Source organism: Genypterus blacodes, unplaced genomic scaffold, assembly GCF_046128005.1.
Source record: "Genypterus blacodes isolate CSIRO-AG114 ecotype Tasmania unplaced genomic scaffold, CSIRO-AGI_Gbla_v1 ptg000234l_1, whole genome shotgun sequence".
Classification (NCBI taxonomy): domain Eukaryota; kingdom Metazoa; phylum Chordata; class Actinopteri; order Ophidiiformes; family Ophidiidae; genus Genypterus; species Genypterus blacodes.
Window position 1 is genome coordinate 101096 of NW_027467032.1, and position 136747 is coordinate 237842.

Sequence of the window (136747 nt, forward strand, 5' to 3'; positions counted from 1 at the left end):
CCACCAAAATAAATTAAAATCTAGGATTGTTACCCGATTGATTCCAAATTGATTGGAAAGTCTTTCAGTATGAGGACTACAAGGGTATTACAACTAAATGTATCAATGTTTTCAGCTCATTAGGTCCAGTTGAAAATCGACAACACTCAACACTCAAGAATATAGTTTCAGACCGAGTTTGGTTCAGGGTCAGGATAAGGTGCTGTAGCTGTGTGTGTGCTGTGCATGTTAAAGCGTTATGGACAAACCTACAGCAGCAGAAATGAAGGCTCCTTCTTCTGTCCACTGAATGCTCGACAACAGAAAAGCTTCCCTTTACTTTCCACTAGAGGGCAGTGCTGTCCAGATGACAGATGAGTCCTCACTTGGCGGCAGTAATCAGACAAACCTTGATCATGAGCTCTGCTATATCATATCAATCATAGTAATGATGTTGTGTTACCGAGTGAACGGCTGTGTGCGATAGAGCCTCTGTGTCACTCAGGCTTAATGTGAGTGTATTACTGATTTAGTCTAAACTCTGAGCTGTCAACACTTTCACTTCCTTATTTTGTTCACTTCCCTTTATTGACTCCGGAGGGGAACCCAGTTTAGCAGCAGGAACATGCTTATGGTACAGGAATAAACACCAGAGAACAGGAAATAGGCCAAACAAACAGACAAACAAGGCAAAGAGAAGAAGTGATTTAGGGAAAGGGCCCAAATAACTGGAAACACCTGTGTGGACATGCAGTGCCATTACAGATTTACTGATTGTGTGGAGGTCTTTTTTGCCGGAACATTCACCAAGTAGACACAATGTTACAATTAGGAATTTGTGTTTGGATATGAACAAACACTGATTTCACTGGAAGTTATTTAGTAGCTCTGGTTAATGTCAGGGTTTTCTCACCAAACACGCAGCCAGATGGAAGCCTGTTTTTAACCTTTAACTCTCTCGGCCCGACAAGCCAAAGACTTATGAAAACACAGTCGTGCTTTAACATTGGGAATCCACTTGACGTAGGCATGAAAATCATTTTAGGGGGTCAAATCGAGGCGATGGCATTCAGGGAGGGAGATGCCGAAAGTCTGGAAACTGCTCAGTGTATGTAATTGTGTCATGTTTCCAGTTGAAAAATATCATGTAGTCTCTCCGGATTGGGGAGTAATAACTCTCCTGGGAGTCTTTGGCCTCCGTAGCCCATGATGCTCCGGCCGTGTGGGTGTGGGAGCTGCAGTTTACTGCTTCAGGCCTGGGTAAATACTGCAGCCATTCCAGGCATCGCTGTGAATGGCGCAGGAAGGAAATGTCTGTAATCAGGGTAACTTCACTGTTTCCCATAGCTGAGTCAGGAAGTAAACCAATTGCAAGGAGATGACAGTCGATGAATAGAGCGAGAGCTGACGGACAGAGAGAAGGGAGAGGCCTGAGCTAAGGGAGACCCTGAGCTAAGGGAGAGGCCTGAGCTAAGCTTTACGCTGACGTGCAGTAACGCAGCAGAACTGTTTCTAATATGCAAAATAAGTTTGACTTTATTTCCTGTTATTATACTGTAGCTCTGCTGGAATAGAGGAGCTAAATGATGATCAATAAGCAAAAAAAGTGGATTTTGTGCTCGTTTCTGCTTCACAAACTCCATTCCCCCAGTTCACCTTGAGCTGTTCTCCGCATTGAGACTATATTGTGCCTTGTTCGCTTGAAAACAACAAAGCACACTTCATATTTTTGGCTTTTTACAGAGCCTTTATTGCCTCCCCTGTGGTCTGGACTCCGTTCCTGCAGCCCACTGTTCTGTCCGTCTCTCCGGAGGCTGGGGGCCATGTTAAACTGTTATTGTTACCTGATATTCCAATGAACAAATGTTATTCCTGCTCTATTCTGGGGACACTAAAAATGAACCCATACCACTTTAAGCCGTGCGGATGGAGACATTATTGTAGTGGAGTTCAGCGTTTGTGCAACTAAATCAACTCCTGCCTTCCCCAAATCGAGTTACTCACTCAAGACAGGAAAAAGGTCATAATGTCCCAAACATTCGCCCTCCTTGCCTCCGTGTCTGGTAGTAATAACAGTAATTTGGGGTATTAACTTTTTTCACACCTCAGTAGCTCCAACATTCCACTGACGGTGTTCCTGGTGACGCCATCACACTCCAATGTTAAAACCAGGCTTCCATTGGTGTCACGTCAGTAAAAAACACACTTAATACGCTGTGAGGGCGTAATGAGCACAAAGTGAGAGGCTTTTCCTTTGAGTCAGCAGGTTTGAGGGCCTGCGACGGCGTTATGCAGAACGGATCAGTGATGACCTGCAGGTAGCTTAAGTCACATTAGAGAACAGATTTAGCCGTCTCCGATAACCTTGTTTTCCTTTGCATTCAGCGTTCAAATGCTTACTTAGAGGGGTTTTTTCTCGTGTTGATTCAGTTTTGAATGAATCATTGAAGTCACTTCAAGTTACAACAGAGTTTCATGATCCACATGCGATGCGAGTCAAAAACCCAACGTCCTGTTCCGACTCTCACAAGCCAACATCGTGAGTCGCAGCATGCCTACGAGCAAACGAGAGGCTATTTTTGTCCGTGGGCGACCCCCAGCCCCCGACCCCCACACCCCCATCATTACACAGACCCTGACCGACCCCCTGCCAAGTGCAGAGCCGGCTGCATGAGTCCGGCCAGGAGAGCGAGGAGCGAGGGGAGGGTTCATGTGTGACGTTCTGAGTAATGGCCACTGGAGAGTCAATTAGACCTATGGGAAAGTTATGGTTGTTGAAATCTGGGAATGTTAGAGGGGAAGTGTGAAGGAGTTGACCCCCCCCCCCCCCCCCCCCCCACACCCTTTCTTATAGCTGCAGCCATAACATTTTGTTTTCTTACATGCAGTCTAGATTGTGGTGACAATGTTTTGCCCCAGACCCACACAGAGACGGAAAAACTTTTTTCTCCTCTCCTGCCGCCTTTACTCTCAGCTATTTTTAGCCTCACAGACCCCCACTCCCCCCCCCCCCCCCCCCCCCTTCCCCCTTCCCCCCGCCTGCTCCACGCTGCTGAGTGAATCACTTGATAATGTGGCATGGCGTGGTTTTGTTCTCCCTGCTGTGCTCTGTTAAAAACATTCTGGCTCTCTGTCACTGCGTTGCTCTCTTAAAACGTAACTTCCGCAGCCGCACAGCGAAACGCCACAATAACATGATGTAAAGGCATCGATCTGAGGCTATGACAACACTGGCCTTTTCTGGACATCTTGCAATATTGTGTTTTAGTCATACTTATGGTAAATCAGTACAGTCAGCTTCTATGGTATTTGAATAGCAGGAAATGTAGCAACTGGCTGCTGACTTTGTTATTATGATACAACTGCTGACGTTTAAGCGGCTTTGGTTTGACTTAAATGTAAATAACGTAGAGGATTTTTCTGTCTCAAAGATGTAAGTAACAAAGAAGAAGCGTTAGCAGTAAAATGGGTTTATGCACTCGTGAAGAAGTAAAGTAACCGTAGTGAAGAGGAAGAGGGAAAATAGGCTGAGGAAGAAAAGCAAACAAAGACGAGGAGGAAGACTCCTAACACACACAAGTGAGAAGATAACCTCCAAACCTCTTTGGTGGGAGTGAAAACGACAGACAGAAGGCGACAGAAGGCGAAAAAACTGAAAATAATAAGGACAGAAATAGATAAAAAAAAGGAAAGAAAGAATGAAAACAACTTTAAAACCTCACTTCATCTCGGGTGGTATATAAAACTTTAAATTAAACATGATGATAGTGATACTCAAGAAAAACAACACCTCAGTTGAACAGTTCAGCGCCACTGAGCAGCAGTGTGTTTGTTTACTTCTCTGTGTGTGAGTGCATGTTGTTGTCAAAGTCGCGGTCGTTGTCAGCGATGATGTCAGTGTGTCCGAGGCTGCTGAGGGCCTGTTTCTAGCCTCTCGTGGCCCCTGCATGCAGCGCTGCTTCAAAGAATTCTGGGAGGCCTACAGGGATTTTCCTCCGGCTTTCCCACCATCTGCAGCAGAGAGCCGCCCGAGTGCCGGGCAGAGGGCTTCATGGGAGACTCCCCCGTTATTTTACTGCAAACTCTCAACATGTGCATTCTGCCTGGATACGATCAAATAAAAATAATCATGTTTATGATCCGAGTTGTGTACTCTTCATGTAGAGTTTTGAACGGGAGGGTGACGCTCAGGCCTGCTTATATAACATTCTGACTTAAATCCCACCTTTAAACCACATTCTTGGTTTAGTGTTTTCGAAGAAACTTTGATCCAGGTGTTATATGATACACCTGATGCCTTTACTGAAGATAATGCCATGGCAGCCTTCCAAACCTCCTACTAACATAATAAATATCTCCGGGCAAAGGCTTGTATTGTCAGAACTTTATGGCCCTGCAATCAGTCATCCAGAATCCACCAGCTGATTCTTTGAGAAACACTCAGTCTCTGTGTTTTACACTGAGCTGCCACTGACTGACGCAACTCAACGTCTCTCTCAGGTGGAACAGCGCATGGCCAGAAATGTGAAAGCTAAACTGGAATCAGAGCTCCAGTCTGAGGCCAGGTGTTGGTTTCGTGCTATGGAAGGAGCTATGTGCGGCACATACCTGCGCCTAGATCACTGAAGATGTGGGTCTTACTTAGGCTTAACCTGGGATTCATCCTGGAACCACCCACTGGAAAACCAAAGAGATTTAATGCATTCTGGGTTTTATGGCAAACATCCATGTGAGCCTCATTGTGCATCTGAACTTGATTACAGTGCATCTGTCACCAGACACCAGCAGAACAGGACAGAGTTGCATTTAAAGCCTGTAAGTGGTGGGCTGAAGTGAGGCTTAGGGTCTTTCAAGCGTGTTATTGTGAGCTACCGCTACTGTTGTTCTTAATATGTGATGGAAGCTCAAGTCAATGCGTTTGTCACAAAAGTTGGGTTTGATCCAGACACATGTGCTGCGCTGTGAGCAGATCTGAGCCAGGCCGTGATTTCAGCAAATCTATGTGCAGTTAACGCTGTTTTCAAACACACACATGGGACTCCATGTTAATGAGCTCTTTGATGTTCAAAGAAATCCACTCTGGGAAAAAGAAATGTGGATTTTTGGCTCAGAAGAATGATTTGGCACCGAGGGTCAAGAGTGTAATGAGATCGCTGCGATGTGGCTGCGGTACATTTTCTCAACATTATGACAACTCAGGCAGCTGCAGCACAAACCACCTGACATCATCAATAAAAGTTAATAACAGGAAACACTATGCACCGGCAAATTAAAATAGCTCTAATTTTTTAGCTCTACATAAAGGAATCATTAGAATTGGTGCAATCTGACTGAATCATCACAGCCTGACATGACTACCAGGCTTACTACAGGGTTAGGGTTAGGAAAGAACATGAGGATTTATAGGAGTATCATTGTGTTGCTCATATTACTCTGTCTGGTAAAGTTTTCATGGAAAAGTTGATTAGATACTGAGGAAAATAACTGATAAACACAGAAAAATACAGCATTTGACTCCATTTTGCCTGTTAAATTTGTAAACATTCATATACATGACGTCACCTCATGTGAACAAATGAGAAACATGCAACTACCTCAGATGTGTGGCTAAGAAACTGCTGAGCGTATTAAACCTTCTTGATCTTTTTGAGCTGTTACAGCTGGAGATGCAGAAGGAGATCAGGATCTGTGATGCTGCTGTATGATACATTTACATTATCATTATTTTTGACACATCTGATTTCAGCTTAATGACGGTAAATGTCTGGATTTATATTATCTTTAAAAAAAATCTAAATCAGGAATGTTGGGCCTCAGCAGAGTTTTACGAGCGTGACCTTTTGTTTATGTCGGGAGTAAATGTCTCCACACACTTGGCCTCGTTTGAGTTGTAAACCAGTACACACACACACACACAACAATACACAACTTCTACAGGTGTACATTAAGATTTATTTCCCCGAACTAAACTTGTTTTCTATCATTGCTTTAGACTATCTCAGCAAAGGATTTAGAATGTAAGAGTAAAATGATGCTTTATGTTTCTGTTTCAAAGCTTCAAAGACTTGACAAAATGTTTTATCATGTCTTGAAATAGTGATGAAGTATTTTCATAGCGCAAATTCAATTCATCCCATTGCCAGTACACCACATGTGTAAATCCTAGTAAAATCAGATACACTTACTGTACCTTGAGCAAAGTTACAAGAATGAATTTCTGAGTGAGCGCATTTCCTTTTTAATGCGCTAAGACGTTCAGTGCACTTTAACTGCAGACACTCACTTCAGTCTGAAAGGATCACTTGTGCCCACTGTGTTGTCATTCCTTCACATTCACTGTGGAAAACTGCTGACATTTCAGTCTACGAGCTCACAAATGTTGCTGTTTTTTTCCACATAAAATGTAAAGAAAGTGCCGGTGTAAGAAAGAAAGTACTGTTGTGCTCAAGTCCTTCTTTTACACTGATGAGCCACTTGGAGAAGCTGTGACTAAACTGTATTGTATAAACTCTGCATCATTTACTCATTCACCCACAACAGGAACATTAGTAAATCTATCTAATCCGGAACTGTGCAGTTATTATACTAACACACATTGAAAGAATCAATATTCCTCTGCATGGTATATCTTAATGGCAAGTACTGGAAATGACATAATCAGTGAGTCAACTAAGTCGTGTGTGCAATAACCCTATGGATTACAGTCAAGGCGCATTGGGAAGGCTACTGTTGTTGCTTAAGGTTCAGGGATCGTCTTTCAAACACATTATCCACATTTGTTTCAAAATACAAAATGATATCACAATACTTAATTACTCCCAAGCTTTGTGGCTATTAATGCAAGGTGGGCTCGCAATCCTTCCCATCATCTGTTGACATCATCGGTTAGAGTCATGAAAAACAGCTGCTTGTTCTTTGGAACAACACAATGTTCGGAAGTTCTGAGACCGAAGCTGGTGCTCTTAATTATAGACATGCTCATCTGGAGGCGGATGATCATGTCTCTATGTTTCTATGAATGTTTTGGATCTGTGACACAAAAGATGAGTCATCCCACAATGACCAGCTTGAGGTTTTTCCAAGGAACACTTAATGGGCCTGTCTAAATAATATCACATGTGGCTGATAAGGTGTAATGACATATGTAGGGTCAGGAAATGACTGGTTATGTGTTTTGTAAGAGCGAAGATGGGAAAGGACGAAGCGGAGGAAATCAGCCAATGAGAGGATGGAAAACGAGGAAGAAAGCTGAAAAAGTCATACATCAACACGATAAGAGAGCGGTTGAGTCACAGAAAACAAGGAAAAGCAGAAAACAAGGAAAAGCAGCAAAAGGCAACCTGGACCTGGACAGCATGGTGGATGGATGACACCATCAAGAAGGCAAAACAAATAGAGTAAAAATGAGACTTTGAAAAAAATGGACAATATCAAAATGGTTGAGCTGGAAAAGCTGAGGATTGGGCTGCAAACAAGAAGCCAGAAAAGATGGATCAAGAAAGAATGGAGCGAAAATGAATGGGAGAACATTTCAGCGTTGTCTGGCCAGTGAATATGAGAAGAAAGAAAATTGAAAAAAGTTTGAAAAAACATCAAGAAGGAGAAGCTGTGTGTGTCAGGAGGAACGACTCATAAAACACTGGGCAGCGTCAGCAAACACAAAGTATGCAATCAATCTTCTCTGTGATCTTGTCTTGTAGGAAAGTACATATATATATATAAGCTGTCGTTTTGATTTAAGATGTATGGCAAACATCATCATCCTCATCATCGTCCTCGACAGCAGGAGCCACGATATAAATGTCTTTGGAGTGTTTCTGCTCTCCTTGATCTTTCTCCATTTTGATACAACTGAACATAATTATGCACCTTTAATGTGATAGGTTGAATAAATCTAATTACAGTGTAGTGGACAAGCTCAGTCCCTTTATTCAGAGAGAAGAGAGAAACTGGAATTTTGTCCTAAAATGGCTGCTAAAGTCAGCGAACCGCCAGCTAATTCAGACACCTGAAGCACACCCATGGGCAACTTTAAAACAGCCAGACATGCTAGAAAATACACCGCTATCTGTGTTCTTTGGATACTCCAAACTATTATTTTAAAGTACAGGATATTAATTCCTGCACAAAGTCATAAATCTTCACTAGTTCTTCATTAGTTTCTTCCGTTACAATTCTTCATCAAATATAATAAATATTTGGTGCTGACAGAAGCGTCAACGTCTGCAGTCTGACGGTGCAGAAGTCATCCCTCCTGTCTATCTGCGAATTTATGGATACGCGGCAAGTCGAACTGCTCCCGCCAAAACATGTAAGAGACGAACACACTGATTTTTTTACATTAAATGATCTCCACCTGTGGTTTTAGGAGTAATTTGTTTCCTTTAAAATGGGAAGCATCTGATTTCAATCCATGCTGCGAAAGTAAACACCATCCTGTCTGTGTTTGTGGCATCAAGATGTCCTCTGCTGGGTCCAACTCACATCCCATGCTCAACTCTCTTATTCTCCCCGACTAACTGCAAACCACCAACAGCAAAGTCAAGAAAATCAGGGAGGCAGTGGCTCAGTGGGTAGTGCTTCCGCTTTGGAAGCAGAGGGTCGCAGGTTCGAGCCCCTGCCGAGGTGCCCCTGAGCAAGGCACCAAAACCTTGATTGCTCCCCCCTCTGCGAAGGGTGGTAATGTAATTTAAGTCGCTTTGGATAATATCGTAATGTAATGTAAAGTATGAAACAACAGGAACAGTAGAAAAGGGTTGTTGTTGTATCAAACCTTTAGGTAGCAGGGTTCATGACCTTTTATCTCCTTCATTCTCTAATTCTAAAGATTCTTCAGATCATAGTATAGATTTTAGCCTCCTAAACAAAGCAGAGTTTGTGAAGAGGGAGCCTGCGTGTCACTGAGGACGTTCACTCACTGGAGGGTTGATTTCTTACTTATGTAACACGTCCACTCTATAATTATTTCCTCAGAGGATCCAAAGTTTGGCACAAAATCCAGAATTACAGGATGCGATGTGTTTTACATTTTGGCAGCGACGCCGGCAGTGTGTGCGGAATAAATATAAGACCTCAACCATTTTCATGAGCTGCAACAGATACGACAGAAGCACAGAGAAGACATGAACATACATGAGTCACAGAAATACCAAAGAAAGAAGAAGACGTTACAGATCTGGCAACACTTTGTAATTAGCAAGTGGTTCCTGAAATTTAAAAAGCGCAATTTCCCCAGGTTTTGAATATAGTTACTGCATTAACTTAGGCACAAATGATACATGGACCAGTATGACTCACTAATATTGATTATACTCCTCTCTGTAGACTCCTACATGGCCGATCAGGATTCGATTCTCCCTCTTATCCATGAAGGCCTCGCTCCTCTCCGAGAGTATCCATCCAAATACAAGTTAAGTGCGGCGAATTCTCATTGTGCTCAACCTGAACCAGCTGCGCCTCAAGAGACACAAGCAGGGTGAGCAGGCCTGAAACACATTATTGGTGAGCAAAACAGTCTGATTTACATCTTAACAAAGAAAGAGGAAGGCTGCTCGGACATTGGCAGAAAACATGAGGAATTAGGACTAACAATACCTTTAGGAAGTTGGCACGTAATGAGCGCGTTGCTAGTAAATGACTCAGCGTATGGGTTGATTATGTTTTCACTGTAAATCTTCCAAAGCTTTGCCATTTTGATTTTGATCCTTTGATTCAATGTTGCACATATTTATCTTGAAGAGTTTATGGTCCGTGGTATATGACTTGGAAGCACCTGAAACAACCTGCATGACATTTCTGGTGTGTGTACAGGCATGTAGCAATACTGCGCAACACTTTGCAGATGATTCACTAATTTCACATAATACAGATGTTCTCCTTTGCAAAGTTTTGATTTGAAAACAATGATCCACTTCTTGTCTCCAGTGAAAACAGACTTTTTTAGGGACAGTTTTTTGAGGGCACGCCTCCACAAAGCCCATTTAGTTCGTATTGTCTAGCTGTGTCAGGTCATGGATTGGCACATTTACTAGCTATGTAACATCTGATCCGAGACCTGTAAACATGTTATGGAAGTAAAAAATGACGTTTTTAGTACGTATACGTTTGTCTTAGCGGATGCATTTCTATAGGAATTAACGTCAACTATGTGTCATCGCTTAAACTATGAGAGAAAATATCAAATGCCTCCTTTAATCTCCCTCCGAAATAATCATTATAAAGTCAATGGAAATGCAGATTGATTCAGAAGGAAGGATGTAAATGGTCGGCATTTTTCCTTCATTTTGTCACATTGGTGTAGAACCAAATTTGATCAAACCGTTCCACAGATCGGCGTTGATAGTAACGGTCCATAAAGAGACCGGGGTGTTTTTTCAAACAGAATTTTGTGTGAATGGAAAACATCTTGATTTAATAGAATTTCCTCTGTGGTTACAGAGCTCAGACTTATAAATTGTACCTGACAAAAAGAGACAAACTGCTCTGGGCTGGACGGGGAATTTAAGAGCCCACAGCAGACTTTTTATGCAAAAGACAGAGATGTTTTTAATTTTAGGACAACACAGGTGTTTGTTCAAATATGTTGTTGTTTGTGTTCTACCAAAACAATTTAAAAGAGGAAGGATGTGTTCCCCTTTCCTATTGGGATACTGCTCATCATCCACCGTCAATTATATACACAACAAATATTTTTCTGACTAATGGCTTCATAGTGAGCTGTTAACACACTGTACTGTCTTATTCATTTGATCATCTCCACTTTTCCACTTGCTGTTTACCTGCATACTTCTTGCTCCATTGAATCAAAGGCATTAAAGCAGCACACAGCGATCCTGTTCCCCCGCAGGAATGTCAGCAGGACAGGAAGCATCCCGAAATCTCTGTAGCTTCACCTGGACTTCAGAGCGTTTATGAGACACCAGACTGCTGCTCTTCAGCTTCCGCATATTTCCTAACCAGCGTTCCACATGCGAATCACACCCACTACAATTAGTGTAATTCCCCTTTTATCGCATTTCCTGTTAGTGCTTTATAAGTCATGAATTACATGTTGCCCCTTGGCCCTCAGCCTTCTTCTTTCTTTGAATGTATAAGCACGACTTAGCATTTATTTTGATATTTTCATCCCTTTACATAGATATGTGGGATTTACTAAGAAATATTACAGCAATGAAGATAAACTTGACCTTTGCCTTAATAAATCCGCAGAGTGTTGTAGAGCTAAACAATAATCACTACAAATGTCTAAAAGCTGTATCAAATTGAAAAAAAAAGTTTAAAAATAAGACTCTGTGTCCCCAGGGATGCAGTGTGTTTGCTCATGTCATCATTATTTAGTAGTATAATCATTTTTAGAGAACAAAAAAAACACCCATTTATGTTTCTCATGGAGATTTGCCCACTGAAAACAACCAACAGCTTGTTGTGTTCAACTCTGTGTTGTTTGGCAGAGAGAGATCGAGTCCCTTGCAGAGTGAATTTCCACAAACCAGGAAATATTGATTCATCTTACTGTCAGAAGTTTACAAAATAAAGTCAGAGGTTAACAGAGGTGATTGTGCTTGGAGACAGTAGAGCAGCCTGGTGAGGGTTAACACGAGCAGCGCTGTGTTGTTCCCTCCTCCTGACGTTGACTGAGGGCTCTCGCACACATACACACACTCGCACACACTTTCTCTTGCTGAGGCCAGCAGAGAGCCGGAGAGGAGGGACTCCACGCAGCTCTGAGAGCCTGCTGCCGCTCACTCAGACCCGGGGCTTTTCTCTTCCTCAACCCTCCTTTTCACCACCGGCCTGATCAATCCATGGGATTCCAGACCTGGCAACCAAGCGAACCACCTCTGTCCTCTATGGCCTGCCTTGATGTGGAGACCCCCTCCATCTGCAGGGGTAAATTTAAATCAGGTGCTTTCTTATTCCTTTCCCTGTCTAACTTCCATTCATTTCAATGTTAATAATAATTGTTGTTCATAGAAAGTTCTCTAGCCCTGCTGTGTATGAATCAGAGTAAAGGCTTTTGTCTGGCTAATCTTAACTGATGCTGCAGGGCATTAGCAGGGGGTGGGGGGTTGTCATGACGCAGATGAAGCCCCACCAGGAAATGACCGGGCAACAGTGGCACTCATCAGGCAAAAAGAGAAAATCCTGATCAGTGACCAGTTCATTTGATACCGCTGTGGAATCTAATGCGATTAATTAACAGCTGTGCAATGGATCCTAACTTCTAATGATCCTAACCTATACTGTTCCACTTTTGTTTACAGTGTTAGAGAAGTGTTGATTGTATTCTGCTGTCCTTTTGGAGGTTGTAGTCATAGTGAGTTAGTTGCAGTATTATACCAACAGGTCTTAGTCATTTAATACTTACAACAATTATTACAACTACATGTCACGAGTTAAAACGACACATCACAAAATAAATCTAAGCTTAATAAATGTATGGTTTATTGCAGAGCTGTTAAATTGCTTTACACACTGCTGTGGTTAGCTTTTTCCGTCTATAAGCATAAAGTCCTTGCAGTGATGAAAGAAGATGCAGTGACTGGAATTAGTGGCAATGCTTGGAAAGGCTCAAGTTGAAGATTCAGATCATGATTTCCACTTTTCTAATCCACCTTGCATTCTTTAGCATCACATTCCTTTGGTTGCGCCGTACCTGCACAGCCGTCTGCGTAGTCCACTGGCTTTTTCCCTTCATTTACTCAACAGATTGTGTGTGTCTTTTGACATCTCTGCAGGCAGCGCATTTATTACAGTTGTCTCACTCTTAAGTCTGTAAAGTCACATATGATGGCAGTATAATAACGCAGGCAAAACAGAAGTGCTCGCAGGCGCAATTCCCTAAATACAATGATCCTTTAAGAGGCATCACAAAATCCACCAAATTTCTTTGCACCAGTGAACCTGATTCCAACCATCTGCCAACTTCGGGCTTGTGTATTTTGGAAGACACACACACACACACACACACACACACACACACACACACACACACACAGACACATACACACACACACACACACACACACACACACACACACACACACACACACACACACACACACACACACACACACACACACACAAGCTTTTGCAGGGGGAAAATAAATGTCTTTTCTTTTCTGGGATTTTCTATTAATAACCTTAAAGTCCGAGTTAGACATTCCCCATATCAGTTTTTTTAGCCAGATATTTGGAAGTGAGAAAGCTTTCCAACATCAAAAACAAGAACAAATGCACTGCGACTCACTGATAAGCTTTACTAAACTAAACTAAAAGATAAAATGATTGATGATGATGTCGTCTCCACAAATGTAGAAAACATTGACTCATCTCGTGGATGCGCCCTTGTTGACCCATATTAGCATCAGTTGGAAGGTGTCCGAGACAAAGCATCTAAATCAGCTACTGTATATATTATTCACAATTTATCTTTTGGCTTACTGGATATAGAAGCTTTGAGCTCTTTGCTAAAACGGGATTCTGTTTAGAATCTTTGGTATCCATGACAACAGAGTCAACATAACCCAGTGTCACCCTGTTCCTAAAGTCACATCAGCTTTGTCTGGGACATCTGTAGCCCGTCCAAAACGGCTTTCTAAAATAGAATCCAAAATGAAATCAGCCCAAGTAAACGTCTGATGTGAGACCTCCAGGGACGAGCTGGACACGAGGTGCGTTCGGAATTGGAATTTGCATTGTTAGGACGCTGGGATTTCAGTGAAACCACTTCTCTGCGTTTGTTTATGCTGTGTTGGTGAGCAGGAGCATGAGGCCAGTCCACCTCACAGTGTATCAGCCCCGGGTTCAGACTGAAGATGAGGCTTTGTCATCAGTGTGACACACCAAGACCCCAGGCATGAGCTTGACCCTCTCTGCTCTGACACTGAGATTAAAGTCTGCTATTAAACTCTCATGATGCTATTGATACACATCATTGCACTCGTAAATCTCCTGGCCTGCAGCATTCCTTCCAGGTCACAGTTGATATAAATATTGAGTCAAACCAATGTTTTGCCTTTTTTCTTTTTTTTCTTTCCAATTTCCTATTACGATCTGTTTCAAGCTGCCGTATCCCCTTTGCCTGGGTTTGTAATAGCAAACACAGCAGGCGGGGCAGGCACACTGTGTTCTCTGAGAGTCGACAATCTGCGTGAGAGTGAAACCCTCCCCACCCTCTCCTCCTCGCCCCGGCTCTTGTCGCTCAGCGTTCCCTTGCCCACCAGTGGACGGCAGCGAAAGTCCAGTCCGCTCTGCGTACTACTGGACATCACCCCCTACTCCCCCCGCCCCCCTTCCCCCCCGTCTACCCCCAAAATGTCATGGTTCCCAGGCCTCGTTCTCACAGCTGCCCAGTTTATTTTTGCTGGAGTGAGTCACAGAGGCCTGTTCAGACGCAGCGCCTTTCCCAGGAGAGCTGAGAGAGAGAGCTGAGCAGGTCTCTCTCTCTCTCTCTCTCTCTCTGTGTTTGCGTGCATGTGTGCGCGTGTGTGTGTAGCGTGTGTAGCTGTTTTCCTTGAAGCCACTGAGGCGATTTCACTAGGCAGGCTTTCACTGCGGCGGTGACGATAACGGCCCCGCGTTCCTCACACAGCCGCTTCATTCGTCACCATCACCCATCACCTTCCTCAGTTCAAACAGTTTTTACTCAGCGGGGCTGTGTTATTTTACTGAAATAACATGTCCACGCTCACTTGTTTATAAATGTTTAAACTGGGATCTTACTGAAGTTTACACTGATGTGAAAATAACACCGAGGCTCGTCCAAGTGTCGTACGCAGGGCATGTGCGCAAGACTCAACAACCGCTCCGAGGTATTCATATTTTTGATGTTTGATGTTCCACAGACATGCAGATCGCTGCTCCTCCGTCGAAAGCAAACACACTTTGTAGAAAGACGAAACTTCTGAACGCCATCATTGCCAATTTGAGTTTATACAATAGAGCCTCTGTATGGCTGCTATCTTTGTTTGACTTTACTGTCCATTTGCATTCCACACAGAGATATTGGACGACCTCTCCACGAATCACTAAACACAATTTGAGTCTAGCTGTTGTAAAATGTGTGGTACTGTTTAACCATGCAGGAAGTGAGCGGGATGTCAGTGGCGGTGAACACGTCTGGCTTTGGTGTAATCGTAATGAGAAGTTTTAAGTCCCTTTGTATCGTATGAAGTCCGGCAGGATTCGTGGTTACAGACAGAGCTGGTTGTTAGTCGACTCATCCTAGTTTGTCTCTGAATGGTCACAGTTCACACTCTGACCTGTGTGTGTCTGCTTTCCCGCAGTCCTCCAGCTTCGCTTGCAGCAGAGACGAAGTCGGGAGCAGCTAGCCGAGCAAGGCATTATGCCGCGTGAGTATTCCACCCTCGCCCACCACATAAAGCCTGATATAAATAGAGATTAGAAATATGTCTTAAAACCAGGGTGCTTTGCTCTCTGGTAACCACTCACTCAACATAAAAGTACTCTGTTTCCTTTGAAAGTACTTTGTGGTGTCTCCGTCATCCACATAGTCACAATGTTTGGAGAGCAATTGTGCAAAGACACACAATGTGACAACAGCAGGATCCATGTAAATATATTCTGACTAGTATAATTATCTTCAGTTTCTCTGTGTGTGTGTGTGTGTGTGTGTGTGTGTGTGTGTGTGTGTGTGTGTGTGTGTGTGTGTGTGTGTGTGTGTGTACACAAGAACAGGTATTTTAATTGTGAACACGTTGCACTGTTGCGTGATCCCAATAGTGAGTTCATCTTGTGTCAAGGGTAAAGGAATGTACACGCAACCCTATGGGGGCCTGGACCTCCATATTAGCAGACGTATTACTACACCGTTAACGGCTTAATAATTACACTATTTTGTGTGTGCCGGCTGATTTATTCGCTCAGTAAATTGTAGAGAAACTCCCTGGGGAGATACTGGATGGCAAATAAATTCAAATTATTTTAAAGTAGCTCATTTTTATCCTATTCAGAGTCTATGTGCAGCATTTAAAGGACACCGGGCTCACAGTATGGAAATCAATTTGCTCCTGATGTGTGAAAATGAATGGAAAACACTGGCTGCACTGAATCCATGCAAAAGATGTGTCACCAAGAAGGTAATTCAAAGTGTTTTACAGAGCACACAATGAATTGGACAATTAGAACAGCTTTAAAAGAAAAGCGCACGATAGTTAAGAATAAGGTGAGACAAGTCTTTCAGGGCATTTTAGTGGCGGAAACACATTTACAAGAAAATATGAAGTACTAACTCCACTGTCATGTGACCTGCAGCTCCTATACCGTCCACCTCTGCATGTATTTGAAGTATATCCTCCTGAACTCTTCCCTGTGTCAGTGTTGTGGTTTAGGAGCTCGTCTCATAAAATTGAGACCAAAGTAAAAACAATACAAAAAGTAGAAGGAGGAAAAGGACAAAGCTCTTCCTCTGTGCTCTGTTTTCTCTGGAGAGCCTCTCTGCTCACGTTGCCTCGTGAGTCAGCGACTGGGCCTGCAGCGGAGGTCAGTCGCCTCCTCTGCAGGAAACCTCCTAGTGTTCCTCCTCCGCCCCCCTGCTTCAGCCCCCACACTCGCAGACTCGACGGCAGGTATGCAGCGATGTTTTAGTCCACGAGCAGGAATGTTTTTGCTTTGCTGCTCTTGACGCACTCCCTAAGAGCAACCCTCCCTCCCCCCCCCCCATTCCTGACCAGGGCCATCTTTAAGGTAAATAGTGCTCATCGTAGAGGAGGAGGTGACTCGTTGATGAGCCAGACCGGATGAGTTCACTCTGCATGATCAAAGGGAAATTCTCTGCATGAGGCAAACTCACGACTTTCATCAGTTAAAAATGAACGCTTCCTGTTTGACTCCTCAGAAGTCCTGCTTATTAATGCTGCACTCATGGAAAATAGCAAAGCCCAAACACACACCGTGGTGATGTCGCACAAATTCTGCTTGGAAGCCGATCAATCAGAAGGACTTAATTCACCAAGAAATGGGCTTTTTACAAATTGAACAATTTGGTCCATGGATACACTCATTTTGGGAAATTGGACCAAAAATTAAACTTGCCCCAAACTTACAGAATATGATCCTTGTGTCATGTAGATGCTGTGTTTGAAATGTTAGAGCTCTAGCTCTTTCCTTTGCCAAGATATGGGCTTTTCTCAAAAATGAACAATTCTATCGATGATTCCGCTGGCATGATGTGTGTCATACCCCTTGATAGCTCAGTTGGTAGAGCGGAGGACTGTAGTGCCATAAACCGGGGGATCCTTAGGTCCCTGGTTCAACTCTGGCTCGAAGGACAATTTTACAACAATGTCCTCCGGGACAAATACAATTCAGTCTTATCCTTCACAAAAATGACCAATTTGGTCCATGGTTACACTGTCATTTTGGAGAATTTGACCAAAATTAATTTGCCCCAAACTTACAGAAAATGATCCTCGTGTTATGTAGATGCTGTGTTTGAAATTTTAGAGCTCTAGCGCTTAAATTCACCAAGATATGGGCTTTTTACAGTGTCCTTTTGGGAATTTCGACCTAAATCTTAATTTTCCCCAAACTTACAGAAAATGATCCTCGACTTGACTTTATTTACTGATTTGTAAGCTGGCATCACCAATGCACAGAGGAAAGATTCTGTACACCAGAACACTGTATAATACTTTGTTAGCATATCTCCATGCTGCGTGTCAGACTCCATCAGCACCCGGCCAGACCTCCTCATCAAACAGACATCATTAACTGTTGCAGATGTAGCGGTATTTACTTACTGGATCTGATCTTTATCGTCCCTTTTATTTGGAACAAAGCCTTTGGCAGAAGGATCGGGTTCACTTGTTCCCTTTCAAAATAAGAGCTTGTTGCATCTGACACTTTGGAAGCACACGTGAGGAAGTTTTGCGTTCGCCGCAGAGCCAATTGTTCATTTTCTCCCCTTGGATGTTCCTCCTGTTCCTCTGGTAAATGTCATTTCTGTTATGCAGCATCCCGCTCCATTGGCGCTGCTGTGTCAGCTTCTGTTTTTATTAAGGCAGAGGATGTATTCAGGACATTTTCAAAGCACCATGTTCGGGATTTACATCAGAAATATACAAGCCAGAGCCAAACTTTAACCTTGAGTCATCAGTCTTCTGTGCTTGTATTAGTGCCTTGCGACTTAATTGACCAAAGTAAATGAGGGAAGATTTGTGCAGGTTTCTGCCGTCTGTGAAACACTTAATGGATTGACAAGCTGTGATTGCAATGGGTTTTTGTTTTCCTTCACAATTGAATTAAGGCCCAAATATTTTTAAACCTGTAGCTTGTGTGGTGATGAAGATTTATTTCAGCATTAGAAGAGGGTGACATGTTTGAAAGGTTTTATAAATGCAAATAATTAATGTGTTTGTTCCCATTACAGGGTTTTGTTGATCACTTCCAGCTGCTGCGGCTCCATAGAACAGGCAGTGTATACAGTGGAGATAAATAGCAGTTCACCTTATTTCACTCATGCGGATTATATTAACAAAACAGAAACGTCTTTGTTGTTCTGGAGTTCACTGTTAACAATAATTCACTTTTTGATTAAAGGAATCCTGACATGGCAACCCAAGCCAAGGGAGAATGGATTTCAGTAATAAAAAAACTAGCAGAGGTGAAACTAGGTGAAAACACCTAAATCAGTGATAAAACAGGGAAGACTTGGACCAGAATGCTGAAAAATTCTGGATGTCTCTCTTTCACTTTCTCTCAGCTCTGAAAACACCGGCTTCCTTCCATGAGCAGATCCGCAACCTGGAGCGAGCCAGGGTAAGACATCAAGCGTCAAGCACATCAGCAAATACATCGCAACAAAAGGACAAATTCAGATTCTTTCTTCCTCTTCCAGCAGACTGGGAACTTCTTAAAACACAAACTCTGCAGCAGACCCGAGCGCTCCGAGCTGGTCCGTATGCACATCCTGCAAGGTAAGCGTGCTGTTTGATAAGCCAAACAAATAAGCTTTGCGTTTGTCCAGCTGCAATTGCCTCTTAAATTTGCTTTACAAAGTGATAACCAGATAGATGCGTTTGAAGCAGACAGACCTTTGTGTGGTCTGGCTCAAGCCTGGGGTGAGTCACCAGGCAGAATGTTGATCATAACCGCTGATCCCGTGTTTTGTTTATCAGAGACACACGCCGAGCCCTCCCTGCAGGCCACACAGATGAAGCTGAAGAAAGCCAGACTGACTGACGACCTCAATGAGAAGATCTCCCAGCGCCCTGGTCCCATGGAGCTGGTGGAGAAGAACATCCTGCCTGTGGACACAGAGGTCAAGGAGGTCATTGGTAGATAATCATTATTATATCCTCACACATGGAGTTTGTTCACAGACACAAACAAAATGTTAAACCAGAAAATGATCAAAAACTGTTTGATATACAAGAAGAAGAAGATTGATGACTTTTATTTGTAATATTCTTTTGTTTTTTCAGACCCAAGTCTACTAAAAGTTCTTAACCATTCACATGAAGTTTCCCCTGTTTCTCTTTATGTGGATGACTTGCGTGTTTTACAATAAGCTTAACCTTGCTAATGTGCCGCTGGGCCCTACAGAGGAAAAGGTGACTCAACCCAAGAAGCTGGACGTGTACAACTTCGACGAGGACAGCTGCGGCGCCTCGTCGCCCAATCGGCCATCCAGTCAGGAGTCTCACAGCTCCAGCAGCTCCGCCTCGCCAAAGGATGGTGCTGGGGTTGAGGCCACGCCCACCACTCCATCTCGTCTCAACTCCCCCATGCAGGTGAGATGCAAACAGATGAACACACTCTACATGAAGTGTCTGTGAGTAATAAGTAAAGGTGCCTTAGGTTACAGAACATCACTGGAAGATTTAGTCAACCTCGTCTTACCCCTTTATGAGACAGAATTAGTTCATTAATTAATGTGCACACATTGTTCTAGTCTTATGCTTCTATCCGGACTTACAGCCACATCTCTTGCTCATTCTCGTTCTCTCCTTTTAGTCATCACTCTGTCTGTTATCTGACTGTATATTTTTCCAGCTGAGATGCTTTTCTTGTCGTGTGTGGGTTGATGATTTACGGTCAAAGCAGCTCCACTGTTCTCACCGAACGCTTCATGTGGTTTCTATCTGTCTCTGCTTATCTTAGCCGTCCCCTCCTAACTCCCTGCCCGCATCCGATTTAGTCAACCTCGTCTGCCCCGTCAGTGAACAACAGGGGAACCGACAGATACCTAGACCAATGGCCGCTGCCCCCGCGGCTCCCACAGCAGGAACAGTTCTTCTGAAGGTGAGATTTAGAAGCCAGTTTGATCGAGCGGCTGATGGTTTGTGCAGCTGGACAGCTTGAAGTCTTGTTAAATTAGAATAAAGATTGTTATTTAAAGGGCGAGTTCATTTATACAATTTGTTTCATTCCAGTTCAAGTGAGTTTACACTACGTCTACACATTTCTTACTCAGCTGCTGTGACTTCTGCTACTTGAGCCTCTGATCTATTAACTGTGGGGTTTTAACGCCCTTTCCTTTGGACATGACAAGACACAATGTCAAGTAGAAAACAGCAGGTCTGGGTTTTGTCACACTAAGGATCACGCCAGTTTATTGGTGAACTGAAAGCCAGCGTTCAGCCAAGTCAAACGAAGTTCAAAGAACAACAGGGATTAAAGTACTTTCACAAATCCCGGGGCTTTAAGCTGCCAGCCACAGTTAGTCTTCAATTAGGGTCAAATGACAGGCTCGTCTTCCTCATTCGGGGCAGGCCGTAAGCCAAAACCTAAAAGGTGGGAGTGAAGCAATAAATTGTCCAGTGTGTACCATAATCCTGTTTTGCTCTCAGAACATAGGTTGACCTCTCCCTCCTTTGGAATATGACTGAGGAATGAGTTTAACAAATTGGAGATGACGTGATTGTTTAAACCAACTTGACTTGATGTTTTTATAATTGGAACCTGCTTTTCATATGCCCGGCCATTTTTATGTGTATCCTGTATCGCAGGTGGCAAAACAATAAGGGGCACATCACATCCATTTCCACCATATCCTCATCCTGTAGTTTGCCTCAGAACAATGTTCCACCTAAGCACTTAAAGCTGTAAAATACTTAAACCAGTTCCAAGTCTGCTACTGGCAATGTGAGCTGTACTGACTGATATCTACTGGACTGAGATCAACCCAACTGAAGAAATATCCTCCAGATGGTCCTGTCAGGTTGAACCTGCCCCTCCTTTGTGTTCCTCTGCAGCAAAGCCAGCCCAAGACACTCAGTGATAAAAGCCGCAGCAAAAAGAGCAAGGAGGCCAAGCCACGGGTGAAAAAGTTGAAGTACCACCAGTACATCCCCCCAGACCAGAAGCAGGAGCCCAATGACCTGCCCATGAATTCTGCCTATGCGCGCCTCCTGCAGCAGCAGCAGCAGTTTCTGCAGCTGCAGATCCTGAGCCAGCAACAGCAGCGGTACAGCTACCAGGCCGTCCTGCCTGCCCCACTGCGGTATGGCTATGTCCACCAACACAAACACTCCTTTGATACGCACACAGATACAATTTTGGCTCGACCACATAGTCTACCTTTGTTTTTCTAGGCTGATAACATTTGGGATTTATTACACAGACTGTGCAGCAACCACCGCAAAACTACAAACTGTTGTAGGCTTTCAGTGTTAAGCTGTTGTTTTCAGCAACCCCATTAAAAGGGTCACACCTGTGAGACTATATCTGTCATTTTTGTTTCACCACAGCTGTGATATGTCACAAATACTGCTGTTTGCTGCCCACAGCTTCCTACACAGAGGCTGTTAATTATGAAGAATGGGCACTCGCCTAGACTCACTCATCTCTTCTCCCTTTTTCTCCTGGAATTAAAACAACAGATCAGCAAACGAGGGACAAACCAGCTGTTCAGCCATCACTCTGAGTAGAAACGCTGCATCCAGTCCGCATTTGGTCTCACTGGCCCCTGTGCGGCCCCGACATGCTGAGACCAACCGCAAGCCTCATCATTTACCTGCCAATCTGGATGAGATGAAGGTGGCTCAATACTGTCTGACTAAATGCACCTCATGCATATTGCAGAGTGGGTATAAGGCTGAGAGGTATTTTATTGTAACGTTTTGTCTTTATAGGTTGCTGAACTGAAAATGGAACTGAAACTCAGATCGCTGCCTGTGTCTGGCACTAAAACAGATCTGATTGAGAGGCTTAAAATGTATCAGGAGAACTCCAACATGCAAACTGCTACCGCCGTGGAGATTGGAGCCACCCCATCCGAAAGGTTAACACCACCAGTGTCACCTGTGGTCTCCAAGGTGTCCAGTATGGGCCTGGAGGAGGGAGGTACGGCAGAAAGTCCTGCAAAGCTTTCAGACGCTGCTCCCTGCAAGAGCTCCCTGCAGAGATCTCTGCAGGAGGACACTCCAGCAGAGGCCAGGCTCCCGGAGAAGGACTCTGAGAAAGACAAACGTCTGCACGAGAAGGAGCGTCAGATCAAGGAGCTGATGAGGAAGCTGGAGCAGGAGCAGAGGCTGGTGGAGGAACTGAAGATGCAGCTGGAGGTGGAGAAGAGAAGTCAGCAGGGAGATTCGCCGCCTCGGCTCAGCCCTCATCCAGCTCTCATCCAGGTCAAACAGGAAAATTGGACCTCCACAAACTGCTCAGCTTCCTGTGGTTCTCCTTGTCTGCCAGTGGTGGTCAAACAGGAGGAGGGAGCCGATCAGAGCCACTTAGCTCCACCGCATCATTTCATCATCCACCAACAGCTGCCCCAGACTCTAAATCAGTCCGAGACCCTGCAGGGCATCCAGACTGGAGCTCAGATCCTTCTGCCTCCATCTCACTCTGCCTCAGCAGCCACTATTCAGCTCCCAAGCAGCGGCTTCAGATTACACACCACTGTCAGCAGTGTAGCCGCAGGCCTCATCCAGACTCCTGGACAGATGCCACAGAAAACAGAGAGCTCAGCAACATTGCAACAGCAATGCAGCACTCAGACTCAGCCCATGACAAAGGTAATGAACACTTAAAGTAATGCTCACACTCACTCTAATAAAGCATGATCTGTTTCTTACTCAGTCTCATAAACTAACTAAGGACATTTACTGAAGCATTAGAGTACAATATAGAGCTACTCTATTTGAGTTCTACCATTTTGTGCCACATCACTCAGCGTTTCAGGGGGAAATATTTCACTTTACTCTGACAGCTCTCATTCTTTGCAGGTGAAGATGTTAAATGTAAGAAGACTTAAAGTCATAAAATGTTGCCGTGGGAAAAAAAAACTCTTAGTCTGTCTGTCTGTCTGTTCAAGCGTGTGCATGGGAAAACAAGTTCTTAACTTTGCTGCAGTGTCGAGTTACATGTATTCAGGGGGAAAACATTTTCTGAAGAACTTTGTATCTCCAGTTTGGTGACAGGCTTTAGTTTTTTTTGGGTTGTTCTTGTGTATGTGAGAATTCTGTGTAAATCTTAAATTGCGCCTCATTCTTTCATATCAGTTTAGGCTGCACATCATACATCTAGTGCAGTGTTTGTAATGGCTCAGACTAATCATTTATCATGTCATGTTTGGGGTGTTTTTCAAAGAGGAGTTTCTCTCTGATATCGTTGACACACTCAGTGGGCGATTTGTCTCACATGTTGCCACAGTAATAAAAGGCCTAGGCTGGGTGACAAATTCCTCCTCTAATCACATCAAAAGAGGGCCTCGAGGGAGTTTTGGGTTACTGGAGCAGGTGGTGAGTGAGTGAGTGTGGGCTGACAACAGTGCCCTGACTGCCCCGTGTCTGCACTGTGCTTCAGTCCAACATCAGCTAACTGAGGAGAGAGCTAATGAGCTGTGTTACATAGAACTGCTGGAAGTGGTGTCACTAGTGAGGTGAAAGATGTTCTATAATACTGCTCTATGTACTTTTGTCACCAGGAGAGACAGCATGAGTTTTAATTGGTCCTGCAGAGTGTGTCATAAGAATAATAATGATGATAATAATGAGGATGAGGATGAATGTCTCCATACTGACCTCTACAAATTTTTCTGCAGACTCCGCGGAAAGAAGCGCAACACTTGCTCAACACCCTCTCTGCGAGAGAATGTCCAGCAGGGGGCGCCTCTACCCAGGCTGACCCTACAGGCCCCACAAACAAGGTAGAAGCTTATCCTAGTGTTCACTGTGTAAATGAGGATTTGTATGGGATGTATATGAGAGCGTGTTGTTTTCGTTAAGCAGGCCCTATGTCCCACCCAATCAGCTCTGATGCTGCAACAGCCAAAATGCACAGATGTGTCAAAGTGTAAGGACCCGCCCCCCTATGAGGACGCCATTAAGCAGAGTCGCAGCATGTTGACGACAGCTCAGGTGAAAACTACAGGACAAACAGGATACATTGCAGTACATCAGTATAAGCAGAGTAACTGTCGTCACTCAGGCTTTCTCTGCTCCTTTATTTCTGCAGGGTCCAACTGCAGCCAGCCAGCATATGGACGACCTGTTTGAAGTGTTGATAGAGAGCGGTGGTGAGACACACAGAAGCTTCTTTTCAGGGCGCCATGAAGAAATTGTGATTTTCCCACTGATTAAAAATGAAATTCTGCTCTGGTTTGTAGAGATGTCGCCCTTCGTCAGACAGGATCCCCACACTCTGGACAAGCATCTTCCCGTGACTGCGAGTGTCACCACCCTCCCCATCAACACGGTGCTATCCCGCCCTCCGGCTCTGGTCCAAACGGCTCAGCTGCCTGCTGCTCCCCATAACCCCTCTACCACCTTGGTGGCCCTGGAAACCCTCCTGGATGCCACACTGGGGGTCGACAGTGAGCCACAAACACTTAAGCTAATGGAGGAGCTGCACTGCCACTATGACAATATGGAGGTGGACTTAAACACGGCGCCCTCCAACTTAAACCCACAGAACCACGTGGATAATATGGATTGGTTGGACCTCACCATGTCTGTGTCAGCAGAAGCAGTCGGTGCCTTAGGCACGTCGTCACCTGCAGGGGTCTTCTCTTCTGTTTTCCTGGACGCCCATGAATTGACCTTGAACTGGGACTGAATTCAAGTCTGTGAAGGTTCTCAGTCATAAATGTCATGGTATCCAAGGAAGGTTAACATAAGGCAACTGGACCTGCTAGTAAAGGCTTGAAGATGTTTCACCTCTCACCCAAAAGTCCTCTGAGCTGAAGAGGCCTTACAGATGAGAGGTGAAACGTCTCCAAACCTTTTACTAGCAAGTCCAGCTGCCTAGGATTAACTTTTCTTGGAGACTGAGTTCAAGGTGATCCCTCCTGTTCGACCATAAATGCTTTCTAGGCAAGAGACTGTTAAGAGACGAGCATGCTCAGGGTCCGGGCAGCTTGGTATTATTCTTATCGGGACAAAACATTTGAAATGTTGCTGCATTGTTCTTTTTTGAGGAACTCTCTGATCGTTCTTTGAGGAGGACAAATCTGGTACTGGTTGATTGACACGATTGTACTCTCACAGTCTCACAGTGGAATTAGCTTGAGAAACATTTGAGCTCAAGTTGTCACACTGTTTCACTTGGTACAGTGTTGTGTTGATCATGGTTATAGGAACCAAAAGAGGAAAATGTCCTGATCCTTCTCAAAGAAGTAATAATCATATACAGCAAGAAGCCAGGGACTGATAATAATGATCACTGCCTTGTTCATAAGCAGACAATTACACATTTTTCGTACATTTTTTTAAGCCTATATACGACAAATGCAATCAGAGAACTTAACGACCCTCCCTGTGAATATGAATGGCTCCTGTGTGTGTGTGTGTGTGTGTGTGTGTGTGTGTGAATTTTAAAGCTGTGTCAAAATTGAATATGGAGCGCAATTATGGTAATATGGTCATATTAGACTAATGCACTTAATGTAAGGCAAAGCAGTTTTATTTGTGTAGCACATTTCATACACTGGTGCTTTATGTAAGACACTGAGACTAAAACAACAGCATAAATTGGCAGACTCAAACAAAAACAAAGACAAAACTTGTGGAAATAAAACTGTATGGAGGAGAAGGGGTTGCTATAGTGTTCACAGGCCACAACAAACACAGCAGCCATTTGTAATGCCTTTCAAACCGAGTATGTCATATTTTCAGAGCACGGTTTCCCCTCTAATTAACCGTACTTTGTTTGCTCTGATAGGATGCTTTACAGCACACAGATCAGCTGAATGTTACATTTGCCTTACGAAATCTGGAGCGATCATGACAACTCTGCTATTCGCCAAGTAGGAAAACTGTCAAACGTTTAGCTGTGATTGTTCATTTGGATAGCAGGTGAGATGCTTTAAGTGACTAATGGGACTTCATTGCAAAGTGAGAAGTCACTATTCACAGTTGCTGCACTGTTTGTTTAAGACTCTTGAACTGATGTTGGCCTACAGCTCGGTTTTTGTTATCCAGTCCACTCACACAGTGTCACAGAAGACCTGATCTCATCCAGCACGACACCAAAAGAATAACAATATCCATCACTATGACCCACAGCTCTTTGGTTGTTTGAATAACTCCCATGCAGTGCCATTACCTCACTTCATACTGAATTAAACGTAATGGCTGTGTTATACTGCCACCTACCGGTCACAGTGACAGAGAACTGGCGAAAGCAAATCTGATAAATGTTAGGAACAGATAAGTACAGGCTGTCGGTGTGTCTGTCAGTGTTTTGATGTTTTTCAGATTGCCTGAGACCGCCTATGAATGTTAAAGACATAGTTAAGGAAATGGACTTGGGGGAGAATAAAGACCCCTAAACTCTCACGACTTAAATTGACAAAGCTAATGTCGACCTTTTAAAAGGGAATTGTTTGTCCAGGAATGAAAATATCTCATCTATACTATACTAGTATAATTCAAAAACATTTTGATGCATAGTTAGTATGCCAAATGTTTTGCACATTGTGTATATATGCTACCTTTTCTATAAAATTCAACATATGCGTTATTTTGTAAATACTATTTGGGGGTTTGTGGTATGCTTAGGTGCATTCCCATGCTGCCATGTACTCTTAAGCACCTGTTATTAAAAACCTCAAAAAGAACTTACAAGGAATGATTTGATTTTATTGTGGTGTTGATGAACATACAGGCAGACTTGACTTGAGAACTGATCTGATACACATTTGAAAGTAGTGCAGTCAATATTTACTTATGTTATTTGGTTGTATAAATATATAAATATATATGTATTTTTGTTTTTTTCTAAAGCTAAGCATAAATGTTTGACTCGTATACAAATGTGTCCCAACGCGTATACATACGTTTAGCATACAGACAAGTAACAACACAGGAATATTTGAACACAACTCCTCTACTGATATTCAGTGCATTCATGCAGGGTGAATATGATATTTGTTTTCAGGTTAACTATATTTCCCTCGCAGATGTTTTGGTGTTTCAGACTCCGGGCCAGCTGCTTGCCTGTCAAAGTACTTGAACGTTTTTTAGCAAAGTCCGACACCTAGGACATTTGTGCGAAGTTTTTTTGAACGTCTTGGTGCAGAAAGGAATTAAGCAACAACCGACCACACAGCTGCAAAAGAAGGAAAGAAGAAGTCAAGTATAATGCATTTGCATTTGCTACAGATAATAGCAGGCCCAACAAGGTATTATTATATGCTCATGCAAATAAGTGGAGGGCTGGTGTTTACCCCATAACAGCCAACGTGAAACAGACAAGCCAAGTCAGACTGCTGACAGAGGAAACAACCTCAGTGGTGATGAACTGCTGACACTGGGGGCATTGTGTTTTGCACGGATGTGTTGAAAGTTTTTCCAAATCCAGAATCACATAAGGGGCTGTGAAGGGAGGATTGGGAGGACTCCAATTAATACTCAACTTTTCCTTCCATTTAAACCATTGAAACATTTATTATTCTCTAAATCAAACCAAAATGCTTGCTTTACTCATCCATTAAGATGATCAAGAATTGTTACTCCAATTCAATAGATCAGACCGTGTAATTTCTTTAATATGAATATAGATTTTCAGATTTCATAAAAGCTGCAAATTGTGCAAGCAACACTTAATCTGTTTTACCAGGGAAAGAAGGTGGCGAGTCAACGACGAAAAAAACAGGCTGAGGCTGAGGCTGAGGCTGAGGCTGAGGCTCAGGCTCAGGCTCAGGCTCAGGCTCAGGGACAGGAAGGTCAGCTCTGTCCTCCTCTCTGTCACTGCTACTATCTTCTAATACAGCAGAGAAGTAAAGAAGAATGGTGAGAACAAAGAAGCATATGATCGACTCATACTCACGCAGTTGATTTGGATTCACCTTTCTTATTCTGTACGCCATTGAGGAGGTTTTCTTTTCGTTTCTGGAGCGCAGCTTCCCTGTCAGACAGCTGCTTCAGGCCCTCATCAATGCTGTCAAGTTCATGCTGATTTGAGGCTCCTTCCTCTATTACAGAACAAGAAAGCAGAGGTCTTCTCACTGCTCAGCTCATGTGTAAGACACTTCTATCATCTTGTCTAGAACATCCCACTTTTACTCTGGAACCCCCATTCTTTTATACTTCACCTGATTGTCCAATTTCCTCCCAGTTCTTGCGGAATTCCTTATATTTGCACAGGATTTGTCTTCTTCTGCTGAGTTGTTGCCTTTTGAAGGAGAGACAGTCCAACTCTGCGTTGATCTTCTCCAGCTCAGTGTCCCCTGAGGAAGTCATGGCGGACACTGAAAGGGTGGGATGTGATGTAATGTGTGCAAGTAGGATCACCAGGTTTTGTAGAAAAAATCCAAAATGTAACTAATGTAGTCTTAAGAAGAAGAGTCAGCTCTTTCAATACAGGGACTACACCTATAACTTAACTTCTGAAATCCTAATTACCTTGTTGAAATTGCACTTTACACAAGGCTATAATAAGAAAATGTATATCATAAATTACCCAATTCTCCTCAGCAGCTCCAGGCTTTGCAGTTTGTTATCGTGTGAGGCAAGTGATCAAACTGCGCAGTGACTAATTTATTTCCGCTACCGGGAAATATTCAAATCATTGTGTCGTGAATAACTGCCCTCAGTGTTCAGTGCTGCTGAATCATAATTCCAACTTTAAAAATGTGTTCAACTCTTAATAACTTCACAAACAATAGGCATAGACAAGTAAGGCCTTTTTGTCCTCTTTTAGAATATGGATTTGGTTGAACTGAAACATGTATAGTTTTGATCTATCTGCCTTTGAGCTACAAATGGTCCTAAATTTTCCCCATATAGCCCAATGTTCCATTTTCAGCTGAGGTAATTAATTTAGATCTTCTTCAAATCTCTGGTTCTTTGTTATTTTACTTGTATTGACCTTATTGGACCATAATACATCCCTACCTTCAGGAAGTTCTGCTGCTTCTCATGGTTCAACCCGTCTCAGATAGCAGTTCCAGTTTTTGTGGAAGAGCCAGTTGTTCCACATGTGGTTTTCAGGTATTCTCTGCCTTCAGACTGACTCAGCTCTGTGTCTCTGTTTAATTTGCTGAACCTGTTGCTTACAAACAATCAGGACCTTTAAAAGATTTGAGCTTTAGCTGTTATTCAAACTGCTTCTAACTTTCAGGCCTTCATGCTTTAATCTTTCAGGCACTTGTTCAGCATTCTGCAAAATGTTCAGCATTTGAAATCAGCACATTATGTTCATTATGTTCTTTAAAAAAGCTTTATTTACAGTAGTAGACATTAAAGGTGTGCAGAGGGAGTTGAATTATCATAAGGGAGCACATTTAAAGGCAGCTGTTGTTGTTATTTCACAAAAATGTGATCGCAGAATTTCACTTTTTCCTGAGTTTCTTCATGAACGCGACTTCATCTCTGTTTCTGATCCCGTAGCTGAAAAAGGAGAGAAAGCGACGATGAGTCAATCAACGCCTGTGCCGGCAGAATTTGCTGCTGCAGTTAGTGAGGCTTTTATAGACTTACTCTTTCAGCCTCATTTTGTCATCTTCAAGCTTCTCCCCCTGAAACACTAAATGGTAAGTTCTCCAAACGTATCGCCTGTAAAAGAATGGCGCTAATGTAACAAATGCTGGGTTTTTTTGCATTTAAAAAACTGTGCCTGAGTGCATCTGTGTCTCTGTGTGTGTGTGTCCATCTGTGTATTTACCAGCCGACATGTTTCACTCCGCCCTCACGCTGCTGCTTCAGCTCCATGAATCTGCGAATCGCCTTCTTCAGATCGAGCACGGTCGCATTTTGCACCACCACGATGGCTTAGGGAAGAACATCAGATACTTAAGATACTTTAAGATACTTCATTAATCGTCATTTTGCATGCAATTCACAGCAAATCACATGCAATTGAACACAGTGTTATGAGGGTGATGTGTAATACACAACACCAATGATCTAACAAATAACAGATGTGTTTATAATAATTACATATTATATTGATAACCATGATCCAGATTCATTCACATTTAACCACTATTTTGTCTTTAATGGTGAAAATGAGACAGAAACAACATTCAGCACTTACGCATGACTTCACCATCAGCCTTTAAAACCCTCACAGTCATGGCTTGGCCGTACTCCAAAGCAATCTGAGAATTGACCTCCTCCAGAGTTACCTGCAGATAGAGACCAGGACGTTTCTTTGCATCGCTGAGGACAGGAAAATCTTTAAACCTTTGACTACTTGTCTCCCAAACGCTAGGTTAGTCTAGTAGTCAAACACTGATCACCAAGAGACTGACTTCAAACAGCTGTTCTGTATCTGGCTTTGACCTCTGACCTTTATTAGCAGCGGTGGTCAGGAAGATCAAAACCTACGAAATCAAATCAAGCCTGTAAGAAATAGCACAGATTTTGCGATGGTGAACCTGGATGGGGAGGTCGCAGAGTAACGGGTCCTGCACCAGACGAGCCAGTCCCTCTTCAAAGATATCCAGGATCTCAGAATGCGGCAGAGACTCTTCATCCTCCTCCTCTGCCTCCTCCATCTGAGTCTTCATGTTTTCATCCTCCTCCTCCTCCTCCTTCACAGAATGAATCAGACTCTGCTCCTCCATGTTTCATCGAGCACTTTACGGTCAAAAACACCGACTCTCTTTTGGAAACAAATCAAACATAAACTACTGTAAAAGAGGAAATATATTAGAAGGTTCTAATTTAATAAAATCACTAATAAGCATTTAAATTGGAAAATATTTCATAGGACGAAGCCTGACTGTAAACAAACAGATGGTTGTTACCGTACAAATTACACGCCGGTGGGCAACTGAGACTGAGTATAACACGTTCCGCCTGTCAGTAGGTAACTGGTTGGTGCTTCCTGTCCAATTCAGTCAGTAGTAGTAGATAACTTTATTCCCAGTTTGACTTTTTTTAATGATCTTACACAGAATTCATGATTTCTTGTTCACGTTTTGATTGTTGAATTTAATGACACCCATTTATCTACATCTGTTGTTTCCTACCGAGTTAGTATAATTGACGCACACGCCTTCGCCAGCTGATCCACACATAGCTTTGGCTAACTCATCTAACTGTCGACTGATGGAAACTAAATCAAATTAACCAGCACTTTTTGATATTTACTTATTGTGGTTAAGTTGCTTCAGTTGTTAGCCACAGATAAACACTTTCTGAACCAACATGCTGATGTTTTGTCCAACGTGTGGGAATGTTTTGATTGTGGAGGAAGGACAGAAGTGTCTGAGGTTCGCGTGTAACACATGTCCGTATGTACACAACATCACGAGAAAGGTGCGCTGCCTTAAATCGATCCATGTCCGACATCACTTGAAAACGTTGACTCGACCGATGTTTACTTTTGTAATGAGAGCAAAGGTTGGATTGCTGCTGCTGCTCCTCCCGGCTAAGCTAACAGAGCTATCCTCCATCCACAGGTAAACAACAGGAAGTATCCTAAACTGAAGGAGGTGGATGACGTCCTTGGTGGCGCTGCAGCTTGGGAGAATGTGGACTCGACGCCTGGTAAGTGACATCATTTTTATATGGCACCTTGCTGGACCAGTTGGTGTCATGCTAGGCCGCTAGGGTAACACGTTGTCCACTTGTTTACAGAAACATGTCCCAGATGCGGCCATCTTCGGGCATACTTCATGCAGATTCAGACCAGATCAGCAGACGAACCCATGACGACATTCTACAAATGCTGTAGTGCACCGTGTGGGCATCGTTGGCGAGACTGACATCTTTGCATTTTCATATTTAACACATGTGATATACATTCATCTAAGAATCGCCCCTTTTCTTCTCCCATATTTCAGAGCCTGTTTTTGAAATCAGGCTCCGATGATTGTAAAGATGATTTCCACCTTGTGCAGTTTCCTTTCTTTGGAGCTGTGATGTACAGCCATAGTTTATTTTCCAAATAACATTAAAATCGGTTTCAATGGAAAGTCATGTTCTGATTTTATTGATAAAATATTCCCTGTATACAACAGTCAAACAAATCTTGATTTACAGAGTTATACATATCACAGACATTTAGAGAGAAACGCAAACCAGCATTTTCCACAACAATGGCATACAGTACTTCATATTAAAAGTTAAATGCAATCCTTCCTTTTAAAATCTTTTTTCTTTCACAGCTAGCCATAAATCACATTTTTGTAAAAGGTTGAAAAGCACAGTCAGGGAAGTAGACACTGAGTCGTGTTCAGTATGGGAGCCATACTGAACACGACTCAGTGTCTACTCAGACACTCACGCACTTGATAAGCAAATGCTAATGGCTGGTGGGCATGCTGAGGTGCAACAGTGCTCGTTGTCAGTATTAGTTTTTATTCTGTCAGTATTGATATCTTGATGAAATCACAATGTACTTATGCAAGATGTCTCAATTTGATTGACTTGAAGCTTATTTCTAGCAGGGAGCTAATATAGCTAGATTCTTTTTTTTTTTGTTGTAAGTACTATATCAGTCATAAGAGATGTAAGGATGCATTCTCTTCAGTTAACATGCATCTGAGCAAGGCATAAAACCTCAAAGGGTGATGTCATAGGAGGAAGATTACACGTTGACAGTGTTGTTGATTTCATGGTGCCACCAATCTGTCCTATATTTTCTATTTTGACCTGTGGCAGAGGAAATGACAGCAGACTAGACATATGGCCGGAGAGAGGACACGACAGTCCTGTGACGTCATGCAGAGTCCCCATCAGAGACGGTAAAACCCACTGGCAGAGCAGATTACTGACAGCTCGGCTTTCATTCCACCCTCACTGCGAAGTCTATGTACATTGGGCTTCTTAATCGATACCCGAGTGAAAGCAAAAATAATATACATCTTCTACTTCAGTACACTGTAACCTACTTTATCTCAGTGTAGAAAAACAAAATGCTTAGCCGATGTTGTGGAAATGTTTGCGAATGCATCAAAAGGTAGATGGAAACTAAAATTCAACTTAAAGTGCAAATATGTTATCAAAATAAAGTACACCTGAGTTAAGGTGTAACAATTCAATCTTAAATCACTGAACACTTCATGACTAATGAATTTAGCCAAGAAAAGAAAAAAGGTAAAGTATTACTCCTGAAGCGTTGGCGAGCAAGCAGAAATACACTCAAATAAATGTTTAGATAAATTACTCACATTTGCGGAAGAACACGTAGAACAAATATGATTCGACGGAGACGAATGTTCACAGAACTCAATTAAGATAATTAGACGGACAAATAACGTTCACAGATCTCAACACTCACCGGTTAAATTAAAGGATGAAATTGTAAAAATGTAAAAACAATGTCTAACAAACACATTTATACATGAATGCATTATGCTTTAAGTTGTATCGAAATATTCTGTGGACAAACTGTACTACCTACACCACATATTAAAAATGGGGTTGCAATGCCTGTCACTACCAGCAGGAAGAGCTGTGAATGTGTGCATATAGTACATGTCTCTGGCATACAGCTGTCGGTGGTTAGCATATACGCTTGTATGTGTAAATGAAGCCCTTACAGTAAGGACAAGAGTGTGTCACATCCTTCAGGTCATCGATCAGACAGGGAATCAAGCAGCAGCCCAGATCACACCTAGAAATAAGAAAGGAATACAGCGTTAAATGTTCCAGTCGTACTGAGCCAAAGACAGCCTAATCATTACACAAAATGTCTGGGTAAGAAGAGGATCAACAGGTTGTACTAGAAGAACCGGACTAGATCTAGATCTGCTACGTCTACCGTGCTGTTGCCAATGGAGCCATCTACCGCTTCTGCTCGGCTATTGACCTGTGATCTACTTACCCCACACAGAAGCAGAAGATGCAGAAGAGTGTGTTCATGAGGCCGATGTTGTGGGAGATGCGGGTGACGATTGCCTGCTGACAGTGTGGACACACGGTCTGCACTGGCGAGGACTGGAACATCTCCCCCTGCAGTACGGTCACAGTGGTGGCTGCTCCCGGGGGAGCCAAAACGGTGGCTGTGTGACCGGCCATGATGGGGAAGTGAGGGGGACCGTGGCCCATCTGGCCCGGCATGGGATGGGGAAAGTGACCGGGTGGAGGTGGATAGAAGCCACCTGGAGGACGGAAACGCTGCTTTTAGCCTTCAGCTTGTCTAAAACATCATCACACTCATCACAGTACGAAGAGGGAGTATGATGCAATGCTCATTGCTGGCTATACGTTCACCAGCAGAGGCCACCATTGAACCGTGTCAAGTAGTACCTGGTGGTATGGGTGGCATGGTCATGGGCATTGGCATAGGCCCTTCTCCAGGGACATGTGGAGGTAGGAAGCCTGGGTGTGGACCCTCGTAGGGTGGAGGACCATATTCTGGAGGCAAAGGCTGTCCCTGTGGAGGCCCTGTTCTTATCGGAGCTGCCACTAAAAGGACAACAAACACAGACATATCAATACAAAAGATTCAGGGGCTCACTTATATTAGAAGTGTTCATTTCCTGTTTTAATAGCCGTGAATACCGTGTTGTCCAGTCTTCTCCTCCATGAGCGGGGCACTGGGGCCTCCGGGGTAAGGAGGGGGAGGGTCACTGGACATACTGGCCGAACGTCTCAACAAGGGGGAGGGGTTGGAAGTGGGGCTCCACTCACAGCTCTGCTCGGGACTCTAGTTACCCTACAAGAAAAGGACGGTGAGAGATGAGACAGACCGGCTCAAGATAGACGTCTCTCTAGTAGAGGTTAATGAAGTATTTTGTGTCAGGGCTGATGGAAGCGTGCACAGGTACAGAGTTTCAGAATAACTTGAGCCATTGATGAAGGGGCAGAATGACAATGAGATCACTCTGCGTTTTCCTGGACAACCTCAAAAGAAAGCTTCTCTATTCATTGTCCTGTGCTTACTGAACTGCCTGGAATTGATTGATACTTTGTCGCAATGGTGATTTGCTTCAAAATAACAAAATGTTAACTTCAAGAATGTTAGTTTTGGTCCAAAGGTAGTCAGTCATGACGCAGTGTCCACAAAAGCAAACATGGAAACACATTTGACAGTAAATTTGCTGCTGTGTGTGTGTGTGTGTGTGTGTGTGTGTGTGTGCGCATTTGTGCATGTGTTAGTATGTATATATGTACACTGACAACAAGGAGCAGGAACTACAAGCCTGAGAGCGGCTGAGGGGGTTGATGCAAGAGAACAAGAAAACAAGATCACCACAGCCCATGATGCGATTTGTAGCAGTCTACATTGCTGTTTGACATCACCCTAATGATGTCAATCAGCATTAATGATCCCAATTATTAAAAACTGTATTTACCCTGAGATCACTGCATCAACACCACTGATGTCATCCTGAACGCTGCACCCACACTACTGAGCCATGTTCTCACAACCTCCAGCGGCTTCTGGCTGTTCCAATTTCAATCTACATGTACCTCATATTGCCTATTTTACCTCAGGGTCTACGTATAAAGACAACAATAGTGATAATAATACAACCTTCCTTCTTTCTTTCTCTCTCGCTCTCCTTTTCACCCTCTTACTGTATAAAAAAATATCTCATAAATGTCCTATAATTGTATGTGCAAAGTCATGTTAAATGTTTGTTACAATAAAAACAAATAGCAAAAGAAAAAGAAAACAAGATCACATTCCGACTGGGCTTTTGACAGGTGGGTGAATTCTCTGTCTTGTCACTTTGATGTGCTCACTCTCAGTTTTCACTTCTTTCTCAACATAAATCTGTAAACATCTGATGTAATATATACTAATTAGCTGTCACTTAGGTGGAAGATTGTGCTGTACACTGCCCATATCTGTACATTGACATGACATATGTTTAAATAGACATAATATATCCTTATTCAGTGTAGTACATGTAAATGCAACTGAACCTGCTCGCTGTCTCAGTTTCTATCCTCGCCCAGATAATCCAACTCAAAGCTTCTTTCACAACCAACCATGAAGAACTAACTCTTAAATAACCGGGTGTATGTGACCAACAGTGGTGTTAAATCTGTTTAAACAATAACGACATTAAACGCTGCCTGTTTGTTAGTTATTGGTCAATATGTTCTATATTTTAACTTGTACAGGACAGAGGGAAAACAATCATTTTTGTCTATTGCAGTTGCTTTTGAATTGAAAATAGAAGTCAATTGTAGTTCTTTGTGTTTGTTTACCTTATTGTGTGGGATTCAATGGCGTGCTGTTTTATATATCGGGACAATGAGGCGACGCTTTGGTTCACGGTTTGAACAAAACAAATAGCACAGAATGTTCCTTTAACGCCATTTGTCCCACATCGTTAGCTAGCACCGACCTGCCGCGGAGTTACCCTTTATACGGAGCACTTTGCCGCCGCTTGCTCTTGTCATCCAGGTCCGGTAGCTCCGCGGGGTGAGGCCGTGTGTGTGTGAGTGTGTCCACCCCTAACGCCCAGCCTAAGCCTGACCCGGTCTGAGCCTGACTCTGCCTGTGGAGTCTGATGCTGCTTGCTTGCTAGCTCGCGTTAGCTTACAGGGCGCACAAACAACCCGCCTCGTCCCTAACATTATCCCGCCGAACACGCAGGACAGTGCGGCCCCTTGTTGGCAGCAATGGCCGCAAGAAGGCAGCTATACGTGTGTTAGACGCCATGTTACCTGTTTGTGCTGGAGACGCAGCCTGGCCGCGGTGAACCGAAAGTTGTTTGACGGTTTTAGCTCCCTGACAGAACAACATCCGCTGAGGGGATTACCAGCTGACGTCATCCGTCGCGGCATCCGTTGATTTTACAACTTTGACCTAATAAACATGCATACATACATTTTATCCTCATTTTCTCGTTCGGTCGCTATTTTTTTTACCACTCTGGTCTCATTTTTTCTCAAGTCGTTCTTTTTCTTCACCTCCCTTTTCTCGTTTTTCTGTTCTATGATTGTTTTTCTTCACCTTCTTTCAATTTTTTTCATGCTATCGTTCTTTTTCTTCACCTCCTTTTTTCTTGTTAGCGAGAAAGGAGAAGAAAAAAAGGAATGGAACCCGTCATAGTTGAGTTTTGATGTAAAGGCACAATGCTTCAAATGTGAAGGAAACACACCTCAATTACTAGAAGCCGGGAAACACAAAGTGTTCGTTTGTTTGTAACTATATTTAGAATTTATTGGTCAAAGACTTTGGTTTTGAACAAACATAGCCGCTAAAATCTGAAGTGAGATCACAGAAAGCAAGTGGTCTTAGAGCGCAATATGAGCAGAGTCCACCACGATTCTGAGCCACACATTCACTGCCCAACAACCTGCCAATCATGAGTGTTCCCTCAGAGCTGCTGGGATTATTCTCTCCTTACCTTTGCTTCAAGAATTTTTTCTACTTGACCTCTTTACATTTAAGTTGAATGCCGCTGTCATACAGCAAGAATCTCATCAAATCAAACTGATAACAAATAACAACATTCCAATCATTGCCCCCTGCTGGAGAAAAGTGAGACTTCCTGTTGCGCCTGTTTCCGTGGAATAGAAACCGAAAGAATCTTGATGTCAAAGTCCTGACGACGACGAGGTAAGTCAGATTTATAAGGGTTTGCCTTTTAAAAGAATTAATGCTTCTAGAATGACTTTTAAAACCAGCTGTACCGGTGTTTGCTTTAATACAGATTTTGAGTTTGAAGAGGTTGAAGAAGGCGAAGTTCTAATCTGCTTTCTTGTCCGCGACACCTAACATTCCCCAGGCAATGTGTATGTTGAGTACTTACAGGACTTAAGGTTATTATTTGTATATTTGGACATCAAATTCTGTTCGTCGGAGTAAATTAATTCTGCTGGTTGTGAGTAGCGGTATAATAAAGTCGATATTTTGTGAACTGTTCCAGATTACTTTCGATATGTCGTCTGATGAGGTGAGACTGAGTTTTAATTATTTGTATCCTCTCGTGTTTTAGTATAGGATAAGAATATATAGCACGGATTGTAGATGTAAGATAAGTTGTGTTGCATAGAAACGTCGATTTATATTGGTATCATATGATGACAATAGAATATGACTACTAAGATTATTTTTATTAACTCAGCTTCTTAAACCTGTCATAGTAAGTAATCGTGATCGCACTGTCTTTTACCTTTAGGATTTTGCTCTTGTGATGGAGACAGAGCAACCTGAAACTCTAGAGCAAATCCAGGCTCTAATCAGCAAACATAAGGTGCATTAAAACATGTCCCACCTTCATTACAAACCTACAGGGGGCGCTTGGTGTCCTTCTTGAATATTGGTAACATGTTCAGAATGAAATGTTTGCATCCACAGAAGCAGTACGAGCTGCTGATCGAGGAGCACAAGGATCTGGCCGAAGTAAGAGACGAGCGTCAGAAGCTAGCCAAGGAGTTCAGAGAGCGTTCGGACATAATAGTCCAGACCAGGAAAAATGACCATGACGACCACACCAAGTGCCTTGATAGTGGAAGGGTGAGTAAGACTTTTGATTTAAGATAGTATGTAAATGTTGATAAATTTGGAATAACGTTGATTCGGGTATCTAGAAATCTAGTGTTTTTTGGCCACACTCTTATCAAAGATAAAGCACAACTCTATAACTCTGAAGTCCAGAGGAGTCAGTGGTCAAAAAGAGACTCAGTCCTCCACCAAAGTCAAACAAGCCCAGGGAGCATGTGTTTGTTTTGGAGAACTGAACATTTCCATTCCCTATTTCTCACTCTCACAACTTCAAATTCATCAAAACACGGGCTAGTGAAAACCCTGACTAGTCACAAACAAACATTTACAAGGAATCCAAGTTTTTTGGTGACCCTGTATCTCCTTTATCATAAAGGAAAAGATAGAGTTACTCAGGCAGGAGGAAGCTGATTTGAGTCAGCAGGTCCGTCAGGCCAAAGAAGATCTGAAGGAACAAGACGCCAACAATGCCTTCCTGAGAGAGAAGACGAGAGTAAGCAGTGTCACAGCACAAACAGCACACATCCACAGCCACCTTTGGGTGACGTGTAAAAGTGAGAGTGCACCTTCTGTTTTCAGGTGTTCACTGCTGTGCCAGAGAGGAAAGTGGTGTTCAAAGGGCAGACGGGAGAACCAGGCGCCATGCAAAAGTTTGACATTAAATCCCACATAGTTTATCCCATGGACGGTGGGACAGCGCTGGTCACGTTTGAGGAAGAAATAGGTGAGCGTTTGCTTTGGAGGTTGGGATTTCTTGACTTGCATTTGATAGTTTTTACAGCAGAAATTGTCAAGTGAATCAATCTACCGCATTTAACAGGTTGTGCTGATCATTATGAAATTCTGTCGTTTTCTCTCTGTTATTAGTGGCTAAGAAGATCTTGAGCATGGGGAAACATGAAGTTGATCTAGGGGCGGAGTGCAGGATTTTTGTGGAGGCCAAGCCGATCCACCTGATGATCCCCAGCCTGGTGGAGGTACAACCCAGCCTGAACGCCACCATCAGCACAGAGCGTTTACATCCTCAGGTTAAAGATCTCATCCCTTTCTATCTGTCATCCCCCAGATAGAGACTGAGGTTTGTCCTCGCCGCATCTTGATCTCCAACCTACCCAAGATCGACATAGACTCCCTGGGGCTTAACCTGGAGGTCCACTTCTCCAAGACGCGAAACAGCGGAGGGGAGGTGGACACGCATCACATGTTGCACGACTCTGGGACGATGGTCCTCACCTTTGTTAAGGATGACGGTGAGCACGTCCTGGCCTCATCAGTTAACACTTACACCAAGACGAAATTAAATGCACACAAGAAACTTAATAAAGGAGAATCATTCAACTTGGATGTTATTGTATAGAAAGTGGCAGATCACATCAAGGAACCCACACATTTCATAGTTTTTATATGGAGATTTAGGGGACGCTCAGTCCCATTTTATTTTCCACTCCAAAATGTATTTCTCGCTTCGTTTGAGTCTGAATTGCAGCTGCCGATGGTTTCTTACAGTTGCTCGGAACTTGATAGAGATGGAGCACCATGATTTGGAGATAAAGGGCACCAAGCACAGAGTGAGAGTCACTCCTTTCCTAAACGGAACCATTAAAAACCTAACGGTGAGTGTTTATTTATTTTTTTTGCATTTAATTTTCCACTCCGACACAATTGCCATGGTGATCTCTCTCCGTCTTTCTCTGCCAGAACAAGATGCAGGCGTGTCTCCAGACCGTCCTGCTGACGGGAATCCCCGATGTCGTGGATCAAGAGACCCTGCAGGACCTGCTGGAGATCCACTTCCAGAAGAGCACAAACGGAGGAGGAGAGATCGAGGCCCTCTTGTACAACCCGCTGGGTCAGCATATCTCAGCAGTGTTTGAGGGCAACACCGCAAGCTGCACAGAGGGGGGCGCTGCAGCACTCTGATGCGACTAACAGTGGTAGTTGGCAGAAAAATGTCATTGTGCCGATATACGCGGTAAGACTTTATTGTGTGTGTTGGGGGTTAATTGTTTGGCTCTGCTGCTTTTCACATCTACAAAACAAACACGTCTGTGCTGAGACTTTCCCCTGTACTCTTCATATTAAAAACTTGGCAGTACAATCAGTGTTTGTGAATGCTTCAGAGTTCTACGTCCAGTGTACTTTTGGTGTCCCTACACGTGAACGAATCACCCTGGAAACACGAATGAATAACCACAGAATAAGCAGGGAAAATCTTCATCAATGGGGTTTCAGAATGACGGAAAGTCTCACCGTTACTGTCATGAAGTAATGTTGCTGTACAATGACAGTCATTGATTAATTTCTTAATTCTCTTCTCACGATAAGTAAAACATAATAATAAATAAATCTACCTGTGAATGTTGTGGCGTCTGGGTTCCTTCATCCCCTCCCCCTCCTCTATCTGTTAACTGTTTTCCTAATCTTAAAGTACTTTATAAGAGGATAAACCTGTATTAGCTTGGCGATTTAAACAAAAAACATCAGCGCGATAGATAGCACATATCAGATTTATTGTAAAAACATAACAGCCAGTCAAAGTAACAGCACGTTTAAAAAAAAAAAAAAAAACCCAAAGAAAAATCACATCACTAAACACAGAATCCAGCAATTTCCTCTTTAGTGCAGAAACAAACACAGGCTGAAGATCCACAGGAGACGTGACGACACTCGGGTCAGGCACTTACAGAGGAGGACAGGAGTCAAACGGAGTGTGCACCATGGAAACGATACATTCAAAGAGAGGAGGGAACCAGCGAGAGGGAGAGAGACGCCGAGCCGGAAGAGCGGCGCACGCGGCGGAAGACGGGAGGAGGAAGAGAAGGAGAAGCCATTTAAAAACGCTCGACAGAGGCTGTTTAAAAATCACTGAACCCATTCAGAAAGACGCGGAAAGTGCAGGAGGAACTGCCAGCACGACTAACAGTCTTAACGTTTAGTATGTAGTCAGGTAGGTATGTGTGTGTGGGTGCGTGTGTGTTCACCTCGCCCGGCGCCGCGTTCATTATCATCACAATCTCACACAAAATTTTACCCACACAAACAAAAACCCACAGACAAGAAAATCTCATGTTTTCCCGCTAAAAACAACCGGAGTGGCTCTCAGGTTGGTCCCCAAACATGGCGGAGCTCAATGCAAACATGGTGCTTTCTCTCTTTTTCTCTTTCTTATGTCGCCTAAAAACAACACGGCTTCGACAGTAACGGATGCCGTAACAATTTACAAGTTTCCTATTCAAGTTGCGACCTCGACGTCCAACAACTCCACATGTAGCAGTTGTAACACTTTTCCGATAAAATGCAGCAAATTGTTCAAAGTCTTAAGAGGCAATTTGTTCCTTTTTTTCCTCCTCTTTTAATAACAAAATGGAGCTTCGACGCCATTGAGCAGCTCGGTACAGAAAGTCCTAGAGTGTATTCAGCTGCTGTCAGTATTGCAAATATATTTCATATCAGTTTGTGCCTTTTCACGGCAGCATTCATGTTAGTGCAACGTTTCACCGCCTAAAAGTGTAGCTGGCCTCTAAACGGGCAGGAAAATCAGCATTTATATTAGTTTATTAGTGTCCATCAGCTTTAGTCATAAACTTAGTTCAGGTTCATTTCCTGAAAACCGATTTTCCTGCTTTGGAGTTTCGACACTTTATTGCTGTTAGAGGTCTTGTTTAGAGCAGGAGCGGTTCCATTCATAAAAAGGACCGACCGGCTACTTATGAGAGAACCCTAACCCATAGAGAGAAGGGGGGGCGTCCAGAGGAGATGGACGCAGGGAAGAGGCGCCTGTCTGCTCGAGCCAGTAAGGTAAGCAGGGGAGAGTTAGTGGGCTGAGGCAGGGGGGAGAGAGGGGCTGCTGGTCGTCCAAGCTGGAATTACGGGACTACGGTTGATACAACTGGCGTGTGCAAGCGGCCACTTACACCACCAGTGGCGCCCAGTCACTCGGAGTGCGTCCGTACTGGGGGGGAGGAGGGGGAGAAGCCGGGGGAGAAGAGCCACAAAGAGAAAGAGGGACAGAATCAGTGAAATGCAGGAAGCTTTCACCTGTGGAGTGCAAAAGGTTAAAGCTGCGTTCGGGCAACAATTTATATCAATAAACCAAGCCGTGTTATCAGATTATTAAAGCTGAGAGTTGTTGGGATGAAGTTATTAAAATGACGTTCAGCCAGGATCATGTCACACAGACCCCACTTGTTGTTTGGTCGCCGGGACTGTGAACCGTAAAGATGAACAAGATGGGATCTGATCAAAGCAAATGTAAACACAAAGGCCTGGAATGTGGTCTGAGCGTCACACTGCTCGCCGGCTCCGCCTGTTTGTTTAGTTGGTTGCTGTGGCTGTGGCTGCAGTTCAGCTCCCAAGCTCCGGTTTGAGTTTACAGCCTAAAGGGAGCAAGTTTATCCAGACCAAGAAGCACAGGCGACAAATTTAACCGCTGTGAATAATAAGGATCTGAATGGAAGGGATGGTCTCTGTGTGCTGTGAGATCTGCCAACATGGAGCCAAGATCAGAGCAAAACACTCCTGATTGGTCCAAATCTAACTCAACAGTTGAGCTGACATGAGTTCTTAAGCTGAGTGTTTTTGTGAGGCGTTAAAGAAGCGACACAGAGCTTTAGTGAACTCACCTGAATGTCAGTAAGCTCTTTGAAGAACCTCTTTGCAAGATCTGGGCCGTCCTGCTGCATAGGGACCTCGTATGTCTGCAAGAGGGCAGAGGTTAACTGAGAGCTGGGAGACAGGAAGGACCTCAGAGCGGCACGCCCGGAAGGGAAACTGACCTTATCTTTGTAGAGGAGGCTGCCGACGGGACAGACGACGCAGGCTGTCCCTGCTCCAAACACCTCCATCACTCGACCCGACTCCAGCGCTCCCAGCAAGTCCTTCATGTTCAATTTTCGCTCTGTGACTTTAAACTCGCCCTGACAGAAAGATAGAGACCAGACGAAAATGGAATTCATCTCTCCTGTCCTGCAGTCAAACAATCAGCAGCTACATGACGTACGTGTGCGTGTGCGTGTGCGTGTGTGCGAGAAATTTGCCTCACCCAGCCACGGGCCAGGTCCAGCAGAGACTGTCTGGTGACTCCGGGGAGAATGATGCCATCCAGCGGCGGGGTCACCAACTCTTTCTCTGCAAACAGACACACACATATTACGTGAAAACAAATGACAGTACACTTTCTTTAACTTTAAACACCCTTAAATATTGCAAGAACGTTTTGCGCTCTCTTTTGGTGGATTGGAGGTGAGTCAATGAAGCAGTGACCGCTGTTACAAATGCAGAGCAACACGAAACCCATTACTGGAGTCACTAAAGGTCAACACGGGGTCGACACTGAAATATGCCCTGACAGGAATAGAAGCGGGACAGGTCTGACCTCCTTGCTCGTTGGTCCAGTAGATGAAGAGGTTCATGGTGCCGACCTCGGTGATCTCCTCCTGCTCCCCGTACAGCCACAGGACCTGCTGACAGCCCCTCTTCACCGCCTCCTTCTGCACCGATATCGTAGGACCGTAGTTGCTGCGGAGGAGGAGCGAGACGGGCGTTATAATAAAAGAGCAACAGAGAGAGAGAGAGACAGAGAGAGAAAGAGAGACAGAGAGGCAATTTTGTACTCACCCGCCCATCTTGTAGGCCCCGACGCCTCCTTTCCACGCCCTGACAAAGGCGGGGTCAGCCAGGAGTGACACGGGGTTAAAGGAGCCCGTGGCAAAGTAGGGACCCACGGGGCTGATGATGACGAAGATCATGGCCCGTCCGGGGGGAGACACGCCGAGGGAGGGCTGCAGGAGAGGAGGAAGAGGATAATGAAGCTGACTTTGCATTGCGCGATACTTCCACGCTCTGTATCGGTTGCGTGATTCTGCTGCTCACCTCGGTGGCGATGAAGGTGGGTCTGATGTAGAGGCTGGAGGAGAGCGAGTGAGGGACCCACTCCTGTTCCACCTCCAGCAGCTTCTTGATGCACTCCAGCATCTCGCCTTTGTCAAACAACTGGAAAGATACGACAGTGAGAACGTTCAGTCAGTCAGCAAGTGTTTTATCAAATGAAAAACGGCAAAATAAGATCTGCACAATGCTCAAATACGCCATTTTAATACATATCCCTGCCATTTTGTCTTGCATCAGGATGATTGGTGTGTGTGAGCATCTTGACAAGCAGCAACATGACAGTGGTGTAGAGGGTTAAGAAAAGTGTATAGAAGAAAACATCTCCTGACTCTCTGAAGGCTGTTCCACAGGTTTTTCCACCTTGCTGAGAAGGAACCTGTGTGTGTGTATGTGTGTGTGTGTGTGTGTTGGGCTGGAGACTCACAGGCAGGCAGCTTCTGTCGGCGCTGCGATGCATCCTGTCCATGTTCATCATGGGTCTGAACAGACGGATATGGTTGTCGACTCCGCGGAACGCCTTCATGCCTTCAAACAGCTGCACGGAAAAAACACAAACACACACACATTAATGAGACACTGGATTTCAGATGTGCGGATGTGAAGGCCTGTAAACATCATGGAGGATCCTGCTTCACCGCAGCAAATAGAAACGTGGGACTTTTTATTCGTTGAAGAATGTTGAATGATGGTTTTGTAATTATTGAAACACATTTTAAAGCCCCTTTCACACACGCACTACAGTCAGGGAAACATCCTGCTGTTATCCAAGGACTGCCGTAGGTCAGAATGCAGGGATGGTTGCTGCGGCAACCGTCCTCAGTTGACCCACAAAACGTTAACAGATGTTTTCAACAAGCAGGATTTTGAGAAGACACTGCAGGAATGTGTGGCTATTGGACAGATTTGGAGTTCAGGGAGCTTCGTCACTTCATGCCTTCTACTCTTCTCTACACGTTGGCAACTGGTTAAGAGGGAGGATTACATCACCTGTCTGACCTGGAGTTTCCGGTTCAACCTAAAACATGCATGGTGGTGTCGAGGAACTGCTCCTGACAGACCCGCTCTGCTCGGGTGTACATGTGTGGAAGGAGCTCGTGTTTCTCTACCACTGAAGCTCTCGGCGTCTAGCCATTTGTATGAACTGTGTGTTTCCAAGATCTTATGAATAGAGTCATGCTGCACAGATCTGTGTGGTGTAGACGGAGGCCAGTCGCCCTCTTACCTCTATGGAGTAGTGCAGGGCGGAGGTGGCAGGGTGCAGCGACAGGTTCTGGAAAGGTTTGATCTGCGGCACCTCCCAGCCGTCCTTCTCCGACCAGTTGATGGTCAGCATGTGGTCGGAGAACTGTTTGCCGAACACCAGGGTGGAGGGGTCCGGCTTGGGCTTGCATTCTGTGCAGCGCTCGACGGTGAGATCTGCTGCCTGCGGCGGAGACAGACAAGGGCGGCGGGCGAGACGGGCGGAGACGAAGAGGAAGTAGACGGGACAAGAGACGGCCAGGGACGAATTCAATGATTTGTTTTACCATCGTCCAAATTGACAGAGCATGCTTTAAACAGGACAAATAGCAGAGCATCACATGGAGACAGTCCAGACGCATCTGGTTGATTACATTTAAGTTCAATTAAACTAAATTAAGTCAACAACAACATGCAGAGAGAAAGAAAAAGAAAAAAGGGGACATAAATTAGCAAAACCCTTCATTCTAAAAGAAACTGATTCAAGTCAAAGTGGAGAAACAAAAACCTTCCGACATGTTAAAGGTGACTTTTCTTCCCAGCAGCCACCTTGTGCTCTGTGACAAAACCACCAGGAGAGCAGAATCAGGCCACACAAGTCAACGCGTCAGGTGGGTGGAGATGACACAGGTGTGGTAAATAAAGACATGAGTCATAATCTCAATACCTTAAAGGAACTGGCACACCTCAGAGACCTGAAGGAGAAGGGAAGGGCCTGCAGGAGCCGTCCATGAAGGGCCTGTTCAGAACACACAACACATGAATTACAATACAGATAGAGTGTTGCTTGAACACACAGGGGTCACATATCCGTCATTGCGCCATAATGTATGTCTGCAGCTGTTGATTAGAACTAAATATGTCAATGTACGTCTTTAACTCTTGCATCAGGTGTTTGTCTGTCTGTCTGTCTGTGTCTGTCTGGGTGGGCAGTTTGCCCTGCAGTAAATGTGACACCAGTGTAGTGGGTTAAGAATAGTCAGGATGCAAGTGTATGGATGCTGTGGCTTTTGATCGTCACTTGGTTACATAAATAGCTACATTGTATTTATTATCCGTGTTGGCTCTTTCATTTTAAGCTTTATGGAGGCAACATTGTATTTAAGATTATTTTAAGAATATTTACTGTTAGATTTTGATCTATACTAGACATCTAATGCATATATTATTAACACTTTTGCTTAGATCAGCTGACTTGATCATATTAATTGTTTTTTTATGCTACATTACATTGTGTTTGCGTCATCTTAAGATGCTGCTTGGTATCCATATCATATCATCAATTGTTTTGTTTTTTATTCTGGTTTTCTTTTTAAACCCCTTTCGATATAAATATTTAATAAATAACCTTGAGTTAATCTTTGCTTAATCGACCCCTGCTACCTGAAAACCTGAAAATACTAACTACGTGTCAACATGGCTCAGCGTTTCTTAAACAGTGAAGCAACATGCGGCGTTATGAAAGAAACACACGGGAGTTTGAGCACAACGTTGCATTTAATAGGTGCTTTATTAATGTAAAAGCGGATCTGTTAAGTGAAGGTGAACACCACACACTCCATTGGACAATCGGCCCATTGAACGCGACCTTGTGCGTTAGGAGCCTCGAACACGTCCCGACTTGTGACTGACCCTGGATTCCACTGCAAAGGTTTAAGTTTGGGTTGTATAGCCTCGATCATGAACAACGATTTCGATAAGTATTCGATTTCGCTTCGTTTCAAACCTTCCGACAAACACCAGTCTGGAAGGTCGACACGAGTTAATATGGTTTCTGTGGGTCGCCCGGATAAACAATCTTCATTGTTGTGAAAATAATAACATATTTGATGTTTTAAGTATGCCGAATTGGAGAGTGAATACTGCCTGTCTCCATTATTTAACGAGCTATTAAGACGCTGGATATTCTTGCAGAAACGCCATGTTTGATTAAATTAGCGTGTTTCATAAGGGAGTTTGCTACTGCTGATGTAATATTGCATTGTTGTTGCCCTTGCCGTGTTGGCGTGGTAACCACGTCCTTCCAGACTCAACGGCCATTTTTAAAACACTTACCGTCCAACTCGTCCCATCATTTGCTCACTTATCTATTTGCCGGGTAAATCATTTACAACGAGGCGGCTTGTAAACAGACCAAACCCGGCTCAGACTCACCGTTCGGAGGGCCGCCATCTCCACTGTATACCGCCGATAAGCCGGGTATTAGTCCGTGTGGCAACAAATGCGAGACGTCTCGACTTGAGTTCCGCCCTGATGTGAGTGACGGAGCCACAAACCTCCAATAGAGAAACGTCCTTCAGTGGAATTTACGGCTATTAGTCTCTTTAACACGCTTTATATTCACATGAGCCGCAGACCACAATACGGTTTAACAAAAACTAATTTGATATCCGTCTGATTTTTTCTTGGACACAATAGCACCACTTTATTTATTGCAATTGGTGTTAACAAATATTATCAATGACGCCGGGTTTTATGAAGCGGCAAAAGCTCATTCGGAACTTGGTTGAGGGGCGTGACCAATACACGTCATCTAATTGGCTGAACGGCAGGCAAAAAAAAACAGGTTATTCGAGTTCATAGAGGGCGGAGGCTGATTGGTCAGCCAGAGGGGAGTGGTAAAGCTCCTATTACTGCAGGGCACCATGCCCAACAGACGGCTACCAAGGAATGAAAGCCTCTTCATTTAGTTGCAATAAAAAAATCTTAATTCCCTCAAGTCAGGTCAACTTTATTACCACTAGTCCAACATCACATACAATGTCTCAAAGGGCTTTACAGGCCCACAAAATCAGGGTATTCGTGACCCTATCCAAAGCGCTCTAGGGAGACCAGGAAAAACTTGGAATGTATAAGGAAAAAGAAGAATCATCAGGAGAGGCAAATCCAAGAGAGGTTCCATCTCCACTAACAGCTGGGTGTGCAATAGGAACATCCAGTGGGATTATAGAAAAGTTCATTAAAGCATGAAGAGCAGTTAATCTTATTTTATCTAATCTTAAACACAAACAGTCATGCAGTAGGAAATAGAGATAAGATAAGAGAGAGGAAGAGAGAGACAGAGGGAGAGAGAATGATAAAAGCACAATGGAGCAGCAGTTCATGCAGGTAAGGGGAGTAGTCTGGGTAAGCTGGGAAGCTGCATATGAAAACCAGTACCAACACGCTGCAACAGGTTGAGCTCTGCATTACATATGATAGCTGCTCCACAGCCACGAAGGCCCTGTGGAGGCCAACATGGTCAGGGGGGAATCTGGCTCTTGAAGCCATAGTTTAGCTCCGCTCCTCCACTGGCCAGCAGGTCGATCCCTGTGCAGAACGTGGCATCAGCGGCGAGGAATAAAGCCACCAGCCCACACTCCACCTCGGTCCCCATACGGCCCATCAGCTGTGTGAGCACAGGAAGAGAAACACTCATTTCCTCATTCTGACTCCGTTTCCAGCAGTATTTTGATAGCAGCCTTATATTTATCATTTAGGTAATTATTGAAGACTTTAACGATGGAAGAAATGCTGCTGAGTCATTTGTGCAATATTAGGGGCAAACTATTTCTATTTTGTTGTCAAATTATGTAGAATCAAAGGGTTTTATTTGATTTAATGCCTGAAATACACAATACGACAATTCAAAATATATTTTAAAAATTTAATTGAATAGAGACACATGGCGGGCTTGGGTCAAGGGTCCAGAATGTCACTGCTTAGTAAAGCATTTGTTTACCAATTGGGTTAATATAAGAGATAAGATAAAGATAATCCTTTGTTCGACCCACAATGGGGTAATTCACATTGTTACAGCAGCAAAGTGGATGGAAGTGGAAGTGCAAAACATAGACCCCCCCCCCCCCCCCCCCACCCCCCCCCCACCCCCCCCCCCCCCACACACACACACACTACCCACATACACATCCCTCCGCTGAGTTGGAAGCTCTAATGCTTGTTGTAGAAAAAAAGCATGTGAACATTAACATCATTAACACATCAATGTCATGGAAGTCGCAGAACTCTATCTAATGATTTACAGTGAGCTGCGTCTGCAGACTGATGAAGTGGCAAAGAGGTAATGAGGTAATGAGGCAAAGAGGCAGCACAGCGAGCAGCAGGAGGCAGTAATGTGACAGGAAGGTTGAGACTTCGAACTGCTGTCTGACACCACAACACTAAGTACTGATAAAAGTTCAAAGTAAAGCCTTCGCATGTTTACCTGATCAATTAGACTATTGAGTTTAGTCACAGGATAATTCATAACCTCACAGCAATGACAAAAAGGGGGTGACTGATACGTCCTGAGCCAAGGGAGTGAGCAGGGGATGGGATGTTTTTTGGGAGAATTATTAAGTGTTTATTTGAGATCAGTGATAGTACAACTTCCAGAGCTTCAGCCGGTTTACAACCATGTACAACACACACAGCCAATTGTGGTTTGATTGTTGTTGGAAATATAACTTTTTTGCAGTTCACAAACTTTCCAGGGCCTTGAAATGAGCCTGTCTTGATTTCCACACTTCCCTCTTAACACCATGTAGGCTGTGTGACCCCTGTGTTCCTGTGTGAGAACTTACCTGATGATTTTCTCCTGCTTTAATGGTTGCTGCAGGATCTGGCGTCTGAGCTGCTAATTCTTTCCACAGAGGTGTGAGCACACTGCCAGGAGAAATGCTGCAACGCACAGTTGACGGTGTGATGAGGCAAATCTGTATATTTATATATTCACCTTTGATCTAGATTCTCTTCTTTCAGATGATTTCAGGTCACATTTATTCAATCGATCATCAGATAACTTTCAGAAAGTTGTAAAACAATAATAATAATTCTTAGTTATGATAATCTGTTCACTATTAAGCTATTTGTGCAGTCCAAATACCAAAATTATGTTGTCACTTTTCATCATTTAAATGACAAAAGTTGGATAGAAACTAGTTTACGTGTTAGTTAGCAAAAAGGTTAATCGATAATGGAGAATAAGCATTAGCACAAACCATCAGACCCTTTTTAGAAAATGATCACATCTTTTTATCTAAATTGCCAAATTCTAAACATGTGCATTAATCATTATTGCATATGGTTTAATGTGAATCATCAAACATCAGCAAGCTCACCTGTTCACTCTCACGTTGTATTGACTCTCATCCACAGCCATCGCCCTTGTCATGGCAGTTATCGCCCCCTTGTGGAATTAAGTGCACATTACAAGATTTCGTTGACGAGCACAGACTAAAGAAATGCTGGAGCTGCCTGGATGATAGGATGATGAACTCACCTTGGTGGCGACATAAGGTGCAGCATGTTTCTGCCCGATGGTTGCCACAAGACTGGCAATATTGATGATGTTTCCCCGATGCTGACGTAGGTATGGCAACGCATACTGAGGGAGGGAGAGATGTGTTAGTGTGTGCATACTATATATACAGTACGTGCGCGCGTGTGTGTGGTGACCTTTTTCAGTTTAAGGCTCATTTTAACTACATGAAATGAGGTGTAAGTAGAAAGCCAGCATTTATGACAGCAGTTATAATTAAATTCCATGACATTTAATGACGGTTTATACTGTAATTCTGCTGCTATTTTCACAATCTTACACAAATAATATCACTTTGAAACATCTTTAACATGAATCATGTCTACGTTTCAATCTCATTTGCAGTTAATGAATTACTTATTTCTAACTTTTCTTGCTCTTTTTTTTGCCTTTTCTTGCTCTATTAACACACCAATGAATGTGCAAGAGCGTGCAAACTGAGAATCTCATTCAACAAGACGACAGCTGTTGAATCTTGACTCAAACATGAAGTTGGAAACATTACTTTAGAGGCCAGGAAGTAGCTGACGAGGTTCAGATTGAGCAGATCTCTAAACTCCTCTGCCGTGGTATCGTCAGTAGGTTTATGAGGCGGATCTGAGGCAAGAGATGAAGACAAACATAAGAGAATTCAACACAAACAAAAGTATCTTCATTATTTCACAGACAGAAAATAGAATGCGACTCACGCCACCCTGCATTGTTGACCAGGCAGTCTATGTGTCCATAATGCTCCACTGTCACCGCAATCAATCGCTGTGGAGAAGCATTTGCATCATATTTAGGTGTATGTAAACAAGCAGAGTGGAGAAACCTGTTCATTAATGGCAGAATGAGAGCAAACAGAGGCAAAGGCAAACTGAACTGAAGTGCAATGAGTTAATAAAGCAGCGGTGCAATGAGTTACACAATGAGTTACACTAAAAAAGAAAGAAATCAGCTCACATAAATTGAAATTGTGGTATGTCAGTGAGAATGTATGCGCTTTCAATCTGACATAATGTGTATCAAATTGCCATATATCAGCCTGGGATACATGGGAACATCAGCTGTTTCTCTGTTCCTGTCTGAGTGTGAGAGCTGCTCCAAACAAATTGCCCCACGTGGTATGAATGAAGTTTAACTGAGTTGAAGTGAGAGTCATGTCAGCTGACACAGAAGACGCTCCAAAGGTCTTGGGCTCAGGTTCAGACTCATTTCAGGGAGCCCGTAAATCTACTTATAATATAACAATGTAACCAGACTGCCATATAACACTTCACCTTGATGTCATCCTCTTTGGAGATGTCACATAAGACAAACTTGCATGATCCCGGCCCTGCTTTGTTGAGCTCTGCCTCCAGAGCTTCACCCGCTCCGTCTGAAAGAGAAAAATAGTATGAACCCTAGAATGACAAAATGATAAATCAATGAAAAAGACACAATCTATATATTTACACACCTCCTATTGCGCAAAACACCACGTTGGCTCCATTCTCCACTAAAAGAAAATAGGTGCAAGGTGTTTTAGTGCCTCTTCCGGGCCTAAAGACAGCAGCAGCACAACAAACTAAACACAACACTAGTTATCATACCAAACACTTTGACAATCCCACTGCCGATTCCTTTGGAACCTCCGGTAACGATGGCGACTTTGTTGTGGTAGCGGAGCGACATTCTGAGGAGGGGATGATGCGCTTTGGAAGTAATGTGGTCGTAAAACTTCGCAGCGATAAAAATAACGACACAATACCTGTTACACCGCAGCAATGGATGGATATTTATCTCTTATTATTTCTTCTAATGTTCCACCGCATCTCGCTGCTTCTCGCATTTCACCCACTGACGCCCATCAGCTCGCTTTGATCGCACTTTGAGCTTGATATAAGTTCAGTAACACTAAACTCTGTGCGGTGTGTTTTGACGCCTTCAAATGCTGTTTGACAAATTGGACATCTCGGAATTCACCCGTGATCGACAACAAATGAATGTAGTTCGACGATGTGAAGCTGATGTCCAGCGATGAAAGAATTGAAAGAGAGAATGAAATCTGTATACACTTAATAATGAATAAACGAGTACTGGTAATGTTATAACTGCATGCCAAATATATCAACAAAAGCCTAAATACCTGTATAATAGTATGAATTAGTACTGTTGTAAAAAAATAAAATAGAGGTTGGAAAAACGTAAACCACACACAAAGTAAAAATAAAAATAACAACAGCAAAGGAATTCGCATTACAATGGAAATAATAATATAACTAAATAAATAAACGTTTACTGTCGACCGTCTGTGGAATAAATGTAGAAAAAGACAAACTAGGAACCTTGACTTTATCATGCTTTATTTCTAAAACCCAAAGCCTTCCAGAAAATTTTATAAAATGTATCGATGAGTTCTAATCATGACTTTAGAACCCTAACCCTAACCCTAAGAAATCCGAGCTTACTTTGTTGCATTTGAAGTTAACATTTGCAAAATATAAACTTTATACTTATAGCTTTACTGCATCATTACAGTGGAGACATATACTGGTACTAACTGGTACTGGTACTAAAACAAATCAGAGGTGTGTAATGACTTACTTTCATCCCTGACAGTAAGAAGTAGGCCTGTACGTTATAATCTACAAAACATCAACCACATATTCTTGATGTAAAATGGAGACTGAGTGATTTCTGTGCCCAGCCTGGCAGGCGAGGTCAGGTTTCGTGCCAGTTTCATGCCTTCTCCAGAGGCCCAGATACAAATTCACAGACAACCAACACATTAGAAAACAGCATAGCCATGAAAGCAGTGATAGACTGGAAACCATGAAAAACACTGGACACATGTTTTTAGTCTCTTTACTGTCTCCAAGCCTTAGTGCCAATGAATACCATCACGACCACAATGCCTCCTTTTGTTAATGATCCTTTATCAAATTTTTGGGGTTTGATTTGTGAGTGAACAATGTGAGCGTGTAGTTATTGTCTCGTGCACACAAGCATGCAATCATGTATGTTTAAGAAAGAGTGAGGGGTTAGGAGGTTGACATTTTCGGACAGGGAATGTTGCTGGGGGCAGGATGGGGCGGGTGGGGGTAACAAGAGGTGGCAGTGCTGTCGGAGAGGCCAAGGGTGCAGATTGAATTTCGACCTGACAGCATTCCCTGAGGAGCGTAGTGAGCGTGAGAGAAGAGAGCATAAGAGAGAGAGAGAGAGACAAGACAGTGTGTGACCTACAAACACGCTTAACTGCCTTAACTTCACCAGAGACACATTAACACTGCGGCAGCTCCCGAAGGGGCCACACTGCTCCCTTTGCCACCTCCCCTCCCCTCCTAAACCTGTCACAGGAGGGTTGGACAACATTCTGCGTGTGTGTGCGCGCACGTGTGCGTGTGTGTTTGTGTGTGTGTGTGTGTGGGGTGGGGGGGGCTGGGTGGGAGGGGGAGCGGTCTAAACATCATGATGACCAAAGGGATAGACAAAAGCAAAGGGTCAACACTTAAGGCACCCTGTGGTGGCCGAACAGTAGTACTGGCCACAGCCACTTGTGGAGTTGTGATTAGTTTCAATCAGCAGCTGTGACAAGCGAGCAGAGAGGTGAGAGAGCAAGAGATCGACCTGTGTTTGGCTTCTGCAGCAGCCTGGGCTGGTGGACTGCAACCCGCAATAAGCTGTGGGTAGTTTATGAGCATGAAACTTACTGCGTGTGTGAGGCTTTTTTTTGTACGATTTGACGCGTAATGTTCTTAAAATCTGGCAGAGTACAAGATTGTCAAATGCCACAAATCCCTAGATTTGTTGGTACAGATTTGTGTTTGTGATATAGAAAGTGTCCTCATCATGTCTGCATCATTTTCAACCTAACATACTTTTGCTCACAATAATAGTGATGATTTATTAACAACAATAACAATAATCCTTATCTATATAATACTTATCAAAAGCAGAGTCAAAATGTTCTTCAGATGGCAGATAAACAAGGTTAAATGAGAATACAATTTCGATCTAATTCAAATGTTGTGTGATGATGCTAATTGTAGCTCTGTGGATGATTTGGCAGAAATCAAACAAAAGGCACATTTTGTTAAATGTTGCTATCTATTCTTACTTAAAAGACTCATTATGATAATAAAAAGTGTTGGACATCCATTCACGGTGTCCATTTTCATATCGTAAGTTTTTCACTTTAATCATTTCTGTTTCTGCATTGCCAGTTTAACCGTTTAATTGTTGCTGTTGCTTTCCAGAGCAAAGGAAAAGAAAAGAAAGGAAAAGTAACGCAAGAAAGAACAAATTAAAAGATGGATCATCAAGACCCGGGGGGAGAAATAGGGGGGGTAGCCGAGGACGCTGGTGAGAAAGACAAGGAGACCAAGGACCAGCACAACAAAGCCGAGAAGGGAGAGAAGGAGAGCAGTGAGAAGGAGCGAAGTGGAGCAGCCAGAAAGGGGAATCGTCGATGTCTGTGGAGAAACGGCTGGGCTCTGTCTGAGCGTCTGGCCATCAACGTGTCAGGTATGAGGTACGAGACCCAGCTCCGCACCCTCGCACAGTTTCCAGACACCCTGCTGGGTGACCCTAGGCGACACCTGCGTTACTTTGACCCCATCCGGCATGAACTCTTCCTGGACAGGAACCGCGTCTGCTTTGATGCCATCCTGTACTTTTACCAGTCCGGTGGGAGGCTGCGGAGACCCGCCAATGTTCCTCTGGACATGTTCCTGGAGGAGATGCGCTTTTACGAGCTCGGGGAGGAGATCATCGACCGCTTCAAAGCAGACGAAGGCTTTGCCAAGGAGGAGGAGAGCCCTTTACCCACCAACAAGGTGCAGCGTAAGCTATGGATGCTGTTTGAGCATCCAGAGTCCTCCAGTGGAGCTCGCATCATCGCCATCATCAGCGTCATGGTCATTGTGCTTTCCATTCTCATCTTCTGTCTGGAAACTCTGCCTGAGTTCAGAGCTGAGAAGGAATTGAGGGAGGTGAGTGTTGCAGAATCAATGATCACACATAAAAGCAGAGCGAGGTCGAGAGCAAGAGTAAAGATGGACAAGTTTGTAAAATGTTGTGGCAGTGGAATACAAGTAATGCTAACAGACAGAAAGAAGACAATGAGAGGAGAGAGAGAGCAGGAAGGCAGCTGACAGGGGGCAAAGAGAACAGAGGGAACAATGTGGAGAACATGGGAGCACAACAGGCGCTGACAGGTGTCACCTTGCCAGACATAAATGCTGTCTGACCAAAGATCAGGTCAAGGTTAAAACATCTCAACCTCCAGTCCTTTCAACACGGCGAGATAATTGGAGAATAAATCAAGGCTGAACCAGCAGAAGTGAAGAAGTTTGAGTTTGAGTCATGAGAATCATCTCAAGGATCAAGTAAAGAGAAGAGAAGGAGATGCCCGGAGTACTTCCCGAGATTATTTTGGACTTGTCGTTAAATCTGATCCACTCAGATTGAGGGGAAGGAATGGGAGGGACGAGCAGAGCAGTTAAACCTCTGCTGGAAAAACAAGAGTCAGGAAACAAGAGAGGCAGCAGGGGAGAAAGTGAGACAGAGCAGGTGTGATGGAGGGAAGGGGTTTAGAGTTAAAGGGAGGATATGTTGCTGCAATGCTATCCCTCATTGCCCATCATGACTGCCAGGAGCAACGAATACATTTAGATGGAGTGTACACTTCAAAAGAGCTGAAGAGCAAGAGAGTGAGTTGGCGGGTAGGAGTGTGAGGGCAAGGCAAGGAGATGAGCCAGTCTCACGTTACCCCTTAGAAATCTAAAGGGCTATATATAGGAAGGACAGCCCAGAGAGCACATCAACACATAAACCAGTGCCTGTATTAATAAATGGTATGACTCATACCCACTGACACCAGCGAAGGAAGAGGCTAGCAGATCACCTTTTTCTGTCAACTGTCGCAAAATGAAATTAGCCCCTCAAACATTCCCGTAGCGTTGTTGCAGATCTGGATGTTGGCTGGACCTGCCGGGTGTGAGCTACACCGGCATCAGCAGCAGTCAGAGCAACTGAGGCTGCTCAGAGGCAACAAAATCCTACTCAAAGCAACACGCAGACACTCTCAGATGAGGGTAACACATGCATAGGAGCAAAGCTTTAGAAGCTGATGCATGTAGGTCACCAGGAGCTGACATTAACTAGTCGACAGCTGTTGGTCTATGAACGTGACCCCAGATATGACTCTTAGAATTCTGATGTCCACCAATGTAATGAGTGAAGTAACTCTAACTAACTTGTGAGAAGGCAGCAATGTCTCGTCGCCTCAAATCCATAACTGCTTCCCAGAAAACACAGCAGCCGGGTTAAACGAAGTGTAAGATACCTCTGTCATGCCGCGGTCTGGGGTGTAACGCAACCCAGGGTCACACGCACTTAATGTTTTTGTGTGTTTAAATATAGGGAAACTGATTTATATCAAAGTCTGTGAGTGAAAACAGAGAGGACAAAGTCAACACATATCGAAGATCTCACACTCTCAATGAGATCACTATGACAGATGTCAGATACCGAATGTGCCGAGGACAAACTTTATTGCTTTCTTATTAATCTCTTTGCTTCCTCTCATCTCCTACTTTTGCCCTTTCTGTTTACAACTTCTGCCTGATAGATGGCAGATGTTCAATGACAGAACGCTGAGCAGCACGCTGAGCTGGGCATTCCATTGCTGTGTATTGGGAGCTGAGCTGTGAATCTTTTTACAACACCAATGACAGAATAGTTGCACGTGCCATAAGATGAAGTGATCAAGTAGACATAGTTTGGCTCAGTTTCTTCTCAGCCTTCAAATTCCTCTCTGCTAAATGTGACTGCGTTGATTCCGGGCACCTCTAGACGGTTTGTGTTGTCACTCGGCTTCTGTACCCACCTGTGGTTTGACAAGCAAGGGTATGATTGGCCAATGGCTATCACATGACATCAATATACATACTTCTTCCCTGGTTCTATATGCATATGGCCTTATAGTTCATGGTATCTAACCATACCTAAACTGTCAGTGTTAGCTATTTCTTCTACCCCTTCTTCTCTATTGGCTTCAGACTTCTTGTTGTTGAATCCCAGGTTCCATGCATTGAACAAGGTGCAAAGGTGTCAAGTGAGCGACATGCAGATTGCTCGCCAGGGTACAAATAACGCTTATTGTGTAGAATAACTGTACAGCTGTCACCAGGTCTCCTCCTTTCTGTGTTTTACAGCAATTCACCGTCGTGCCTCATCCCACCATAGAAAATGAAACCATCGTGATTCCGCCTGGCTTCACTCCCTTCCACGACCCCTTCTTCATCATAGAGACAATATGCATCTGCTGGTTCTCCGTTGAACTCTTCATACGCTTTACCTGCTCTCCAAGTAAGATGCAGTTCTTCAAAGACGTTATGAACATTATCGACTTTTTTGCCATCATTCCCTATTTCGTCACTCTGGGCACAGAGCTGGCCAAAGACAAAGACACACAGCCCTCGGTGTCCTTGGCCCTAATCAGGGTCATCAGGCTTGTGAGGGTCTTCAGGATCTTCAAGCTGTCTCGTCACTCCAAAGGTCTCCAGATTCTGGGCCAGACCCTTAAGGCCAGCATGCGAGAACTGGCCCTGCTCATCTTCTTTGTCTTCATTGGCGTCATACTGTTTTCCAGTGCTGTCTACTTTGCTGAGGTAGACCATCCTGGCACAGCATTCACCAGCATCCCTGAGGCCTTCTGGTGGGCAGTGGTGTCCATGACCACAGTGGGATATGGAGACATGTTCCCAGAGACAGTCGGGGGAAAGCTGGTGGGCTCCATGTGCGCCATTGCGGGTGTGCTCACCATCTCTTTGCCAGTGCCTGTTATCGTGTCCAACTTTAGCTATTTCTACCACCGAGAGATGGAGTGTGAGGTCACATCGGCGTACAACCACATCAACACATTACTATGGGAAAAGAATAAAGACAGCGAAGATGAAGAAGATGAGGATGGGGGAGATGAATGGCCTGAAGACTTGGAAGACTACATGCCCATCTATGGGCAGAAAAGGGAGGGCAACAGCTCCTCTCTCAACGGGACTCTTCAGACAGGCCTCTGTGCAAGATCGGAGGCTGCTGATCCGAGGGGGATAAACTTCTACATCGGAGAACCTCTGGTCACGCAGGTTTAACGGAATAAGACTGCCAGAGTACTTCCACATGAACACTGTAACGCTGCGTCTGATGAAGAAGAGGAGGCAGCATGAAGAGGGATGGGAAGGTGCTGTTAAAGAAATGATGACAGAGTGATGTAAAGAAAACAATTTGTGTGTATGCAGATTGGCTTGCACTTACACACTCAACGAACAAAACCGATGACACCGCAACAGAGAAATGGATATTCCTAAGGTGATGTCATTGAATGTTGACTAAGCTACCCCAATGAGGCAATGCAGATGACTGCATGGTGGAAGTGGACTCGAGCGCTATTTACAGTTACTGTACACATGTACACAGATGTACAGTAAGTGTATACAGGTGTTGACGCCGCACCCTTGTTAGAGCTATGGCAGAAATGCGGCGCTGTAATCTTGTGCTGACGTGGAGCGAGAGATCTCTCATCGGGTGCTTGTAGTGCAGACAGAATTCATGTCTTCCAGTTGTTCCAAGGTAGTTTGTATGTAAGACAGTGTAATGGATACGGCCAGGATAGGTACACGCAGAAAGACGAGCGCATGTCAGATGGCACGGCTGCAGTTGACAGTTGACATTTTTTGCCATCTGCTTGGTTACAGCTATACTGTCCTCTGATGAGAAACCAAAAAGTGAAATGAAAAAAGGAAATTAAAGAAAAGGGCTTGACTCAAGGGGTTGACTTAACTTGACTCGTGACTCTTTGCCACTTGAGATTTGGACAAAAATAAAGAGGTGAGACTTGCTTGACTGCCTGGGACTTGACCTCAGAGACTTGACTTGAAACATGAACATGAACATTTTAGCTATTTGCAGCTGTGTACCTTGTTCATTTACACATTAAGCCTTGCTGCTCTGTGTCCCCCTCGGTGGACAGCAGTTAGCAAAAAAGTGTAGAAGAATGGGTATGACTCCAAATTAGGGAGAAAAAGGAGAAAAATAAGCAAAATAACATCTGTAGTGTCTGTGCAAAAATGGCCTTATTCAGCACTCATAGACCTGAAAGACTTTGCATTGCAACTTGTGATTCCTTAATGAACACCTGGGACGTGACTTGGACTTAAGCATCATAAAACAGCTAAAAAGCGGAAGTATGGAGAGCAATTGTTGAAAAACTGAATCTATGTATTTTAGTAATTTAAGTTTTTACCCTCACTCAGTATTGAGAACCGCTGTGCCTCACCGGACCTTTAATGTTACACTCTCCAGTGTAAATGTATCGATTCAAAAAACAGTGGAAAATGAGGCGCTGAATTGCTTGGTTGAGTTTTTTTTTTTACTGTCTAGACGTGTATTCTTAAGACAGATGGCACATTGGAAACTAACATGTATATACTGTATGTCTTACTTAATTTAATAAATATTCTATTTTATCACTGAGATTACGGAATTCCTTCCACATGACTCCACCAGCAGTGACTCAGGCAGAATGAAACGCTGCACAAATCTAAACAACTTCCTGCTTGATTCTCATACGGTTTCTACAAACTAGATGTGGTATGTCCAAAGTTCCACTTTGGTTTATAATCACAAAAGATCTGAAAAATGCTTTAACTCACTGAGAAGGATCCACACAAATCCTGTAGTATCTCCTGTGTGCAGTGCTGTTGGGTGTGTGTGATGAGTGATCCCGCCTCTAGATGTCAGACTGTGTTTTAAAACATCACCGCAGCACAAACGAGGACATCGGTCTCCTTCCTGCTGCTGCTGCTGGATTTAATTGACAGTCATTGATATGAAAGCCATGAGAATGTCTTCCGTCTTGAAGTGATCATGTTCATTTGTGCCACATGATCCAAATGACTTACATTTAGCCATTTTCCTTACCAAACACAACACAGCACTGACAGCACAACAGAAGGCAAAATCTTGCTGTGAGAGGACTGAAAAGGGAAAACCAAGGGAGAAAGTAGATTAACTATGGACTATTGAATTATCCATGGAAAATTATCGAACAATTGTTATTATGTTGGGTATTTTAATTCCATTCCAATGGTAAGAGGGATCGAGTGTTTTATTACAAAGTGAGAACAACCTAACACCATGACATCAAATTATATTAGTAAGAAAGTAGTGATAAGTAGTAACACAGGGTTGTTCGACTTAACAGATTTCCATCTGGATGCCCTGCAGCCTCCTGTTAGAAGGTAAGTGGTCAAACTTTGCATTCCTGATGAATTAAAGTCTGCACAGGGAATGCTGGAGGAGGGTAAACACATGGAAACAAAAGCTGTTCTTATTGATAACTATAATACCTATTTATAAATGATTATGAATGATTACTTCCAATTTACAAACTCTTTATCCTTCTTCGAAATTATTAAGAAATACATTAGAATTCAGCTTATCTTTATATTAAATTGATAGCAGAGAGAAGCAGTGTGGCCAATCACACAGCTGCTCTAACTTTGGATACCATTTACCAAATTAATGTCCCTTTGGACAAGAAATTTAACCTTTATAAAGTGTAGGACCTTATTCACAGCTCTACTTTAAACCTACAATATGTAATCAACCAAATGTAAATAAACTGGACATTTGATCTGCAGCCTTTTGAGAAAAGTAAATCCTCTGCGTGTTCAGGGATTGAGACAGTTAAATTAACTCGCCACAATTTTGACCCTAAACATTCATAATTTCCACTGATAACAGCTGAAGACTTTAGTCATGCGAAGCCAAATAAAATAGCTCGATAAGATAAACAGTGTTTCAGACAAGATTCCCACACAAACACACATACCCCCCCCTGATGATGAAGATGACGACGACCATGATGATGGCCCCAGTGATTAAATTCCTGACCCGTCCCCTCGGATGGTGTGATACCTCCGTGTCAAAGGATCGAGAGCTGTCACGTCGCAGGGCAGATTAGTCTTTCACGCCGCAGCTGCAAACATCCCAACAAAATCTCTTATCTATGAGTGCACAGAACACATTTTGAGATTTATGACGACACTTAATAATGTTGCAACCTGGTGTAATTTGCTTTTTCCTCCCGTCTTACTCTCTCTGACGTGCAGGGGCAACATTAACGTCAGCCCTGCATGCAATTACCAGCAATGTCCTCATGCCGTCTGCAAAGAATGAAAAGGATTGACGTCTTTCTGGCCATCTGCCACCCTCCCATCTCTCTCCCTGCTCCCTCCACTGCTTTGTCCATCTCTATCTCTTCTTTGAGAGGATTAAGTGTGTTGCTATCTCTGTGTATCTTTGTCTAACCAATGTGTAAATGTGTGTATTTGCTGCTCTGTGTCTGTGTCGCTGTCCATCTCTGTCCTTAGAATTTCTCCTGTTACCAAACACTGACCCGTGTCCCCCTTTTCACTGCAAATCCCTCTATAGATTTTCATACTTAGGCTAAGCGGCGTGGAAAATACCAAGGAATTGCCATTATTTTAAATAATCTTGTAGGATTTTATTACGTGCAATATACGTCTGACATGTTAATGTGGATTAAGAGTTAAGGATGTGGGGCGGCAGTTGAACTTTGTAAAAGTAAACCCTTGCACTTCAGTTGAAGAGAGGAGACTGACAATGGCATTTTACAACAAATTCAATAAAGCAAATCATAAAAGTGAAATAAGTAGCAAATCAAAATACAATTGAATTAAAACCAAACCACAGAAATACAATGCATAGATTACACCAATAGTGGATGTTGATGGGGAGATGAGTGACGCTACAGCAGAGAATGGGAGCTTAAGACACGTAAGAGGGAAGAGAATTGTATAAAAATAACACCTGCTTGTGATTATTTCAGTTACATAAGAGTTACACTAGATTCTTGAGGTCTATTAAGTTAATTTTATTGTCATTTCATTCGGGGGGGAAAGTAAAGGAAGAAGAGGATAACATTCTACTAACAGACGCAAGACAGTCAAGGAGCAACTAATCACTTCATGAATGTGTGTAAGAAGGGGGCCTCAACACCAGGATACCTCAGGAACATAAATACAGGCATCATGGGGCATTTTAATTTCTAAAACGATATAGTGAGACAGTGTTGCAGGGCTAGAAAGAAGGAATGAGTTGAATAAACTGGGGAAAAACTTTCACACAATACAAGCCGGCCTGGATTTTAGGGCCTGGATCACAAGCTTTGCATCATTTCCCATGAATATTATGCTCAAAGTAAGTGAACAGTCAAATCTACTGAGATCAGTGACCTCAAATGAGAATATCTTGTATTTAAGAAGCAGCTTTACAAGCAGCTAAAGTCACTGTAATCACCAGTAAGGAAGTAGCAGTAGTGCAGTAAAGTGGGGAAAGATGTCGTAAAATAGATGGAAATGGACAGGGGAGCTTTTTTGTGTTAAATCTCATCACGGTAGGTCACCCAGGGGGATGGCGTGCCTCCGGTCATACGCAGTGTCATCACTCTCCTCCCCATCGCTCAATCCACCCAAAACTCTCTCCTCATCCTCTTCTGTTTCACTCTCCATCCTCAGCCGCTCCCTCTCCCTGTCTCTCTCTCTGAAGGGGTGGTGCAGCGTGGGAACCTGACAATGCAAAGAGGTAAACTGGTTCAAGACAGAGGATAATTACAAGCACAAACATGGCTTATGTCTTGACATTTAAAGTTGTATTCTGTGAGAAAAAAATGAGATGAAGGCAAAGGGCAGCACTGGGGGTCGTACCTGGTTCTCATGTGTAGGCAGGGCACAGTAGCCCAGCTCTGTCCTGCAGAGGTGGCGTGGTGAATGAGAATGGAAAGGCCGGGGGGAGTGGGAACAGACAGAGCGCGGAGAGGGAGAACGGAGGGAACGCGGTGATGGAGAACGGATAGAACGAGATGGAGAATAGTGGGACTGGGGGAGAACGTGGTCGTGGTGGTTTTGTTTGGGTGGGCGAGGCGAGCGAGGAGGTAAATCGGGCGGTCTGACAGGTTCGACCAGGTCCAGCTCGGTAAAAATGGGGGGCGGGGGAATGAAATCCAGCTCCTCCTCTGGAAGGATCATTTGCATATCTGCTGCGTCCAGTTCGGCCAGCTCCGCCCTCGACAAATGGTCCACGATTGCGGCACCGAACGAGTCGCCCACAACGTTGATGGACGTACGCATCCTGTCACTGCACGGACAAACAGCATCAGTGTCAATGAGGTCAGAGGGTTGATTCATTCTGTATCATAAATGTCCTACAGTGAAAATACTACTGGAAGAAAGTACTCAAGTATCAAATTTGGAGAGTTTGGAGTAAAACAAGAAGTTAATAATGATAACAATACTGATATTGATGCATAAAATTGGAGAAATTGCATAGATTTCACCTCAAAGTAGTATTCCTCAAGTACCTCAAAATTACACTTAGGTACAGTACTTGAGTAGATATGCCTAAACAGGTCTGGTTGGCACACATGCGCCCCCTGTTGCTTAGACACCTGACTCACAGCAGCCAGTCGACAGCGATGAGCAGGCTGATGTCCTGCGTGGGAAGCCCGACGGCCGTCAGGATCAGCAGCATGGTGACCAGTCCGGCACTGGGAATACTAGCAGCTCCGACACTGGCCAGGGTGGCAGTCATACTGGACAAAGACAGACGACAAACCATTCCCTTTACGACTGTTTTCCATCAGTGGGAATGGGTTGCAAGGGTGGTCCCACGACCCTGCCAGTATCACCCATCACCACGTTTCAGACATAAAGTGGGCAGACGAGTTTCTTTGATACCTATAGGGTTACCATAGGATTACTATACCCTTAAGGCAAATATTTCCCTTTTCTGTGGTCTCTTAGAGGAAAAACAAGTTACCCGACTCTATTCTGGCTCGACACACCTGCAGCAGCCCTCTGGCACAGATATAAAGAGGAGCCCGTACGTATTCTTGATGTTTCACCTTAATCGGCTTGTTGCTTGCGTTGTACCTCTAGTCGTAAATCTTCCGAAAGACCCGAATGATTCTTGGATAAGGATTAGAGGACGTGATCCGTTATGTAACAGTTTCACCGACTGAGTTCAAGAGAAATCCTGACATGTTGAGTCACTAAGGAAAACATTACAAAGACACTAAGACACTGAAAGCCTCCGGCGTCTCACACGTGGGCGGTAACATGTGGCCATCGACAACCCTGGAGACAGAGAGTCGAGAGGGCAAATGTGCTTCATATACTCCCATACATGGTTTTATATTAAAGTGATATTGGGTTAGAAAGGTGTGATGGGAGGTGGTCTGAGGGTCCAACACCTCTTAACATTCTCCTTAACCTCCCCTAACAGGATCTGGGCTGGGAGTTGCTGTATTCTATAGCTTCCTTCTCTTCCTTCATTCTTGTTTTTGTCTCTTTTGTTAACTTCCTGCTTCCCCACCTACAGCTCCTCTCGTGAGCTTTCTCATATATGCCGAGGTTTAGTTTTCCTTGTCTTTTTAGAGAGCTTTGGGTTGGGTGGGGAGCTGTAAAGCCCTTTCAGACATTGTATGTAATACTGAACTATACAAATCTTCCTGACTGACTGACTGAATGACATTATGATTTGATCACAGTGCTGCTTGTCTCGACGTGTCTGTAATTTGAAGTACTATCACTTCACGACGGTTCCAGATGTCAACTATGAAGCCTGAAGTGATCTCAGCCAGATCTCAGAAATCTGTAGTACATCTTAATCTCTTAGCATGTGCCAAACTATAGCACTTACTGTTATCACGCACTGACTGTGAGGGTAATGGGAACATCAAAGAGATCTGCGTTCCATATGGACCTCATAACGTCACAATAGATGATACAATAGTCCTATTTTTGAAAATTAGATTTGGGAATTTTGTGGTGAGCGTCCATTGATGAAAGACACAACAAACAACTTGAAAGCAGCAACAGAGCTTCATTTGTGACCCGCGGCTGCCACAAACAGATTTTGATCCAACTCGACTGGTTCCAATCAGAATTAAATGTCTTTGCTGAAACCTCAGTAAAGGAGAATGAGTCTCATTAGGTCTTTACTACCTTCAGAGCTTTACACTGTCATGGATATACAGCCGCAGTCTGGTGCTACATTATATGGATTTGTTTATGGAGGAAAAGCAAAGATTAGTGTCTTTCCCAAAACACAATTTACATTTGCGTTATGTTTGTTTGACAGGATGTCATAGTTGACTCATCTTTTTATTCTCTATTAGGATAGCATTACACATGAAACTTTCTCATACGTTTTTGTTATATGCAGCTGAATTTCATCAGAGCTGCCTGCATGGCACAACGAGACAGACGGGCAGAATTCAATACGGCATCACGTGACTGAGTTTTGTACTGGTAGGACCACCCATAAGCTTACTACAATAAGCTCACAGCGAAAACAGAATGAAGTAAACAAAGTGGCAAAACAAAGAGTGTTTGTATCTGTTGCTTCAGTATATTCCTGGTAGTTAAAGCACATTTACATTACATTTAGGCTTTTATCCAAAGAGACTTAAACATGAAATCTGAATACAACACAACCAAAGCAAAGTAATGCTTGTATGTGCTGTTAACAATGTGATTGGTGACAGATTTCTATGTTGCAGGTACTTGTTAACACATCACTAATCCAATACCTCCAACCCTCAGAGTTGGAGGTATTTTGGAGACAGGATGAGTTTGGAATTAAATACCGAATCTCATGAATGGAAATAAAACTGAGCCTTGAATCAAAGACACAAACAGAAGAAAGTGACAAAGTGTGTGTAAGCCCCCATGATTCCTACCTGACAGTGATAATCTGTCCACCATCCAGGCTTATGTCGTTCATCTGGGCGATGAAGATGGCCGCCACGGCCTCGTACAGGGCAGTGCCGTCCATGTTAATAGTTGCGCCGATGGGCAGCACGAAGCGAGTCACGCGCTTATCTATCTTCAGATTTTCCTCCAGACAGCGAAAGGTGACCGGCAATGTTCCTGCACTGAGAGAGGGAGGCCCCACGAAATACAGAAGGTTAGAAAAAAAGCACCAAAAGGTAAATAAAATAAGTAGACAGGTGGTGAAAGACAAAAGTGCAGAGGTGTGAAGGGGGCGAGGGGGTTCAACCAGGGCGGAGGCGAAAAAATGGAGAAATATGAGTCGAGTGAGAGCGACCTCTTAACAGCTGGCGTAGACCACTGCTGCAATCCTCCAACATGTGAATTAGAGGAATTTGATTCCGGCCCCTGCGAAGCGCGGGCCATAATACAATTAGAGGAGCCGTTGATAGGATTAGCCATATTCACTAATGCCCCCATAATGTGCCAGGATGACAGTTGGCTCCAGCAGCGACGCAGAATCCTCAGCAGGCCGAGCCAAGCTGAGTCAGGCGGGATACGGCAGGGCCAGTTTGGCTGCCTGGCGGCTAATCCCAAGGCTTAGACATCTACGACACAGGATCTGTCTGACATGTCCATGATATGATTTGCTTCCGACGTTGTTATTTGTCAGTTCAGTTGCGTAAACACAGAGTTTTGCCTTTAGGGTTCCTGATTGAACCCAAATATCTGAGAGAGAGTAGCAGACCATACCGATCAATCATGGTGACTACAGCAGCTGCTTGAGGAATATATGTTGTAAAAGAAACATGTGACACACACATGTTAACACATGCCAAAACACAGTGCATCTATGCACACACACGCGCTTCCTCACACACACAAACACATACACAAAGTTCCTGCAGGCCTTCCTACCTGCTTGCAGTCCCCAAAGCAGTGATCCAGGCCTGGAAGATCCCTGAGTAGAAAGTCAGAGGACTTTTTCTGGTGATAGCGAAGAATATTGCGGGCAGGATCAAGCCGCCGTGTATGGCCAGGCCCACCATGACGGTCACCATGTACATGCCAAGCTGCCTGGCCACCACCTCTAGGTCTCCGATTGCGGCGATCTTGCCAGCAATCAGCGAGGAGATGCCAACGGGAGAATACCTAGACAGAGCGACAGAGTCCAAGACAAAATAGCAAAATCAGTGACCTAGTTTGGACGTCAATGACCTGAAAATCCATAAATGTTGTCAAATCTCTGGAGTATGGCTTTATGTATGGACATGCATATAATGTTTCTCTTGAAGGTTTCTCCTGCTCATGCATTTCTAAGTTGATGAAATGTTTCTGCCTACACAAAGTTGAAACTGACGCTAAGAATGTGTTGTTTTCTCTGCCGGGCATGTTGTGTTTTGAACACCTGCTGTTTCATTTGTTGCATAATGTCTATGCAATGTTTTAATGCCAATAAGGGCGGGAAATGTTTACCTGGCATCTGTGCATTTTTCACTCGCAGACTAATTCAATGAAACACCATTTTGTCGTTTGAGTCATGTTGTGCTAGATCAGGCCGGCGTCCGGGGCCAAATCAATCTTTATCAGCGTCTACGGAGCATTTTCTGTACGTGAGGACATGATAGATTCTTGGATCTCATGTTTCCGTGCACTAGAGCGCAGTTGTCCGCGTTCCTGAATGCTGGCTGCTGTGGGACGTTTGTATTAGGCGGCGTTCCTCTTTAAGACCTTCCTGCTTGGGCTCCAAAGCAGGTTCCATCAGGACGACAGCCTGCTCTCCCAGGTCAGCTGCGTGGTTGAACCCTGAGGCTGGCATCCGCCGACAGTTGTTCGGTGGAGAATGCCGTGTATATGATCTGATGGATGCGTTCCTTGTATGATACGTGTTTTTGTATACACTGGGCTCTGTGTTTGGCTGGCCCCATAGGCCCGTGAGTAATCTGTTTATACTGTGTGAGTGATACGAACGAGGACACAATTCCTTTGGTGTCCAGCTGCACATGTCGATGGCCTAGAAGAGCAGCGAGACAAGCATCCTGCTGTTTTTCTTCCAGTCGCCTCCCCGCGCCTCCCCCCTCCCCCCTCCCCGCTCTCAGTGCCACTTTGCTCTCGTTCTGTGCGACTCGCCGGTGTCCTGCGAAGCCTCAAGGCGTACGCGTCTCTCTGCAGACATGCTCTCACATGCATCTTTCCACATCCCGCTATCCCTCCCGCATCTGCTTTCTGCTCGGCTGCCAAGTGGCTCCTCTGCCGTCGGTGGATCCATTTACATTTTGGAGATATTCCACCCCGGCTCCCCTGGGAGCCCACAACATTGTTCCAGCCCCCAGCTCCTGCTACTCCCCAGCATACCACAGACTCCAGCAGGGCCCGGGGAATCCCTCTCTCCACCTCCCCCTTCACTCTCAAACTGCCCTCTCTCTCTCTCTTTCTCTCTCTTCCTCTCTCTTTCCATCTGTCTGTGTCCTTCACTCTCACTTCCCCTCTCTTCCTCTTCCTTTCTCCCCTTTTCGCTTTTCCCCCGTCTGACCCTGTTCTAACAATTTGTCTTAGGTACACAGTCAACACCTTATCCATCTCTGTCAGCGACCTCTCAGAGCATGTGTGTGTGTGTGTGTGTGGTATCTCCTGAATGCCATACCAGCACAGCCATTGACCCACACACATGCTCGTAGACACACAAACACACACAAACACGAACAAACAACAGCATGTCACTGACCACATAATTAAGGAAACCATCGTCATGATAATCTCGTTGAGGATGTTGAAGAATTCACACATGACCTTCCCTCTCTCGCCCATCCTGCTCATGCATATGCCAAAGGTGATGAAGAAGCCAATCAAGCCTTGAGGAAGACACAGCAAAGCGACATGCAATTCACAACTCCAGCATGCAGTGGAGAAACGACAGCTCTCAATGCAAAACAGAAGCGGGGAAATAAAACTGCCATCGTATATTTGGAGCGACGATCGAACTCACCCAGGACGTTCATGCCCCATTTGTATTCCAGTTTCTTCTTGCTGATTAACAGAGGCTCTGTTTGGTTCAGCGCTGTGACTGGCACCTTTTTCATCACCGTCTGGACCTGGAGGAGGATGCAGAATGTGTGATTAATGCTTAAGATGATTCAGATCAAGAGAGCTTATTTCTGTTTTAACGTCGCTCATATTGTCTGTGAGTAACCGAAAGCAAACAGGAGAGAGAGAGGGAGAGAAGATGATGACAAGACAGTTGAAAGTTGAAGGGCGAATGCTGTCTGCAATAGCAATTATTTCTTTTAAGATTTCAATGAATCCCCCGATGAGTACAAAAAGGCAGGAAAGCAGAGATGCAGACAGGAAAGAGAGAGATGCAGCAGCAGAGACACTCAAGAGGATTCGATTAACTCCACAACTCTGATGCCTCACATGCAGATGCACAGAGATTAGCGGCAGCAGCAGAAGGGATGGTCTCACCCCGTCTAACAGAGGCGTTTCTAATCATTCACACACACGCACAGGAGAAAACAGACAACAAGACATCATGATTGAAGCTGGGATTATCTTTTAAATAATGATCAGACTGGATCAACAGGAGCCAAGACTGTCAGGGATCAGGCCGCCATTAGCCAAGTGAAAAGAAAACAATAACAGACTAGGACTGGGCAGACGTAAGCACGCACGTGAAGGGATCTCAATGTCTAAAGTCAGACTGCAGTGGGACTCATTGGCTCAGATCAATGTTCCTTTAGGTAATGACACGTTAGATGGGACATAGGCAGTCATGTTGTTGCACTGGGCTCAATTATATTAAAATGTGTTTCTGGTGTTTTGTCCATCCAGAACAGAGCATTAGAGGTTCCAAAAAGGTGGGGAAGTTGGTATAATATACACGATTAAGTCCATTTGTAGGAGAATATGACAAAACATCATTGGAGAAACGCCTATGTTCTCTAAATTCCTTCATTTTTGTGTGACATATTATCATAAACATGGAGTGAAACCAAACCGGCGACTTACAGAATGTCCACATATATTTGACAAACACTAAGAGCCAGAATAACTTCCACACACATGGCGTCGGTTGTACCTGTTGGAAGCAGGCCTGCACCAGGTTCTCTGGGAAGAGGTTCCTGAGCAGATCCAGGAAGGCGTCAAGGCTGCTGACCTCCTGGCTCTTGGTGGTCGTGGTGGCCCGGCCTCCCCTCAGTTTGGGGTTCCCAGGGTGGATCCCCAACACCAGGATGACCCCCAAGATGGCAGCGATGATAGTGGTGGACATGTAGTAGACCATGGCTCTGCTTCCCATCCTGCCACTGGAGCGAGCGTCCAGACCAGCCAACCCTGAAAGTGACACATTCGTTCCATCAGACGTTCCTCAGCAGAGTGACTCGGCATTCTCTGATGTCTGTGCTTGTGTGTGTGTATGTGTGTGTGTGTGTGTGTGTGTGCGTGTGTGTGTGTGTGTGCACGTGCACATTGGTCAACCTGTGATAAGGCTGGAGATAATGAGGGGCAGTATGAGCATCTTCAGCATCCTCATCAGGATATCTCCAGGGAAGGAGACCATAGTGAGGACACTGTTGTCTTTCACCTGCATGTACCGCAGCAAAATTCCGAACACTAATCCCATGACGACACCTGAGAGGAGAGGAGAGGAGAGGAGAGGAGAGGAGATCATTGCTCTGTTGTACACATTCCTAATAAGCCTAAAATGGTAATAATGGTGAGCCACAGATCTCAGCACTGGGCCCTCTGACACAGTGAGGACGACACACTGGCCTCCTTCTCCTCCCCCGGAAAGAGCTGTTTTACTTGTGACTGGTTGAGACCTCTGACTAATGACAAGCGTCTACCGTAATGTAAACAGGTTTAAATCTATGGTTTAAATTTGGGTGACAAATGACGGAGAAGAATAACACACTTTAGCACACACAACACAGCTATGCAGAAACATACCAAAGTGTCTACAGAGACAGGGTCAAAACAACAAGAAACCCCACAAAGCCTCATGGGAAAAACATCTGTGTCTATAGGTTTACTCTGACGTGTTGAAAGGAGAGCAAAGATTCCTTTTTCAACCCTGTTTTGTGTAAATATTCTCAACAGAGATCCAGCTTTTATTTTCACAGTGGAAAGCTACAAACGCTGGATCCTCTCGTACCCATGACAGTGAGTCCCAGCAGCAGGCTGTGGTTGCTGCGGCTACAGTGTCCGGCATCTTTGTAAGCGACTTCTGTGTTGTCATCTGGTTGGCGTTCATCTTTCTCCTTCTCCTTGTTTTTGTTGGACTGGTTGGCTGTCGGCTGGTTTGTCATCCTGCCTGGGGAAACAGAAAAGGAGACGAGTCAGCGCTGATAACATCCACATCGCTCAACTTAGCTACGATGCATCTTTGGCTCCGGCCATCTGCGAGGCTGTTAGTTTCCTTTCTCCATTAAGCAGATTGTTAAATGCGATTAGGAAACAGCTCGGGGCATCTAGCGCTCCGACAACAGGAATGTACTACTACTTTGAAAAGCTGAACACATTACCTAAGGGATGTAAAGGAAACCAAAATACAACAGGTAAGAATCAAAGCGGACATGAAGAAACAACTCCAGGGATTGAATCAGTCACATGATACAGACAGCAGAGAAGAATCAGGAGGCAGGGAGCCAAAGCATTTGCCCAAAGACATTTTAGGACTTGTGAGTTTGAGTTGTTGAAGATCACAGCTGACTGCTTTACTCCTGTGTAACACATGACTTTACCTGCCTATACACTTGGTAATACAATGTGATGAAATTCAAGTATTTGTTTGGTCAGCATTGATTTAAATGTTCCTTAAAGTGAGACACTACCTTAAAGAGTCCATTATCACTCAGTTTGTGTGGATGATTGTGTTTATGTGCATTTACACATTAAGGCCCCAACATGAGAACATGGAAATTTGTATATGGCCATTTAAAATCTTTTTATTTCTGGATCCTATTTGTAGTTTCTCCACATTCTCATCAGTGGAGACTTTTGAACATTCCACCTGTCGAATTCCATTAAAAAAAGCATGAACATTTTTTTGAATCTACAGTTGTGTTTAGAGCCGTGGAGACGACTCAAGGGACAAACCAACACCTCTGGATGAAACTATCACCTTCAAAATGGGAGGAACACAAACGGACACGTCCAACGACTAATGCTACTCATGGCTACATAACGTTTCAGATCCCCCGGGACTAAACCCCGCATCTCTAAACATTAATCATACATAAACACATCTGGAGAGCGCTGCAGTTATGCCAAGTCCTTGTCAGAAGCATGAATGTCACATTTACTAACAGTCTGACTCAGCGAGACAATTGCAATCAGACTTGATTATAATCCATCAGCTGAGTGGATAGTATTTTTCTGCACACACACACACACACACACACACACACACACACACACACACACACACACACACACACACACACACACACACACACACTGACATACAACAGCAGACAAGGAAGAGCAGAAAAATGTTTACCTACTAGTTTGTCTTTTCTGAATGGTTCACCTTCGCTCTCTCCATAGCATCTGTCTCATCTTCTCTGCTGCCCCTTATACTGTACAAACGTCTGAACATGTATATTTCTGAGGGAGGAGAATGTTCTGCCAAGTTTCAATCGCAGAGATGTACTTAATCCTGAGGAGGAGGAGGGGGAGGAGGAGGAGGAGGAGGGGCGCCGCTGTTCTATACCTCGCAAATCCTCTTTTCAACCCTTATGTCGTCCTCGGCATGATCATTGTTTGGTGAACCTCGTGCACTTCGATCCCGGGAGCCAGATCGGAGTCAAGCATCAAAGGGTTAATCCACTCATTGATTAGTTGACGTCCTGAGCAATAATCAGCAATGTAAAAATTTAATAAGTTAGTTAACATGTCAACAGGAGGTAAAAGTGTTTGATTGTTTGGTCAAACAAGAAAATTTGGAGACGATGAGTGAGACTCATGCTGCTACTTGAGTTCAGACTGAGCTATGAATTGATTCATTGAAAACAAATGCATAGATTGATCAAACATTCTAAGACGTGAAGCCGTGAACATCTTGAAGTTATTGTTGTGACTGTCTAGTTGTAAATCCAGTGAAAGATTACATTTCCTCAACGTTATAAATCTCAGCAAAATGCTATGCATAAATTCAAATCTGCAAAAAAAAACAACCCTCCAACAATCTTTGGAGGTCCGGGTCATTTAATGATGACATATAGCCGGGGAGTAAGAGGAAGGGTCATCAAAACTCCAACATAGATGACAACTTAAGCTGCTACCTGCTGCGCTCAGAACCGTGAGCAGATGTTACATACAGAGCAGCAGTTCAGCAGGATAAAGAACTCCATTTCGGGATATTAACCCTTATTGCTGGAGCAGATCTCATGGAGGCCCTGGAGTCATAAAACAGCAACATGTGTCCCGCGAGGACGGCGGTGGTAGACGCTGCAAGGACACACTCAAGGACCTGCCGATCCGTCTTCCTTCCCCTACAGACAGATTATGTTCCTGACTCCAGGAAACGTCACAGCTGCATGGAGACAAAACCGAGCTGGTTTCTAAGAAATGTTCCGTCCTTTGGGTTTGTTACAGCGCGGCACATGTAAACTATCCGCAACAATTCGGCCCGTATGTTTCTCATATTTCACCCACGTTTTTGGAAGTCAATTTTATAGGTATGCAATAAAAAAGACGGTGTTTAGTCAATTAGGAAGGACTGGCAGAGGACGTGCCTGTTACATCATATCACAGCTTAACGTCGCTAATGAAACACAGCGATGCAAGGTGGTGGACGGCTCTGTTTGGCCGGGAAGCTTACAGGTAAAACCACAGATCTCATGTTAACAGGACACAGGTATTACTGCAGCACCAGGTAGACGCAGATCTCCCATTGAAGAGAAGCCCCGAGTCCTTGAGGCAGCTTTAAAAACACATGTCAGCCATAAGAGACCAAGGACGGTGGTAGAGGGACATCAAAGACAGATGAGCCCACTGCAAACACAAGGAAGTTGACCAGGACTGCAGGGATGCTCTCCCACCCTCCCACCCTCAGAGACAGGAAGTTATCCAAATTGACGGTGATGAGATAAACATTATGCTCCTCGAGGTAAACAGCCTCGCAGATGAATGTGAAGCGTGCCGCACACGCACACAAGCAAACACACACCATCTCCACATGTACTGGACTTACCACACATCTTCTTAATCGCCATGGCAGCCAGCAGCAGACGGCTGAGTGAGTTAATCTCCCTGAGGAACGAGCTTTGATGACTGTAATGGAGCTGGAGCTGCTATAGATGGAGGTGTGCATAACATCCGTGCACGGCAAAACAAACTACCTCAGCACTTGTTTCACTCCGGCTGCCACGGGCTCATCGGTATTAACGCCCCCACCCCACCGTGAACACACTCAGACACACACAGATAAACACACACACACTCTTCGCTATTAGTGATCCGAGCGGGCCTCCAGCCGATCACTGATGTTGATGTTAAGAGACTAAACAGATGCATGTTGGATATACATACAGCAATATACCCCCCCCCCCCCTTCCCCAACACACACACACACACACACACACACACACACACACACACACACCAATCTGTCCGTCGCTGATCCTTGCATTTCAGTAGCTGCACTACAAATGAATATGAGAATCTGTGTGTCAGCTGACTCCAGAGAGTGTGTATGGAATCGTTTAACCTTTAACCATCCCTTGACACACACACAAACACACACGCACACACACACACACAAAGTGCAGCAGCTTCTACACACTCCTGCTCTCTTGGAATCTTCCCATTCACCGTGAACAGGAAGCGAAACTCAACGTACGAGCACAATCGCTACATGAACAGAGTGAAGAAGAGCGAAGACGCCAGGAGGGAGCTGTGGGGAGCTGAGGTGGTTCGGGCATCTAATCAGGACGCCTCCACGCCAGACTCCCCAGGGACATGATCCAGGGACGTCCAACTGGAAGGAGACCAGGCGGAGGAGACCTGGAGGGGATTATATGTCCCATCTGGCCTGGGAACGTCTAGGGATGCCTCAGGAAGCGATGGAGAATGTGGCCAGGGAGGAGGAACATCTGGGCTAGTTTGCTTCCTCTGTGACCTCTGACCTCAGAGGTGGAGAGTGGATGGATGGATGGATGGATGGATGGATGGATGGATGAAGACAACAGTCAGGGAAACCAGAACAAGAGGCTGTGGAATCACGGCACACCATAATGCGATACACACATTTGGCCGAAGAACTCTTTGTTGTGCTCTGAGCTGCTTCAGCGGAGCGTCGAGGGGATCAAACACACGCTGTACTCTGATGTTGCGTTGACGATAAGAGTTCATGATCACCAATCAGCACTAAACTCGTCCCTGATCAGGAATGATGCAACGCGTTTCTCCGTGTGCGTACGTAAGCGAGCGTTACATATTATAATACATCGCTTTCAAGGCATCTACATGTGTGTTTGTGGGGATTATTCCCTACGCTTGATTGTTTGGTGTGAGCTTTACAAAGAGATAGAGATATAATCCTTACACACACACACACACACACACACACACACACACACGACCACCCATTCCTCCTCAGCAGAGGGAGATGAGGATGGTCAATGGCGCTCTGACATAACAGCAGTGCTACGAAACACACACACACACACACACACACACACACACACACACACACACACACACACACATACACACACACAGAGAAAGGCGTGTCAGTGTGTGAGGATGACTATCTTGGCCCGACGTCGTCTCTGTAAGCATTTTTCTCTAATAGATCCTGATTTCAGATGGAACCTCTCCAACATTACTCCTCTTCTTCAACCCCTGTAATTCCTGTTTGCAGACACATGGTGATCAGAAACGAGACAGTAACGCCTCCACCGCTCCCACACACACGACCACACACACCCACACACACACATAGCGTTAAGTAATGCTTACAACATATGCAGAAAAGCCATCCAACACGTGTCCGGTGTGTGTCTGTAATGGACAGCGTGCATTACCCTCTCGCTCAGCCGGGTCACCGTCAATCAGATCAGCACTCCATCCACACATGGGGGTCTGTGTGTGTGTGTGTGTGTGTGTCTGTGTGTGTCCTCAGCTGGCATTTATAAACGCTTTTACACGGCTAGCTTCATCAGTGGGTGTTTTAGAGGGAAGTGAAGAACAAGAGACGAGCCAGGGAGAGGGAATTTGTGCGGGTGTGTGCAAGCGTCTGTGTGTGAGACTGGGTGTGTGTGCAGTGCTGCTTGAGGTAGGGTGGATACCGGGGTGTGTTGGCGAAAGAATACATTCGAGATAGTGTGTGTGAGTAGTACGTTTTGGCCTGTCTCTGCTATTTGTGATTTATTCTGCATCTGGGTGTGTGTGTGTGTGTGTGTGTGTGTGTGTGTGCGCGTACAAACCCAAGCCCCCTCCCCTTCTCTCTCTCCCTCTCGGACTATAATCTGAGTGTATTAATCTGTTGTTTGAACTCCTTAAGCACAGACGGGTCGATCACATCTGCTCTCTTCACTCTTCCAAAGCTCTGCTATTTATAAATCTGCTCTCTCCTGTTTGATCTGTCCTCACCACGTCTCCATCGCTGCTCCAGCCATCAGGACTGAATTTCGCACAGCTCGTTCCAGTCCGATCCCTCCCCAATCCATCGCCCTGATTTGGCCGGCGGACATCTTGGAAACTCCTCATTCCTGCTAAATCTCTCAGTGACAGCAGACGCCACACTGACAACCAGTAACATTTGACATCCACATGTTCAAACAATGGATTTAGAAACACAAATGCAGCACCAACAGCTTCACCAACCAGTAAAGACACAAAACATCTAAGACGCTTTGATCCTTCATCCCCATTCCAAAGCAAAACAACAACAATCATTGATAATTTAGCTCCACACAACAAATCAGGGAGATAATCTGGACTGCAGAAGACTTCAGTGAGCTGCGCTTGCGGTTCAGACGCTGAGTCGTCTCCATAAAGACGGCGGACGAGTAACGGGAGGCGAGTGGTCTTACCTGCTGCGTGTCTCTGTCTGCCATCCGACATGAGCGAGGCATCGGGAGCGACGACGGGGAGGAGAGGGATGTGGCGATGATGAGGAAGGGGGGACGGTCTTTGCGTCATCTGAGGAAATTTGCAGATTAATACAACAGCTTGGTACTGGGAGCACCCCCCCAACCCGGACCCCCACCCCTATCCCCATCACATCTCTCCCCCCACACCCCCGTCCCTCCCTCTCTCCCTAAGCATCGTGTACTCACTTCCTTCCCTGTTGCTGATCTTGGTGCTAGAGGAGAAGAAGAGGAAGAAGACATGAAGCTGGTAGCCTCCTCTCAGCAGGCGGAGATCTTGGGACCCTCAGCTCCTCTCCATCCGTGGGGGGGTCGGGCTGTTACCCTCCCTTCCACAGGAGGGCACTGCGACTCTGCACTGAGCGGATAAACACACGGCTGAGGGATCGTTTGACAGATATCGGTGTCAGTCAGTCAGTCAGGGCTGTAAATACACAGTGTCCATGGGTGGAGCTGCTACACACACACACACACACACGTCTGGAATGTCTCCCCACTATTCTATGTCAATACGACATCAAGAATCAGCTTAAGAGGAATCAGCCCAATCTTGGCTTTGTCATTTCAGAGGAGTGATGGTGCGTGTTAGGAGGGTGTGTGTGTGTGTGTGTGTGTGCGTGTGCCTGTGTGCGTCGGGATTGATTTATGAGCTCAGCTACTCGACGTCTTCAAATAGGTCTTCGTATGACGTCACGACTGTGCAGACGTATGAATATGTGAACACACCTTCTGAAGGTATGCCACCTGCAGAGCCTCATCCTCACTGACGTGGCACACACACACACACACACACACACGCACATGCTGAGGCTTCCAAAGCAAATCTCACGCCTGTGGGCGGTCCAAAAGGCCTCATAAAGACATTGCAGGTCAAGCTGTGAACGTTTCATGTGTGTGAATGCGGATGTGGCCATTATCACAGCCATTACAGCAGGTTCCATGCTGGGCACTGGCAGGGTCAGTGTGTTTTACTTGCCAGTGCACAAATTCAGAGTAATTGTGGCGCTAATAACAGACAGCAGAGAGTAGCTCATAAATAATAGTGCTGGAGTCGCGTGGCTCGTCTGCAGCGAGGCGAGCAGACCAGGAACAATCAGGAACAACACGCTGACCATGAAGCAAAGCTGCGTGTTTCATGCAGATCAGTCATGTTGGTCATCGGGTGGCACTTACAGGCTGAATTGTTACGGGCCAGACGTTGGGGAAGGCAGGGGGAGGGGGCCGTGTCACCGCCGCCTGCTGCTATCAAATTTATTTCCCTTTGCTCTGGAATTCTACCAGGAAAACTGATTGATGTTTTGCAAGTCTGGTCAGGTTTCTGTACAGTAAAGTCTCCGGTTAGGTCAAGTCAAGTCATGTCACTCTGATTCTTACAACTTAGTCTGACTGGAGTCCAAGTCTACAGCCCTGATATATATATACACACACACACACACTGAATAAGAGTCATTATTTCATTAGTATTCTTGAATTTTAACAATTTATTTGACAAGTTTTTGACCCTTTTCAATTTTTGTTTGTATTTTCTGGAGACTTCCATCCGTTTAAGTTGAAGTTGAAGCTGCCAAAACCTCAGAAATGGTGACAAATAACACACAATAACAACACGTGTATGTATGTGTTTGGTTTCATTTTAATTTCTCGTCAATAAAACGCCTCTGTTGTCGTTTTACTTTCAGTTTTCATTAAGGATAATAACCTTGAGGATCACAAACACACTGGCTCCCACAGGAGTGACAGATGGAGGGGCCGGGGCCGGTGCAGGAGGGCCGGTGCCTCCATTGTGTCTCTGGCGAGGTGCTCTGTAAGTCTATCCTCGACTAATTGCCAGAGCAGTTCAAACACAAAGTCTGCCTGTGAAATCGAATCCCGCGGGGTGTCGTACAGTGACTAAACTTTACAATGTGTAACATTTTTCCCCTGGCAAGAAAGGGACAAAACGTGGCATATGGGACAAGGAGGAGGGGGATGAGGAGGAGAGGGGACGGACAGCGAGACGAAGCCGGACAAGAGGGGTGAACGGGTACAGAAACGCCAAACGGAGCGCCGGTGAGTGGACGCAAACGTGACCGCTCACTGGATCATCCACTATTTAGGCCGCCGTCCTAATCAAGAAGCGTCCAGACTGCAATGAATCCGTTTGGAGTGAATGAGGTGCAGCCGCTTTAGGTGGACGGACGGCTGTAAAGTGACACTGAGGAGGGACAGATAAGGAGACGACGAGGAGTGATTGAGAGGTGATCCGGGGAGAGGGAGAGAGAGGTGCTGTAAGAGGAGAGGGATCGGTGATGCAGGCGATGTAAACAAGACGGACGCACGATCTGTGTGTGTCTGTGTGTCTGTGTGTGTGTGTGGGGGCCGTATGGCGACGTCTGCGGCCATTTCATAAACTGACAATGAACCCATATCCATGTGGGAATATCAACATCACACATTAATGCACAAACCTGAGACGAGGAGCCAGGAGACAAACGGCAGCTCCCGCCTGCACCGCCTGCACCGCCTGCACCGCCTGCACCGCCTGCACGCGGCCCTCATTCAAACCTGTTTCTCATTAAGCATTAAACAGAATTACCAAACTTAAGTCCTCCATTCCCCTAATGAGGGCTCTGCAGCTCTGATGCTCTCATGTTCCCTCTCCCACCCGGACCATTTTCCCAAAGGTGAACATTCCACACACTAATTTCAGTTTTGCGCAGAAACAACTTGTAGCCGCATGTGTTGTTTGATAATCAGTGTGTACGTACCTGTGTTTATGTGAGTGTGTGTGTGTGTGTGCGCATTCTTGGCTCAGCGTGCGTGTGTGCGTGTTGTTTGTGTGTTTACGTGTTTATGTGTGGTCGGGCTCCAGACCCTGTCACTCGTCCTCTTTGACCTTTAGTAAGCTGTGAAATTTAATTTCAGGCTTGGGTTGCTTTTTCTTTAGACTCTTACACCTGTGCCAAGCATGTCTGTGGGGAAGCAGACAGACAGGGAGGCAGACAGACAAACAGACAGAGAGGGAGGCAGACAGACAGACAGAGAGGGAGGCAGACAGACAGACAGGGAGGGAGGCAGGCAGACAGACAGGGAGGCAGACAGGAGGTGACATATTCATCAGACCCCGCCGCAGATGACCCTCTGACCCTTTACCTCCTTGCCACCGTCGCTGGAGACCGGGGCATTTCCAGGAGGCTCTGGCTAATTGGGTCAGATTGCGGCGAGAGGAGCATTACCCCTGAAATTGGAAACACATGCGGCTTTACCCCGGTGTGTAAAAGGCTGCGGCGGCGGTAGTTTGTGTTTCACGAGACAGAAGTTTGAGTTTCAGCGAGTTCAGCGGGGGGAAGGTGAGAGGTGAGAGGGATGGAAAAGGCACAATACATCAGATACCAGCAGAAGAAAAGAGAGACAAGGGACTGGAACGTGGGAGGATGGGAGGACGCAGTGCGGGCGCCGCGGGGACGCTCGCTCATTCAGCTCCCAATCTGATGTCTGACGCTCTGACTCACAATCCGGTTGTGGACGGACAGACCTGTTAGCCTCCTCGCCCTGACAGCTCGCCTATTTGCGGTAATGACCTTAATAGCCACCTTCCAATTACGCTCAGATCCGAGTGTGAGACGAAGAAGGACGTCCAACGGGAAAGCGGCGAGTCCACGTCTGACGGCGCCGCCGCCGCGTGTGGGAGACGTTTCATCGAGTCAAACGCAGTAAAACGTGACATCTGGAAACTTCAAAACGCTTCAGTGTGTTTCCAATAGAGCTGAATAATGGGTCAGGGTGTCAGGAGCCCAAAGGTGGATTATGAATCTGAATGTAATCAGTCCAGATTTACTCTACAGACACTAGAACACTCACAAGCTTGTGTGTGTGTGTGTGTGTGTGTGTGTGTGTGTGTGTGTGTGTGTGTGTGTACGATGAGAAAAGAATCTGCTTTGTTTTTTTACGAGGTTTTAATAAGAGCCCGACAAAAATCTGTTGGGGAGTCGAACAATATGTTTTCAAAGACAGAAATCCCCCGATGGGAAAAACGCGTTTATTATCATTTCCCTGGACGAACTTAAATGGCGTCGAGTTACACGAGGAGTTCAGATGCTTTTGCCTGATTTCTGTTGTGACAGTGCGACGGAAAACCTGTTCTGCCAATGAATGTCTTAAATAAACCTCCATATCGTCTTCGTTTGTGAGTAGTTGTGGTTGTGTGTGTGTGTGTGTGTGAGAGAGAGAGAGAGAGAGAGAGAGAGAGAGAGAGAGAGAGAGAGAGAGAGAGAGAGAGAGAGAGAGAGAGAGAGAGAGAGAGAGAGAGAGAGAGAGAGAGAGAGAGAGAGCAGAGGGCAAGAACATTAGAAAACTACATTTGTGCATCTTGCCCCTTTCACTCATTGCCTTTGTTTGACCATCACTTCTTTCCACACTGAGCTAACAACTCTCTCTCTCTCGCTCGCTCTCTCACTCTCACTGATGCACCCTGAGGCGGAAATATCTAAGTGCATGCAGCGCAAGTTCAGACAAAGAGGCCAAGAGAGAGAGAGAGAGAGAGAGAGAGAGAGAAAGAGAGAGAGGCAGAGAGAGAGAGAGAGAGAGAGAGAGAGAGAGAGAGAGAGAGAGAGAGAGAGAGAGTGAGAGACAGAGGGCGAGAGAGAAAGAGAGAGAGAGAGAGAGAGAGAGAGAGAGAGAGAGAGAGAGAGAATGGTGGGAGGGTTTGCGAGGATTTCAAGTGACTGACACTAAATGGCAAGAGGGAGGAATGCCAAGAGGGAGACACCAGCGAGTGTGTGTGTGTGTGTGTGTGTGTGTGTGTGTGTGTGAGGAAGTAGCGTGGGGGGGCAAGGTAATAGTAAATAAAGATAAGGAGGATAAGGAGGATTCTCCTATATCTCATTTTCGTGTCTCTGCTTCTGAACGGCGGACGGGCGAAGGCGAGCGGCGAGACAGACGCCGCCGGTGATCACGTGCGTTTTGCACAATCAGTCAATGAGTGCAAGCATATCAAAGCTCCTTCCTGTCTGAGGGTATTGACAGTGTTAAATGTCTCCGTCCCTGAGTGAAGACTGCACTTTAGGCCGCCTCTCTATACAGAAGTGACCCGTTTTAGCGGTTTGGAGTTTGAAAAACCTCTTTTCATTCTCCCCCTCTCTTTCTCCCGTCCCAATCTCTCCCATCCCCAAACTCTTTCATGAGCAGTCTCTCAGGGGCAGGGTTGAAACATAACCCTCCCCTCCTTTGTCTCCATTCTTTTCCTTATCCTTTCATCTTTTTAAACATTCAGGGGGAAAAGGGGCTTGGTGAGATGGAAACCACTACTTGGTAAAGGGAAGAAAGAGATAGCATGTGAGAGAGTGAGAGAGGGACGGGGGGAAGGCAGAGTCTCCCCTCTGCTCATCCGCCAATTTATGGCTCTCCTTTTCAACAAGGCCATTCAAGGTGGGGAGGCTCAGTGGACACGCTGTTCTCGCGGGTCAATAGCAGTGAACTCCTGTCTGCTCTATATAGGGCCGACTTATCTCCTCCGAGGACCCGTTGAACTGTCTGTCGGCCCTCCATTGTGTCTCCGTCCAGGCCTGCGCCGAGTTTCCCCGAAAAGCTGTGAACGGACACGGCAGCCGGCCTCCACGCAACGCGCCGGGCGTTTTCACTGGAACCGAAACTCCAGTGATGAAGACGAACATGTCCTTCAACTCCCCCAAATCCAAACAACTAACTAACTTCATTCACAACTGAATTTACAACCCAGCGTCCCGTTTCACCACAGACCAGTGCATCACTACAGTACAGATGAAGTTTGATTGTTGCTGTGGTCAGTTATTCCGACACACACTGTTCATGAACGTGCATACCTGGTTTGCGTCTGACACGCGGCTGATTTTATCATGACGCTGTAAGTCATCGCCTCAGGTCCCGACAGGCAGAGCAATTCTAAAAGAGAAAAAGCAAATCAAATCTTTACTTTCAGCAGAATGGACCCTGGAGACATTCACACAAAGAGAAAGACAGGAATAAGGAAACGGAAAGACATTAACACGCCGCATTGAAGTTCTAAGTCTGTGACAACATCCACCACATCTTTGTGTTTGAAATCATTTGAGCTGAGTCATAAGTGTTTGAGTTATTGTGCCTCATTCCAAGACGTCAGAGCTTCCCACCTGAACAAATACCCCTGTTCCTCTTACAGGAACAAATGCTTCATACTTGAGTCATGCTGTCCTCTTCCAGTACTCCACGTGTGTTTGGGCGCAATATCACTACATACAGAATAAAGAAAAAGGATTGCCGACAACAGTATGGAAAATTACCCCGGTGACGTCACCATGGATACGCTGAAAATGACGTGAGGAAACTAAACGCACCCTCAGAAATTGGGAAAAAAGTTCACGAAAAAGCTCAGAGGAACTTTATGTTACAAAGTTGTCATGGCAACGCCTTGCACTTTGTCAGAAGGACTGGCCCGTATGACACCATAAGTGTCTCCTATGACATCACACGGTGCAGAAGGCCGTCGGCTTGAGAAATAAAGCCGCTGTTGCAACTTTTAGGGGGCGGCTGTAGTTCTCTTAACGTGTCATCTTACACTCTAACCAGAGGTAACCCCGGTGATGTCATAGGGGTCAGATACCAAGTCTGCAACCTCCAGAAAGCAGAGATGTCTTAATACAGTTTGGTTTCACTTTTCAGGTTAAGCATCTGGCATAACAACGGACATCCAGGTACGGGACAATATTTGAAATCATTTTATGCATACAGTAGCTAAAGGGAAAGAAACAGTGAAGAGAGCAACAAGAGACAAACGGAGCACAAGACCATGTGCAGAATCACATGACATCAGTGTTGCTATAGTAGGACGATCTCATAGGCACAGGTATTACAGGATGACATCATTCCACCCAAAATGTATCATGGCTGCGGCAGGAGAAGAAAGTGGGGAGACCAAAACCAAACAAACAAAATACAGACTTTCTAAATGTTGGAGCCAGTAACTAAAAAAAAGCTAGATGATCAATATTTGTTTGTATAGCACATACACAAGCTACACAATCAAAAAATATACTTTCATCAGGGGGGCCATGGGGGGGGGGGGGGGGGGGGGGGGGGGGGGGGGGGGGGGGGGGCTGACATTTGATCTTCTTCTGTGTTTATGGCCTCAGGAAGTTGATCCTTACAATAGCAAATGAATCAATCAAGAGTTTCTAACTTAAGACATCAAACTGCACTGACGGTAATCTAGGCAAAATAAAAGAATCCTGGCAAAGGGAAAGAGGAGTGAGGCAATCTAACAGCGGCAGCAGGTTTGGCAGTGAACCTGGTTACATCCTCACGGCTGATTGTGCCAAATTGGATTTTGTTTCACTCTGCACTTGCGAGACGAGAACCTTCACGAATTACAACATCCAGCTCCACTGCAGCGTGTTTGTAATAATTTGCACTGCTGCTAACCCATAATAAACTCCAGCGCATGAATCCGAGCCAGCAGCGCATTTCTAGCCATTGATCAAATTGTTTTCCTGGTAAGTGCGGGGCGGGGATGGGAGTAAAGGAGGAGGAGGAGGTAAAGGTAGAAGTGTCTCAGTCACGCGAACATTAAGTCAGACTTCCTAACGCCACCTAATGACATTGTGAGCGTATCAAATCTGAAGGGATATCTGAATTGTTGGCTACTTTGACGTAGATAACTATCACATACTGCGCGCTGCTATTTAGGAAACGTGTTTTACATGCATCTGCTCAAACAGATGTTACTCGTTGAGTGTTACACGCCTTTTTTCTATATACTAACCTCTTGGGGAAAAAAACTCGTCTTGTCTTTGCGCTTCTCCAGAAACTGCAGTTAGCTCCGCGTCAAACTAGCAGGAAATATATAGCAACAAAAGAGGAAGTTCTCGCGTCTACCCTTCATAATTAAAGCACCGCTCTCGACGAGACGCTCCGCTGCCATACGTGTTTGTCAGTAGTAGGCTTATTTCGAAAGTACCGACCAGAAGTAGTATTGCTAACTGAAGCTAGCTTGCCGGCGTGCCTGAGTTTACGCGTTTCAGGCGGAGTTCAGATAACTTAAAACATTTGGCCAACTTCTTCTCCTCTTCACTTCTTCCTTCACATATTTCAGATAAAATATTTGTACTCTCGCACGCCGTGGAGGAGTAACAGCTCATGGAATATCTCCATTTTGCGGCTCATTGATATGTTTGATAGTTTTCCTGGGCTCCTTGCATACTGCCTCTTTTCTCAGTAGGAGCGCTCCCAGAACAGGATAGTTGACTCGATTCTAACTCTTTTACGCGCTTCTTTGGCTCCTGCTCGGATTCTGGGCCATGCGATGTCACGGATTATTCAAAGACATGTGCGTGACTAGCTGCGTGGTGACTGTAAGAAAGTGTTTTTGAGAGTGAAACCAGTTGAGCAACTGGCGACAGGACTCAATAATCAATGTGGTGTCAGCTGGAACGACGCGGGGTCCGGATCTCACCTAAACGGTATGACACGAAATCACACAAATAGGCCTTCAAATGTGCATTTTAAAGTTCTGTTCTATCACTTTGCTGTGTGTATGGATACATACATGCGTGTATTCAGTCCGACATTTCATTATTTACTTTGTCACAACATGTAATGTCACGATTTATGTCAAAATTGCTCGCTAAACAACCTAAAGTGTTAAGTGTTATTGCTCTAACAAGGTGTGTATTAACGTTGGCACAGGATATTTGTTTGTAAATACAATCTAGTTACTTGATATAAATAAATACTGATCTCTGAGCAGACAACACACTCTAAAGATCTAATTGTGTTTTTTATTATTATTATTATGCTGTAACGACTCATTCATTTAGTTATGAAATACTATGTGAAAATACACAATAAAAGCAACTAATACACGCAAAAACTCGATAACAATGGGTTGTTTATTAATATTCTGTATGATGTATTTCAGTTCAGTTGATTGTTGCCTCCATATATAGTTACGGAATATTAATAATTAATAAACAGCAAGTTATTTAATTGGGTCAACTAGTCATGTCCGTTGATTTACCATCAAGTATCTATAAACTAATCTATTACACTACGTATTTACAAACATACGTCATCGTCTGTCGACATGTGTGTATGTAACGTAAAGCAGCTTTTCACAGCACATCAGGGCGCTTTCTTGGAGCGCTCTTGTCCAACATTTCATTTACTATTTTCTTTGGCAGTCCTGCAGCTGTAGCGAGTTGACATTTTGTTTTCATTGGCAGTTGAGGTGAGTGCTACCGACTCATAATCCAAACCCGCAGGTTAGGATCACACAGGTGCCATTTACAGCTGACCTGCTGACGAGCTCTGTGTTATACAGTCACAAAACCAGGGGCTGAATATGGAGTGTGGAGAGTTCTGGGGGCCTGTAATCTGGATTATTAGCAAGAGATACATTTTCTCATTGTAAATCTGAGAATGAAGTGTTTAAGTGTTGTATTAAAGTAAGTATTACAATGTTCATACTGAGGTAATTTAATTAGTTTCATGCTTTTAATGCGATTGCAATAGTTGCAGTTGCATTTGCATTGCCTCATCAGATGTTTAAGTGTGTTGTCATCTTGTGAATGTTTTGAGGAGCAGAGATGTGGAAATGATTTTGGACAGATGTCATTATTGAAAGAGGCTCACATATGGAACCAACGTTAAGGAGCAAAGAGGCTCCCAGGCTGAGCGTGGTATGAAACAATCACAGACCTGGAATTAATGGGCTGTTTGCACAGTAGGACAACTGTAAATGAGCACATGTGAGGCCAAGGCTTTTACTCAACCCCTGTACAGAGAGAGAGAGAGAGAGAGAGAGAGAGAGAGAGAGAGAGAGCGAGAGAGCGAGAGAGGGAGGGGAAGACAAACATTTACCTGCATGTGTTTTCCATGTCCAGCAGCGTTCTCAGCCTCCACGGTGGGTTCACATTGTCAAACCTGTGGATTTCAAGCACTTTGAGTTTGCGCTGAGCCATGTTAAACCCAACCTGTCATAAAAACCTGCCAGAAAGACACACTTTGAGCTCCAAACTTCCTCCACCCTGTCACTTTCCAGACATCTTCCACCCCGCTCGTTCATTGGGTTACACGGCTTCAAAGCGTGAGGATTAGGCGGTCGGGGCCTGGTCCCAATGCTAACACACCATGCATTATCTCTTTGTCAGATGGACGTGTCTGACACTAGCCACACATGAGCGAGGGGAGGAGGGGTTACTTTGTTAACAGGCTAATAGCACAGTAGCCATTGCCAGGTGTGGAGCTGCTTTATGGCATCTGTTTCCTGTGGGGGGAGAGCGGGGGCACCCCTGATTCCCCTTTCACTCGCTCTGCTTTATCTGGTGTAAACCCCCTGCGGTTTACTCTGTCTGTTCAAACGGCAGCCAGTCCAGTTTTCCAGGTGCTACATTTATAAACAAATCACTTCATTTTCAATACGTTTATCAGTGTTTTAGAGTGACCAAGGCTGTAGTTGTGGTTTGATATCAATCGGGCAAACTTTGGTTTTATGGAGGCCGAATACTTCGTGTCACAGATTGGGTTTGTTTGTTCACGGATTTCTACTGGATGATTTGGTTTTCAGTTGTTTCCATAGCTGCCGTTATGTGCTTTTCTGGTATTTCCCCCAATTCTTTCAGTGCCTCATTTGGGAGAGGCTAATCAAGACGGAGACTGGGATTAACATAGGCCCAGAGAGTTAAATCGGGTTTTGTTTACAAAGTCAAGCTTCGTGTTTTTCCATTCAGAAAGACTGGGATTGTTTGGCCTGTCTGCGGGGGATTCAGGGGGTTTGGTTCTTGTCCAGAGGGTGGAAGAACGCTGTGGTCCTCGTCTAGCCTTGCAGGGAGTGCAAACGATGCGTGTCATTGTAGCAAATGGAGCATGGTGATGAAGTGCTGCTGCTGTGTTACAAAGAAAGCACTTATAGAGTCTGCCTGCCCACTGGCCTGCCTCTTGCGTGGTGTCTGCGTGCTGCACGAAGGCCCCGAAAAACACAAACGTCTCCTACGACGCGATAACTCCCATCAAGATCCTCAAGATAGTTCCTTGAACAATACACTCTTGTTTTTTCCATCCTCTTCCTGCCTATTCCGCCTTTCTACATCAGCCTGCTCTGAAATCATCGCCTCATCCCCTTAGCGCAACCTTAATTGCACATTTTGAAGTTTTGGCTGGGATCTCCATGTTTGTGTCTGAGGGGTGCATAACAACTCACTTAAAGGTTCGATTTGCGTGCATCACACACAAAAAAAACACGCTTCTTTTGGCAGGTTGAATATGTTGAGCAGTAGTTAGGGCAAATGGGAATCTCCCAGAGCTTTGATGTGATTGATTGTCAATTTGACAAGCAGGCACTTTGAGCACCCGCGGTGACTGGATGAGTGATGTGGAAACCGAACCTTGTTGCTCTCCAGCTGCTGCATTGTGCCCAGGGTGTGGCCGGAATCACTACATGTCCTGTCACTAAAGGGATTGTCTTGTAACACTCACATTCTCTCTCTCTCGCTCTCTCACACACACACACACAAGGTGTCAGTCACCGACGATACGTCTGCTCACTCACCGACCAACAACTAACAGACAAACACTAACACGTCAAACAAACACACAAACAGCCTTGACATCCTGTCGTTCGCACTCATTTTCCACGGCCTGTGTGTGTGTCTGTGTGTGTGTGTGTTTTTTTCTCCCTCTGCGCTGCCCGAGGAAACCGTGAAGGAGCCTCGCCAGTAAAGCCGCATCACTGACATACTGATCATTCCACCTATTTTAACTCTTTCCAAGTGACCTCCTCCCTGCTTTCAAACAAATAACAAAACCGACGCTCACCTCCGCCGAGAAGTTGTCTCTGCTCCGAGGACATTATGTCTAAATGCCACACGCCTGTATATGTGCACGCGTGGATGAATGGACCAAATATTTTTCCTCTTAGTCACAGGGGAAGCTCCTTTCAAAAGCCTTATATAGCTCATTATCTTCCATTTATCTTTTCATTTATTAATTTGAGGTCATTCAAGTTATGTCAGACTGCTTTAAGATCCTTACTGGCACTCAAGCGGGAGAAAAGTGTTAAATTCCAAGATGTTAATACTGCAAATCGAGTTGCATTTCCATTTAAACATTCTGACATCCATGTTGTCACTCAGAGGAATGACAGGGTTGACAAAATGAAGAGATAACGTATTGTAAGAGGTGGTTATTGTGTTCATACTTATTGTACGGCTACTTACTAAATAAAATAAGTCATTTCACTCAGCTTATTTATTTTTTAATTAATTTCTCACCAATTCCAAGTTGACACTTAAAAAAGTAGCACCACTGCTGACAGAGCCGGCTAGCTAGCTACACAGCACCAATCTGTGTAAAGTTAAAGTTACATTACACATTTCACTTCAATTGTGAAATGCAATAAAGCAAATCTTGATGCTAGTTTGTAGCTAGCTAGTAATACTGGCAACTGGTGAAACAGCAGCTAACACGCCTGTCGGTAGGAATTGCGCACTAATAGAAGTAAAGTGTCCATTTCACAGACCTAATATGCCTGTTTAATATCAATGCTCATACCGTTTCTAGTTTTAGTAACTGATCATTATTTGGCCTTCATCATTTGTCTGCTGGCACCTCTTCCCTACTTTTTGATAATCATTCCTTTAAAAGTCAAAACACATGGCTCAATTTCTTGGGTCACAGCTGCGTTTTAATTCATTTGCTTTGGCTGTAAAGCTTCTCACTTGCATACATTCCAGGTTGTCAGTGTCTCCGTTTGAAGGTCAACCGTTCAGTGGGGCAGAATCTACAGTAGTCATAGCTGAACTCCATCTTCCCGCGTGGAGAAACAAGACGGTGACCTTGCTGTACTTGGTCCCGTTTTTCCAAAAGTTCTGCCAAGATTTTAAAGCTATACCTCAGCAGTTAAAAGGCCGAGGTCATAAAGCTGCAGGCCACCAGTAAAACCTCTCCTTTTACACTTTAATTGCGGTACTAGTTTTACTGTATAACCCACCATTTGTTTTGTGTAATGTAACGTTGTCTCTCTTCCTTTCTGTGTCTTGTCTCCCGTTCATTACCTCTCCACCCCCACCCCACCATGACCGTCCACCAGCTGATACGTCTTGGGAGTGATGCACTGGCTTCCCCTGGTTGCCATGGTGATTGCCTCGGCCCTGCCCTTCCCTCACAACCCCGTGTCCAGGATAGCTGCCGCAACAACAGAGCCTGGCATCGACAACCGCAGAGAGGCCCGTCGTGAGTCGGCAAGTCGCCTCGCAACTCCCACTGAGTCTCCTGTGAACTACGACTTCCATGGAAATGCCTCACAAAAGGACTACAAGACAGATAGTGCTCTCAGCCAAGACACCAACAGACTAAACTACCTAAACCAAAAGGATTATGGGAAATCCTCGGCAAATGAAGAGCTTTCCACGTACAGAGTGGACAGTCAAAAAAGCTACCAAACAAATAGCAATGACATACACAGTGATAGTTTACTCCATCCAGCAGGAGGAAAACTCAGGGCCTCCAGCAATAAAGCTTATGACAGCTACATTTCTAAGGATAATCCTCTACTAAAAGACTACGAAGTTGAAGGCAGCAAGCGGGACGACACCAATTTTGCAGACTTTCCCAAGAAGGACGATCTTCATGACTCTACAGAGAACAGAACGGAGAGAAATGACATCCGGACACAGGTTTCTGTCCCAAGAACCTACAAAGCTGTCAGTACTGCTGCTAGTCTCAGTGGTCAGAGAGGACCAGAACCAACAGTTCCCTCCGAGCAGCTGAGAGATGCTGCAACAGAGAGGGCGAGCCAGCAGACACTGGGGGGTGCAAACGGTCTGGCGCAGGCTGACGAGTCCTTGAGTCTGGAGGCAGGGCTCGGTTTGGGGACGGGGTTGGGCAGTTTACAAGAGGGAGATGAGCTGTTCCTTGACGCACATCCACGGGTTTTATTCTCACCTTCACCGTCACCTCCAGAACATCCCCCTATGCTCCTCATGTTAGAAAGCGGCATGCTGCCGGAGGACACAGAGGATCAGGAGGACATGGACGGACACATCGAGGGTCACGGGGACAGGGCGATGGACAGGAACGGGCCTCCGAGTGGGACAGACGCAGTAAGAGGCGCCAGCGAGGTTTCCCTTCCTGTTAAGAGGAATAAACGCTCACACTTGTTTGACACCAGGAGAGGCGAGAGGTCAGTGTGTGAATCAGAGAGTGTTTGGGTCACTGACAAGAAATCGGCCATCGACTCCCACGGCCGGACGGTCACCATCTTACCGGAAATCCAGACCCAAAAGGGGCCACTCAAACAGTACTTTTTCGAGACTCGCTGTCGTGCGGCCGAGCAGCCGAGGGGCGAGAGGGTGCGAGTGTCAAAGGACACAAGCGGAGCAGCAAGGGCCACGGAAGCGGACGCGGCCAGGTCCAGCTGCCTGGGCGTGGACAAGAAACAGTGGGTGAGCGAGTGCAAAGCTAAACAGACCTTCGTCCGGGCACTCACCAAAGATGAAAACAACAGAACCGGATGGAGGTGGATCCGCATCGACTCGTCCTGCGTCTGCGTGCTGCTGTCCAGAGCGAACAGGCAGTGGGGAGGGAGGGCGTGATAAGTGAGACAGAGAGAGAGAGAGGGAGGGATGGAGGGAGAGGAAGTCGAACGTGACACAGAACAGAGCTGCTGTGACATCTTCCTGTGTGTTTTCTCACTTTTGCTGAAGAAATGATAGGATGTTATTTCTCCCATAATGCAAGTTTTCACTTCTCTCTCCCCTTTTCAATCCCTCTTTCCAGCGTAACTTAAAACAAGAAGACCTCAATACTAGATCTTAGGGAAAATTGTCATATATAGAGATTTTACTCTAAAAAGTACTGTTTTTGTATGATTTATCTACATAATCTAAGTTATTTTTGATTAGTATGTAAGCATGTGTATGTCTTTGATATTAATATATTCCTTTATATATGTGTACAATATGACACCAGTATACCTTTATGTATGAAGCTATGTATATCTGTGTGTATTTATAGAAGACGCCGTCATGGAGTGGTAGGTCTCTCCAGTGTCTAATGATAATTCCAGCTTCTGATCTGCTCGGGTTATCAGAGGAAGGAGCGCCACCTACTGATGGTCTATTTTACTGCTCCACACTGTTCCCATATGGATTACCATGAATGTTGTAAACAGGGAAACTGTAAACCGTATAGACACTAAGGGCACACTTGAGCATTTCACCCACCTCTAAAAGGTTAACGTGGCAGCATCCAAATCGGTCGTTGGACTTTGCCGAAATGTGGTTCATGAATCGAAATACTTTGAAAAAACGTGGTTTGTAAATTATTTGACACCTTAAAGTTAATTTTCCAGCTGCTGGTTTGTTCCGTTTACCAACCAAACATGGTAATAAAGGATATTTGTACTCTGCAAATTTGCTTTCATCCGATTGAAATGGTGAAACTACTGCAGAAGAGCCTCCTGAAAAATGTGGGTTGATCATTGAATTGATGGGACTGATGGCAGATATCTGGTGATCATGAAGTGAAGAAAATGCTGAAAATCTGCGATGATCAGCAGATCCAACTGGATCGCTTTATTTTTTTCTTTTACATCACCATTTTCATAATCATCATCATCATCATTGTTTATTTTCCCAGATGATATTTTCAATTTGTATTACTATCACTTTTATCATGGAAATCTGTTAAATCATTGCACAATTTCTTCTCAAAATGTACACATACAGTAGCGTATTTGAATGACCATTTTCAATGTTTCATATTTACTTTTAAAACTAGTTCAAATGAATTCAGAATCAAGAAGAAACAGAACATGTACATACATTTATCCAATACATACCTAAAGAAAATAAATAGTTATCATAAAAAATAAAAAATACAACTGAAAAAAATACACACATTTTACAAATTGATCCCCAGGCTCCCGCCCCCGTAGGTTTATTATACAGATATATATTTTTTTTAACAACACCTCATATCATCTTCACCACCGAAAAAAATGTTTTTAGGTCATTGTCGTTTTGTTGGACATGCATCGTAAACACAGAGGCTAAAGGTTTTGTTTCCTGGGCTTCCTCGGGCTCGCCCTCTCCTCCTCCTTGCCCCCCTCTGATCTCACCCCCCAGAGAGCTCTTGGTTTCTGTTATGGCTTGTGTGTGCAGTAAAATGACTGGGATCTGTCCATCCATTCTTTCTATTCTCCTCTGGGTGGCTGTTTCATCTCTCTGCCACTGCTCCCTATCATCGAGAGCACCCCAAGACCCTGAGCTGATGATTACAAGTCACAAACCACGAGATCGCACTGTGGAGGACTTGTAAGGACTTGACTTGACTTGAATGTGAGCCTATGCTATATTTACGACCGACTTTATGGATTTCTGACCAAACTACAACAATGACATCACTCGCACAGAACACAAAGCCTCTGTGGCCGCGCTCCACCCTGTCCCATCCACCTCTGTGTTGTGGCCTTTGATCTCTATAATGGGGTCCCTTCAAAAGAGATTACTCAGCCTCTCAGCTTTCAAGGTGTCAATAGACGAGGTGTGAGGAGGGTCCCTCTGATGTGGCTGGAGCTAAAATGGTGGCCCTGAATGGGGACATATTTATCTTCACAACTCCAACCAATTGGAGACCCTTAGAGATGCCCCTGAGAGCACCATAGAGGACAACAATGGAGCCACAATGGCTGAAACTGGACACCTGCCGACTCTTCGTTTAGTTATAACCCATTTATGTCTGTCCAGTCTGGGTCACGTTTCCCCCAATCGCCTCACACAGAGATTCTCATCAAGTCTACGCATTTTTCCTTGGTTCATCCAGAACTTTATGGTGTCAAGTCGAGCTTGAAGTTAATTTCTGTCCCGGCTAACAAAGACGCCTTAATTGACCAAAAGTGGTAAGGCGAGACGTTTGTTTTGTTTTTATACTGTACAAGAATAAATGGCAGCGAGTGGTTTCTTCTGAAGGTAGGAAAATGAGCCCTGATATTTCCATCAGACACCAACAGCAGCGATGCGAGGACGCGATCGGGGGGAACCTAACCGCCGGCGTTTTTTTTCCTTCGTTAACTCTACAGCGCAGCCACTGAGCGAGCGAGAGAGGACAAAGTGACAGGACGAGGGACGGAGAGATAAAACAGCCTATACCCCTCTACCTCCCTCCCCTCATTTGTAAATACATTCTTACATTCTTCATGTCACTTCCCCCTTTCTTCCCTGTAAGCGTTGCTCTCTGCTTCCGTTATTGCAGAATGGTCGGACCAATAGATTTATTTTTGAGTAAGTGGTTATAATCATTGCTTCTTTCGTGGACGAGAGAGAGGGTCGTCTAGTCCCAATCCAGTCCGGCGCCCTGAGGAGACAAACAGCATTATTGTCCTGTTGACACCTCTGCGACCTCAGTTGAACTCCCGCCTAAATCCACACACAATCTCCCCAGTTAAAGATCTCTGAAGGTGAAGCCGCTTAAACCCCCCGGCTCAAACCGATCCACGACAACAAACAAATGCATAAAACGCCAAGCTTCAAAAGAACACGGCCGGCACATGTGCAAGCGATCTTAAATGTTTGTTTTGGCTACCCTGCACTGATGAAGCGCCATTAGTGTTTAATTAGCGCAGTGGACGGTCTCTTACCTCAGCCCCTCAACAGGAGTACGTCCTTACTGAGGCAGATTCACCGCGGGCTCCAGAGTTTGCTGCGTTGGAAACCGGAGAGACAGACACAGACAGGGTTATTAACACAACTGCGACGACTTAAACACTGACCTTCAACAGGCATTCCTATTAAGAAGCGGAATGAAGGATAATGGTCTTCCTCTGTACTTTCAGGCGTCTGCTCCTTGTTATTGCCAGTTCCTTTGCTAAAGGAAACAAGAAATTCCACCGCCAAACTAATGGCAGAGTAGCATGAAAACAACCAAATGCTCCATGTTCTTTAGTTATGTGTTCATGCGGTTATATAACTGTTACTGTCTGCAGGCGGGAGATAAAGGTTGACTTGTTTCCAAGAAATCACAAAGCAAATGCGCGGCTCATTTACAATCAGAGTGTTTACACCTCATTAGGGCCTGCAGTGCTCTGCCCCGATTCCTGTCGTGTTCGCTGTGTGAGTAATGTCATATAGGGTAGCACGCATTCACACATCGTTGAAAGCGAAGAGCGCCACATGCTAAATTGAGACACGGCTCGAGGGGCTCCGAGGAGTCGGAACAAATGCGAATATGAGAGCCGAGGTGTCAGAGGTCACGGGTCGTACTCACCATCGCTCTGAACTTTTCTCAGGGTCACCGAGGGCGTGGAGATGGCTGAGGCACGGAAGTTAGCAGGCAGGGTCTCGGCGGAGTCAGAGGTCACGCCCCGTAGGTCTTTCTCCCTAAACATCTTCCTCCAGGAGGGTGAGCGTGTAAAAGTCTTGGTACCGTCCTAGCAGACAGAGTGTGGGGGGTGTTTAGACAGTTGGCTGCTCAGGCAAACCATCATTCAGTCATGTTTGCTTTTTTTAAGTTTTCAAAGGCGAGCTGATTAGAATGCTGACCTCATCGGGTCGTCTCTCAGTTCCCATGGAGATGAGGGAGTTGTACTCTTGCTCCAGGAGCTGTCTGGCCTGGAGGGGAGAGGTGATGTAGAGCGCCATGGTTAGTTTGGACGTGTACAGGATGGAAGGACTCATCATAGGTTCATGTTTCAATCATGTGGACGGATCAGACCAACAATTTAATAAGTTCAGTAATAAGAACAGGCAGATATAGTACAGTCCATGTATATGGTGCTCTTGGTTGAATATATGTGGAGACTGTGACAACCACAGTAATAAAGTCTGAATAATTGTATTTAGGTTTCACATGATCTTTGACCCGATCCAGCAGGTTTTCCATCCTGGCATGGGATTAATTGCTTTCGCCTGGTATTCCTGGTATTACTCTCAGGAACCTGAGCAGGTGAAAGCAATAACTCGCATGGAAGGAAAAAACCCTGCTGGATGGGGGCTCATGTGAGACCCCTGGTGTAGGAAGTTCAGTGCAATCACTGGAAAATTAGCTAGAAGAAGGAAGTTTCCCCGTCCGTCTAAAAGGCTTTTTCAGTTTGTCTACAGTGTGGGAAACCTTAGCAGCATTTATTCCCACCTGGCAGATGAGCCCACCTCCTCTAACTGAGGGATGCAGAGGCAGGCGAGCAACAGGCTCAACCACATCCACCCGGGCCGGGCCTGGGCCTGGGCCTGGGCGTGGTGGGTGGTGTGGGATTAAAAGCCAGCAGACTGATATCAAAGCGGCATTGTAAACAGCAGAGAAAGGGTTTCTCAAACATCCTCCCACGTCTCTGCACTTTGACTGAAACGGCCTCCATTAAAGAGGCTTTTAGCCCTAACAAGTATAAAATTCTAGAAGGGAAGTCTGGTCAAATTTCACAACTTTGACTTAACAGTTCACATATAATGTCAAATATTTGGTCTTAAAACCCCATTCTGGTCTGTTTGGAGTAGAATGGTACTCTGATCTTACCTGTGTGCTCTGATTGGGTATCTGCAGCAGCAGGGCCAGGTCAGTGTAGTCGAAGGTGTCGTCTAGAGCCAGCAGGGCGCCGTGGACGCCGCTTTCACGGAGGTTGTCGCCGTACTCCTTCAGCCCGATCATCTGCACCCAGCACATTACACGCTCATTGGACCACACCATCACATCTGGAAGAGAGGATGGAGAAGGTGAAGGAGGGGGGCGTCCATCTGCCAACACCATTATGTTTATAACACACAGAGAGTAGATCATTACATTACATTACATTACATTACGATCATTTGGCAGACGCTTTTATCCAAAGCGACTTACATTACATTACCACCCTTCGCAGAGGGGGGAGCAATTGAGGGTTCGGTGCCTTGCTCAGGGGCACCTCGGCAGGGGCTCGAACCGGCGACCCTCCGGTTCCCAAGCGGAAGCACTACCCACTGAGCCACTGCCTCACCCACTGCCTCATTTACCACAATCTCCATTTTGTGTCCATGAGTAGCGAGTCGTATTTTCGAACACAAAATTCAACAATCGAAACCAAAACACGTACAAATTCCACTATTTGTGAAATTCCTTCGAAGGGTACTTTAGCCAAGGCTATAAATGCACAACATGTGTATCTCTGGGCAAACGCTGGGAGAGCGGGAGAGATTTGGGTTTGTTTAATGGCTGACTGGGTTGACATTTATGTAATCGTTAGCCAGCTAAATTGCACTCGAAAGCTGCTGCTCCTAATCTGCTCATGGCATGGTGGGGGTGAGGGCAGAGAGTGAGGGGTGGTCTACTAAACGCTCCCCCAGCAATGTGGGAGACATCACAGCTGAAAGGAAATGTTTGTTTTGTTTTGGCCTTTATTGGGGTTATGGTTTGTGTTACTGTAAATGTTAAAGCCTATAAAGGAAAATGCAGGTTTTGTGGTTTGTGGCGGTTTGGGGTCATTAACTTAAGGAGATGGGTTAAAATAGATCAAAAACAATGTTTACGTGCATAATGAGCGTGGATATAGATGCCTGGGTTTGTCTACTGATGACTGAGGCATGTGCGCTTTAATTAGACTAATGGTTGCGGAGGATGAGGGTAACGAGCTGCGGGACAAAAGGGCCTGGCATGTGGGCCGCTGATGAGATAATGGCAGAGAAAAGCAGCTCACCTTTGTTCTGGTGGACGCTCTCCTCCCGCCTCCTTTCAAGCTCCTTGCGATCGTAATTCAGACGCTTCAGGCACATGATGCCGTAATGCAAACTGACCCTGGGAGTTGTCAAAGAGACAAAATGTGAGCTGTTAAGCAGGTTAACCGAGGGCATATTTCCACTCTCACCTGTAGTCAGAAAGCATTAACACAATCCGACGACCCCTGACCCCTTAACTCTCTATAAGAGCCTTACAAAAGGGCCTGGAGACACACACCTGCAAAGCCAGAGTGCCACAACAACACTAACTCTTTTAACACCGTCATATTTCCCACACACTCACTCAGACACACACGCACAGCAGGTAAAAATGAGAGCGGAGATTGACAGCGGGAGGAGCTGAGAAAGAAAGAATCCGAGCGCTACCTGTGGAAGCTGTCCACCATTTTGAGCTGCCCTCTCAGCTCCTTCTTGGTCAGGTGGTCCAGCATGCGGGCGTCCACCAGCGACTCCATGAAGTAGCTGCGATACTGTGGCAGACCCAGACTGGGTAGCCAGTCGTTGCCCACCCACTCGTGATTCATGTCGCCGTAGGCCAGGATCTGGAGGGGACACAGTCACAGATGAGCAAACGCTGACTCACGCTTGGCTTCAAACCCTGGTGATGGTGCAAGCATCATGACTCAACATTGTGAAATTTTAATAAGGATTCATCAGAGATAATTAGTTTGTGCAGGAATGATTAATAAAGTAGTAGATCAGACAACTGAGAAGAGTTTGGGTGGAATTGATTTGTCCCTTTTAGTAATTTATTAAGCAAAATTGCCAAACATTTGCTGGTTCCAGTTCTGGAATGTGAGGATTTGCAGCTTTTCTCTGTATCACATTATTGTAAATTTAACACATGTGTGGTTTTGGACCAAACAAGCATCTCCTGACTGAACTTTTGACATTTGAAACATTCCACTTAAAGCCTAAAAAGTGCATTAGTGCATAAGCATTGGTAATTACTTATCATCAGCTCTTGTATTAATATTCCTAACACATTGAAAGGTGCAGGAGATCCTTACCTGGTCCCAGCTGAACTCTTTCAGCTCCTTGGGTGGCGAGAAGAGAGGAGAGGAGAGGAAGACAGACAGAGAGGGAGAGCCAGAGAGAGTGATGTGAAGGTGGCGAGGGAAAGGGAGCAGAGGTCAAGAGCAGGATGGGAGGCGCAGGATTGACGGATGGAGAGATGATTGAGGAGAAGCAGAGGGGTGGGGGGGAGGAAGAGGAGGGGGAGAGCGGCAGCAGGAAAAGAGGACAAAGGGAGGAACAGTGTGTTAGTGAACGGACAATTAGTTGGAAGCAGTTCACACTGATACAGCAAACCAGAGGGAGATAAGACGAAAGAGAGAGAGATTTAGAGATATAGAGAGAGAGAGAGAGAGAGAGAGAGAGAGAGAGAGAGAGAGAGAGAGAGAGAGAGAGAGAGAGAGAGAGAGAGAGAGAGAGGAGGAGGGGGAGAGACTCGTCAACATGATTCAGACCAGACAAAGACGCTGAACATGATTCAAAACTGAGTGAAACTTTACGACAACGTAAGAGAGTGACTGGCAGCTCCCAGCAGGGTTTATCACACACAGACAAACATACACACACAGACGGCTGCACTGACCGGAGGCTTGGTGGCGGCGTTCAGGGACTCCATCTCTGCGTGGGTCATCCACACGTTACTCGTTGACTGTAAACGAGAGGAGAGTGAAGCGGTGAGAAAGAGAAGAACAAGCTGGTTCACCGCCACAAGTATGTCGGCGTGCGGTTCAGTGTGTGCGTGTGTTTGTGTGTGTTCACATACGGGGGCCTGCTGCTCATCGACAGCACATTCTGATCGTGAAGAGGTTTGAGCTTGCAATGTGGACAAATCTGTCACTTATAACTGTCCGACGCCCCGTTTTCATTTCATTTCATGTTATCAACAAGTCCGACTAAAGCAAGATGGGCGACGAGAGGCAGAGAAGAAGAGAAGACGAGAGAAGAAGAAGAGAAAAAGAGAGCGGAAAGGCACGAGGGCGCAAAAGTGCATGTGTGCAACAATTTTACAGCATTTTTCAACATCTGGTTTGTCTTCGCTGCTGTGTGAGAGGACAAAAGTTGGACAAATGCAGCTTTTGTTGGTGCCATGTGTGGGAAAGAAACAGAATTGAAGAGTTTCCCATCACTCCTACTTTGGGAAAACTCAAGACACAGATTTCTTGCATTTTTACAACTTAACCACATATCTTGTTTTATAATTTCCTTTCTCCGTTCCTTCTCTCTTGCAAACTTTACTCCCGCTACGTCACACACATGTCCCATAATTCCCATAATTCCCATAATGTCCTCCGCTCTCTGCTCCTTAAAGCGCTGGTTGTAAAGTTTTATGTCATGTCACATATTTCCAATTATATTTGAGTTTTTGCATCCTGTGATTAGTTTGCCCCCCCCCCCCCCAACCTGCAGAAACCATTAACGTTTAACCTCAACTAATCTGAAAACTGCAACCATGTGGCGTAACATGTACCCCCGTCGCCTTCGCTCAGCAGGCACAACCAGCCGCCATAAGAACAATCTGGAAGTACGCCGTCACCAACACCCTGAAGAATGCATAAATGGACATATGCAGGCGTTTAATGTCTTAGCCGCCTGCAATTAAAGGATTTTGTGCTTTGAAACCTACAGGAGAGCTGTCTGGACTTGACTTATTCATGCCATGAGAACACATTTCAGGCTATAATGTTTTCTTTCTTTCGGTTGAATGGAACGAACAATAACGTGCAACCCAGAGGCGGAAACCATTTGAGTTCATTTCAAAGCACAAGTTTGCGTGATTCTTTCTATTAAACGCCACTTGCTCCTCTGCCGTTACTTTACAGATCAAGCCTTTAAATTCTTCATCAAATATTGTCATTGTCAGACGGAAACCTTGTCTCTCAGTTGAGTTTCACACTTGAGGAGCATCGTGTCACTCAACTGACCTGAAAACTGGACATACAAGGTTCTTTTCAAAATCAAGCTCTTAATTTACCACTAGCTGTGTGTGTGTGTGTGTGTGTGTGTGTGTGTGTGTGTGTGTGTGTGTCAAAGTGGGGGGTCTCACAGAGCGAGTGCTGGCCGGAGCCGAGGGGCTGGTGAGGGACACCATCTCCTGGATGGCCAGCCGCAGTTTGAGGCGGTGCAGTGGGTTGCTGATGCCGATCTCCCTCTGGATCTCCGTGTCGGACAGGTTGGCCATGATGGCGCCGCTCTTCACGTTGGCGCGGCAGGCTGCGACGTACCAGGCCGGCATTCCCACCCATAACTGGCGGAAAACAGTTGAATTAAACAGTATTCCCAAGGCTGAAATGACCGATGTTGAGCCATGCGGGGACGGTCGAGAAGAGGACAGAATATCGTCCCCGTGCATGGATTTGGACTCAGATTCCTCTAGTTTTAGGCTTCATTACCTCTAACCAAGAGACGACTGTGGGTCCGTCCCAGGAAGCAAAGGGAAGTCCTTGGCGACAAGCTTCCTCCAGTAACTCGTGCCTGGTAGGACGTAGAGGAAGAACAGAACTCACACGTGGCACATTTGGAGAAAATTCTAAAACAACAACAACAACAACAATAATAAATGGAAACAAAACAAGTGATGTCGCTCCCTGGCGCTCACTTCTTCTTGCTGCGGCGATCTTTGTCTGCTGGACCCAGTGTCCCAGTCTTGCTTATCCCCATAGCATCTCCAGAGGCCATTTCTTCAGAGGGCGTGGACGCTGAAAGGACAGAGATCACAATAGCTGTAACTACACTGAGTCTGAATAGAAATACTGATCACTGATGTGCTGGATAGTGGATATAGTAGATGTTCTTCATCCCGCCATCTGTTTACCCAGAGACGCGGATCCTTCCCGCCCAGGTTGGCCCATCCTTCCTTTCTCCTTCTTTCCAAAAAGCCGACCGATGGAAGACTTGATGCTTTTCTTCTTACTAGACTTGTGAAGGGAATCTTGGCTGCTGTTGGAGCTGCTGCCATCTGCAGAGAGACTGGAGAGGAAGAAGAGAAGAGAGGCGTGAAGGGAGCGACGATCTAAATCACCGGGTCTGCTGGAGCTCGGGTCTGTCTGACTCCCGTACCTACGAAACTCTCGGGGGTCATCCAGCATGGCCCCTGGATGGGTGAGGGTCATCCTGTCCAAACGCAGGGCACGAGGAGTGGGGGGAGGCGTCGAATCAATGAGAGCAAGAGACCGATCGTCATCTCTGTTGTTCTGAAATGTGGAACAATAGGATTTTACAGAAAAGCATTGAAAGGTCTGTATTTACAGAGGAAAAACAGCTGAATTAAACCCAAATGAGCTGCTGGTTCACACAGGTCCATACCCTGTCTGTCTCTCGGGCAGGTGAGTGGGGCAGACGAGGGGTGGAGTGTCCAGAGCTGGGGGGTGATGGCGAGGCCAGAGTGGAGGAGGTGATGGACGAGGGGATGAAGCCGCGTCCTGCGCCGTCCCTCCCCAGGGAGGAGGGCGGGATGGGCGGACCGTCCAGAGCCACGCTGACCCGACTCTCGATCTCCTCGGCCCGCAGCTCCGTGTTCTCCTTCTCCTCCTGGATCAGTCTGGTTTGGGGCGGCAAAAAGGGAAAAGCGTGAGTGATTTATGGAGCTTATAATGTGAATACGCCAGGATCAGATTCTGCTCCCCACACTTACTTGATCTCCTTGTTGATTGCCTCCAGCTGTTCCTGCAGCATGATGGCCAGGGTCTGCACATCTGTTTGACCGCTGGGTGACAGCAGCTCGGAGCCAAACAGAGTTTCCCTGTCCTCCTCGTCGTCAGAGCACCCCACCTCCACGCCGGGCTCGTACCCGGTCCCCAGCAGAGCCCCGCTCTCCCAATCTGGGTACTGTAAACAAAGCACAACCACCATTTAACCATTTCATACCGCCAAGTTTGTGTTCCTAAACTGAATCTACATTTGGAACTTCTGATGATTAAAATTCCATATTTTTTTAGTATCACTTAAATTTCTCCAAAAAGAACAAATTATTTCCAACAAATTTTCACCCGACTGTCATGTTGGAATAAAAGCTCCCGTTTCCTCCAGCAAGATGCCAAAGTTTACTGCAGCTCACAGTAAACGAGGTCATCTAGTGGCAAGAACAATTAGACAGGATGCTGGAGGAACAGGAAGTGAAGATGAAAATAGGAAAAGAGGAGTGAACCTGAATGTGTCGGGGGTCACCATGGGAATGAGAGATTCCCACCTTGGACGAATCCTCTCGGGCGGAGCTCCATCGCGCACGGTGACTTCGCCTGACCACGCCCCCTGTGGAGGCGTTACTGAAGGGATCCAAATGAGTGGTGGAGCCCATGGGGAGGGACCCGCCTCCGTGGGAATATCTCAACTCCAGAGCGCTACCTGGCAGAGAGCGACTGGGAAAACAGAGGAAGAGCAGATGAGAGGAGGATACCAAACGGTAATTATCCCTGCAGGGGTTGTCGTAGTTACAGAAGTTGCGTTGAGCAAACATGATTAAAATCATGTGACAATCCCACAATTAAAATGTGTGTAGACACAAGGGTTGATTGATAGGTTGTGAGCCTGACACATAAGGAGAGAGAATTAGATGTAAACACGATGCTGCCTTCATTTCAGCTCAGGAATCAGAATTTAGGAGTTTCAGAGGTAAACAAGGTGCTGTGTGTCTTGTTAAAGACCTTGTACACAACCATTCTCACCTAATTTGCCCCCCCCCTCCCACTTCAACCTCTTCCCAAACATGAAAAACTCTTTTTGTTTTGCATCAGACGATGATGTAATGTGAAATGTCTCTCTCACTGTGTTTGCATGGTAACCGTGTCACATTTACAGGTGCTGGTCTGTGATTTTGTTGCAGTTTCGAATTGTTTGTTTTTTCTGCCATGACCTTAGAGAAATTTGTAACAGAATAACTGCTGCGTTGTGTGAGTTACACACAATTCATGAAGGTCACACCCCAAAATCAGAAATGTACTGTATATATTTGCAGAACAGTATATCCTTAACGGTGTCTCCATCTAGTATAGAACAAATACGACACATATCAAACAGCTGAGGATAACAGGGGATTTGTGTTTAAGTTCATCACATTCCAATTAACAGATCTGCAGAAGCCTGTAAAGATGAAAGTAAAAGTGAGAAAGAAAGAAGAGTGTGTCTATGTCTGATCTCGCATGTGTGTTTGCACGATCAGTGAATGAGTGTGTATGTGTATCAGCAGCATTACAGCCCTGTGCGCACTGACAGTGATTTATCTGCGGCGCCTGACAAGATAATAGACAAAAGACTGGCATGTCAACAGAGGGCCAACGTTAAGACGCAAAAATGATGGTGGTTCTCAGGGTGTTGATGTCTAAATGGCACCCACCTAGAATAAGAGCCCCCAGGCCTGGCCCTCAGCTGATCCAGCTCCAGCTGAATCCGCTCCAGCTCTGCTCTTAGCTGGTCCTACAGGTGGAGAGAGAGTGAGACACAGAGAGAGAAAAAAAAAGAGAGAAGAGAGAGAGTTGGTGAAAAGATGAAATATGTGTTCCGACGTCAACTAAGAATGAAGCCTGCGGGCGACGTCACCTTGTTTGCCAAGAGGTCATCCTGCAGTTTCTTCATGTTGGACAGTTCCTCAGACAGAGCGTTCTGGAAGCAAAGGCAAGTGTGTTAGGATTGTAAAACCACAAGAATATGTTCTGAATGAGATGATAGTTTGCAGACGCGCAAGCAAAAGCCCATGTGTCACGAAATGAAATGATAAATTTCACATCAACAGATTCCATCTACAGTCCAGACCGGAAATCTTGCAAAATCTCTCAAGATCAAACACAAACTTGACCCAGCATCAAAAATCTGGATTTCCCGACCAATCGTGAAAGAGGGAATCAGGTCCAAAATCATCTTATTGCGTAACCGTCACATACTGGCACCAGGAAGCTGCACTGGGATGCTTCCTGCTGGAGTTTGAATCTGAAGTGAATGAATTTGGTCTGCATGACTGTTTGTATGCTGGGAGCGTCCACAAAAGGCTTCCATGTTGATATTTCACATTATTTTACGGTTTCAAGCTGGCTGCCATCCATCTAAAATGATTAAGATCAAATCAAGCGGATCCAAAACCATATGGTGCGTTCACTGTCCTAGAGAATGTAGGAATCAAATACTACATGTACATGGAAATCTAGGTCGAGGCTGTTCTATATCATTCCTGACATGGGAATTTGGCAATTTGACAAGACAGATGCTGCTGGCGATACAAAATTATACAAAACAACACAACAAAAGAGTCAAGATCTAAAGTTGTCCAATCCAAGAGCAGTCATTGCTGTTGGGGAGACGGTTTGGAACTCCGTCAAGTTTTAATGCGTCACTTCCTGAGGGCAGAGAAGTGAGCCAACATTCCCAACACCAGGATCTAATCTGGGGCTCTGGATTGGGCGATGAGACATTTTTTTGTGATTCTGGGTGATAAATGAAAGCCTCTCTGGGTAAAGACCATATGTAGCACAGAGCTTTCATGGGTTCTCATGTCTTGTCAACGCTGTCATGGACTGATGAGCAGGTCACCTTTTCTTCCAGGGCGGCCATTCGCTCCTTCAGATGGAGCTGCAGCCTCTCGTTGGACTCCGACAGCAGTTTGTCCACCGTGTCGGAGAGACGCTTGTTGTGTTCATCATTCATCCTCTCCCTCTGCCTCGCCTGAGGCAAAGAGAGTGACGGGTGAGAGTGAAAGAGGGAGAGAAAAAAAAGAGAGCAAGGGGGAAGAGGGAGGGGAGTTAATAACAAGCATTCTGCTTGACTGAGAGTGAGGGAGGAAGATTTTTATCTGTGTGTGTACGGTCAATCAGAGCATTTAGAAAATGTATGTGTCTTTGTGACAAAGGAATGGCATGAAAGAGGGGGAGGATGAAGAAAAGAAAAGGCAGACAGAGAGAGAGAGAGAGAGAGAGAGAAGGAGAGAGAGAAGGAGAGAGAGAAAGACGTGGTGACTCACTCGCTGTAGCTCCTGGTTCTTCTCCTCCAGTTGCGCCTCCATCTGCCGCAGTCGCTCCTCAAAGTTGCCATGACGCTCCTCTGCCTGGATGATGATGGAAGAGGAAGGAGGCAGGGTTACAACACACACACACACACACACACACACACACACACATACCATGTCGCCCCACAAATACAAATTAACACAAAGGAAGCCGCTTGTTGGCCGAGTCGACCAATTAGTAGCATGCCTGTACAGATCAGAGTGTAACAGCAAAGTTTGTCTGACTTTTTGTTACATGGCGTCAAACGTGTGCACTCAGGGACACACACACACGCTTCCTGCCCCGACATGTAAGCGGGGAACGTGTAGCCGTTTGGTTCAGGGCTGCTGGCAAGGAAGAGTGTGCGTGTGTGTGTGTGTTTTTTGGCACGAGAGTTAAGTGTGTTTACAGGAATCAACATATGAGCCGTGGAATAAATCAGCCGTAAAGAATTTGCGAGGCTTACAGCGCCGAACACGTCAAGGAGCCGCTGTGTGACCTGCGTCGACTTTCATCTGCTTCTGAGTTACTGGCACCGCTCGATGAAAATATTTGGGATTCATTTGTCATTTCCCATCTCATGTTAAGTTGCAGTCATGCATTAATGCGCACGCACGTTCGTGTTGACACCAGCCTGCACGCCCACACATGCCCCACACAGACACACACACTACGCAAACACGGACACACTCAGACTCGCAATTAGTGATGGGAACACCGGGTCTTACGGTTCCATTCCTCAGTGGGTGGGCTTTTGTATACAACTGATAATGGCATCTGTTTTTTGATTTGAAGGGGGATAGTTAGTGTCCTTACTCAGAAAACGTGCCTGATCTGATCTAATCTGGACTAGGCTGCTAGAAAACGGCCACGACATCACAAATTATAGTCGGGTTAACCCTCCAGGTAACTTTGTGTGCAGTGATGATACAAATACATGTTGTTGTTGTTGTTGTTGCTGTTGTTGTTGTTGTTGTTTTCAGGTTTGTTGACTGTCTCACTTTTCGCCTGATAAATCAAGACATACTTAACAATCTTCACTGTGAATGTTTCAGTTATTTTACTGCGAGTCTCCTGGCTAAGTTGATGTATTATAAGTGATGCTGACTGGCAGAATGACCTCAGTAGAACAGGAATCATGCAGACGTGTTAAAGTCGTATTTTCCCCTCAGGGTTTCAGCGCTGCAACTTTTGCAGGATTTTCACGAGTGTATGAAAATCTTAATTGGAGGAAGATTGCACTAGTAGATTGCACTAAAGTATATCAGGTCCACACACACACACACACACGCACACACCTTATTGAGCGCTGCCACTCGCTGGGCGAGCTGCGCCTCGATCTCTGGCAGCGTCTCTGCCCTCTGTAGTGTTTGCTGCAGCTTCTGCTTGGCATCATCCAGACGCTCCTGAAGTTGCCGGTTCTTCTCCTCGCTCTGCAAGAATGTGCCGGCGTGAGCGAGTGCAGATCAAAGAGGGAGAGAGGGAGGGAGGGAGCGCGAGTGACGATCGCCGAGGGCATCAGACGTGATTAAAGCCATGAAGGAGGAAATAAAGAGAAGAAAACGTGAAACAAAGCCAAGCTGCCAATCTCCAGCAGGATCATGGACACACAAGGAGGAGAGGACTTTCCCACCTGTCTGTAGAGAGACTCTTTGCTTGCCAGCTCGTTCTCCAGTTTGTCTTTTGTGTCATGGAGAGACGTCGCCTCCCTCTGGGCACTCAGGTATCTGCAAAGTGACAGCGGAGCGTTGAGCAGCGCGGCGTGGCAGCGGGAGAGGACATCTGAGCGTGTGTGTGGTCACAAACCTGCGTTCTAACGTGGTGATTCTCTCCTCCATGTCCTCCCTCTGGCACAGCGCCTGGGAGCATTTACAGAACACGTAAAGGTTTAGGTGCAGAGATAGAAAGGAAGGCAAACTAGACGGAGATAGCACCAGAGGGCAAAGGTCAAGTTTACAAGTAGGTGGCGATCAAAGGGAATCGGCTGAGTTTGAAGAGCCATTAGCTGAAGAATGTTAATGACTGCTGCTGACAGTTTTCATAGGCGGCCACTTATGCTGTTGCACAAGTCTGTGAGGAGGAGGAGGAGGGAGGGGAAGGAAACAGGTGGAGAGGGGGAAACGTTTAGGAGGTAACTTCCTCCACCAACGTTTAATCCACAAAACGCTCCTCACGCCGTTCAATCAGCTTCCACTGATTAACGGGCCGAAACCATACCAGAACGCCTGCAGCTCCACTGAGGGCACTGTCGCCATGGCTACAGAGTAGAGTAGCAGTCATTGTGTGTGTGTGTGTGTGTGTGTGTACAGTAGCAGTCATTGCTGCCAAGTAGGCATATGACTTTGTTACCATAGCAAACTGTTCCGTATTTCTGCGAGTGTGAGCAAAATAAACTCTGTGACACTGCGACAGATGCAGGCAGACGGGTGCTTCCTGTCTGTCCTCCGCCCAGCCGGTCTCACCTCCTTCACGTCCCTCTGCAGCTTCTGGTTGGCCTCCTCCGACCTGGCCAGCTCCCTCCTGGCGGACGTCAGCTGCTCCTCGATCTCTCCCACCTGACGGGAAAGGAGAACGTGGGACACACACGGTCGTCATTAGCAGCCGGCTGCGTCTGCGCCTCGTGATGTTTCAGGTTGTGTTGGGGGGTTTGCGTACCTGTCTGCACATGAGGGCCAGCCTCTCCTTCAGCTGGCCCAGCTCAGACCTCTGACGCTCGATCTCGCCCTCTCTCTGCCTGTCCACTTCTCCGTCATCCACGATGGAAGAGGGTCCGTTGGGCAACCGCTGTGAGGAGAGAAAGTTCTGTTTACTTCAGGCGCAATAAGTAAATAACAGAAAAAAGGTATTTTCTCTGTTTGTGGGCTCTATTTTAGGCTTGGGCTCTATTTTAGGCTTTGTAGCTCTTATCCCATCGCCACAGACCATGTTCAAGTGTTCCTCTCTCACTATCACTGCTGGACTCGCTCTCACAACTCACAAATTTCCGCTCTTGCCACATTTTTGGCTCTTTAATGGAGACGGTTGCCATTAGTTACAGACATCTGACCCCTAAAATCCTCCACCATACTTCAGCCTGAAGCCACAATAAAAAGGGCTCTGCATGGTGAAATATAACCTGCGTCTCCTCTGGGAAATGTGTTCTGTAGTTTTCATTAAATGCAGATGACTGTCAGGTGCAGCAGAGGTTGATGCTGAACAGAAGTGGAACGTTACCTCTTTGCCGTTGTCGAGTCCTTGCTGCCGCCGTTTGATCTGTTCCCTTAGAGACACGACCTGAAACGAGACAGGAGGAGAAACATCAGGATCTGCGCTTTCTGACACAAATGATGAACGTGAATGGACATGTGTGTGTGTGTGTGTGTGTGTGTGTGTGTGTGTGTGTGTGTGTGTGTGTGTGTGTGTGTGTGTGTGCCTGTGTGTTCACCTCCTGGGAGGAAGTCTGCAGCTCCTCCTCCAGCGCAGCCACCCGCTCCAGCGCCACCCGTAACCTCTCCCGCACCTTCTCATCCAGTGCTTTGTGGTGCTCAAACAGGGACTTGAGGGCTTTGAGGACCTCCACCTCGCTGGAGACCCCGGCCGGCGACTGGGCCTGCCTCTTCACCACCGTCATCCTCAGGCTGCGCTCGTGGCGGGACACCAGGCACTCCAGATGTTCAAGCAGCAGCTATAGAGAATCATGACGGAAATCAGACCAGAAACTCGGAGGAAGAAGAAGAAGAAGAAGAGATCACAGCACGAATTGGAGACAACTTCACCGACCCGCGTGTTGTTCCTCTCCGCCTTCAGCTCGGCGATCTCCTCCTCCCGCTCCAGCAGCTGCTCACGGCACACGTTCAGCTCTTTGGTTAGCACTGCAAACTCCTGCAGGAACACAAGAGGGAGCTGTAAGGCGAGCGAGAGACAGAATAACGCCTTCCAAGAGTCGTATAGTATGAAAGTCAGCTGTCGGGTTTGTCGGGTAGGTGAGGGAGAGAGAAAAACAAATGAGGTAATCAGCGAGCGAGTGAGAGGACCTGAGTCACACGGCTTCATTCAGAATGTGACTGTGACTAACGCTGACTCCTGTTGACTCGAGTGGATTCAGTGTTTTTGGTGGGAAATGGGTTGTTGGAGATCTTTGCTGCGTGTTCCAGCTTTGTGTGCAGTTGCACGTCACGCTACCTAAACCAAGCTGGACTCAACCTCCTTCACTTTCAGCAGGTTATGTTAAATGATTCATATTTTACTCTATATTAGTAAGTTAGTTTGATTCAATTTGGTTTGTAAGTAGAGTTTGTACGGAGAAATCCACACAAACTCGTCTTTTCTAACTGTTAACTCTTCTCTGACTGTTTTGGGTGGGCGTCGGCCATATGCAATGAGCCACGGCTGTGATTGGTTGTATCTAAATCTTTACTATCCACCCAGGGACCGTCTGAAAATTACACTCAGAGCATTGAGGTGTCTGAGTCATCGTCTACACCGACTTGCTTCACCCCCTGGCTGGTTGTGTTACGCAGGTTATAGGTTCGATTTCCACATTTAAACGCTTAACGGGTAGGTGGACACACAACATGACGGGAAGTGTAATTGTCAGACGATCCCTTGCAGATGGCACCGAGTTAAGGTAAAGTTTACGGAATTAAGGTCCTGCATTGTCCGGATTGTTTCATCAAATTAAAACAAATAGTAATTAGTAAATAAATAATACAAATGTTTCATATGTAAATACTGTATTTATAATGTAATATGTATGTATGTATGCAGTAACTGAAAACAAGACCTCCATGACATCACAGGACCACACACACACTTATACGCCCACATCTTTACAACAAATTCAACTCCCAGCGTCTTTTGTGTTGTTAAACTTGCACCGACATGTGTGTTGTGTGTATGTGTGTGTGTGTGTATGACTGATACAATATAATTTGATAATGGATAATAAAAACCATGCATTCCCCCTTAAATGCACAGACTTGAAGGCATTCACAGAGGCATTCACAGGCAAACACATGTCGTCAAACACAGAGCAGAAACAGGAAGCTGCCACACATATGAAGCGCGGCGTCGGCGGGAGTCTTAAACCCGAGCGTCGATATATAAAATATAACGACCAGGTTTGCAACATTCAATGCACCTGAAATTGGTTTAATTGTGCAATGATGGTGACTGTGGCTGCACACGGGCCTGGAGGTTACACACACATCAGATTACTGGAATTAGGCCGGCGTAATGTAATGTCTTAAGATTCCCGATGACAGCCGTCCGGTCGACTTGTGATTTTGTGCAATTTAAGCCAATTATGTGTAATTGTAAGGAAAGGTGAATGATAGCTATGATTAAAATCTGCTCCCCTTTGTGGAAGTCGATCGTATCTATGGGAACGAGTCAACAAAGAGAGCGTGAGTGACAGTGTCAAGTACGAGCGCTTGGAACGACTTTGGCGTTTCAGCGGTGATTACGTGCGGCGGCGAGGTCGTTGTTTCTGTCTGCGTAACCACAACACTCGGCCGCACGCCTGGCGGAAGGCCCTGATCTTACGATTAGCCGCCGCCGCTCCTCCAGCTGTGTGGGGCGTGATGGCAGAGTGATGCACGTTTGGACCTGGAGCACGTGTGCGCTGACTCGCGTGTGTGTGTGTGTGTGTGTGTGTGTGTGTGTGTGTGTGTGTTCAAACGCTTGTGGAAAGTACACATCAAAGCACGGGAATGAACTTTCCCTCACACACAAGACACAGTGAGTCCACGTCTGTATTCCAGCACACACAGCACATAAGGAGCCTGTCCAGAGCTGATGTGCTCACTGGGCTGAGAGAGGGAAAGATGGAAGGAAGGAAGGAGGGAGGGAGGGAGGGAGAGGAAGACGCTTTACTGTGCGGCTACAGGAGATGGAAGAGTTAGAAAATGGCTGAGTACAGATGGCACCTTCCCAACCCAAAGGATTTCATAATTCCGGGATTATTCAATGTAAAATGTCGTGACGAGGCCTCTCTCTCTCTCTCTCTCTCTCTCTCTCTTTCTCTCTTTCTCTCTTTCTCTCTCTCTCTCTCTCTCTCTCTCTCTCTCTCTCTCTCTCTCTCTCTCTCTCTCTCTCTCTCTCTCTCTCTCTCTCTCTCTCTCTCTCTCTCTCTCTCTCTCTCTCTCTCTCTCTCTCTCTCTCTCTCTCTCTCTCTCTCTCTCTCTCTCTCTCTCATGTGGACGGACACACAATGCAAATCTCTCACACTTCCATTCCATTCGCCCCCCAAGTCTCAATCCTGCCCCCCATTCTTCCCCTCTTCATCCAGTCTCACTCTGCTCGCGTCATAATCCGCGTCATCTCAAACGCTCCCTAGTCTCCGCCTCATTAGTATGCAGCAATATGCAAATAGCCTTGATTTGTTAGCTTGTGTGTGTGTGTGTGTGTTTCATATCAGCAGCTTTTTTTTTCCTGTCTGTACCACGCCGTCACTCCCTCCATCCCTAGCTCCTATTTTCTCTCTCTTTCTCTGAGCTTGGCAGTGTCTGCACACACACAAGCACGCACGCACACACACACACACACACACACACACACACACACACACACACAGACGAACTCGCTGAACTCCGCTACTGTAGAGATGCATCGCAAGCAGCCTGTGTGTTTCTCCGTGTGTGTGTCTGTGCACGAGCGAGATGCTTGTCTCTGCGTGTGTGCGTGTGTGCGTGTGTGCACATTTCGCTTGTGTATTGATCTCCTCTCAGTGAAGTAATATGGCGCTTTAATGTCCAGTCATTCCGTGTTAGGATGTGCGCCGCTGTTACATCTGTTATTTTGGTTTGGATATTTCAGGCGTAGTGGCGGAGAGAGAGCGAGAGAGAGAGAGAGAGAGAGAGAGAGAGAGATGAGTCCTAACAATGAGGGAGGAATCATCGCTGCCCGAGGCGTCCGGCGATGTCTCCTGTCTGAAAATAGAGATGGAGCCTTTATATGTTGAGTGGAATTACAGAATGATTAGCTCTCAGGCAGCAGGATGAGAGATAACATCGGCCTCTGCTCTACAGGAGCACGTGTAGCAATCTAACAGCAATCTGAGGCTGAGCAGGTAAACTGTACCAGCGTGTAAACAACAACAAAGTTTCATGATTGCGTTTGTGCTGAACTATGGAGGCCAAAGCAACGACATCATCACCATCTTTCTCTTTTTTGGGGGGTCATTATTATGGTAATTGGTAAGATTAAAGGCTCAATCCCAGATTCAATATTCCAAATGTTTCCAATCAGCTGCACTGTGAGGTCAGAGGTCAAATCTTTATGCTGCTGGCCAAAGCAAAGAGTTTCAGAGTTTGAATGAGGTTATTTGTAACGTACACACTCATACGGGTGGAACTTCTCATAGGAAATGAAGAAATTCATTCCAATTGTTGTAATATATCCAGTAATATAGGTTTTTTTACATATTGTATACGTGAAATTATGTCCACTGTGTTTTTAATGCTCTGTGCACATCTAAAGGCTGATTGATAATTATTGAGCCTGGCTAAATGATTGAATACATATCATGTCACCAGTTAGTCTGCATCTCTCATCATAACAGACATGAGCACACATATATACAGTATAAACTGTATACACACACACACACACACACACACACACACAGTTCACCTCTATCTCCTCCCAAACAACAGCCTCATCTTCAGCAGTTCAGATGAAGAGTTTACAGACCAAACAATGGCACAATTGATCCAAAAATGCTAAATTAGAGCCCGCATGGTCCAGATGGAGGAGAGCAGCTTTGCGAATGACAAACGTGGAGGAGATAATGATGAAACCACTGCAGCTGTTTGGTTCTCCTATCATCCAGAGACACACACACACACACACACACACACACACTGCTGTCTGTGCATAAGAATGTTGATGACCCAGGTGACCCGAGACAACGTTGCTATGGTGATGTTGTTTTTCTACAGCTATTCCAAACCTGGAAAACACCATTTCTAAATTCCATGAGGAATTCTAAACCCGTATGAATCGTGCACTGAAGCAGCCAAAGCAGCACCACAGAGACCAACTACAGTAAGTCGTGTGTGTGTGTGTGTGTGTGTGTGTGTACGCCTGATATAGATGCACTACACACACCGGTTTCTTATCAGGACAGGGAGAAGCTGAAACCCTGCAGGATTCATAAGACAACGTAATCATCTAAACTATTGAAACTCAGGAGGGTCAGCAGCCTCTGCAGGCCCGGTGACCCTCCAGTCCCAAGCACCTCAGGGTGAAGGTCACCTCTTCACCTCCGACACCTTCAGGCTCCCACCCTCATCGTACCTGCGGCAGAGCGATGGACAGCTGCCTCTGGAGGGACTCCTTCTCGTGTCCCAGCTCTCGCAGGCGTAGGTGGGCCGTCCCCAGACAGTCCTGCGTCTCCCTCAGGCTCTCCAGCAGCCTCTCCCTCTCCGTCAGCATGTTCACCATCAGCGACTCCAGGTTGCCCGTGCTGCCTCCCTCATCACTGCTGCCGCCGCTGCTGCCGCCGCCACGGGCCTCCCCCCGGCTGTTGTAGCCCCCGACGCCTCCCAAGCCCCCGCCCAACCCTCCTCCGACGCCTGCCGGGGAGGACGAGCCGCCTCCTCCGCCGCCGCGCCCGTCCTCCGAGATGGTGGGCATCACCTCGCACATCATCTTGAAGCCTGAGTGCGAGAGGCGTTATCTGAGACGCGATCTAGGACACCTGCGCGCAGAGCCGGCTTAGCAGCTGATTGGCTCTCGTCATGAAACGCTCGAGGGCTTTGGGGTGAGACTGGCAGGTGAGGAGCAAGTGCTGGAGGGTGACAGGGAACGGAGGGGAACTGTGTGTGTGCGTGTGTGTGTGTGTGTGAGTAAACAGGGGGGGGGGGACAAAAGGGAAAGAATAAAGGTTCCAGTGGTTCGGGTGAACAGCAGGGCAGGGACTCGGGTGTTAGTGGGGAGGGAGGTGCGGGGGTGAGAGGGAGGAGTGCAGGTCTGGATGACCTCTGACCCCCCAGGCCAAGCTTCAATGTGAGAGACAAACCTGGAAAACAATAAAATAAATGGATTTATTATGATGGACTTGGGGAGGCCATGCAGGTTTATGTGGCTCCGGTGAGATTTATTTCAGAATAAACAAATGTTTCCCTCCCGTCTGCTCCGCCGGATGACATCGCGATACTGAGCGTCTGGACGGATTCATCCATCAGAGCGCGTCTCTCCGCTTTATGTGTCCCGGCGTCCACAGACATAACGGGAATAACGGATGCGTACGATGCACGGATATGAGTCGTGAACGCACAGGACGCGGAGACGGAACAGGTCTCAGGCCCGAGTGTGTGTGTGTGTGTGTGATGTGGATGCGGCGCTGGTTCAGACGTCCATATGAGAAAAGGGTGTCATCGTGAATTGTAATTACGGGGCTGTATCCGGGAGGAAACGGGGCTTTTTCACTCTATGCATCCGGAATGGATCAGTAAAAATAGTCTGTGTGAATCAGGCGGCTGAAGATCCGAGGAGTAAACCGCTGTCTTGGCGAAATAAATTGCCTAAAATGGAGAAAAATGCCATTTGAGTGCGTTGAGTGTGAGCAGGAAAGGCTCACACACCGCTATCACATCATGGTGGGAGGCGCCAATCATCCAGTAAATGATGGAGGCCTAATTAACACGTTCAATAAGAGCATTAGACGCGTTTGGCTCGTTATTACGCGATGAGATTAGACCGTATAGCGGAAAACGCAGCGTTATTTGGGGGAATATTCAGACTACACGGCGTTTATTTCACATCAACACCCCGCTGCCCCCTCACCCACCATACCCCCCCACCCATAAAAACAGCTGTACGCTCTAATGCACGGTGGAACAGGAAGCGGCGTGGATTTCAGCCGCCGCCGAGGGGTTTTGGCGTCTTACCCTTTCCATGATCGTGGGTGAAAGGAAATACAGGCCGATATTTGTCCGGTTCACTCCATCAGAGCATCAGAGAGACGGAGGCTGCAGGTTATCCCCGTTACAGCCCGGTTACCAGCCTGCTCCATCCCCTCCCTCCCTCTCTGTGTGATGGGGGAGCGACGGTACACCTCAGCGTCAAGGCGCACGCGGGCAACACGGTCAACATCCGCCCATGACTGCCACAATAAAATACAAACGCGGAACCCTGCCCACTGATCGGTAAACACCTGTAACATAAACAGATCGTACTCAAGGTCGTTTTGAAATAATACTCATTTAAATGATTATTACATAATAATGTACATCAAGAATAACTCAAGATTAACATATTACCCAAATGCATGGTCTGTTTATCATTATTATTTTTAATATATGTAACAGTTGAATGAGTTCATATTTGTTATTAGCCGTTTTAATTTATGTACAAAGTCATAGTATGACAGGATTTAATTTCAATCCTATAAGGACTTTAACGAAACCAAGACGCGAACCAAACATTGGAGATTCAATTTGATCTTGCACATTTTGCTATTTACTCACTTACTATATATTTATACACTTATAGCCACAGTGTACAAACTCCACACTCCACTCTCCATAGACCCATTCATCTGTACAATTGTCAATTGTATTTATATTTTCTGTACAATAACGGTGTGTTTTATTTGTATTTTCACTCTTTTTCTTGCTCTTAATGTGTTTATTGCACCAACTAGCAAAGCAAATTCCTTGTAAGTGAAAACCTACTTGGCGTTGAAGCTTGATTCTGATTCTAGTCTCTTACATTTGAGATGAAATGAAAACTGCTTTGGTCGCACATGTATTGCTTGAGCACATAATTGTTCAGATTTTTAAAAAAACTAGCACTAATGAATGAGTTACACGCGCACCTCAGCACATTGAGCACATGGTCTAAACGCCTTTTATCAAGAAGCTTTTATTCTAAAGGCTGACTCGAGCGCTTCCGGCCTCCTTGTGTCAAACTTAACATCCTCCCATCGTCTATCTTCCCTCATCTCTCCTTTCCACGGGAAGATGCTGCTCTTAAAGAAACAAGCTTCGCCGGCGTCGTCACCGTGCAAGCAAACCTCCTCAGCTCACATCGCTTATTTTCTCAACATATCTCACACATTAAACACAAAAAAGCTCCACATCACTCGAGCTGGAGAGACTTGGAATAATTCGAGAATTACACGAGTGAATCTAAACCTGTCTGGAAAATATTGTAGAACAATTCCACCCCCTGGTGTCATTTAAGCAGCACTGCACTTTCACTTGGTTACAGAATTGTCCTGATTTCAGCCCATGGCTCCATATTTATCTTAAATTGATCACACTTGTGTATTGATTGCTTGCCTCCTACCCTTATTTAGATTTCTTTTCAAACTATTTAATTTTAGTGCACTGAAAAAATATAGCGACAATAAAAAATTGAATTATCGTAATAGATTATAACAGAAGGGTTTAGGAGGATGAATCCTCTACAATTAAACCACCAGATTGAAAGATAAGTCAAAATAAAATGTACCAGTCACCATCACCTGTCATGTTCAGCTCAGGCCGTCAGCCAATCACTGATTAAGAAAGGCGGGGCTTAAATCTGGGCAGGGAAGGAGGGAGGGAGGTGATGTAATGTCCTCCTCCAGGGAGGATGATGTAGAGTAAAATATATTGCTTTACAAAGAAAGACATAACTTACGACGGTCAAGCAGCTTCCCTGTGGTCCAGGCCCAGGTTGAGATCCAACATACGTGTTTGGGTAGAGAGCTGATTAATGGAATTGCTTTGCAGTTACAAACAGGACCAGAAAAATGCAAGAACCATTCATGTGTAGCATGAAAATGACTTTAATGCATCTTAAAGGCCACTAAAGCATAAAAAGTGCATGTCTTTTTTTTTTAAGAAATAAAAATGTTTTCAGTTTTAAGTTAGGCACATCTGAATATATGAGATCAACATTTCTTTGAGTCTATGAGAGCACAAATAGTGGATATTGGTATGAATAACAAGAACATTCATAGTGTATAATGTTATAGTCAGTTGAGCCCTAAACTACATCAACAGTGCAAGATTACTGAAGTTGAGAATGAAATACGATGTAAATGGGAAACATTCAGACTGATTGGACTCCTGGAAGTGTTGAGGACAGAGACAGCAGTGATACCTTATGACAGCTCAGTTTGGCTGCTGTGACTGACAGGAGGCAGCTGTGAGGACACCAGGGGAGGAGTGGCCTTGTGGGGTCGGAAGGGGTCATTGGGTGAGAGGAATGCCGGGAGGAATGCCGAGAGGAATGTCTTGAGCGCCGTCCAGAAGAGTGACCCATCAGGAGCGGGATCAGCAGTTCCCAGGGGAGCCAAGCTGCTGCTGCTGCTGCTGCTGCTGCTGCTGCTGGACGACAGGCCCAGTGTCTGCTGGGACACACAGAGAGCCAGGGGGAGGGATGCACAGAACAAACACACACACACACACGTTTTAGTCTTGAGATGTTAGGAACATTGTTGGGATGACACCTGACTTAAGTCCCTGGCCAACATTTCACATGTTAATGGACAATGTTCTGTCATTGTGCCACAATAAATCAGCATCAACTTATTAAAAAGGCAGAAATATGCTCCATCTATGCACTCTTAACGTTTCAATGTGCAGGTAAGAAGAAACAAGCAGATTGTGTGAACCATAGAAATGGAGATAAACCTTGCATCTAAACATGAAGTTGGAGATAAATCTGGTGAAACAACAAAAAACAACAAATAAAAACCACAAAGCCTTTTTGTGTCTTAAAATCATTAAATTTATTTGATGTTCATGAGTTTACCAGCATAAATGGACGTCTTAAATTAATGTAAACCACAGAGTGAACGCACAGTGTACTTTACCATAAACAAGCTGCTCTGTCTAAATTTATACATATAGTTCCCACGGTTCAGTTTGCAGACCCATCTGGATATCTGTGTCAGTGCAAATCTCTGTGTGTGTGTTAGTGTGTGTGGGTGTGTGTGGAGTGTGTGTGTGTGTGTTCGGTGTGTGTGTGGAGTGTGTGTGTGTGTCTTAAGGCAGAATGCTGCATTAAGGTTGTACAGGCAGATTCTGTGGAGGCTCTGCAGGCAAATCATTCTGGCCGCCGGCGTTATGTTCAGACGGGGGTTTTGCCTCTGAAATAGAGGAAGGATTTGTTATCGACAAAAAAGATAAATCTATCAGATGAGGTCAGATGAGACTTCAGTGACGGCTTTCACCCCTTTGTGGACTTATTTACCTTTTTCTTCTATTTTTGGTTCCTCTGGTTGGAACTGTAGTTCTCCGTTAGGACCAGCAGGGGGCTGCCCGTCCCCTGCCTGCTGGTCCTTCTGTCTCTGGGACATCTCTAAGACTGCCTAAAATAAAGACAAACCAACAAACAAGCAAGCAAATAAAGGCTAAATAATAAAAGCATTATTGCGGCAAATCCATATTGAAAAGTGTTTTGTATTTATAATTAAAAAATAAAAGTTTTATGTTAGGATCCTTTTATGAAGATTTTTGATGTTGATTTTGTGATCGTTTCCTTACATCTCCTGTATATGGTTGATTTTTCAGACAAACAACTTAAGAAATGATGATTTATTATCTGTCTATAAGTAAAACTCATTAATTGTTTTGCCTTGCTCAGGGGAGCCCCTGCCGAGGCACCCCTGAGCAAGGCACCAAACCCTTAATTGCTCCCCCCTCTGCGAAGGGTGGTAATGTAATGTAAGTCGCTTTGGATAAAAGCGTCTGCCAAATGATCGTAATGTAATGTAATGTAATGTAATGTAATGTTATTGTGTGTTCAGTAAATAAAGTGAGAAACACACAGCAAGTAATCCAGTGTGTCAGTGTGTGGACCCGAGTTTCCCCCTTTAACGAGATCTCTGGGATCCCGCCGTCCACATTTTGAGAGCAACATATACATGAAGCAGTTGGAGAGGCGTTGGCATGGTTACCTGTTCATACTCCTTCCTCTGGGCCTGCAGCGCTTTGCTTTGCTCCTTCAGCAGCTCCTGCTCCTGCAGCAGAGACTCCTCCCTTTTCCTCAGCTGCTTCTGTTTGTCCGAGAGCTCCGCCTCAAAGCGCTGCAGCTCCTCCTCCGTGTAGGCCGGCTTCGTGTCCAGAGTCTACAGACGACAGGAGAAGGTGTCAAGCCGAACTTTGCGGAGGATAGAAGCTGTGCGTTCGCCGCTAGACAACGGTGGAAGCTGGTGGAAGTTGGTAGCCCTGCAGCATACTCGGCTATGCCTGGAAGAATAAAGCTTCTATCTGCAAATCGACCACTGATCGAGCTCCAATGGTAGCCGCTGTTTAGGTTTGAGGGCCTTGGTCTCTGCTACCATCTAGTGGTAACATTGTGTTAACACAGGACAAGCAGAATGAATGGTTGTCTATTCCCCCCAAAATAATGAAATTACTTCAGATCCACCTCTAAATCTAACACACACACACACACACACACACACACACACACACACACACACACACACACACACACACACACACACACACACACACACACACACACACACACACACACACACACACACACACACACACACACACACACACACACACACGGCTTCTAGTAATGGCCACGTGCCATCCTTCAAATGTAATTATCATGGAAAAGCATTACGATCATTTTTTTTTTGGCAGACGCTTGGTAGGAACATCTTTACCTCCCACTCTTTGGCATTGAGCTCCTTCCTCTCCATGGATTTGAGGAACTCCTCCTGGCTGACGAGCCGATCGTTATTGACATCCACCTTTTAACAGAGACACATTCAAACTCTGTCATTAGCCAAGCAGACGGTGAAGAAAGAGCCGCTGATCTCAGATAATGAAGAGCAAGCAGGGAGGACGAGCGGAAATATGACTCGGCGCTCACATTCTTCATGACGTGCTCCCTCATCCTCAGCCTCTCCTCCTCCATCTCCATCATATCATCTTCCTCGTTCTTTGAGTTATAGACTTTCTCCAGCTGGAAGAGGAAAATGTACCGTTTATCTTTACTGTTTGCGTACTGCAAGTGGAAAAATGTGGGGACAGCGGCCTCTAGTGGCCAGCAAGCAACAACAACAACAACAGAAACAAAGGAAGCAAAGTTGGTGCTGTATTATGAATCATTCTAGACTAATCCGGAGAAATAGATTTTAAATTAAAGTCTACTTTGCTCCGCACCTCTTTGGTGAAGAGAGCCTCCAGTTCCTGCTCGTCTAAAACGCCGTCCTCGTTCGTATCTAAAGGGAGAAGAGAGCAAACGTGAAGCGGATGTTTACAGTGAAGCTGGAGGGCGGTGAGGCAAGAGGTTTCACTCACCGTGCAGCTTGAAGAAGGTTTTAGGGTTGAACTCCTGTGGATCCAGTCCGTCCGTCGCCTCCCAGACCTCCCTCAGCTGAGCGACGCTACCCTGAACACCAGAGCCAGAATGTCAGAGAGAGAGAGAGAGAGAGGAAAACAGGACAGAGCGCCATTCTCTTAAATGAACTCATTACATTACCGGAATGTTGACTTTGGGATGCTGCTTGTGCTTCTCATGCAGCTCCTGCAGTCGCTTCTCCTCCTTCTCCCGCTTCTCTTGATCCAAACCCTTCAGGTACTCTCGCCTCTCGTGCTCCTTCAGCATCTCGTAGCGTTTGAACTCCTCGTGCCGCTCGGCGTCATAGTTCTCCAGGTCCTTGGTGGCCTGAAAAGGACACATGTGGAATAGAACCCACAACGTCAAAACTCTCTTTAAAAATAACTCCTTTATAAACGAATACATCAACCAAACTGAATCTAGCTTTGCGTCCTCACCGTTGAAATGAGCAGCTCCAGGTCTTTGGCCTCAAAGGTGTTTTGATTGTGAGGATCCAGATGTTCAAACTGCTTCAGCAGGGAGGCGTGATCCATCTGCAGACCTGCAGAGGAGACAGAGGGCACAAAGACATTTAGGCAGAGCTGTGATGTGTTTAGGACCATAAACTCATTTGAATATCTTTATACTGTCTCCAGTCGCTATGATAACATGCACTAAATCCTGACTAATGAGCAGGAAAATGTGTTTTGTCACTCACTCTGCATGTTGGTGCTGTCCACTTTGGCTTTGAGCAGCATCCTGAGGCGAGAGACCTCCTGCCTCTTCAGCTCGTCCAGCCGGGTCCTGACATGGTGACTGACCAGGTCCAACTCCTTACTGAGACGCCCGTTCTGACAGAGAGAAGGAGGAGGGGGGAGAGACAGAGACAGAGAGAGAGACAGACAGACAGAGGTCAGATGGAACAAATGACAGAGGGATAAAAACATCCCACAGAGACGGACGCTCACCTTGATGTCCTCCGTGTTGGCGGTCTGTAGTTTCTCTCTGAAGTGAGGGTCCGTCTCCAGCACCTCGATCACCTCCCTGAGGTACCGGTCATAGTACAGCCCGGTGTCCTGCAGGGGGAAGACGTGACATACACTTTACAATGACAACACAAACTGTATACACACACACACACGACTTCATACTCCAGACTGAAGCATTATGGGGCATTACCACATTCTCCTCGGGCTGCTTCTCCTCCTCGACCACTTCCGGTTTGCCTCCATTGCGGTCGATAGGCACACACCAGGCAGTAGCAACAACGGAGAGCAGCAACAACCAACCAGTGTTCAGGTTCATCCTCCTGCAACATGAGCGCAAACAAGCCAACGTGACAGATATGAGGTTTGTCTACGATGTCACCAACAGAATCAATGTTCTCAGACATCTGACGCAGGGTTTAAAACGTATTTAGGCCTGAATGTGAATGTAGACGTGGGTTTATTTGCTCTTACAGTTAAATCGAATGTAAAACTGTTTTAGTAGTCGATGTAAAACTAGAAACATCTACCCTGGGTGCACAATGTACGCCGAATTCTCCAGAGAGCCTTCTAATGTGTAATACCTTTTTACATTTGGTTATAATCTAAAGCCAATAAACGGATTTACCATGATTGTACTTAACTTCTGGACTGTAGTGACTTTAAACCAGAGAGCAAAACATGAATCAAGCTAAAAAAAAACAAGCTAACATGACGTCAACAGGGTTACAGGGTTACGTTTTAATGTCGTTTTTCTGGAATTGTCCATTTTCCGTGTTGAACGCTTTATATTATTCAACCGTTCAGTTTGTCGAGCTGTAGGATGAACCCTTGCTGTGTTTCATCCGTCTCTGTATCCTGGACGCCATGACTGAAGCTACGCATGTTTATCCCGCTTCGTGCCTGGATATCTAACGATGTTTTTACTCTATCACTTAAAAGGCTACAGACGTTAAATCTATAATCAATAACGATAACGTCCCGATTGATAACCCGCTGTAAATGTTTGTCTTACCGCGTGTTTACCGGCGATTCCTCCTCAAACGCCGCCGAGAATCTGGTTTTAGTTGCGTCGGATCAAAATGACGTCACAACACCGGATTCGGACAATATGGTGCCTTCATGACTGTCGTAAAAAATCAACCCGGATAACTAAAACATGTTCGGATGCTTGAAGTCCACATCTCCAGCAGATGAATTAGGATGTAAACTAATGTAAACTCTTGAAAGGTTATTTGTCTTTTTCAATAACTTGAAATTTCCACATCCACATAAAATTGGATCTGAAATATTACCAACCTATTCAGCAACTACAGCTACAGCAAATTCTGTTTAGGGCCTCACAACCACCCCAAAAGACACATTTTCTTTTTCAACCTCTATTTCTTAACATACAAACCCAAACTACACATTATCTGTAGCTGTAACTATCTTGATGTCACAAATAGGGAAAATGTATCTGGAGCAGAAAGAGGAGAGAAGGAAGAACAGAAGGAAGGAAGGAAAGAAGGACAGAAGGAAGGACGGAAGGAAGGAAGGAAGGAAGGAAGGAAGGAAATAATAATAGTAATAATAATAATACATGGATGCAGAGTATGTACAAATGTTTTTATTTGCTTTGAAAAATAGATTTTGTTTTATATTTAATTCAGTTCCCTTTTAACACAAACACAAAATCATGGCAAATTGAAATAAATTAACACGAAAACCGTCCACAATTGCGCGTGATAATAAATAAAATAGAAATAGAATAAATAGTATGCGTCAAAATAACTAAATCTAAATAAATAAATAATAACTAACTCTAGAATAAATTTAAAATGGCAGTCACACAGAAATAGATAATAAAATATGGCACCAATAACACATCGTTTCAAAAGTGTTCAGGAATAAATAAAGTAGAAATTAATAAATTAACAGCGATTATAAAATATTAAAACAAGTCACAGCATTTTGAGGTCAATATATATCAGTTTGACTGATGAGTTAAGGGTTTTGATTGATTCACAGTTTAAACTCAACAGCTGGCTCTGCGTTTAGAAATCGACCTCTCTCATGTCTGTGGGTGTCGCAGATCTTTCGTCCTCCACCTCCTCGCCTTTCTCCATCGGGCCTGGCTCAAGGCCGCTCCTCAGCCGATGGCGAAGGACGCATTCGATCATTTCACTGTAGCACTGCAGCACCGTCTGGAACACGAGAGAGAGAGGGAGAGACAAAAGGTTACAGTTTTTGTAATGGGAACATGAGCTGTGATTGGTCACTTGTTGCACTTGTTTCTCAGTTTACTATGAAGATGATTGTATACTTGTAAGTTCAGGCTACATTCATGCAACCATAACCCTAAAAATGTCAGAATTATGAGCATCCATAAGGAGGTAAACATGATTGACATATGAGGTAGCGATGCCCCTTGAGGTAAGTATTGGTATTCTTTCGGGGGTGCAAAGTTTCTACCCATATCAGATTCAACCAATAGGAGGCGCTACCGAGGCGTATTACATTTCACTCAGCACTGCATTTAGGGATTCCACTACATTGTGGAGCTTTAATCAAACAATCTCTCATTCATGCATCAAACCCATGAACTCGTGAACAGTTTGCAGACCTGAAGCTTCCTCCCTCACAACCCCTCAAACTAAGTCAACCTTCACAGTCTCGGTACTCACCGGGTCGGTCCTGCACAGCTCGGCCAGTACCTCGCTCATGTCCTCCAGCTCAGCGGGCCCCTTGTTGCCTAAACCCCGCAGCGCGCAGTTCAGCGACGCCGCAGCAACAAGTGACGGAGGGGCGCCCAGGAAGCGGGAGTCGCACACGCACATGGCGGCCAGCGTGTCGCCGTGCCGCCGCAGGGTGGAGAGCAGCGCCGCGGGGTCGCTCTCTCCGTCTCCCCGCTCCCCCAAGAAGGGAACGAAGTGCGGGAGAAAGTCCTGAGGAGTCACCGCCGCCGTGTCCCAGCGGAGGGTGGCGAGGATGACGCGCTCCATCTCCTGATGAGGAAGAGGAGGGAGCAGAGTAGGAGTCAGACACGATTATCGATTCATTGACGTTATTCTGGTGAAATAGTAGAGCTCTAATGATCAAATATTCAGCAGTTGAGGGAAATACCACAACATATACCACCCACCTCTTGTTGACATGAAGTGAAGGTATGAAAGGTATTACTTAAAATATCAGTAAATGACCAATATCTTAGCAATGAATCAAAACTCCACACCCACTCTGATCTCTATGTCCCTTTACCACAATGATTATATTTGTAATAACCATGTATACATGTCATTACTTTAATTACTTATCAACTTTCTCCCCACTGCAATACATGTCATGTATCTGTATTGTCAATCAATCTAGTAAATGACAGTAAATCAAAGTAAACTTGTAAGTGGCCTGATTTTGACATCCAGGTGGCCAATTTTGCTTAAGTAACAAAACAATCGAGACCAGAGTAAAATGCCTATGTGGTGTAACCTTAAGGAAATCACTGCTGTTGCATGTGGAGCTCAGAGCAACATGTCTTCATTATATGTCAGAACTGAATGTGATGTGTCTCTGTGTCTCATGTCTGTCTCACCCTGAGGTTTGAAGGCTGGAAGCTGTATTCGGCGGAGGCGCACAGAGTGTCGGCGGTGACATTGTCGCACTCTGTGAGCTTGGAGGCGATGAGGATGCAGCCGGCCATGAGGCAGTAGGGCGAGACGGGCAGCGCTAAAGAGGCAGACAGGAACCTGTCCATCAGAGAGACGGACAGGGGGAACACGGCCTCATCGCAGCCGCACTCGCAGCACACCTGGAAAAGGGAAAAGGTCAGTGTCACGGCTGCTATGTTGACGACACGAGGGAGGGAAGAATGGAGAAATGTGGACGTGTGAGAGACTTCCATACCTCCAGGGCCCATTTAGCGACCTCCTCCCTCCGCTCTGGATCCCTCTGGATGAGTGCGATGTACAGCATAGAGGGCATGTATCTCTCCTCCAGGTGAAGCAGCCTCTGGATCACACGGTGCCCGGACACGGTCGGATCCCAAGCGGCCCGCAGCTGAGGCGAGCCGCTGGCGTGTCCCTGTGCTGGTACCTCCACCTGACCCTGCTCCTCCTGACCCTGGACCTCCTCAACCTCCTCACACCACAGAGACACGGACATGTCTCTGTCTGTTCCTAGCAGCCTCCTGGGTAGAACTTAAAGCTGAAGAATATGGGGCCAAAGTCCTCCTGTCACTTGAGGAAACCGGAGGTTCTGCCAAAAATAAAGCACGTCACCGGAAGCTGCTGTCCCTTCACACCTGGTCCAGGTCCTTGTAACGCCACAGAGGCTCCTTTTTCTGGACTTTAAAGGGTTTAGCTGTCTCCCTGAGGTTCCCTGCTGTGTATCACTCCTCAGCTATCTCCTCAGAGTTTTATACCCTGCAGTCAGGGAGAGGCGGAGCGGCAATGAGGGAAGAGAAAGAGACCGTAGAAAGGGGCGGCGACCTGATGAGTGACATAAATTAATAAGAAAGACAACAATGAGATCTGTGCAACAATTGTTCAACAGGTGGGGAGAGGGAGAAGGAGAGCAGGAGAGAGAGGGAGGCAGGGGAGGAGACAAGAGAGGGAGTGGCCCGCAGGGACGGGGGAACAGCTTGTCTTCGATGGTGAAAGAGAGAAGGGGGGGTGGAGAGAAAAGACGGCGAGGGGTGAGAGGCTGAGAGGAGAGAAAAGGTCATCTCCAGACTCTGACAATGGGAATGGATTACAAAAGGATGAGGGTGTTTGTTTACAACGAGTGTGGAGGGGAAGGAGTCACGTGTTTGATGTATGTTTCCCTCAGCCGTCTCTTCATCCCCTCACACATGCAATCTGATTGTGCACAAACATGTAGAGATAAAGAATCGTGAGGTTTGGGATGGAAGTTCTGCCACAAAATGCCACCCGTCATTCTTTCCACCTTAAACATTTCAGGTACACTTAGAGAGCAAACTTAAAGATTGACTGAAAACATGACGGATGACCAAAATCTAAAGCAATCTTATATCACCCAGTGTTGCTTCGTAGGGAAGTGGTTCTCAAACTGTGGGACAAGTACTGCCAGTGATACTTGAAGCACCTCTTCGTATCCAAACTGGGAATTCTGTTGTGTAAAATGAGGCACAAATAGAGAGATTAAACAACAACAAAATCACTTCACTTTCACTTTAATTAATAATGTTAATGATTTAGAAGTGTTGGTCAATTTGTACTCCAGGCTTTTCTACACACTCTGACCCCTGGGGGTAGAACAGAGACTTTGAGCATTGCCATGTTTGTTTATGTCGGGAGAGATCTGATGTTTTCAACAATTTGCTAATGGTTGTGTGTCTTATCTCTCCTCTAGTAGATTTATGTTTTACTCCATCAGGTACACAGACAAGTGTATGCATACTGATGGTTGTGACACACACACAGTTTGCAGGAAATGAAAGTATGTTAAGGCCTTTAGGTGTTAGCTGTTTTCACATTAAAGGTTACTTTCTGCTTTATACAGACTACTTCATAATAAAACCCCAGTTTAACCAGGAAACAAACATGGTCATCTCCGTTATAATGAGGCTATTTTGAGTGAAGTTTCCAGAATAAATCCTGTCTCAGTGAACATGTTCATCAAAGTCCTGGCACAGCGCTGCCTTCCCTGTATTCTCTGTGGAATCTCATTGTCAAAGCAACCTGTGGCCCGTCGCCCCCCCTTCCTTCCCCGGCGCCCCGTGGCAATCTGCTGCTCGCGTTTAAAGAGCAGCGGAGCCAGCGGGGAGGGCCGGGCGAGGTATGTGCAACAGACAGTGGAGCCGGGCAGGTCAATGAGCCGTATTGTCTCCCTTTACAAATCAGTGTCAGACAACGGCCCCTGGCCTTCTGCCTGCTGCTGGCTCCTCACACTCACACATCGGGTAGACACACTTTTCACACACTCCCCGGGGACTCCTCTGATGGTCACAAAGGGGGTCCTACCCACCCAGTGGAGAATACAGATTGTATTTGACACAGTCATTACAGGTGGCTTTTCACACATTAAGGCTTCAATGGCAGCTCATGTTTCAAATAGGAGTTAAATGGACGGATTCATTGACAATGTGCTCCAGCTGTGAGTGGATTTGAGCAGAGTATCAATAATTCATGCCATGTTCAGCACACAGGGGGATGAGTCATACTCCTGTTTAGTTAAAAACAGATTTGGATTAGATTTAAACTTTAAACTGTTTTTCATGATGTATTGTTAAGACATTTTTTCACTTTTCGCGATTTGATTTTCTAAATTTTAAAGCCTAAAATCATGAACTGAACAAAAAGAAGTTCAGAAGTTCAGAGGTGACTAAAATTTTTCTGGGAAATTTTTTTTTCTGACTTTGACTTTGCATACATTTGAAATACCAAAAATAAAATTTAAAGTACAAATGCTTTCTCTGTATCATTCTATTATATATTTATACTTAAATATATCACTGGGAATTTACTCGACTGTTTCTGTAATTTCCTTCAAAATTTGCACAAATATCCCCAGATTTTCATTATTTATACTTTGCCATGTACCAACTGTGTGGTAATGCCTCAATAGAGCAGCACAGAGTTCTCCATTACTTTTTCTCTGGATACTTGAGTGAATTCCAATGCTATTACTTTCACTCTTGTAGAATTCCATTCCTTTCATTTGCTACGTATGAGTACTTTTGTATTAAGGATTGACGTTCTTCTTCCCTCACTGTCTGAGGCTTAAATCTTAATCAAGTGCAGATCTTCAGTCACATCATCTGCAGCTTTCTCTTAAGAGCCTCGGCATAATGGCAGCAACAAGAGCCGATAATCCTCCAACATTCAGTCGATTGTAAGCATTAGTGGGAGAATATGGGGTTTAAAGCTGTCGACAAGGCCTTCAACCATAAAACAGCCTTTGAGCAGCGCTGAAAGCAGATTGAGTTTGAATGTGGGACTAAGTAAGTTTGCCTCTGCCAGTCAAGTGAGGTCAGCTCGGGGTGGATCTGAGGGGGTGGGAGGGTGAGGGTGAGGAGGATGAGGGGGGAGAGAAACAGAGTGACAGACCGTGGGCCTGTTTAAGTGCCCTGTTAAATTCATATGTCGCAGCTGTATTCAAACAACGCGGATAGAGGGGAGGAACGACAGAGCGACGGGCCCAAAAGAGGAGAGCGGCAGGTCCTGAGAAGAGGGTGTGTCGGCCCGCCCCTCATTTTCCACTTCATTTCCCGGGACGGTGGAGAACAGAGGTCCTATTTTCTCCCTCAGCCATTCACATCATACGGACACCTGCTGGTCAGTGGGGGAGGAGAGGGGGAAAGGCCAAAGTTGAAGCAGTTCACAAGTTAAAGACACTACATAAAAATAACAAATCATTACCGTCTCTCGCCCCGTGCTGCTCGTGTTGAAGCTCGTCTTGAAGCATCACGTAAACAGAACAGGCTGTGTTCAAAGCATCAAGCGTGAAAACATTTGTAGTAAGATTCAACCATTTATTTGGTGATAACCAGCGGGTGAAAACTCAGACATGACGTGACGATTAGAAAGCCACAACTGTCGCCACACACTGTGTCTGAAATCTATAAGGCATGCACACGTTTGCATAGGGTCGGCATGGCGTTTCACTAACACGGTGCTGCCAAGTGAGTTTATCCTTCATTCTTGTCTGTTTTGAGGGACAGTGGGGGGACGGGACGGCGGGGACGAGGCGACTGATTACGGAACACACAAGAAGACGAGTTAACCGATGAAAATGTAAAATAGCAGCATCATACAGAAAGGAAAGGTGAGGAGAGACGACCAACAGTATATAAAGAAAAAACAGTTATAGTGTTTAAATATCTTCCATAATGACATTTACGGGCAAACATTCAAATACGCCTCGACGGCGTCCCCTGCCTCTGACAGACCGTAACAACAGACAGTAACAACAGTCTTCACACTCCACTGCCCAGCACAGAATCATCAATCCCCCCCTCCAAGGATCCAAATATTATCCATAGGTGTATATTCTCATAAATCCATCCACGATCAGTGTCATAGTGTCGAACTTAAGGGTAGGTGGGAGTCGGAGCGGCCTCTGCTTGGCCGAGGAGGCGTTGCGTCTCACTGGCCTGTGAGTCGGGACTATCCTCTGGGGAGCTGAAGGGGGCGCAGAGGCCCAGCACCCCCTGAACCTTGACGGGCAGCTCCTGGGGAAGGCAGAGGAGGAGGAGGAGGAGAGAGAGGAGGCGTTAGCAAAGGAGAGAGTTTGCATTTTGACCCTTGTGTTGAAACATGAAAGCCACAATCTTGTACAATCCATGGAAATAAGGAAATAAAGACGGCTATTTCCGTAAAGAATGAGGAAATACGAAGACTAAAACAGTCTCAGGCTTTCATAAAAGGCTTAGTTTGCTTTATGTGGGCCAAAACCAAAAAGCTAAAACAGGAAGTTGCCCCAAGTGACCCAGACACAGCCTCTGCCATGTTTGTTTCATTTACAAAACAATATTTGATATTTATTTGTAACAACATGTATGGACTGAGGTCAGAGGTCACCCATGATCTCACTCCTCTATAACTCTACCTTGCACTGGACCAGCTGGAGGTAAACGGCCTCTGCTCCACACAGAACCGTCTGCAGGTCCAGCTTCATCGTCAAATCATTGATGTGCTACAGATCAGAAACACATGTGATGCTTCGTGAGAGACAAATTCATCCGCAGATCAAAATGATATTACGCATCAACTCCGATTCCTATCCCACACACACACACGCACCTTCAGAATAGTGTTGAAGTCGTGGTTGGAGCCGATCAGCTCTCCTCTCTGGGACACCAGGATGGCGCTGGCGATCAGCAGGTGGAAGTTGTCGGAGGGCAGACCAGTCCAGAGGACCTGAGAGAGACAAAGTGAGACCGTGATGAGGAGAAAGACTCACAACATCCATAATAAAGAGAAAATGGAACAGTCACAGTCACGATCAATTCACTGCATTGAGGGAATCGGCTGCTGTGGGCGGTATTGACAATCAATCAGCAACAGGCAGACTGAGGGTGATTGATTGATTAACAGAGTGAGATTCCTTTCAGGGTCTCACATCTCCTCAATAGGATTTCTGTTCAGTCCCATGTCAAACAGCGCCCCCTTTTGCTCGATGAGACGCAGCAGTTTCCAGCAGTTTATCACTCAAAACGTAGCAGTGTTAAGAAAATAAATGCTTGATAAATGCCAGAGATGATTGTTGTATAATTGCTGCGCGCTCAGTCACTCACCTCCCATAAGATGAGGATGTCCTCGAAGGAGAACTCTCTCTTGAACCAGATGAGCAGCCAGCGGAAACAGAAGCAGAGCGAGCCGCTGTCCTGGGAATCTGAGGGACGGAACAGAAACTTACTTTACTTTTGAATTTCACTGTTATTCAAAATACATTCACAGAAAATTGTTTACATAAATCCTGACAAATAACGAGCGAGGTGTGTATTTGTTGAATCTTGGTTGACTGACCCAGGTAGTCACAGAGCTCAGGGTCCAGGGCTTTCAGCAGGATACTGAGCTGAAGGAGCTGCTGCTTCATCGCCTCCTGAGACTCTTCAAAGTTCTGGTGCTGCAGAGAGAAGAAACAGAAAAAAAAGAAACAAATTCTGTGACTGCAAACATCAAATATGCCGAATGACCACAGGGTGTGTGTGTAAGGAGTGTGTGAAGTCTAACATCTGAGAGAGAAATCCAAGCTTCTTCATGTACTTCTGATCACATACAGACGGGTGCTACTAACCAGCAGCTCCATGAAGCCTGTCAGACACCAGAAGGACTCCACCTCATTCTGGGTAACAAACAGGATCGGGGCCAGGAGGTCACTCATCCCCTGGACGTAACCTGGAGGGAGAGAGAGAGAGAGAGAAGGAGAGAGAGAGGGGACAGACATGAACTCAATAAAGTCTACTGACATGGAAACAACATGCTAGCTTATTACACCTCATCCTCTCCAAACAATAACAAATGCTTGTGTGTATCATAGTAAGTGATTTCTGTGCACACAGATACACACCGAGGTCAAAGTTGTACATGCAGTATGTCATCAACACGTCGTGGAGCAGAGTGAGTCCTGGGTTGTCATTCCCGGAGAAGAAAGTGTTGTGCCTGTCTGTCCTGTTGACGTCCCTCTCTGTCACAACACAACAAACGCAGTTGAACGTCTCGCTCACAGGAAGCACGTTGATAAGACCAACACATCTTTGATTTGTTTGTGTGTGTGTGAATCACCTATCAGGCTTCTGTATCCTCTCAGGAGGGAGTTCCTCATCTCCTGCTCCTCACTGACCGACTTCCACTGCACCTTCATTCTGAAGTACTCGTCCCTGCACACACACAGAGTGTTGTGGATGGGATTGTGTGAATGAATAGTGAAGTCAAAAAAAGGGCTTAGAGGGGTTGCACAGTGATAAAGCACTTACGTTTTAAACCGCAGGATGTCTTCCCTTTCCTCCACAGTGCTGTTCCATGGATAAAAGCCCAGGAGGAACTTCCACACCTCCTTCCTCAGGGATGGAGTGATACCCTGGAAGAGGCAAGAACAGCATCAAACACACACACGCATCTCCAAGAGAAGGGAAGGGACGAGCAAGTCGCTGTTAATGTGAACTACATCACTGTCCTACCCCTCTGAACACCAGCTCTTTGATTCTTTCTGGGTTCTGCACGCGGCCCTCAGGGTCCAGAAACTCCTCCCACTTGTCCAGAGGTTGTCCCCTGGTTACCTCTGGCCGGGGGCCAAGCTCCACCCCCTGGAGAGATAAACAGAAACACTCGTTAACAATGGATCCTTTCATTCTACTCCACAAACATCTGTAATCACTGGCCAACAGAAAAGGATTTTTTATTTTTTTCTTACACAGGTGATGAGTTCAAAGCCCGGCTCTTCATCAGATTGGAGCGGCAGAGAAGAGTCCTGGCCAGCACGGTGCATGGGGGAGTCCGGAGGCCGAATGGCACCACGGAAGAAATTGGTGACTTTGGAGAATCCGCCAAACGTTGTTGCATAAGGGTCCTGGATGAATCTCTACTCAAACAGAGAGAAAACACAAAACAAGAACAAGAGGATAGTTTTACTTTCACTGTATTACTGCATTGCTTTTACTTCCCTCCAGCAGCCAACAGTGGGAATAACCTTGATTGACTAATACTGCGATGATGCTAATGAAAAAGGCTTTTTCGTCACATGTTGTAACTTTGGTCATAAATGAGTAAAGGGGGTCAGAAGTGGTTTGAGGGCCTATTTGGGCTTGAATATGGATTGGAAAGTAAACCAATGTAATAGGTCTTATCTGTTTGATCCCCCCCCAGCCCCCCACCCGATTGAAGTAAATGAAATACCGAGACGAGATCAGAGCCTCCGTCATCGAGGAGCTGTAGCTCATCAAAGGACTGGGAGAGGGCGCCTGAGTCATGAGGGTAAGCGAGGAAGAGGCGCCCATCAACTGGTGACCTGATCAGAGAACAGAAACACAGACAAAGTAGAAACCGTGTGACTGTGTTAGAATCATGTGATGTGTAAACAAAGCTGCAGGTTTGCATCGCTCACATGATGATGCTTTACAGTAAAAGGCCGACAATAACAATAACAGATTTCTATTTACGGCGCCAGGATGATGTAACGTTGCAGAGCCCTCAGCAGCTCCCTGGTTCCTCCTCTGTGGAAGTGCAGAGGAGGCAGAGGGTGACCTCCTCTACTTGTCAACACCAGGAAGTTTCGCCCCAACGAGAACCGAGCTCTCCGGAGAGAGTAGAGCTCTGACAGAGGGAGGGAGAAGGACCACTGACCTGCAGACACACAAAAGGCACAGCTGGTTTAAATATAACCACCACCTGTCACACTGCACTGAAAATCACACACCATCTGAGCTTCATGAGACAGAAATGTAAACTGTACCCGAGTCCCTAAGTGGAACGTGTTCTCGATCTTTCTTCACTGTGCTGATAACGGCCCAGTCAGGCTCATACCCAGGGTCATAGTTCGTATCCTCCTCTCCTCCTTCTCCGTCCTACTCAGCAAAAAAAGCGTGTCGATAGGAATTAGATTTGGAATGGCAGAACATACAGGTAATCATTTCTAGGTCAAGCACACGGATGATTGTTGACCTTTTTGGTGTACAGCACAGCGGGGGCACTTCGACCCTCGTCCTCCAGTGGGCTCCACTCCAAGGCTGGCTCGCCACACTAAATGACACACACACACACACACACACACACAAGGTTAATTACGGTGCTTGGCTGATCCATTTCTTTATGCAGTACATGACTCACACAGGCTGGCTGACTTACTCGCTCCACAATGCGAATGAACCCAGGGATGGTGGTGTCCTGGTTACTCCTTTTGGCATTGGTGTGAAGGTACACACCCTCCTTCTCAAAGATCAGCTGAGGAGAAGACAAACCCAAAAAGAAAATGACCCAGACTGACTCAGGCTTGTGTTAATTGCTCAGCCGTTATCTAATCAGTCACACGAGATTCACCTGTATGACCCTTGGCTATAACTAATATGCAAACCAAACAATATGTTGTATAATCAGCAACCATAAACCATGTAACCGTCGGGATCTGTTGACATACAGCAAAACGTGACAGCTCTGATTTGTTTGTGTGTAAGTATTACATTTCAGAAAATCCGGATAAATATCCAGACAGGTTCAGACTATATAAGTGATGTCTTAGGGTTTGATTTTGTCTTGGGAGCCAGCATATACTTCTTCTTTACTTAATAAATGACTTTTATTTTTATCATTCTTAACTGTGCAACAGAACAAGACCTAAAGTTGACTTTACACTGGTTGCTTTGGAGCTCTAAACTATGGGAAAACACCTGGAACCTGTAGCTCTCAAGTAGGATCGATAGCTTACGTCATAGACTTGCTCCCTTGCTACCTGTAGCCTGAGAGGCGACAATGGCGTGATTTCAAGCGTTTAAGAATCGTTCTAACCTGTATAATGGTAGTGGAGCCCTTGGATGCTTAGATGATCTATCTACAGCTAACAAGTGAGCTCAACATCTCACATGACATGACAGCGTGGGGACAGCCGGAGGACAGAACAGACTGATCACAAATGTTAATGTTAGATAAACAGCTCTGGGAAAACGTGACAGGACCCGAGGGGCGACACCATTTACTGTCGCGTCTTTACGGTGACCGATGGAGCAAATATCTAACAATCAGCAGAGCAGAATCGTTGAAATAAAACAGAAAAACTCTACGTGCTTCTTTATCTGTCGTAAATCTTAGCTTGCTACAATCGCTGAAATTAGCTTCCCCTTACACGTTCGACTGGTTTTGGGAAGGTGACAAGTGTTACCGAATGATTAGAGCGAACAACAACACTAACAAGAGACGGTGAACTGTTCACATAACAAAAATAAGCGCTTAGTTAGTCATAAATACCTTGGAATTCTCTGCATTTTGCGCCATTCTTCCGTTGCTTGGGTCAGTTTGCTTTTTTTCCAAAACAAAGGTACGTCACGCTTCCGCACGACGCAAAGCCCCGCCCCTTCACGGGTGTCACGAGGCAATGCGAGCCAATCAGCGACGGTTCATGTAACCACTCTGGACTGGAGTAGACTAGGGTATAATAATAATAACCATTGTTAGACATTGAACCTATTATTGTATTTGTCGCGTTGAACCAAAACCAAGTTGTCTAATTAATCTGCTTTTCTAACCTTTACCAACCATTCCTTCTTTTTATCGAAGAAACTAAATTTGGTGGGCTACATCTGTGTTCCGCCCATT

General features: G+C 45.4%; 15 protein-coding genes across 29 annotated transcripts; 5 read left to right on the plus strand and 10 right to left on the minus strand.

The window, feature by feature from the left end:
- Positions 1-11565: 11565 nt before the first annotated feature.
- On the plus strand, positions 11566-27001 carry mrtfbb (myocardin related transcription factor Bb). 4 transcript variants are annotated; one of them, XM_076170927.1, is made up of 14 exons: positions 11566-11883; positions 15267-15332; positions 18704-18759; positions 18839-18917; positions 19119-19277; positions 19546-19733; positions 20104-20244; positions 21198-21445; positions 21825-21981; positions 22077-22958; positions 23987-24091; positions 24171-24302; positions 24400-24460; positions 24551-27001. In XM_076170927.1, exons 1-14 carry the CDS (start codon positions 11784-11786, stop codon positions 24997-24999), a joined length of 2823 nt encoding a protein of 940 aa, XP_076027042.1. In that variant the 5' UTR covers positions 11566-11783; the 3' UTR covers positions 25000-27001. The 4 variants fall into 4 exon arrangements, with proteins under 4 accessions (XP_076027042.1, XP_076027045.1, XP_076027043.1 ...); XM_076170930.1 differs by having other exon boundaries at positions 24174-24302; XM_076170928.1 differs by having other exon boundaries at positions 18842-18917.
- A 12-nt stretch (positions 27002-27013) lies between these two features.
- Positions 27014-29054, minus strand: LOC143016558 (uncharacterized). Of its 3 annotated transcripts, none has more exons than XR_012965536.1 (6): positions 28846-29054; positions 28478-28633; positions 28232-28357; positions 28000-28143; positions 27611-27758; positions 27058-27492 (listed from the first exon to the last, which is right to left on the minus strand). XR_012965536.1 is itself a non-coding variant. In XM_076170953.1 (6 exons), the coding sequence occupies exons 2-6, from the start codon at positions 28623-28625 to the stop codon at positions 27384-27386; spliced, it is 678 nt and encodes a 225-aa protein (XP_076027068.1). In that variant the 5' UTR covers positions 28626-28633; positions 28846-29054; the 3' UTR covers positions 27058-27383. The 3 variants fall into 3 exon arrangements, 1 of the variants encoding a protein (XP_076027068.1); XM_076170953.1 differs by having other exon boundaries at positions 28000-28146; XR_012965534.1 differs by lacking the exon at positions 28000-28143 and having other exon boundaries at positions 27014-27492; positions 28213-28357.
- Positions 29055-29595: 541 nt separating this feature from the next.
- Positions 29596-31142, minus strand: snrnp25 (small nuclear ribonucleoprotein 25). The gene is made up of 5 exons (XM_076170958.1): positions 30764-31142; positions 30421-30511; positions 30049-30154; positions 29865-29939; positions 29596-29774 (listed from the first exon to the last, which is right to left on the minus strand). The coding sequence occupies exons 1-5, from the start codon at positions 30950-30952 to the stop codon at positions 29717-29719; spliced, it is 519 nt and encodes a 172-aa protein (XP_076027073.1). The 5' UTR covers positions 30953-31142; the 3' UTR covers positions 29596-29716.
- Positions 31143-31352: 210 nt separating this feature from the next.
- On the plus strand, positions 31353-32605 carry polr3k (polymerase (RNA) III (DNA directed) polypeptide K). The gene is made up of 3 exons (XM_076170959.1): positions 31353-31649; positions 31793-31880; positions 31971-32605. Exons 1-3 carry the CDS (start codon positions 31539-31541, stop codon positions 32096-32098), a joined length of 327 nt encoding a protein of 108 aa, XP_076027074.1. The 5' UTR covers positions 31353-31538; the 3' UTR covers positions 32099-32605.
- Positions 32606-33606: 1001 nt separating this feature from the next.
- Positions 33607-37757, minus strand: cdip1 (cell death-inducing p53 target 1). 3 transcript variants are annotated; one of them, XM_076170957.1, is made up of 5 exons: positions 37649-37757; positions 34842-34995; positions 34587-34745; positions 34162-34438; positions 33607-33951 (listed from the first exon to the last, which is right to left on the minus strand). In XM_076170957.1, exons 2-5 carry the CDS (start codon positions 34915-34917, stop codon positions 33840-33842), a joined length of 624 nt encoding a protein of 207 aa, XP_076027072.1. In that variant the 5' UTR covers positions 34918-34995; positions 37649-37757; the 3' UTR covers positions 33607-33839. The 3 variants fall into 3 exon arrangements, with proteins under 3 accessions (XP_076027072.1, XP_076027070.1, XP_076027071.1); XM_076170955.1 differs by lacking the exon at positions 37649-37757 and adding an exon at positions 36963-37070; XM_076170956.1 differs by lacking the exon at positions 37649-37757 and adding an exon at positions 36501-36939.
- A 3-nt stretch (positions 37758-37760) lies between these two features.
- Positions 37761-41106, plus strand: ifi35 (interferon-induced protein 35). 2 transcript variants are annotated; one of them, XM_076170946.1, is made up of 11 exons: positions 37761-37860; positions 37955-38063; positions 38171-38197; positions 38423-38497; positions 38602-38760; positions 39125-39241; positions 39328-39472; positions 39616-39725; positions 39815-39998; positions 40255-40361; positions 40447-41106. In XM_076170946.1, the coding sequence occupies exons 3-11, from the start codon at positions 38183-38185 to the stop codon at positions 40666-40668; spliced, it is 1134 nt and encodes a 377-aa protein (XP_076027061.1). In that variant the 5' UTR covers positions 37761-37860; positions 37955-38063; positions 38171-38182; the 3' UTR covers positions 40669-41106. The 2 variants fall into 2 exon arrangements, with proteins under 2 accessions (XP_076027061.1, XP_076027062.1); XM_076170947.1 differs by having other exon boundaries at positions 37955-38036.
- Positions 41107-41237: 131 nt separating this feature from the next.
- On the minus strand, positions 41238-48377 carry bcat2 (branched chain amino-acid transaminase 2, mitochondrial). 5 transcript variants are annotated; one of them, XM_076170945.1, is made up of 12 exons: positions 48031-48375; positions 46544-46615; positions 46393-46433; positions 45860-46060; positions 45062-45172; positions 44620-44739; positions 44365-44528; positions 44123-44265; positions 43790-43875; positions 43524-43664; positions 43371-43445; positions 41238-42700 (listed from the first exon to the last, which is right to left on the minus strand). In XM_076170945.1, the coding sequence occupies exons 4-12, from the start codon at positions 45968-45970 to the stop codon at positions 42659-42661; spliced, it is 993 nt and encodes a 330-aa protein (XP_076027060.1). In that variant the 5' UTR covers positions 45971-46060; positions 46393-46433; positions 46544-46615; positions 48031-48375; the 3' UTR covers positions 41238-42658. The 5 variants fall into 5 exon arrangements, with proteins under 5 accessions (XP_076027060.1, XP_076027056.1, XP_076027055.1 ...); XM_076170941.1 differs by having other exon boundaries at positions 45860-46267; XM_076170940.1 differs by lacking the exon at positions 46393-46433 and having other exon boundaries at positions 48031-48377.
- A 214-nt stretch (positions 48378-48591) lies between these two features.
- hsd17b14 (hydroxysteroid (17-beta) dehydrogenase 14) lies at positions 48592-53088 on the minus strand. Its single transcript, XM_076170950.1, has 9 exons — positions 52750-53088; positions 52617-52655; positions 52438-52535; positions 51865-51931; positions 51681-51772; positions 51137-51241; positions 50976-51043; positions 50439-50535; positions 48592-49264 (listed from the first exon to the last, which is right to left on the minus strand). The coding sequence occupies exons 1-9, from the start codon at positions 52829-52831 to the stop codon at positions 49118-49120; spliced, it is 795 nt and encodes a 264-aa protein (XP_076027065.1). The 5' UTR covers positions 52832-53088; the 3' UTR covers positions 48592-49117.
- A 2361-nt stretch (positions 53089-55449) lies between these two features.
- On the plus strand, positions 55450-59292 carry kcna7 (potassium voltage-gated channel, shaker-related subfamily, member 7). Its single transcript, XM_076170960.1, has 2 exons — positions 55450-56130; positions 58357-59292. Exons 1-2 carry the CDS (start codon positions 55450-55452, stop codon positions 59290-59292), a joined length of 1617 nt encoding a protein of 538 aa, XP_076027075.1.
- Positions 59293-63615: 4323 nt separating this feature from the next.
- slc1a9 (solute carrier family 1 member 9) lies at positions 63616-75209 on the minus strand. Its single transcript, XM_076170934.1, has 11 exons — positions 75188-75209; positions 72146-72304; positions 71470-71622; positions 71072-71325; positions 69983-70088; positions 69722-69848; positions 67915-68148; positions 66966-67160; positions 64680-64814; positions 63931-64360; positions 63616-63792 (listed from the first exon to the last, which is right to left on the minus strand). Exons 1-11 carry the CDS (start codon positions 75207-75209, stop codon positions 63616-63618), a joined length of 1992 nt encoding a protein of 663 aa, XP_076027049.1.
- A 10464-nt stretch (positions 75210-85673) lies between these two features.
- Positions 85674-93487, plus strand: ntf4 (neurotrophin 4). The gene is made up of 2 exons (XM_076170936.1): positions 85674-86539; positions 91165-93487. The coding sequence occupies exon 2, from the start codon at positions 91184-91186 to the stop codon at positions 92666-92668; it is 1485 nt and encodes a 494-aa protein (XP_076027051.1). The 5' UTR covers positions 85674-86539; positions 91165-91183; the 3' UTR covers positions 92669-93487.
- Positions 93488-93756: 269 nt separating this feature from the next.
- LOC143016566 (liprin-alpha-3-like) lies at positions 93757-115386 on the minus strand. Its single transcript, XM_076170961.1, has 31 exons — positions 115325-115386; positions 115033-115216; positions 110515-110616; positions 110180-110419; positions 109969-110028; positions 109411-109557; positions 109218-109310; positions 108562-108614; positions 108389-108482; positions 108054-108188; positions 106731-106814; positions 106304-106435; positions 105320-105382; positions 105117-105196; positions 103974-104142; positions 103419-103612; positions 103091-103325; positions 102845-102978; positions 102600-102754; positions 102384-102483; positions 102178-102259; positions 101832-102032; positions 100371-100436; positions 99784-99807; positions 99140-99315; positions 98734-98831; positions 97581-97756; positions 96614-96682; positions 96339-96501; positions 95713-95774; positions 93757-95429 (listed from the first exon to the last, which is right to left on the minus strand). Exons 1-30 carry the CDS (start codon positions 115384-115386, stop codon positions 95722-95724), a joined length of 3624 nt encoding a protein of 1207 aa, XP_076027076.1. The 3' UTR covers positions 93757-95429; positions 95713-95721.
- Positions 115387-118495: 3109 nt separating this feature from the next.
- nucb1 (nucleobindin 1) lies at positions 118496-124100 on the minus strand. Of its 3 annotated transcripts, XM_076170939.1 has the most exons (13): positions 124018-124100; positions 123196-123325; positions 122985-123092; positions 122735-122867; positions 122475-122578; positions 122179-122364; positions 121998-122088; positions 121860-121918; positions 121567-121659; positions 121358-121444; positions 120632-120802; positions 119926-120043; positions 119437-119821 (listed from the first exon to the last, which is right to left on the minus strand). In XM_076170939.1, the coding sequence occupies exons 2-13, from the start codon at positions 123319-123321 to the stop codon at positions 119736-119738; spliced, it is 1362 nt and encodes a 453-aa protein (XP_076027054.1). In that variant the 5' UTR covers positions 123322-123325; positions 124018-124100; the 3' UTR covers positions 119437-119735. The 3 variants fall into 3 exon arrangements, with proteins under 3 accessions (XP_076027053.1, XP_076027052.1, XP_076027054.1); XM_076170938.1 differs by lacking the exons at positions 119437-119821; positions 119926-120043 and adding an exon at positions 118496-119077; XM_076170937.1 differs by lacking the exons at positions 119437-119821; positions 119926-120043 and adding an exon at positions 118496-119080.
- Positions 124101-124596: 496 nt separating this feature from the next.
- On the minus strand, positions 124597-128550 carry ccndx (cyclin Dx). Its single transcript, XM_076170962.1, has 5 exons — positions 128543-128550; positions 126885-127167; positions 126574-126789; positions 125669-125989; positions 124597-125188 (listed from the first exon to the last, which is right to left on the minus strand). Exons 1-5 carry the CDS (start codon positions 128548-128550, stop codon positions 125039-125041), a joined length of 978 nt encoding a protein of 325 aa, XP_076027077.1. The 3' UTR covers positions 124597-125038.
- Positions 128551-130463: 1913 nt separating this feature from the next.
- Positions 130464-136510, minus strand: tbc1d17 (TBC1 domain family, member 17). Its single transcript, XM_076170933.1, has 17 exons — positions 136400-136510; positions 135287-135382; positions 135104-135181; positions 134895-135006; positions 134602-134785; positions 134339-134450; positions 133857-134024; positions 133624-133749; positions 133420-133523; positions 133229-133323; positions 133014-133130; positions 132741-132841; positions 132470-132569; positions 132238-132335; positions 131744-131860; positions 131550-131636; positions 130464-131172 (listed from the first exon to the last, which is right to left on the minus strand). The coding sequence occupies exons 1-17, from the start codon at positions 136424-136426 to the stop codon at positions 131032-131034; spliced, it is 1863 nt and encodes a 620-aa protein (XP_076027048.1). The 5' UTR covers positions 136427-136510; the 3' UTR covers positions 130464-131031.
- Positions 136511-136747: the final 237 nt, after the last annotated feature.

Coding starts and splice junctions, on each gene's coding strand:
- mrtfbb (XM_076170927.1), top strand. CDS start 11,784: ATGGGATTCCAGACCTGGCAACCAAGCGAACCACCTCTGTCCTCTATG. Junction 11,884..15,266: donor CAGGGGTAAATTTAAATCAG/GTGCTTTCTTAT, acceptor GCTTTCCCGCAG/TCCTCCAGCTTCGCTTGCAG. Junction 24,461..24,550: donor AGTGTTGATAGAGAGCGGTG/GTGAGACACACA, acceptor TCTGGTTTGTAG/AGATGTCGCCCTTCGTCAGA.
- LOC143016558 (XM_076170953.1), bottom strand. CDS start 28,625: ATGACTTCCTCAGGGGACACTGAGCTGGAGAAGATCAACGCAGAGTTG. Junction 28,358..28,477: donor GGAGGAAATTGGACAATCAG/GTGAAGTATAAA, acceptor GTTCTGTAATAG/AGGAAGGAGCCTCAAATCAG. Junction 27,493..27,610: donor TTCACGTTGGCTGTTATGGG/GTAAACACCAGC, acceptor CTTCTTTTGCAG/CTGTGTGGTCGGTTGTTGCT.
- snrnp25 (XM_076170958.1), bottom strand. CDS start 30,952: ATGGAGGAGCAGAGTCTGATTCATTCTGTGAAGGAGGAGGAGGAGGAG. Junction 30,155..30,420: donor GGCTGATGGTGAAGTCATGC/GTAAGTGCTGAA, acceptor TTCTTCCCTAAG/CCATCGTGGTGGTGCAAAAT. Junction 29,940..30,048: donor GGAGTGAAACATGTCGGCTG/GTAAATACACAG, acceptor ATTCTTTTACAG/GCGATACGTTTGGAGAACTT.
- polr3k (XM_076170959.1), top strand. CDS start 31,539: ATGCTGATGTTTTGTCCAACGTGTGGGAATGTTTTGATTGTGGAGGAA. Junction 31,650..31,792: donor TACACAACATCACGAGAAAG/GTGCGCTGCCTT, acceptor CTCCATCCACAG/GTAAACAACAGGAAGTATCC. Junction 31,881..31,970: donor GAATGTGGACTCGACGCCTG/GTAAGTGACATC, acceptor ACTTGTTTACAG/AAACATGTCCCAGATGCGGC.
- cdip1 (XM_076170957.1), bottom strand. CDS start 34,917: ATGTCCAGTGACCCTCCCCCTCCTTACCCCGGAGGCCCCAGTGCCCCG. Junction 34,746..34,841: donor GGAGAAGACTGGACAACACG/GTATTCACGGCT, acceptor TTGTCCTTTTAG/TGGCAGCTCCGATAAGAACA. Junction 34,439..34,586: donor CATGCCACCCATACCACCAG/GTACTACTTGAC, acceptor TCCGTCCTCCAG/GTGGCTTCTATCCACCTCCA.
- ifi35 (XM_076170946.1), top strand. Junction 38,761..39,124: donor AGTGCCTTGATAGTGGAAGG/GTGAGTAAGACT, acceptor TTTATCATAAAG/GAAAAGATAGAGTTACTCAG. Junction 39,473..39,615: donor CACGTTTGAGGAAGAAATAG/GTGAGCGTTTGC, acceptor CTCTGTTATTAG/TGGCTAAGAAGATCTTGAGC.
- bcat2 (XM_076170940.1), bottom strand. Junction 44,740..45,061: donor CCGACAGAAGCTGCCTGCCT/GTGAGTCTCCAG, acceptor GTATCTTTCCAG/TTGTTTGACAAAGGCGAGAT. Junction 42,701..43,370: donor AAGAGCTTACTGACATTCAG/GTGAGTTCACTA, acceptor CCTCCCCCCCAG/TACGGACGCACTCCGAGTGA.
- hsd17b14 (XM_076170950.1), bottom strand. CDS start 52,831: ATGTCGCTCCGCTACCACAACAAAGTCGCCATCGTTACCGGAGGTTCC. Junction 51,932..52,437: donor CCAAAGAGGATGACATCAAG/GTGAAGTGTTAT, acceptor GCTTCTCCACAG/CGATTGATTGCGGTGACAGT. Junction 50,536..50,975: donor TACAACGTGAGAGTGAACAG/GTGAGCTTGCTG, acceptor TGTGCGTTGCAG/CATTTCTCCTGGCAGTGTGC.
- kcna7 (XM_076170960.1), top strand. CDS start 55,450: ATGGATCATCAAGACCCGGGGGGAGAAATAGGGGGGGTAGCCGAGGAC. Junction 56,131..58,356: donor CTGAGAAGGAATTGAGGGAG/GTGAGTGTTGCA, acceptor TGTGTTTTACAG/CAATTCACCGTCGTGCCTCA.
- slc1a9 (XM_076170934.1), bottom strand. CDS start 75,209: ATGGCGATTAAGAAGATGTGTG. Junction 71,623..72,145: donor GCTGGGACTCACTGTCATGG/GTACGAGAGGAT, acceptor CTCTCCTCTCAG/GTGTCGTCATGGGATTAGTG. Junction 67,161..67,914: donor GCTTTGGGGACTGCAAGCAG/GTAGGAAGGCCT, acceptor TCCCTCTCTCAG/TGCAGGAACATTGCCGGTCA.
- ntf4 (XM_076170936.1), top strand. CDS start 91,184: ATGCACTGGCTTCCCCTGGTTGCCATGGTGATTGCCTCGGCCCTGCCC.
- LOC143016566 (XM_076170961.1), bottom strand. CDS start 115,386: ATGATGTGCGAGGTGATGCCCACCATCTCGGAGGACGGGCGCGGCGGC. Junction 108,483..108,561: donor ATCACCACGTTAGAACGCAG/GTTTGTGACCAC, acceptor GTCACTTTGCAG/ATACCTGAGTGCCCAGAGGG. Junction 108,189..108,388: donor AAGAGTCTCTCTACAGACAG/GTGGGAAAGTCC, acceptor ACATTCTTGCAG/AGCGAGGAGAAGAACCGGCA.
- nucb1 (XM_076170937.1), bottom strand. CDS start 123,321: ATGAACCTGAACACTGGTTGGTTGTTGCTGCTCTCCGTTGTTGCTACT. Junction 123,093..123,195: donor AGCAGCCCGAGGAGAATGTG/GTAATGCCCCAT, acceptor TTCCCCCTGCAG/GACACCGGGCTGTACTATGA. Junction 120,803..121,357: donor TCAATGCCAAAGAGTGGGAG/GTAAAGATGTTC, acceptor TGTCGTCTGTAG/ACTCTGGACACGAAGCCGGC.
- ccndx (XM_076170962.1), bottom strand. Junction 126,790..126,884: donor TCGCTAAATGGGCCCTGGAG/GTATGGAAGTCT, acceptor TCCCTTTTCCAG/GTGTGCTGCGAGTGCGGCTG. Junction 125,189..125,668: donor AGCTGTGCAGGACCGACCCG/GTGAGTACCGAG, acceptor CTCGTGTTCCAG/ACGGTGCTGCAGTGCTACAG.
- tbc1d17 (XM_076170933.1), bottom strand. CDS start 136,426: ATGGCGCAAAATGCAGAGAATTCCAAG. Junction 132,336..132,469: donor TGAGCTCTGTGACTACCTGG/GTCAGTCAACCA, acceptor TCCGTCCCTCAG/ATTCCCAGGACAGCGGCTCG. Junction 131,637..131,743: donor ACTTCAACACTATTCTGAAG/GTGCGTGTGTGT, acceptor TCTGATCTGTAG/CACATCAATGATTTGACGAT.